General features: G+C 44.7%; 3 protein-coding genes and 1 long non-coding RNA gene across 13 annotated transcripts; all 4 read right to left on the bottom strand.

The window, feature by feature from the left end:
- Positions 1–8,233: 8,233 nt before the first annotated feature.
- zgc:161973 (uncharacterized protein LOC556635 homolog) lies at positions 8,234–12,568 on the bottom strand. The gene is made up of 12 exons (XM_046368221.1): positions 12,185–12,568; positions 11,877–12,035; positions 11,594–11,698; positions 11,421–11,493; positions 11,121–11,287; positions 10,710–10,910; positions 10,507–10,636; positions 10,303–10,385; positions 9,942–10,087; positions 9,712–9,836; positions 9,063–9,218; positions 8,234–8,789 (listed from the first exon to the last, which is right to left on the bottom strand). Exons 1-12 carry the CDS (start codon positions 12,328–12,330, stop codon positions 8,679–8,681), a joined length of 1,602 nt encoding a protein of 533 aa, XP_046224177.1. The 5' UTR covers positions 12,331–12,568; the 3' UTR covers positions 8,234–8,678.
- Positions 12,569–14,648: 2,080 nt separating this feature from the next.
- LOC124049014 (RIMS-binding protein 2-like) lies at positions 14,649–41,760 on the bottom strand. Of its 8 annotated transcripts, none has more exons than XM_046370286.1 (22): positions 41,700–41,760; positions 40,245–40,367; positions 36,934–37,038; positions 35,670–35,720; positions 33,400–33,595; positions 32,242–32,387; positions 30,864–30,946; positions 30,520–30,629; positions 28,262–29,077; positions 28,078–28,101; positions 26,576–26,727; positions 25,343–26,137; positions 25,083–25,238; positions 24,668–24,814; positions 24,275–24,380; positions 23,696–23,827; positions 20,651–20,820; positions 20,246–20,423; positions 19,922–20,022; positions 19,719–19,790; positions 19,328–19,465; positions 14,649–17,003 (listed from the first exon to the last, which is right to left on the bottom strand). In XM_046370286.1, the coding sequence occupies exons 3-22, from the start codon at positions 37,033–37,035 to the stop codon at positions 16,806–16,808; spliced, it is 3,873 nt and encodes a 1,290-aa protein (XP_046226242.1). In that variant the 5' UTR covers positions 37,036–37,038; positions 40,245–40,367; positions 41,700–41,760; the 3' UTR covers positions 14,649–16,805. The 8 variants fall into 8 exon arrangements, with proteins under 8 accessions (XP_046226242.1, XP_046226241.1, XP_046226247.1 ...); XM_046370285.1 differs by having other exon boundaries at positions 25,062–25,238; XM_046370291.1 differs by lacking the exon at positions 28,078–28,101.
- Positions 41,761–41,932: 172 nt separating this feature from the next.
- Positions 41,933–95,826, bottom strand: LOC124049017. Its single transcript, XR_006841341.1, has 3 exons — positions 95,430–95,826; positions 45,096–45,185; positions 41,933–41,993 (listed from the first exon to the last, which is right to left on the bottom strand). It is a non-coding gene; the product is annotated as an uncharacterized LOC124049017 (long non-coding RNA).
- On the bottom strand, positions 59,038–92,246 carry LOC124049016 (piggyBac transposable element-derived protein 4-like). Of its 3 annotated transcripts, XR_006841340.1 has the most exons (4): positions 92,096–92,246; positions 61,739–61,920; positions 60,116–60,409; positions 59,038–60,013 (listed from the first exon to the last, which is right to left on the bottom strand). XR_006841340.1 is itself a non-coding variant. In XM_046370294.1 (3 exons), the coding sequence occupies exon 3, from the start codon at positions 59,626–59,628 to the stop codon at positions 59,185–59,187; it is 444 nt and encodes a 147-aa protein (XP_046226250.1). In that variant the 5' UTR covers positions 59,629–60,013; positions 60,116–60,409; positions 60,967–61,154; the 3' UTR covers positions 59,038–59,184. The 3 variants fall into 3 exon arrangements, 2 of the variants coding, with proteins under 2 accessions (XP_046226250.1, XP_046226249.1); XM_046370294.1 differs by lacking the exons at positions 61,739–61,920; positions 92,096–92,246 and adding an exon at positions 60,967–61,154; XM_046370293.1 differs by lacking the exons at positions 61,739–61,920; positions 92,096–92,246 and having other exon boundaries at positions 60,116–60,612.
- Positions 95,827–144,179: the final 48,353 nt, after the last annotated feature.

Here is a 144,179-nt window from a genome sequence, read left to right on the forward strand (position 1 = left end):
GTTGTTCTTAAGCCACGTTGCCACAATTTTGGAAGTTTGCTTGGGGTCATTGTCCATCTGGAAGACCCATTTGCGACCAAGCTTTAACATCCTGACTGATGTCTTGAGATGTTTCTTCAATATATCCACATCATTTCCCTCCCTAATGATGCCATTTATTTTTTGAAGTGCACCAGTCCCTCCTGCAGCAAAGCACCCCGGCAACATGATGCTGCCACACCTGTGCTTCACAGTCGGGATGGTGTTCTTTGGCTTGCAAGCCTCCCCCTTTTTCCTCCAAACATAATGATGGTCATTATGGCCAAACAGGTATATTTTTGTTTCATCAGACCAGAGGACATTTCTCCAAAAAGTATGATCTTGGTCCCCATGTGCAGTTGCAAACCGTAGTCTCGCTTTTTTTGGCGGTTTTGGAGCCGTGGCTTCTTCCTTGTTGAGCTGCTTTTCAGATTATGTCGATATAGGACTTGTTTTACTGTGGATATAGATACTTTTGTACTTGTTTCCTCCAGCATCTTCACAGGGTCCTTTGCTGTTGTTCTGGGATTGATTTGCACTTTTCGCACCAAAGTATGTTGTCCACTGACCATTCCCACCTTCTCACTAGTGGAAATTTTGTACCAAATCCCCATTTTGGAGATTTAGGAGTTTGCCATGTGAAATCCTTTGTTCTCTCTATGTGTCTATTTCTGCATGGCCAGGGGGAGAGAGTCTCCTCCAGGAATTCATGACCTGAGATAACATAACCTGGGTGTAGAGAGAGAGAGAGAGAGAGAGAGAGAGAGAGAGAGAGAGAGAGAGAGAGAGAGAGAGAGAGAGAGAGGGGAGCATGCCACGGTCTATATCCAGAAAGGGGCACGTCATGACACCAGTGACGCGAGCCTACCAGATGAGCCTATTGCCTTTTATGCTCGCTTCGAGGCAAGCAACACTGAAGCATGCACGAGAGCACCAGCTGTTCTGCATTTGATTCCGCTCTCGGTAGCCAATGTGAACGAAACCTTTAAACAGGGCAACATTCAAAAAGCAGCTGGGCCAGACGGATTACCAGGATGTTTACTCAAAGAATGAGTGTCTTCACTGACATTTTCAACCTCTCCCTGACCGAGTTTGTAATACCTACATGTTTCAAGCAGACCACCATAGTCCCTGCGCCCAAGGAAGCAAACGTAACCTGCCTAAATGATTACTGCCTCGTGGCACTCACGTTGGTAGCCATGAAGTGCTTTGAAAAGCTATTCATGGCTCACATCAACAGCAACCTCCCGGACACCCTAGACCCACTCCAATTTGCATACCGCCCCAACAGATCCACAGATGACACAATTTCACTTTCACAATTTCGCACTCCACACTGACCTTTCTCACCTGGATAAAAGGAAAACCTATGTGAGAATGCTGTTCATTGACTACAGTCACCGTTCAACACCATAGTGCCCATGAAGCTCATCACTAAGCTAAGAACTCTGGGACTAAACACCTCCCTCTGCAACTGAATCCTGGACTTCCTGACGGGCCGCCCCCAGGTGGTAAGAGTAGGCAACTACATGTCTGCCGCGCTGATCCTTAATACTGGGGCCTCTCCGGGGTGTGTACTTAGTCCCCTCCTGTATTTCCTGTTCACCCACGACTGCATGTCAAAATACGACTCCAACACCATCATTAAGTTTGCTGAAGACACAACAGTGGTAGGCCTGATCACCGACAATGTTGAGAACAGCCTACATGGAGGTCAGAGACCTGACAGTGTGGATCCAGGACCGAAAACCTTTCCCTCAATGTCAGTAAGACAAAGGAACTGATCGTGGACTATAGGAAATGGAGTTTGTAGTGGAGACGGTCGAGATCTTCACGTTCCTTGGTGTGCACATCAATAATGACCTTTCATGGTCCAAATACACCAACACAGTTGTGAAGAGGGCACGCCAATTTCGCATGGGCCCTCAGATCCTCAAAAAGCTACAGCTGCACCATTGACTGGCTGCATCACTGCTTGGTATGGCAACAGCTCTGAATCCGAACGCAAGAAGCTACAGTGGGTAGTGTGGGCCGGACACCTAAAATTGTCAAAGACTCCAACCACCCAAGTCATAGTCTGTTCTCTCTGCTACCACATGGCAAACGGTACCGGAGAACCAAGTCTGGGACCAAAGGGCTCCTGAACAGCTTCTACCCAAAAGCCATGAGACTGCTGAACAGTTTATTAAATGGCTACTCAAACGTCCTGATTTTCACCAAATCCATTTCTATCAGCACTTGACTCTCGGGTGCACGACATGCAGTACCAGTCAAGTGTGGACACACCTACTCATTCCATTTAAAAAAAAAAACATTTTCTACATTGTAGAATAATAGTGAAGACATCAACAATATGAAATAACACATATGGAATCATGTAGTAAGCAAAACAGTATTAAACAAATCAAACTATACGTTCTTGTGGCAGACCAGGGTGTTTGGTCAAGACGTTTACACAGATCAGACACGGACAGAGTATGATTAGCCCGGTTTCAAGGGTGTTTATTAAATAATAAATCAAAAGAAAAGGATAGGTCACCCCATGAGACCCTCTCATGTGCTGCGGGTCTTGCTGTATCCTGTCGGGCACACAAACGTCTTCGCTCGGACACCGTCTCCAACTACATGGAAGTCACCTTACTTCCCCCAGTCCTCCTCTGTGTGATGCCCTTCTGGCAGCTTCATGGGACTTGTACAGCTAGTGAGCAATCAGCCCTTGATTACTCACCAACTCCCCAATCAGCCCCAATTAGTATTGGGCGGAGAGCCCTTCAAGACCTGGCATGTTCAGCACATGGAGCCATCGCCTCGTGATGTATACTCCGTCTGTCACCAGGCCTCGACGAGTCTCCCCCTGGTGGCTGAGGATAAGTTCATTAGAGTTACAAGCCTCAGAAATTGCAGCCCAAATAAATGCTTCACAGAGTTCAAGAAACAGACACATATCAACATCAACTGTTCAGAGGAGACTGTGTGACTCCGACCTTCATGGTTGAATTTCTGCAAAGAAACCACTACTAAAGGACACCAATAATAAGAATAGACTTGTTGGGCCTAGAAACACAAACAATGGACATTAGACTGGTGGAAATCTGTCTTTTGGTCTGATGAGTCCAAATTTGAGATTTGTGGTTCCATCCACTGTATCTTTGTGAGATGCAGAGCTGGTGAAAGGATGATCTCCGCATGTGTGGTTCCCACCGTGAAGCATAGAGGAGACTGTGATAGTTTGGGGGTGCTTTGCTGGTGACACTGTTGGTGATTTATTTAGAATTCAAGGCACAGAACCAGCATGGCTACCACAGCATTCTGCAGCGATGCGTCATTCCATCTGGTTTGCTTTTAGTTGGACTATCATTTGTTTTTCAACAGGACAATGACCCAACACACCTCTGGGCTGTGTAAGGACTATTTGACCAAGAAGGAGAGTGATGGAGTGCTTTATCAGATGACCTGGCCTCCACAATCACATACTTCAGGCCAATTAAGATGGTTTGGGATGAATTGGACCGCAGAGTGAAGAAAAAGTAGCCAACAAGTGCTCAGCATATGTGGGAACTCCTTCAATACTGGTGGAAAAGCATTACAGGTGAATCTGGTTGAGAGAATACTAAGTGTGCAAAGCTGTCATCAATGCAAAGGGTGGCTACTTTGAAGAATCTAAAAACTTAAATATATTTTGATTTGTTTAACACTTTTTTGGTTAATACATGATTCCATATGTGTTATTTCAGAATTTTGATGTCTTCACTATTATTCTACAATTTAGGAAATAGTAAAAATAAAGAAAAAGCCTTGAATGTGTAATGGTCGTCGGTGGAAGAAGGTGAGGACCAAAGTGCAGCACTTGTTCAAAAGAACATAGACTGCCCACCCAACTCACACCCTGACCATACTAAAACAAAGACATAACAAAATAACAAAGGTCAGAACGTGACAGAATGAGTAGGTGTGTCCACTTTTGACTGGTACTGTAAATTTGATTGACTTCAGCCTAATTGCTCCAGGATCGCCATTGATAATGGCTGAATCTGGCCGTAACCACACTCTCCGAGGGTGTCTCAGGGGATGTTGAGATATGCCAAAAATACATTTCCAATTAACACTTGAGTATAATACGCACTTGTCCATCTGTTTATTAGGACAAATATAAGCACCCACCAAACTATTATTATCATGTACTCCTTTTGCCTAAGCAAGTAAGTCTCAAATATTATACAAATGGCCTAAAATATGTCTATACTGCATTTAATATTAACCTAGTCTTGTTAAAAAATGTCAGACCCTCACTTGTTGTGGTACACTGAACATCATTGCATGTAAGATATTAATTGAAATGTCATGCAGCCTCCCATGATGGCAACCTGCAGGGGCAGTGGAGAGATGATGAGATGGGCATTTTTAGGACGGAACGGAGGTGAGGATACGGCTCATCGACGCTGTGTCATCTCTGGATCCACACCAAGACTGTGGCTGAATGCCTGGCTGGCTGAGAGAACATCAACTTTGCAGTAAACCTGCAAGGTTTAATGAGCCAATATTATTGTCAGGCCTGTCCTGTCCTCCTCTCGTCTCGTTGACTCCCTCTCTGTTTGGACTGAGTGGCACAGGGTATCCCAGACTCCCAGTGTCCTGTGGTTTGATGGTCACTTGTTGGTTGTCTGTGCAACGACACGTGTCAACACTCATTAATGCCTGAAATAAAGGGATCATGGCTGCCAAGCTGATGCTGTCCTGCTTCAGCACAACCTAATTTTCAATGGAAGGTGACATGGGTGCAAAGGTAGAAACTTTATGCAGCGACAGACTCGTTTCCAAATAAACATCCCATCCCTGACAGCGGGTTAAAATAAATATGTGTCTTAGAGAAATTAAAGTGCCTGTGGATAGCTATAAAGAAGGGGTACCTATGTAGCCCAATTGTTTCATGCAAAAGAACCAGCTGGAGTCTGTCGTAATCCATCCTGGACCATAGTGTGTGATATGTTTAACATTGTCAAAACACCTTTTACCACAAGCCAAAAAGGCCTGGTGGATTTAAATTAGGAGCATTATTTTGTGATGCAGTGTTAGGAGGGAGTTTTGTCTCTCTACCATTATTAAAGCTTCAGCAACGTTCAAGTTAGCGGTGGTAGCCATCTGGAAACGGTTCCAGGTCTTAGCTGGGCATTTCAAGACATGCAAACATGCTCTTACGGCAGCTATTAATGGAAGGAACCCTGTTGAGTGGTGGTCTGGTCACTAGCGTTGTTGGCCTGTATAAACTAGCTAAACAGTATAGGTGGCTGATAGGTTGAATGGTCATCTAAAATGGATCAACCATGTTCAACCCTAATTACCAACAGGAAGCTGGATGGATGTCCAGCTATTCAGACTAATCGGCAGAGAAGTATGAGTCCCTAAGAAGGTGATTGGTAGGAGGAGCTTAGTGGGGACGAAAGAGAGGCTGAAAAAATACATAAACCTGTGGGAAAAAACTGCTAATTATGTGTTTGGGGCTGTTACTCACCATGTGTGCTCTCCTAATTCTCCCCTCTGTTCTTGCTCTGAAATTAGAATAGATTATTTTCTCTTCGGTCCTAAAACGAACACTTTAATAATCAATAGTTCTGGAAGCATGGCCTCGCATTGACCCTACGATTTCCCCTCGCTCAAAAATATTTTGGATCCTTTTCCTGATAATTTCAATCTAGGTGAAACATGAACAGAACATCCATGAATGATCTGTAAGGACCCAGGTCACTGGATGGTTGGTGGCTCTGTTAACCTTTACTGACACTAATCCTGTTCTGAGATTGACATTAAAAGCCACTGTGCGGGTGTGTCTTAATATTAGAGATAGAAGACTGATCTTTATACCTGTGCCATTATAGCATCTGCGACAGCATTGGCAGCACCATTGAGGCTACAACCCATAGGAATCCCAACTCAGTTGACTACTATGACTACTTTAAAATGGAGGAAGCATGGTGGAAGCCCTCAATGGCGCTGCCCATGCTAAAACAGCATTTTGGCCTCTAGAGATAAATATAATTCTCTATGGTATTAATCTGACTTCAACCTCTCTACTACTCTCCATTAGTTGAATTATGAGATGGACTTCATTGTATCCATCAAATCTGAGTTGAGAGATTAGTGTAAATCAAATATGCCCGGTACAGTGATGTAGGCTATAGGAAATCTCATGACTTATCATTAGCTCATACAAGTTTTTATGACTGTAAGAACCATTAAATCATTTCTGAAGCCCTGTACATTGTTGTTATCATGGCCTCCACACAACCTCTAGAGAAATCTGGACCATACTCTTGAGCTGCCTATATGGATTGACTGGCAATAATGCAGGTTATGTCTAGCAGTCAGTCCTTATAGGCAGCTCAAGAATATGGTCCAGTGTTTGTGAGGTAGCTCTGGGACCTCTCCAGAGCCGCAGTGATGGGAGGCATTGCCCCGTGGCTAGCCCACTGTGAACAGCACAGACAAAGATGAATGGCTGGGGCCAGGCTGAGCCTCCTTCTCTGTGTGACAGGATGACAAATGAAAGTGGCTCTCAAAGCATGGCCACCATACACATCACTCCGCAGGAGACTGGGATGAGTTACAGGCCAAGTGGAATTTTTTACATTTACATTTGAGTCATTTAGCAGATGCTCTTATCCAGAGCCACTTACAGGAGCAATTAGGTTCACGTGCCTTGCTCAAGGGCACATCAACATATTTTTTACCTAGTCAGCTCAGGGATTCGAACCAACAACCTTTTGGGTACTGGCCCAAAAGGGTACCTGTCCTCCAACCGGTATCTGCTCTCACAGACGAATGAAGGGCAGGCCACAGTCCTGACTCTTGCAACATCCTGCAGGGTTGAAATGTAAAAGGTTATTGGTATTCCATGTGATCTCACTTTTTTATTGGACTATTTCCCACCTGTGCTGACTTAGGGATATGTGCTTTTTTTATAGCATCACTTGTAATGGCATCAACTCAGGACTCTAACACACATACGAACACACACAAACACACGGTATATACTCAAGAGCCAGTTTATTAGGTACACCACCCATCACAAAAATGGAGTGGAAAAACATTGTCTGGTCCGATGAATCCCGGTTCCTATTGCATCAAGCTGATGGCAGTCAGGATTTGGTGTAAGCAGCATGGGTCCATGGCCCAAACCTGCCTGGTGTCTATGTCTATGGTGGCAGTGGTGTAATGGTGTGGGGAAAGTTGTCTTGGCACATGTTAGGTCCCTTGATTGCAATTGAGCAACGTTTCAATGCCCTGAAGAATTCAATGTGTTCTGCAGGCAAAAGGGAGTCTGACCAGGTACTAGATGGGTATACCTAATAACCTGGCTACTACCTATGCCGGTAAAGCTTCTTTAAACAGGAACACATTATCAAGACAAAAGTAAGCAGTCAAAAGAACTGTGAGAGATTTAAACTACCTGATCTGTATAATCTTTATCTTATGTAGTGATCTCTGCTATCTGTTGAGGAGTCAGCACTATTAGGACCTGTGAAATATAATTATCTGAAAAGGCCACCCGAAGATGGATGCTTGGATGGAGAGGTCAGTCGTTGAGAATTTGAAACATCAGATGGCCCCAGAGCCCTAGGGAGCGTTACAGCTCACTTAGGATCCGGAGAAGGCGGCGAGGTGGGACCAGGATGCTGTGATGTACGAGTGTAATCTCCACTCTCTCACTTCTTCGCTCTTTCGTTTTCTGGTTCAGAACATACACAGGGCCCATGTGCCAAATGTACTGAAGCATCGACTCAATGAACCAAAGCAGTGATTCGCAGCAGTTCTTTCCACTCAATCAATAACTCTTTACTGTAACTAGCTACTGTATTGAACAATTTTGTATAAATGAAGGCTTGGATATATGGAATCAGTATGTAGAAATAATAACATTGATGCTTAGACAGTTGGCATCAGCAGTTGTCCTGATTAGGTTCTAACAGTGAGGCAGTATACACAATAAGACTTCGCTCGGCTTAGAAAATTTAAAAAAACAATCGTGGCCAGGGCTGTGAGGGAGCACTTGCATTTTGCTGGGACTGAAAATAGTGCTATTGGGGATGAAGATCACTGCTGCCATCCTGAGAATGTAAAGCGTAATACAGTAGAACACAGGCTGATCCCTCCAGTTTCACTTAGCTTGTCTAGTGCTTTTAAAGAATGCACTATGGCGGAATAAAAAATAACACCGAAATATATAAATCAGAATATTTATCAGAATCAGATAGTCCATCTGTAACAGAAAGTTTACAAACCCAAAATAGTTCAACTCTGTTTAACACATTTCACATGTAGTTTTGCTCTTTATAATATGGCGAGACATACTTAAAAAAAGTAGGATTACATTTTACCAATGTGTATTAATGATTCACAAAACAATGCATAAAACTATATAAATATACAGACATAATGAAAACTGGCCGGGGCAAACCCTCAAACTTACTCAGAACAAAACACAACTAAACTATGTCATCAATTGACACACTGTATACAGGCTCAACACTTTACTTCAAGCTTCTATCATAAGGCCTACATTATACTGCATAACAACAATATAACAGATGTCATAAGCAGTTGTCAGCTGCCATGACAGTTTATGTCACCACTTTGTCATCACAGTGCCACCTCTACATGCAGCGTCAGTAGGCTCTACCAAAGTGCTTGTTGACTTTGGCCGTGGCGATGAAGACTACCAGATTGATGAGGAAGTACTGTCTCTGCTCTTCCAGCCACACAAGGTCCATCCTCACCTACAACAATAAAGAACTCATACATTAATGTCATTGTAAAGAAAAAAAAACAGATGTCCACTCATTGGTTGCTGCACCCCATATGTGATCATTTACTTATATTAAAGGTTATGGGTGATAATGTAAAATGTAAATATATACAGTACAGATACAATGTTTCCAATGACATGGTCCTTGTCAAATAAACCAACCCAACAAAAAACAAGTAGGCACAGCTCTGCTCTGCTCAAAGGTAATATATCCGGACGTGTGAGTCATGTGGGGTTGATTTACCTTGCCTTCTGCATCCTGGTACTTGATCAGGAAGTGCTGACCCTCGTAGTCATTGGATGACTCCTTACTGTTCAGTGCCATACACACGGGTGTGCTGACACACCAGAAGGGGTTCTGGTACTCATCCATCAGGGTCAGGCTCATCATGCAGCAATTCTACACAGACAGACAGAGAGAGAGAAATAGAAGTAGAGAGAGACATAAACCATGTTTCCAAATCAAATCCCATTTTTATTTGTCACATGCTTCCTAAACAACAGGTGTAGCCTAACAGTGAAATGCTTACTTAAGGGCAAAGACAAAAAAACAGCTGTGATGGAAACAGGCACTGCCTGACTTGTCTGCACTACGTCATCACACACTCATTTTTATCCACAACAAGTCAGTTTGGTGGAAACACCACTGGTGGGAAAATGCACATATTTTCTTAATGCAGATTTGACAATATTCGCATGAAAATCTGTCGCCAATTGAACGGAAAGCTAGCGAGAGAGAAATAAGGAGATAGACAGAGAGAGAGAGAGAGAGAGGGGGGCGCCAAAGTCTATATGTCAGCTGTTCTGTTATTACAATGACCCAATCATGTAGCCCTGGTGGTTCCAGTAAGGTGTAACCTAAACCAGTCGGAGTCAGTGTTCCCCTACAGTACCTCCACGGTGCCCTCTAGAGCCTCACACTTCCAGGGCAGGCTGATCCTGCCAGAGAGAGGGGTGTGCTGGGACAGGCTTCCCCTGTTGATGACATTCAGCTGGATAAAACCACCATGGACCTGACCTGGACAACCACAACACACAATCAAAGTCAACTACAGACTGCGGTATCGTACAGTGGCCCAATGTGGTTCTGAAAGAGAAACGTCCTGGGTACTGGTTTCATTACTTTTGCTACAGTAGAGTTGAGAGAAGTGGCCGGCCATGATCTGGGTCACAGTGTTGTGTAGTATAATGCGGAGCGTGTAACCATGGAGGCCGGAGTCAGGGTCCATGTCGTCGAAAGGAGGCTTGTTCTCTGGCATGGAATAGGGGCTGAGAGAGAGAGAGAGAGAGAGGAGAAGAGAGAGAGAGGAGAGAGAGGAGACAGAAGAGAAGAGAAAGAAGAGAGGAGAGAGAGAGAGAGAATGATTTAGTTTTTTAATTGAACATGCATGCAACATCCTTTTCTGCTGAAATATAAAAAACAGATTCCAGTCATGCCAATTTGTTCAATCCTAGCCTGTTCCGGAGTCAGGGGCGCTGCATACCACATCGAGGTGCCCAGGAGACTCCTCTCCACCAGCCTGTGGTAGTGGAAGCTGGCCATCACAAAGGCAATGGACCACCGGCCCTGTGGAATGACACAGGGAAATCCAAAACATTACACACTTTTTATCAGGAAACAAACTAACTCATCAGCACACTGTGGGTTATCCCATCTATTTTCTAATGATGTGATTTAGATGACATACCCTCCAGACGCCAATGACGATGCTAGGCGAAAAGAGTACCAGGGTGACTAGTTGGTCTCTACCGATGACCTGGCCACTCTTAGAGATGGTGTCCCTGTCAAACTTAGCCATCAGAGACCGCCAGCCCGGCCTGAGGGGAGAAGAGGGGAGCAGGCATTTCACTCAGAGGCAAGAAGAGACAAGAGAGAAAGAGAGACACTCACTTATTGATGTTAGGGGAGCTGAGAGCTTGTCTTTTGACACCATCTAGCTGTAAGGTAGAGAGCTGGTGGAAGGAGGGCCAGCGCCCGCTGCTCCAGCACACAGTCACGGACGAGTCAGAGAAGTAGGCACGGCTCTGCTCAAACGTCCCCTCCAACCCCCACTTGTCAGACACTGTGATCTCCCAGGTCACACGCTGGCTCCTGAGGCAGTGGAGAGGAGAACAAAATGCATTAGAGTAACTATGTAAACATAGTTGCGGACAATTTAATTGATTCTGGAGTAGGTTCTGACAATATTACAGCAGCATTGGAGCCTCTGTATGTGTGCGCCTTATAAATGGCATGTTTTATACATGAGCCTGAACAACAGAGGCAGTACAACTTCAGTACGAACTGCAGAAACGGTTTAACCTGAGGATTCTTTCAGTCTGACTGGGCAAGCCTGTGAAAGGGTTGATGTCTCTCAACTCCTTCCTCCACTTGGTCTCATTGAAGCCAGCCATGGTCCTGAAGTACAGTCTTCTCCAATAGCCCTCTGGTCTCTCCTGGACCACCACCGCACTCAGTTTATCCAGCACCTGGTGGAGGAAAACACCAATAATAATAATAATACAAAAAAATACTGTGCATACAAGCACATAATGCTCATAAAAAAATGACCTTGGTGTGTTAAGTAAAAAGGAGTGTTATGAAATATGAATTGCACTGAACCTCGTCCAAACGCTTGGGCCTCCACTTCTTACTGTGTCCATACTCTGCAGAATACATCTTGTGCCACATTCCACTGCAAGAAAATACTGTGGGTCAAAAATGATGACGTAAAACCAGTCTGTAAGACTGTAGGGAAGAATAGACTACAATGTGACCAGTACTTCACTCCTTACTTGTTGTGGGCCATCTCATAGAATCGCTTGTTGGTGAAGCCGATGGAGAAGAGAGAGAGGGCATCCAGGTACGATAGGATCTTCAGAAGGATCTCCGGTGGCATCCTAATAAAACACCAAATAGACATGTTTAAAACATTTATTGGAATGCTTGATCTTTCCCATCTAGTGCAAACACAATTGAGTAATCAGATTGCAGAGGGAATAGAACCAATAACATGTTGCATATGTTCTATGCCCTGCAATCTGACTACTCGTGGGTTTCACAGCAACCCACTTTTACCTCTCTATGTGATTCGGTGTGCACTCAGCTGGCTTGCCAGCATGTCCAGTAGACTTTGTAGGCACCCTTGGCAGTGGTACAACTGGCTGACAGGGTACAGTAGCCTTTGACGCCTTCTTTTTCCTCTTCTTCTTTCGTGGCAGTGTTGGTGGTTCCACACTTGTAGTCGAGCATAGAGAAGGACAGAGATGCAACACAATTTTGCAGTCAACAAAAGTCAGTGGCTAGCTGAAGTTAGTCAGCTACAAACCAGCTTATTGGGGCTCAGTGCATACTATGCAACAGGAGTTGACGACATCACACAATACCTTTGAGTGCATGGGGACAATCCAGTAATTTTCTCACAGAGTCTGCTATTCTCTTTGCCTGTCGGTCCTTGACCCTCTGTTGTCGGGGCATTCTTCAACAAACCCTCTCTGAAACTGCGGAAAAGTTGTCCGCGGCCAATAGCCATAGCTAGCTAGCTAACGTTAGTTACCTACAACAGGAGAAGCTACAGATGCTGTCAAGTTCAAGTTGTGAGAAAGCTCTGTCTAACTAGGCACGCTTTGCAAACCTGTAATGACACTATTCAAACAAACCCTCTACCGTCAAGTCTGCAATAGCAAGCAGAATTGCCAGTTCTACGTTCTCCTAACACATGAGTGTTTGTTATTGTTATTATCAAATGTAAATGGCCTTTTTCACGTTTGATAAGGTCTGCAAATGGTGAAGTAAAGATCACTGCCGCCATCCAGAGGATATAAAGTGTAATAGCACGGATTGAAGGCGATCCCTTCAGTAGGTCTTCCCTTTCATCTGTGGTAGCTAGGCTATGCTGTTATTATTAGTAGTAGTTTTAATTCATGCAATATGGGTTAGAAATAATTTATCATTCAGGTCATTGAGATATAAAAGGGAAATCATGAACATGCCTAATGAGTCCACTGGTCCCACTCACACAGAGGTACCCTACGCCTTGACCTCTTTCTCCCCTCTCTCTCCAGATGAAATCCTGTTACTAGTGAGGTCCGGCTGCCCGACAAGCAGCCCGCTCGACCCCATCCCCTCCTCCCTTTTCCAGACCATCTCTGGAGACCTTCTCCCATTCCTCACTTCCCTTATCAACTCATCCCTGACCACTGACTGCGTCCCTTCTGACTTCAACATGGCCAATGTTTTGCCCCTCCTCAAGAAACCAACACTCAACCCATCCGACCTCAAAAACTACAGACCGGAATCCCGTCTTTCTTTTCATTCCAAAATACTTACGCTTGCTGTCTCTGACCAACTCTCTCACCAACTCTCTCACATTCTCTCTCGATCTTCTTGATCTTCTTGACCCTAACCAGTCAGGCTTCAAGATGGGTCACTCAACTGAGACTGCTCTTCTCTGTGTCACGGAGGCTCTCCGCACTGCCATAGCTGACTCTCTCTCTTCTGTTCTCATCCTCCGAGATCTATCCGCTGCCTTTGACACGTGACTCATCAGATCCTCCTCTCCACCCTCTCAGGGCTGGACGTCTCAGGCGCTGCACACTCTTGGATTGCATCCTACCTGGCAGGACACAACTACTAGGTGATGTGGAGAGGATCTGTATCTACACCATGTACTGTAACTACTGGTGTCCCCAAGACTCGGTTCTAGGCCCTCTCCTCTTCTTACTCTACACCAAGTCACTCAGCTCTGTCATATCCTCACATGGTCTCTCCTATCATTGCTATGCGGATGACACTCAATTACTTTTCTCCTGCCCCCCTTCTGACACCCAGGTGGTGACACGCATTTCTGCGTGCCTGGCAGATATGTGTGCTTGGATGTTGGCTCTCCACCTCAAGCTTAAACTCGACAAGACAGAGCTGCTCTTTCTCCACTTGGTGTTCAATCTTCCCATGTTCTCCCATGTCACCCCACTCCTCCGCACATTCCACTGGCTTCCAGTCGAAGCTCACATCCACTACAAGACCATGGTACTTGCCTATGGAGCAGCAAGAGGAACTGCCCCTCCCTAGCTTCAGGTTATGCTCAAACCTTATACCCCAACCTGAGTACTCCATTCTGCCACCTCTGGTCTCTTGGCCCTCCCACCCCTGCTGGAGGACAGCTTCCTCTCAGCCCAGTCAAAGTGCCTCTTTCTCCTGGCACCCCAGTGGTGGAACCAGCTTCCCCTTGGAGCTAGGACAGCAGAGTCCCTGCCCATCTTCCAAAAACATCTGAAACCCTACCTCTTTAAAGAATAGGTCCTTCTGTAGCTCAGTTGGTAGAGCATGGCGCTTGTAATGCCAGGGTAGTGGGTTCGATCCCCGGGACCACCCATACGTAGAATGTATGCACACATGACTGTAAGTCGCTTTGGATAAAAGCGTCTGCTAAATGGCATATATTATAAATTTATATATATTATATTATATTAATAGTCCCCACCTGTAAACTAACACTCGCACATGACGTTTTCCCTGTTACTATCACTGACTTTGCTGATAGCTACTTTAATGCAAATTAATTACTTACAAATCATACAATGTTATTTTCTGGATTTTTGTTTTAGATTCCGTCTCTCACAGCTGAAGTGTACCTATGATAAAAATTACAGACCTCTACATGCTTTGTAAGTAGGAAAACCTGCAAATTCGGTAGTGTATCAAATACTTGTTCTCCCCACTGTATGTGGTTGTCCCACCTGGCTATTTTAAGATGAATGCACTAACTGTAAATCGCTCTGTATTAGAGTGTCTGCTAAATGACTAAAATGTAAATATGCACCAAAGTAATCCAAACACAATATTCTACAAAATATCAAATTTATTTTTTATAAAAAATGTAATTTTTTTTGCACATGCACACACACACCATAAATAATGATTTCAATTTTTTGTTTGTATCTTTGATTCACGGAGCAAGCACATAACCGCAGACTTAAACATCTTATCTGGAGGACACCATGGAGAATGCTTGCACTGTTTACAGTAAGAATACATCTCAATGCACTAAAAAAGGCAGTCTGAAAATCAAGTATAAACATTTAGAAATGATCTATAAATGGAGAAAAGTACAAAAGAGCAATAGTATAGACACTACACCCATTTACAAATAAAGGATTTGGTATTATGACTAACACCTTTTGACAAATGGATGCATAACATAATGCATAACGTTGGACAAATAATAAAATGTGTACTATATTGCCCGCTGAACATTTCGTACATTCCTTTTTGACAATCCATCATTTGATTTTCTCTCTTTTAAAAAAAATAAACATAAAAGAACCCTGTAATCATTATACAGCAGGGTATTAAGCTTGACTCAGATATCTTAGCTGATGGGAATTTAGAGGACCCTGTCAGAATAAAACACTGTCATTTTGAGTCATGGATTGACATGTTGTCCATTATGATCATGTCCATCAAACTGTGGCTGTACAGCAACGGAAGTAATGTTAAACTATTACAGAATAGGATCATGGTTTATGAAAATGGGATAATATATGGTCCTGAAAGGCGTCAAAATACAGGACAATGTTTGTCTAAAGGCTATGACAGCCTCTCCAGTCAATGGATCAGCTGGATGCATCCTAGCACTCAGTTATCCCATAAGCCACATGACTACTGGTTTAGAGGTTGTAGGTACAGTATGTAGGTCATCCCTCCCCTTCCCTTGACTTCAGAAATAGGTTCTCACGAGTTCTAGAAGAGTGTAAACAAGTAAACGGTGCTGAATCTTGAGCACACCTAGACATCTTTACTGAAATGGCTGAGCGGGGAAAATGGCCCTCTTTGACAGACAACAGAACTGAATATTACACCGGCAATGTAGTTAGCAGCACACCACTAAGATCACATGACTCAACTACTTATCCTCTTTTTAAATAAAGGATGCACAGACATGAATGCACACTGAGCACACAAACTCACACACCCTCAACACGTCCATACACACAGAGAACTACTTATTTTCCATTCATCAGGCAAAACACACCTTTGTGCAATTGGAAGGCAAACACAGAAGGTTGTCTTTAACTAGGCGTTTCATGACAGTTGGACAGCAATGAAACGAACAAACATACATTTTAGATTTCTATCAAACAAAGCTGCAGAGATGCACTAGGGGTTCTTGGCAAAGACTTGTAAGTCTAAAAACAACCTTGTTCATCCATAGAAAATGAGGAAAGTCATGCTAGAATTGCTTTCATAAAGGCCACTGAGATGGTTCAAATGTATTTTCCAATGCAGCTCCTTCTCCTGTCTGTAATGCCCTGTGTCCAACTACCCTATAGACTTCTAGGTTCTGTGAGTGATTCAACCCTTTGTCACCATCCTGTCTGTGATATATTGCACTGAATAAAGCCTCTGTATTAGCAGCCAGCATTACTGACAGAATGCCATCAATAGTTGAGTTGTTGCTCCAGTGTTCCAGGAGTATGGTCTCTCCTGGTATCAACATCTCACTGCCACAACATTGATGTTTTTTGCCACGTCATGTCTGTTAGAGACCTTATAATTGCACAATTGCTATGGAAACCATCTAGAAATGTTAGATTTGTAATAAACAAAAAAATAGGCTACTCTGTTGTTACCCTGCTTGAAACAAATGCACACAAATGGTTTAGCAGCATCGTCCTGATCTCCATTTGATTAATTAAAGAAAACAGTGGAAATGAAAATCCATGTCATGAAAATCCTAGTTTGTTCTCCTTTTTCCCCTCTACCTTAAATACATCACAGTTATACAGTATGTGTGAGCAAAGGTCTCATTGAATTTGGCACGAAGTACATGTAAGTATGTGTATTAATCATTAGAACATGTATCACTGAATATATTAGATTAGGCTCACATATATTGTCCTGTAATACATACACACATGTTGCAATTGTAGTTGTGTGCGTACGATCAGCTGATTTGATTGCATGTACTGTATGTGATGTACAGTACTGGGCTCAGCTGGGAACAGTTTATTTAACCGGAGAGAGCTTCTTGAGCAGTTTCTTCCCCTTGGAGAGCAGTCCCTTTTTCTTTTTGTTGTCTTGGAGGTCCCTGGGGCCCCTGGTGGGGCTGATGGGCCGCATGGTGCCTGGGGGACACACGGGACGCACCATGGGGGATGCCGCTCGGACAGGCGGGGCCGTGCTCTCTGTGGTATCCGTGGTTACCTGAAGAGAAATGCCATGGAGGGTGGTGGGGGTAGGGGCAGTGCATTACAAAGAAATCAGTAGTCCACTGTGGCCTACTCTTTCTCTTTCTGAGGTAGGGCTACAATAGTACATATAGTCTACAGTCAGCATTGTGTCCCTCAACAACACTTTATCACCCCACTGTCACCTGAGTAGCCCTATCCATCAACAGTAAAGCTATATATCGAAATGGACTTTAAAATATGTTGTGTTAAATAGAGTGAAGGGTTAGGTATGCCAAACATTTCTACAGTCTAATTCAATTTCCAATAATATTTGAATTTGAAGTTATGTGTGCTGACCTTCAGACTTCTCAGCATTAGCTGTCAATATAGACAAGTATGAAAACATAACTCTGTATAAAGTCCAAGAGAACAGTGTCAATGCAGACCATTATACTTACTGTAGGTTTTCCACTAAATGTGTGTCAAATACCTACGTAACGTTTATGTTTCAAATAGGACTGGTTTCCCAGACAAGGATTTAGCTTCAAACGCTTGCTCAATAAACATTTGCCATTGGAATAGGTTTTTAGTTCAGGACTAGTGTCCGGGAAACAAGCCCTTAATGTTTATAAAAGTGGTTCAGAATAAGGATGAGGTATTGCCTTTTGGGCTATTGTTGAAATCATTCCTTAATACCTCCCTCTCCTTCTGTTGATGGGGACTGAAGACATTGGTGGCGCTGCTGAGGTTTCACACACACAAACACTGGTGAAGAAGCCATCAAACATAGAGCACACAACATCGCAACACCACAGATTCTGATATGTCCATTGATCATGAGGGACACCAACAGTAATATACAACACTCAGGGACACAACTGTAGATACCATCCCTCTTGCCTAATGTACTGGACTGGCAACCGATGCTACCGTACAGTTCATCTAGGACCTTTAAAATGGTCTCTCAAAGATAAAGAGGAATCATTTCTGAATCAAATGGAGATTTGCAGCTCCCATTAGTAATGTTTTTTCAACAACTACAGCTATAGGGAACTTATAAGTTTGCAAAATAGAGCACGATCTCACAGATAATTAGTAGTCCACTACTTTGCAGGCATTAAATCACTCCAATAAATTGTTACAAAAAATGTATTTGTAACAATTTTTCTAATTTATGCTGTAAATTAGCATTCTGGTTACACTAAAAAGTAACGGGAAACACTTTCCTAATTACACAGAATAGTATATACAACTTTAATGTGCAAGCATGAATAACCATGTTGCTGTAAACTTTGTGACTGTGTAAGCAGAATGTTTACTGGCTACAAATGAACCATTTAGCATAAGTGTAGTCACAATACCCAGCATTAGATCTGTCAGGCTGGTATCTCTAGTTGCTCACGTACTGTACAAGGCAGACAGAGCCATTTATGATGTGAAATGAACAATCTTCTTCTGTTTGTATTTGCCAAAGCAGGTGAGGAAAAAAAGTAAATCAGCCGTGTTGACGTTTCATTTTCAGTACAACCCACAAACAACTATGAGAACAGAAAAGAAAAACACCAAGAATACGCACATGAACACAGGGCGCAAATGAAAATGATTGCTGCTTTTATTGTTCCATTGTACCATTACAGTATGGATGTATCACTGTGGCTGTTATTTCTCCTGGTTTAGTTCAAACATGGCATATCTATCAACTCTCATCAGGCCTGAAAAATAGATCTTTTTGGAAGTGTATGCAGTATACAAAAGAAACAAAGCCTCTCCCAGGAAATACAGCAGTTGGGCCAAAGTCTACTATTATATAAAAGGTATCGAGTTTGTTTTTGAAAAAGGCATGCTTTGCTATATTACCAACCCTACAGTTTACTTAAATCCTTTCTGTCCATTTGGGTACAACTGGTAGAAATCAGGAAAGTTTAAGAGGTGTTCATAAAGCACTTATTAATAGACACAGGATCCAGAGTTGAGTTTGGTGTTTTGGTGCAAAGAGGTTACCCAATGATCCTTCTATATTCCTGTGTAGGAATTACTTTAGCCTATTTCAAATCTGTACTCTCTTATGTCACTGGTCTGTGAATATCACCCACCCCGTACGGGCACAGTTCAAGTGTTCTATCTCTCTGTCCACATCAGGCTTTGCTTCTTCCTTTCTAACTCTCAGAAAGGTTTGACTGCGTTCGTCCCTTTCGCCAGCCGGGGCTAAGGTTTGTATCGTCACCACTGTCAGACACACGGACAACACACACACACACACACACAGAACACAGACGGCAAGTGGAGGAAGCGAGGCTTATATCAAGAGAGACGGAGGATGGATGGACAGAGGGACTAGCGCTGAGAGCGGTGATGTACCCTTTTGGCCTCGGCCCGGTTGGCGGGCTCATCCTGGGCGTAGCGGGATGGAGTGTCCGTCAGGTACACCTCCACGTCGTCAGGCACTTCTTCCAGAAAGTTGGAGGGGACGAGGCCACGGTGGCCATTGATTTCACCCTGCAGAGAGAGGAGAGGAGGGTGCAGTGGGGATGAGAACCATGGCTAGATCCATTGAACTCTGATGGTCAAACCTGAGGGAAAGAGCCCTCTCCTGGGCAAGAGGACATACTATGTGTATGTGCAGGCAGTTGAGCCAATGGTATTTCTTAAAAATGCAGAACTAAAACAGCTGACTTTTACAACCTTTGAATTGCCCTATATAATAATGCTACTAGTAACATCACGGAACCCAGAAAAGAGGCATACTCACATAGTAGAACCCGTCTTCGTCAATCTCTCCAAATACAGCGAGGATGTCACCAGCACAGAAAGTCAACTCAGCCTATCAGGAAACAGAGATGTCATTAATACCCTTACAATGTCTGTCTATCTGGTTACATGTATGTACAGTGTGTGTATGTACAGTGTGTGTGTATGTACAGTGTGTGTGTGTGTGTGTGTGTGTGTCAATACCTCCACGTCCACGTTGGGGGAGCTCTCTCTGGGGTCATAATCATAGAGGGCCACCATCCTCCTGGTGGCCTGATGCTGACAGAGGCCTCGTCTGTCCTGCCCTGTGAGAGGAAACAAGAGGACACGCCAGGACAGGAGGTGATATAGTAACAGATATGTATGTGGTGTCATAGAGAGATGTCATAGAGAGATACGTGTGCCCAGTATGTTACCTAGAAAAATATGAAATGGGTACAGTCAAAATGGCTCCCAGTCCACCCGTTATTTTTTAATCATTGACCTGAATAAGGATGTCTGTTCTATTCCATATAGTTCTGTGGTTACCTATTCCAATTTTATCCACTGGTGTGTTTAGTGGGAGGAAGCCCTGCTTGATGAGCTGGTCCATGGTCTCCTCATCTTCAGCCCTGATCTCTGACACCATGTTGCAGGGCAGGAGCCCCATCCTGCCTCCCCTGATCTCCCCTCGGTAGAAACCATCAGTGTCCTTATCACCATATACCTGGAAAGAGAGAGCGAGAGTGAACAAGCGAGCGAGAGACAGAACGCAAGGGAGAGTGAGAGGGGAGGGAGAGAGAGAAAAATGGAGCAAGATTGATTGGAAGCAAAACAAAAGAGATGGCAGAAGGAAAAGTCTATTTTCAATGATATTTTATATTGTACCTCATTGTTTTCAAAACAAGCACAATATATCTCCTCATATGGCCTAGCACTGTGTGTGACACCCACCCTGATGATCTGGCCCTCTTTAAAGGGCAGTTCCTCATCTGCGGCGTCCGGGTTGGGAGACATGGACAGGGGGTCGTAGTCAAACAGAGCCACAAAGATCCGGAATGTTTCTTCAGGTTCTGACTCATCGTAGTTAGGAGGGGAGCGGCGTTCCCGGTCCCCGTATCCCTCTTAAACACGGGCGAGAAAGAGAACACATCCACTTGCATCTCAATATACAGTTGAAGTCGGAAGTTTACATAGACTTAGGTTGGAGTCATTAAAACTCGTTTTTCAACCACTCCAACAAATTTCTTGTTAACAAACTATAGTTTTAGCAAGTCGGTTAGGATATCTACTTTGTGCATGACACAGGTAATTTTTCCAACAATTATTTACAGACAGATTATTTCACTTATAACTCACTGTATCAGAATTGCAGTGGGTTAGAAGTTTACATACACTAAGTTGACTGTGCCTTTAAACAGCATGGAAAATTCCAGAAAATTATGTCATGGCTTTAGATGTAATGGCTTTCCAAACGCCTGAAGGTACCACGTTCATCTGTACAAACAATCGTACACAAGTATAAACACTATGGGACCACGCAGCCATCATACCGCTCATGAAGGAGACGCGTTCTGTCTCCTAGAGATGAACGTACCTTGGGGCGAAAAGTGCAAATCAATCCCAGAACAACAGCAAAGGACCCTGTGAAGATGCTGGAGGAAACAGTTACAAAAGTATCTACATCCACAGTAAAAACAAGTCCTATATCGACATAACCTGAAAGGCCGCTCAGCAAGGAAGAACCCACTGCTCCAAAACCACCATAAAAAATCCAGACTGCGGTTTGCAACTGCACATGGGGACAAAGATTGTACTTCTTGGAGAAATGTCCTCTGGTCTGATGAAACAAAAATAGAACTGTTTGGCCATAATGACCTGTTTGTAGGAAAAAGGGGGATGCTTGCAAGCCGAAGAACACCAACCTTGAAGCACAGGGGATGGCGACATCATGTTGTGCACTTCACAAAATAGATGGCATCATGAGGTAAGAAAATTATGTGGATATATTGAAGCAACATCTCAAGACATCAGTCAGGAAGTTAAAGCTTGGTCGCAAATGGGTTTTTCAAATGGGCAATGACTCCAAGCATACTTCCAAAGTTGTTGCAAAATGGATTAAGGACAACAAAGCCAAGGTATTGGAGTGGCCATCACAAAGCCCTGACCTCAATCCTACAGAAAATGTGTGGGCAGAACTGAAAAAGCGTGTGCGAGCAAGGAGGCCTACACACCTGACTCAGTTACATCAGCTCTGTCAGGAGGAATGGGCCAAAATTCACCCAACTTATTGTGGGAATCTTGTGGAAGGCTACCCAAAACATTTGACCCAAGTTAAACAATTTAAAGGCACTGCTACCAAATACTAATTTAGTGTATGTAAACTTCTGACCCACTGGGAATGTGATGAAAGAAAAAATAATTCTCTCTACTATTATTCTGACATTTCACATTCCTAAAGTAAAGTGGTGATCCTAAGACTGGAATTTTTACTAGGATTAAATGTCAGGAATTGTGAAAAACTGAGTTTAAATGTTTTTGGCTAAGGTGTATGTAAACTTCCGACTTCAACTATAGGTCCACTAGGATCCACTACAGTTGTAATGGGTCACAGTCTATGGCATTATGTTACATTGATTTTGGATTCATATCTATAGCATGAGAGGAAACATTCTTTGACTGAATTTGGCCACTCAGTAACACTAGTGTGTAGTAGTGAGTCATGTTGCGCATGCTATTATGCATGGACGGAGAGAAGGGAAGAGGCATATACAGTATAGACAAGTGTGTTGTTTACAAGTGATTTACAAGCGAGAGAGCCAAACCATGTAGGTGACTGTGCAGTACTATGGTATATAATGGATTGAGCTTGCTCATCAAACCAACACTTCATTTTGTAGCGTGCAAGCAGAATTCTGTGGTCAATCCATCAATTGGTCGCAGTATCAGCACAGAGACAAGAGTAAATAATATAATGTAATGTGTATCAATTTGACACCACATATGAACTTACAGATGGATAGAGATTGGAGAGCAAACCAGACATGATGGGTTACACGAACATGTATGACAAAAACACCATGACACACACACACACACACACACACACACACACACACACACACACACACACACACACACACACACACACACACACACACACACACACACACACACACACACACACACACACACACACACACACACACACACACACACACACACACACACACACACACACACACACACACACACACACACACACACACACACACACACACACACACACACACACACACACACACACACACACACACACACACACACACATATACTACAAGACTCTGAGTTAAACATGCATACTGCTGAACCATGACATAGTGATACTGATCTGACTATTGTATTAGGCTCCACTAAAGTACAGTGGGCCTACAGTTTGTCCAAAGAAAACTCTGTCTGTCCTGTAGTTGACTCCTTGCTTAGAAACGATCAAATCAAATCAGGCCATCAGCATAGTGAACATATGAAAACCCAAACAAATGTATAAATATGTATTTCTATGTAAGATGTAATAGGACCATTTCAGTAGAACTTTCTGTAACAGTCATTGAGTTCTCAGCAAGTACAGCGATGCTATATAATTCTTCAATGACCCTGACTCCTTCCACCCAGTCATGCATAGTAACCCCAGGAAAGGTGTGGTGGGTGGGGTTAAATTGAGAGGGGGAAGGGTTTAGCAGGCATCTGATGGAGTTCAGTGCAAGGGAGGGACGGGAGAAGCATCATTTGAGCAGCAGTCATTCCAATCCGCAACAGTGGGCAGCCATCTTCAACAGTGTTGCTCAGCAAGGTGCCATATTGGTGCAGTGCAGTGGATCATGCTAGGCGTTCTGAGACATATTAAGGCAGTCGTTGGCAACACTACTCTTCTCTCGACTAGCGCTGGTGGCTATTGGCTGTGCTTTGGTGAAGGAGCGAGGGATAAACCACAGCACGTACCATTATAGGAAGGCTTGGCGCCTGTGGGGCGTCGTCGGGACGACCACGTGCCGTGCGGTACTACACTGCCATAGTAAACATCTTCCGTGACGGGGGAGAGGTTCCCATCACTGTTACTCTCTGTGGTTATCTCTACAGGAAACACCAATCAAACGGTGGTGGTTAAAGCGCGAATGCTACTCATTGGTTGGTTGGTTCAGAGGTCTCTTCCTGGCATAACCTTTGATAATCCTAACATATTGTTGGCCATATACAGAGAGCTCAAAAGCAGTTCTTAATCATTAAAATATTCAGCTACATTTGTTACGGTGAAATATATGTCTGTGTACCTTGTCACCGTAGCAGCCACGGAACGTTCTAGTAGCTGATAATACTGTACATTGACTGATGTCTATAAGTAAGCTGTCAGTACTGTGAAGACATGAGCATGGTTCAAAGACACAGAGGTGATCTGCACACAGAGAAGCTCATGGAGGATTAAAACAGGCAGCAGAACATCTACTAGGGCACAGAGAACATCAATGGACAAACACAATACAACTCCCAGAGTCCTCTCTGGGGTAATGTGACCCGACTGACCAATGGAGGGCACCATAAGAGGGTGTCTTTGGGGCTGCGGACCGTCCCGTGGCATTCTTCTCCCCGTCTCCCGATCCAGCCGACCCCCAGAGGAGTTGTTCCCAATCTTAAAAAGATCACACATAAAAAAAATCTTAATCTTCCCACAACTAGCAAAATGACTATTCCTTCAAAGAAAAGGTCATCCCAATCAAACAAGATAGAAGAAGTATTCTAATGTAGACACATGGCTGGACACAGGGGCCATATCATCCAACTGTGGTAAAGGGGTTTGCGTACTTGATTTTTTCCATTGTACAAGTGGTAATCAGAACCAAATCAGTTTACTCGATTTTAATATTTAACATTTGAATGTTAAGCTTTGATGAGAGACTACATGAGTGGTATTCCTACCTTGAGTGCATTGTGGGAGTTGCGTCGTCGTCCCTCCTCCAGCTGCATTTCAGAGTAGAGCTCCTCCTCATCCTCTTCCATGATGTCAGAAAGGTCAGAGCCCCGGCTGCTCTCACTGTGGTACTCCTCACTGTGGCTGTAGTGGGCCTGACACACACACACACACACACACACACACACACACACACACACACACACACACACACACACACACACACACACACACACACACACACACACACACACACACACACACACACACACACACACACACACACACACACACACACACACACACACACACACACACACACACACACACACACACATAAACTTGTGAAATCATACTAGGATATCCAGCAACCGGGAAAAACCATTGGATGTGAATATGTACCCTATTACATTCTGTCTTTACCGGCCTGCCCAGCTCGGACCCTCTGAGGAATTCATCTACTGAGGCCCCCTGTCTCCTGAGGCCGTGACCATACCCTTCCTCATCCTCCTCTTCCTCATCTGAGTTCTGTTGGTGGAAGGCCTGGCCCTGCTCATTGTAGACGACTCTCCTCTCCATCTAACACAATCCATAGGCAGATATTTGTAACTTCAACAAACAAATGATCAGACTAGAGCTTTAACCAGGGCAACATTGATTGGTTTTATGTATGAATGACTCACTCTGCCACTCTCTGCAGCCACCCTCTGTGCTGCCTCGCGGGCGATGGCTTTGGCCATTTGGTCTGGGATGGGGGTGCCCCTGGGCTGTGGCAGGATTCTCTGGGGGGAGGGTGAGCGGTGGTTTGCAGAAAGGGGCGCCTCCAGGGTGTGCCCGTACATGGGTGCGGGAGGAGGCTGGGCGGAGGGGGAGCGGGTAGGATCCCAGGGCTGGCTTGGGACGCCCCCATGCTGGACCACCTGCTCTTTGGCTTCCAGGTCTCTGGCACTTACTGGTCTCTGGTGGAGCTGGGGGGGTGGGTGGGGCAGCAGGGGTAGGCGATGCTGGGGAATTGTATGGGGAGGATGAGGCTGGAGGTGCAAGGGCTGTGGAGGACCACCAGGGTGAGCGGGTTGAGGCTGTCGGTGAGGCTGGGGAACAAGATGAGGGGGCAGGGGTTGGAGGTGTGGCTGGGTTTGAGGACTGTGGTTAGGGAAGGGTTGTCTGTGAGGCAGGGGTGAGGGAGGCTGGAGGTGAGGCGGGGGTAGTTGTGGGTGAGGGAGGTGAGGTGACTGGAGGTGGGGTGGAGGGGCATGGGAGTGAGGTGGAGGGGGCCCTGCGTGTGGTTGCTGAGGGGGCACAGGGGCAGGGTGAGGAGGCGGCAACAGTAGGTTGTTTGGAATGGGGGCAACGTGGGAGTCCTGGGACTCTCCCTGTGCTGATAACGTCCTGACGATGACCTCCCTGGCCTCCAGACACTGGATCCTGTTCAGCTCCACTGTCACATAGTCAGCCAGAGGGTACAACACCTCCGCTATCTGACAGGAAACACAACACACACACCTCGGGTTGGACACAGTTGACATTCAGTTCATTGTTGCATTCCTTTCAACTGCTTTTCAACTGCATTGCTCTTAAATTCAGAGCAACGTCCACTAGTATAGACAGTTTGCCTAATACAGACCCTGTGCAACTCTACAAAGGGAGGATGTCCATATTTAATGTCCACCAGCAGAGGGAGTGAGAGTGCTTTCTAGGGTTTTCACAGGGCTTTGTATATAGAGAATACTAGCACTGACAGTGTGAGCTGTCTAGGTAGCACTGCTGAGCACTAAAGCCAGCGGTGATGTAATGACACAATTACACACACATATCACATACTCTAACACTCTGTAGTTCACTCACTCTCACATACTCCGCTGTCACTTGGTGTATACCCTTACTCACCTTCTGTCTTTTGGCAGTTACTGACTCACCTTTTGTCCTTTAGTGCAGACTGCGTATCCGATGACGCTGGCTCCATTGGAGGTTCCACTGGGTGAGAGGATAGGGGGCTTCCAGCGCACCTGCAGGACACCTGGTGCCTGGCCACACTGCACCTGCACCTCCTGAGGTGGTAATGGGGGGCCTGGAGGGGGGATGACACGTTAGATACTATCAACATAGGTTTTACAAACACAAACGGTGATGGAGTGGAGGTGAGTGGAGCATTCATGAGTGCTGTTACTTGTTTCATCCGATCTCTTTTTTTTTGTTGGGAAATTACGTGATACACAAATCCCCTTTCCCTTTTCCAATGTTGGTTGCATAGACCTAAGGAATCACGATGTAAATGTTATGTAAAATCCAGTCAATTTTGGGGGGATTATTTTAAGAGTGAATCCTAAATGCATGAAACATCTTATCTGATTAACCTCAAACCCTTTAGCTTTGTAATCAGTCTATTCACACTCAAATGGAAATGTATTTATCAATATAGTATTTAAAAGCAATTTGGAATGTTCTAGCAATGTATTGTATGATGAAAAAGTGAAAGTAGAAGGCTAAAAGGGACAGAGGGAGGTGTGTGTGTGTGTGTGTGAGTGTGTGCGTGTGTGTGTTCTAAAGTTCTACTGAAATGGTCCTATTACATCTTACATAGAAATACATATTTATAAGTTTGTTTGGGTTTTCACATGTTCACTATGCTGATGGCCTGATTTGATTTGATCGTTTCTAAGCAAGGAGTCAACTACAGGACAGACAGAGTTTTCTTTGGACAAACTGTAGGCCCACTGTACTTTAGTGGAGCCTAATACAATAGTCAGATCAGTACCACTATGTCATGGTTCAGCAGTATGCATGTTTAACTCAGAGTCTTGTAGTATATATGTGTGTGTGTGTGTGTGTGTGTGTGTGTGTGTGTGTGTGTGTGTGTGTGTGTGTGTGTGTGTGTGTGTGTGTGTGTGTGTGTGTGTGTGTGTGTGTGTGTGTGTGTGTGTGTGTGTGTGTGTGTGTGTGTGTGTGTGTGTGTGTGTGTGTGAAAGGCATCAGTGTGGGTTGAATGGGTACAGCCTGTTCATTCCTGGTTCACTAGGTACACCATGCAGGACATCTCAGCTCAGGCAGAGGGGAATGCACACAGATACTGATGTGGTCAAATCAGTGAAGGATAGAGTGGGAGAGAGTTACTTCAGCATATTTAGGTTGTATCCCACATGGAACCCCATTTCCCATATAGTCAACTACTTTTGACCAGGGCTCTGGTAGTGCACTATATAAGGAATATGGTGCCATTTGGGACGTAACTTTAATCTATGAGGTATATTAGCATTGAGCCAAAGGGAGGGAAAAGCTGAGGAAGTTACTCATAGTAGTTTCCTAGGTTTTAAAGTGCTGTTAGCTTGTTTTCATTCGATGTGTCAGTTGCACATGCCAATCAAAAGCTACTTCCTACTTTTCCCATAACCACCATAACCCAACTGGTCTTCATTCTGACCTGATCTGGAATATGGTCCTGGACCTGGACAAAACATAACAGACATACATAGCACACGTAAGGACGTGAGTCATCTATATATATATGGACGTTTATCCAAACTTTCTAGAAAACATTATAGATGACATATGAACATGGACAACATAAAACACTTAGACTTAAGAAAAGATCAAACCGGCCTCACCAGCAGCTTGTGTACAGAACTCCACAGCAGCCTCCTTCTTCTCCCTCTGTTCCATGAGCAGTTGCCATGGTACCTGGTGTGGCCGGGCCACCACCCTCACCTTGTATACCGTCATGGCCTTGAGGTTAACAAAGCGCAGCCTGTACCTTCCCGGCTTCACCACTGCATGCTCCGCCCCATCCAGGAACACTGTGTGCCCATAGTTACTGTTGCTGGGCAACCATGAGAGCTCGGCTGAGTCACGCAGGATGTCGTCCACCCGCAGTCCATATGGCGCCACCACCACGTTGGCTCCCACCATCAGGGTGCAGCGCAGCTCGTCCGACAGGCCCCTGTCTGTCACACTCTGCACGGACACGCGGTGCGTATACGTGTCCAGATCCAGCTTCTCCAACAACGACTTGGTCCTGTCGCCGTAGGGCACGCTGGCACGCACCTCACCATCCACCAGCACGTTGTAGCAGCTGATTTTTCCCCATCCCAGGGGCACCATGGGGGGCTCCCAGGCCACAATGACGCTACGGGCCAACTGCTTGATCAGGGTGATCCTCCGGGGGTAAGGCACAATGTCATCGACCAGATCCTCAGGGTCCAGGGGCCCTGTGCCGTTGCTGCAGGGGCCCAGGGGGTTGCTGGAACCCAGTAGCCCATCCCGAGGGGCCCCTCCATCCACCCCCATCAGGCCAAGGGTGATATGGTCCAGAGAGCCCAGGTCCTCCTCTCCGTCCCCTAGTTGGATGGATGGTTTCTCCTTGTCTTGGACAAACTCCACAAAGTTGGACGGGACCAGCCCTCTCTGGCCGTCCAGCAGCTCACCTGGAGCACACAGAGACAGACAGAGAGAGATGCTTACTTTATAATCAACCAAATATAAACCCACCACCATCTCTCTTCTGCAAATTCCTCTACAAATCTTGTCTCCAAACACGTTATTCCAAACAATTCCATGAAAAAAGACCTTTAGAATGTATGAAATAATTAATATTTATATGGAAATGTGGTATGTAAAGAAGGGATCAAACGAGTTGAGCAGAATATGGATATTTCTATTGGGAGTAACATGTAGTATCACCCAGGATTTTTGGCTATGAAGATTTAATTGAGCGATTATTCAGTCAGACACAGTAACACCTTCCAGGAACCCTGTTCTGTTCTGACACACAGTAGCCTGATGATAGATACCATTCACACACGGCCGTCTCAGGGGGAATCTATGGCACGCTCAAGCCTTTAATGATGCCTGCTGCAAATGTTAACATCAGCTAAAAATAGACCATCTCATCAGTGAAAAAAGAGAAAGGAAAATAATAACGAGAGCCCTCGTGACTCAATGCAAGTGTGATCTGTGTTTGGAGCACTATTTTCCCAGGACAACATGACCCTGTGGTGCTCGTCCTCATGGTAGGGACTGTTCTCTCAGATCTGACAGAGAAGAAAGGATAGGGCTATGATGCCATCATCACTTTCTCCAGGAAGTACGGGGGGTTAAAAACCTATTCCTGCACAGTGGATGGAACAAAGGGTGTGTCTGAAATGGCACCCAATTCACTATAGTGACTTAGTGACCACCAACATCTTTCTCTCATCAGTTTTGCTTGCTTTTCAAAGAGATCCTGACTGTCCTCTCCCTCTCTATCTCATCTTTCCAGTCAGTACAGTAGTGAGGCTGGGAAGCCCTTGCTCTCTGTCTGCAGAGGGATATGTCTGCGATTAATCAGAGCCTTGCTGGATTAGCCGTCGAGCTACATGGCTCAGGCTGCATCTTGACAACAGCTTGGTCTGAGCACCAGTATCCCTGTGGTAAATACAAACCACTTCCTCCTCCATGCAGCCAGCCAGGCAGGCAGTAGCTAGACTAAATCTAGGCATTCTCACCCACCACCACCAACACCACCGCCCATGGCTGCCAGTGATGACTCACCAGAGCTGCTGATGCAGGCTGAAGTCTGGGCCAGGGATGCTAGGAGGATTAACGTAGCCATGGAGGAAAAAGCCTTCATAAGTCTAATGAGATTAGATATGACGCGGGCCCTGTTGATACTGATGCCAGTGGTGATGTGTGTGTGTGGAATGTGTGTTGTAGTACATTTACATTTTAGCCATTTAGCAGATGCTCTTATCCAGAGTGACTTAGTCAGTGCATTCATATTAAGATAGCTAGGTGAGACAAACACTTATCACAGTTGGAGTAAGTACATTTTTCCTCAACAAAGAAGTTAGCAGCAAAGTCAAAGTAGTAGCCCTGCATTCACTCTCACCTTGGTAGAAACCGTCGTCGTCCATGGTGCCGTACACGTACAGGTACTTCCCAGCCACCAGGGGGAGCTCTGCCTCTGGGTGCTCGTTTGGCCCATCGTAAGGGTTGTAACTACACAACAAGAGAGAGGAGGGGGAGTTCAACATATTGATGTGCTCCACAAGATATACTACAATATTTCTATGGAGAAAAGAGTGCTTCCGATCTGCAGGTTGATGTACTTGGTGATCTAACTCTGGTCCAGGGTGTAACGTGCGGCTTGCTCACACTGACATAACGCCCTGGACCAGAGCCCTATCTGATCCAGCTGTCCCAGGTGTTGTGTGACAGATTGAACAGTCCCACCTGTAGCGGGCGGTGCAGAGACGGACCGTGCCAGTGTAGCGAGGCTTGGACCGGGGCGCAGGGCTGACCTCATCCTCCTCCATCTGCAGGAACACAGGGGCAGAGGAGCAATCATAGAGTTGCATCTAAATACTTCCACCTTTAGTTAACTTCTCTAGGGTAGGGGGCAGCATTTGAAATTTTGGATGAAGAGCGTGGCCAAATTAAACTGCCTTCTACTCAGGCCCAGAAGATAGGATATGCATTGGTAGATTTGGATAGAAAACACTCTAACTTTCCAAAACTGTTAAAATAGTGTCTGTGAGTATAGCAGAACTGATTTGGCAGGCGAAAACCTGAGAAAAATTCATTCAGGATGTAGGATTTTTTGTTTGTTTGTAGTTTTCTATTCAATGCAATTACAGTATCCATTGACTTAGGACTCAAATTGCAGTTCCTATGCCTTCCACTAGATGTCAACGGTCTTTATAAATTGTTTCAGGCTTGTATTCTGAAAAATGAGGGAGTAAGAGCAATCTGAATGAGTGGACCCTGCTGTGTCACAGAGCTTCTTCATGTGCGCGACCGAGAGAGTGCCTTTCTTGTTAACCTTTTATATTGACGACGTTATTGTCAGGTTGAAATAGCTAAAAACAACCTGAGGATTGATTATGAACATCGTTTGAAATTTTTCTACAAACTTTACGGATATTATTTTGATTTTTTTGTCTGCCTGTTGTGACTGCGTTTGAGCCTGTGGATTACTGAAGAAAACACGTGAACAAAATGGTTTTTGGATATAAAGAGACTTTTTCAAACAAAAGGAACATTTATTGAATAAATGAATGTCTTCTGAGTGCAACCATATGAAGATCATCAAAGGTAAGTGATTAATTGTATCTCTATTTCTGACTTGTGTAACTTCTACTTTGCTGGTTACTGTTTGTAATGATTTGTCTGCTGGGCTATGTTCTCAAATAATCGTAAGGTCTGCTTTCTCCGTAAAGCATTTTAAAAATCTTACACTGTGGTTGGATTCACAATAAGTTAATCTTTAAACATATGTAAAGTAGTTGTATATTTTCTGAATTATTATAATGAGTATTTCTGTATTTGAATTTGGCGCTCTGCAATCTCACTGGATGTTGGCCAGGTGGGACGCTAGAGAGGTTAAACTCTCTAGTTCTACTTCTCTGACAGTTTTCACTGGAGAGTCATGTTTCTGTCCGGTGCTAAACCCATAGGTTTTACGCTATAGCTCAGCTGACTGCTGTCATGTGCTATTTTACAGCTGTTCCATGAATAGCCCATCTCTTGGTAAGAGCAGAGATAAAGCACCCTCATGATTTTGCCTTGAGACTTTGTCTCTGAATGGGAAGAGAAGAGAGGCGTTACCCACCTCTGAGGGGGTCGCCCGTTGTGGGCTGCTGGGGCAGCTCGTTGTCACGGTGGTGGGATTGACAGATAGCAGCTCTGGCCTGTCTCTGATCTGTAGCGGGCGGAGGAACTTCGATATCAGCGGAGTGTTTGCCGAGCTCTCATTGCCTGGGAAACATTGATTTCCACACCAAATAAAGAGCATCTGTCATTCCTTCTGCTTTCATTCATGGTACAGCTATTGATTTCCTGTTCAGGGGAGTACACAGCAAACACTCTACAGTATATGGCCAGGACCTGGCTGTGCTCTTTCTGCCTGACGCATCTGCAATGCATTTCCCTGATGCTTAACACTCTCGAACGACACAGCTGACAGGGACCAGGACACAGCCATCACAGAGTTCTCATCGACACACCCCTACACAACACCAAACCTAGGTAATTTCACATTTTAGACAAAAATATAAAATTATTGGTGGTTGGATTTGTTTCATCACACCACCAGATTACAACCATACAGTAGCATTTTAACTGCAGTAAAGTGACAGTAGAGGATATCTAGAGCAGTATCTCAGAGCCTTCTAATCTATAGTATTGCTGATTCTGCTGTATGTATTAGCTGGCAGATTACAGTATGTGGGGTTAGAATACTAATGTGTTGGCTCTCATTAGCAGATGTCATATATCAACCCTCTGATCAATGAGCTGTGTTATTGATCATGAATATAGCAGCATTTCGCCCATTTCCACAGTGGTCCAGATTTGTCTTGTAGCCTACCGTCGAGATGGGCTGAGAGAGAAGCAGGACCTTACTCACACCAGCCAGTTTAGCTGCCAAATTATCTTCTCTATCTGCCACTCTCCCAACGTCACTCCAGCCGGCTTCTTGTAAAGGTCAATGTTTTGATAACTAGATTAAATCACTGTCTGGTTCCATTTTTAATTAATTAATTACCCACGCATAATGTCTGACAGAGCCTCATCTGGAGCACAAACAAGATTGTGTACACAGACTTTCAGAACCGTCCGCTGGTCTTGATTGATGAGATACACAGTTTGAAACAAATGCCAGATATGATGCATGTACTATGACTCTCTAAGGAAAGGCTCTTTTCTGCTTCATATGTATGTCTTCTGACTGCACAATGCTCTTACAGGGGGCAGGGTTGGGAGCTCTCACCTTTCCCTGCCAGTCCGTTGAGGATTTGGGAGAGTTTATTTTCCAGGGAAAGGGGAGTTTTTTGTTTGGAGAAAGAATCAGAGCTGAAGATGTCCACAGTATCCACCTCCAGACGGAAATCTTCCAGGCTCCTGGACAAATGGCCAAACTGTTTAGTCTGTGACCTGCATTTCTGCTCCAGGTCGCGAACCTTGTCCTTCCGTGGACAATTATGTGATATAGAGGGAAGGAGAGAGAAGGAATGAATGTTTCTGTGTTCCTATGTAGCAACTCTTTAGAAGGGGATAGATACACTGTATTACATTTATATTTTAGTCATTTATCAGACGCTCTTATCCAGAGCAACTTACATACATTTTCATACTGGTCCCCCGTAGGAATCAAACCCACAACCCTGGCGTTGCAAGCGCCATGCTCTACCAACTGAGACACAAGGGATCTATTACAAAGCAATGCATGTTTTATGTTAATAAAATGTACATAATATACCTCTACATGACTATGAGTTCAACTAATCAATGGCTTAAATCCTTATCTGGTGCTGCAGATCGCAAGCCGAACCAATTACCGCACAGGATCCCAAAAGAGCCATTTCATATCAACAACACTGCCTGCCAAGTAATCAATGTACAGTATATGGAAGAGGCTGTGTAACACTGATACACTTTGCTAACCAAAGCCAAGCACAGTGAAGAGGCTTATAAAAGTATGTACATTAAAGACATTATCTAAGCAGCTCCGAGACAATGATTAGAGCCTTGAGTTAACAACTGTTGGGTTTTCTCTGAAAGCTAGAAAGCTCAAACCCCATGGCTTGCTGGGTAAGAGATAAGACAAGCCAGGGTCCTAGCCAAGGGGAAAGTTGGTTTTACCCAGCAATAAAACTAGATGTTTCAGAGTCAGAACACTGGGCTGCAAGATGGGCTGAGATACAGAAACAAGGAAATCAAATGTGTTTAGATATTCCAGAACATCTGGAAGGTGTACAAAATGGCACTCTATTCCCTATATAGTGCACTACTACCATACAGTGCACTACCTCTGACCAGAGCCCTAAAGGTCCTGGTCATAAGTAGTGCACTATATACGGAATAGGGTGCCATTTGGGACACAATTTTGGACTGCAGTACAGAGGAGGCAGAAGAGGATCTATAGTGTGATTCAGTACCAACACAGGATCTGTTCAACTAATATAATTCAATCTAGTTCAATATTAGCATATGTATGCTTGCCTAATTACCATAACATATGCACTGATGTGAATTAGAGCCCAAGTGATTCACTGAGACTTTTGAAAGGCTATAGGACGGAAATGACCATGGAAATGATGAACACTGTGTAACTAGATGTTTCAGGGTGGGAAACAGAATTATCTGCATTCTGTCCAAATGGTTCTGTTCAGACACAGAAGAAACACATAGAAACACACAATGACATTGAATAAAGATGAAAGAAAACAAACACCCAAATCAAGCTGTTACATCGAATGCAATCAATGCATATGTAATACAGTAATCCATTCAAAATCATGTCAATGAATTAGAAAAGAGAACCATTACAAAACAAGTAGGTTCGACAAGTCCCCCTATGGGGAAGATCATGTACAATGAATATTCTAAAAGAAAACACCCCAAAATCATAACCAAGACAGTGCTGAAAACTAGAAATTATGGAAATGAACATTATGTCTAGTTCATCTTAGAGCCATCTCCTCTCTAGGTTAACTGAACACGCTGTTCTCTGTGCACAGCGCCAGTCCTAATGCAGCTCCTCTGCACTGTAGATATTTCATCATCTGGATGGTTGCCCCCTGAACTCCTGTTGATTTTTCTGTAAAAGAGGTTTCTCCAGAGCCATTAGTGTCGTGGCTGCGATAAGAGCTTCTGATCTTAGCCTGAGCAATGGCAGAGTTCACCGGTCTAACTGAGTCGTAAAAGAAAGAGTTATGGGCAGGTTGAGGTTTTGCGGACCCAACCCTCTGGGAAGTCCACGCTCATCAGTGCGTAGCTCCCCACTCCACAAAAGACTCCGAAAGCAATGCAAATACAGTATAGAGTATCACCTGGGATTAACCAGGCTTACCTCAAAACTCTAGCTTTTCATGAAAGGCAATACGGATTTGGTGGATTTAAAACAAGGTATTTTTCTTATGCATCAATGTGTCTTAAATACACAAACAAAACCACATGTATCAGTCAATTGACAACCATTTTGAAAACAGCCACAGAAGCCATCCTCACCTCGCCCACTGGACCTCCATGTCCACTTACCTCTAACAGGTGGACCGCTCCCTCATGCTCTCTCTCAGCTTCAACCTGAGCCTGGAGAACACAAACACAGTTTTATAGGTCCTGCAGGTGACACAGTGAGCACTGCACATTCTTTCTCTGTCAGTAATACATCAAGAATACACTTGGCACAGCTCTTGGTACACTGCAGACATAGAAGAGACAGTCTGTGTTGAACAACAACTCAAGAGGAACTGTCAGCGCAAGAGCAGACACATGCAGAACCCTCAGTGGTGTCAGCTCTGCACAGCATGAGCAGGAGAAATAGTCTTAGAGAGACAAGTTCACAGTACAAAGGCAATGAATGCCTCACAGCTGTGGGGTTTCTGAGGACAGGGGAGACTAGGCGAAATGGAAAGGGTGCTATGACTTCCAATTTAAAAACCTGCAACTAAGGTGCATCGGAAAAGCCTCATAATATCAAGCTGTTTCATCCAGATTGGCTTTGATATCTAGAAGGACGAAATGCTGTTCTACTCAAGTGATATATCATCTGTGCGATTGGTAATTAAATGGAATCACAGTGCAATGGATTAGGTAAAGGACAAAACAGACAAAGGACAAGGCCTCAAATGAGCACGCTGAGGCAGATGCATACAAACTCGCCGATTGAAACGCAGATAGGTGTGCACACCGACAAACACACACCAATACTCAAAAGCAAACATCCTCATTCAACTCCCAATAACACACACACACGCAAACACAATCACACATGCATTCCCTCTCCGTCTCCCTAAAGTGAAGTGCTTGGTTAACTTTAGGCAGTGTCTCTGGGGAGTCTGATCTGTGCTGTGCTGTGCTTGCGGTCTGCACTAATTGCTATGTCTGCCATGGCTCCTCTCTAAACAGAACACACAGGGATTCACACAGCTCTCTAGGAGCTCAGATTACTGCTGCCAATGCAGACAGACACACAATCACAGGAGACTACTGATTATATGGCCTCTTTTACATTCCCATCATATTTCATATCCACAGGCTGAGTTGAAAAACAACTCAAGAGGAACTGTCAGTGCTAGAGCAGACACATGCAGAACGCTCACTATGGTAGAATATTGTTGTTTTTCACGAGTCATGAGTTACAGTGTTTGGGGGAACATTGCATAGTAGTTGCACAATACTAGTCTCTCTAATACATGCACACATACTTGACCACTGTTATCATGATGCATTGTCTATAGTGACCACTGTGGTGATGGTTGGAGTCTAGGGCCGGAGGCGAGGTGGGGTGTTATGGGCTTACCTTATGCAGAAGGTGGATCTTCTGCTGCTTGGAGGTGAGGGCAGCCAGGGCCTGCTCATGCTCTTCATCCAACTGCTGCCTCCTCTCAGCAGCCTCTCGCATATGCTTGGGAGACCAGGTCACAAACAACACAGTCAATACATGTTCATATGCTGGGGAGACCAGGTCACAAACAACACAGTCAATACATGTTTATATGCTGGGGAGACCAGGTCACAAACAACACAGTCAATACATGTTTATATGCTGGGGAGACCAGGTCACAAACAACACAGTCAATACATGTTAATATGCTGGGGAGACCAGGTCACAAACAACACAGTCAATACATGTTTATATACCGGGGAGACCAGGTCACAAACAACACAGTCAATACATGTTTATATACCGGGGAGACCAGGTCACAAACAACACAGTCAATACATGTTAATATGCTGGGGAGACCAGGTCACAAACAACACAGTCAATACATGTTAATATGCTGGGGAGACCAGATCACAAACAACACAGTCAATACATGTTTATATGCCGGGGAGACCATGTCACAAACAACACAGTCAATACATGTTAATATGCTGGGGAGACCAGGTCACAAACAACACAGTCAATACATGTTCATATGCTGGGGAGACCAGGTCACAAACAACACAGTCAATACATGTTAATATGCTGGGGAGACCAGGTCACAAACAACACAGTCAATACATGTTTATATACTGGGGAGACCAGGTCACAAACAACACACTCAATACATGTTAATATGCTGGGGAGACCAGGTCACAAACAACGCAGTCAATACATGTTAATATGCTGGGGAGACCAGATCACAAACAACACAGTCAATACATGTTTATATGCCGGGGAGACCAGGTCACAAACAACACAGTCAATACATGTTAATATGCAGGGGAGACCAGGTCACAAACAACACAGTCAATACATGTTCATATGCTGGGGAGACCAGGTCACAAACAACACAGTCAATTCATGTTAATATGCTGGGGAGACCAGGTCACAAACAACACAGTCAATACATGTTTATATGCTGGGGAGACCAGGTCACAAACAACACAGTCAATACATGTTAATATGCTGGGGAGACCAGGTCACAAACAACACAGTCAATACATGTTTATATGCTGGGGAGACCAGGTCACCACAAACAACACAGTCAATACATGTTCATATGCTGGGGAGACCAGGTCACAAACAACACAGTCAATACATGTTTATATGCTGGGGAGACCAGGTCACAAACAACACAGTGAAAACATGTTTATATGCTGGGGAGACCAGGTCACAAACAACGCAGTGAAAACATGTTTATATGCTGGGGAGACCAGGTCACAAACAACACAGTCAATACATGTTTATATGCTGGGGAGACCAGGTCACAAACAACACAGCCAATACATGTTCATATCCTGGGGAGACCAGGTCACAACATGGTCATACATGGTCATAGTGCGGTAACTATGTCTTGAATGGTTACAACACAATCCAAACACTTTTACAGCACCCATAATACCAGATGAATACATAAAATGTCAAAGCAACAAGAATGCTGTCGTTTTCCATTCAAAGGGTATGAAGTTTGTCTACCTCTATTGACGCCATATCAAGTCCGACTCACTGATTCTTGTGATCAATCGCATACACTGAGTGTACACAATATTAGGAACACCTGCGCCAGGTGCACCAGTTTGAATCTGTCAAGAACTGCAATGCTGCTGGGTTTTTCACGCTCAACAGATTCCTGTATGTATCAAGAATGCTCCACCACCACCCAAAGGACATCCAGCCAACTTCAAACAACTGTGGGAAGCATTGGAGTCCACATGGGCCAGCATCCCTGTGGAATGCTTTCGACAATTTGTAGAGTCCATGCCCCAATGAATTGAGCATGTTCTGAGGGCTAAAGGGGGTGCAACTCAATATTAGGAAACTGTTCCTAACATTTGGTACACTCAGTGTATAGTCACCCACTCCCAAATGGGTAATTATGACTGAATCTCCAGAGTTAAGAGCAGCTGCCACCGGTAGGACTTGGAGTTAAGGACATAAGATGTTTCTTGGAGCTTAAAAACATAAAGCAGCTTATAAACTCTGACATTCATCTTTTTCTCTCCGGGAGAAGGAAAGCTTCTTTCTCCCCAGAGATGCTCAGAGATGTCCTGAGCAGGCACTGCTTTGCATAATCACAGAGGAGTCATAAGCTCTGCTGGAGACCCAGGAGACTCCAGTGACCGAGGGACTGTCACTAGGCTCACTCTGTCACATGTGGTTGTGGTCATTCAAGAGCTCCAAAACGGACTGTCCCGTTAGAGCTCTGGCTCTCATACACAGGGATCAGACGCTAGCCCACAGCTAACTGATTCTTATAATCGTCGTCATCGGTATCATTATCGTCATCGTCATCGTCATCATCCTCATCCACAGCAACAAAGATGCAACTTATCAGTTTAAGACTCCACTTATTCAGATTAGCCAACTTTATGGCAATATTATGTCAGTGAATATCTCTCTCTGAAATTCCGAGGTATAGCACTTTCCTGAAGTGGAGCACTCTTGGTAACATGGTTATGCAATGGTGAAAAAGTACAAACTATTATCCCTGAAATATTGAGCACACTGGAAACGAAGGAGAGTGCTCCACTTCAGGAAATCTCTCACTCATATTTTTTTCCTTTTCCCTTTTCAGTCTTTCTCTGCTTTCTCCATCCTCATCTCTCTTCATAATATTCTCCAACATGCAATCTCCACATCCGTCCAAATCAATAGGCAATGAGAAAGTAACACACACTTCTTTTATTTTTTAGGAGCAGGAGTCAATTTCCTCAGATGGGTACATTTTTCTCTCAAATATAGCCTTACAAACAGACAATCAATATTGCATGGAGGGAAGCAGTGATTTGCAATGAGAGTATATTTCACACTGCTATGAGACTGCTGCTGATTGCTATTGGCATACAAGAGTCTAATGAAAAAGAGTTTCCTGCAACACAAATGACAAAACTCACACACTTTTATTGGGAAGTAAGATGTAAGTAAGATTCTATAACTCATAGGATAGACTTTGTAGATATATGCAATTGTCCAATCAGGTTTTCAGAAAATATTGATCTAGTGATCTAGCTTCACCTTAACCTAACCCAATCAGATTGCAAAGGTCTTATAGTACCCTATCTCTGACATTTAATTCATCTCTCATGATTGGCTGACAGAGCTTACTGTTGAGTTGAAAAAACAGTAGCAGTGAATGTAGGAGAGCTAGGACTGATGGATGGATGGACGGACGGGTGGATTCTCACCTTGAGGACCTGCTCGAGGTTCTCCAGTTTGCCTTGGAGCCGTTTCCTTTCCTGTTGGGCTAAGTCTCTCTCCTAACTCACAGCACTGTAGGTGTGTCCGAGCTGCTCATAGTCTGACCTTACCTAGAGAAAAATAAAACAAAGACAGAAATCAAGTAAGGGCAAGAGTGAGTCAGGGTGAAGGAATATACACTACAGGGTCAAAAGTATGTGGACACCCCTTCAAATGAGTGGATTCAGCTATTTAAGATTGAGCACACAGCCATGAAATCTCCTTAGGAAAACATTGGCAGTAGAATGGCCCGTACTGAAGCGCTCAGTGACGATCATCTTGGCACCGTCATAGAATGCCACCTTTCTAACAAGTCGGTTCATAAGATTTCTGCCCCTCACCTGTAAGTGCTGTTATTGTGATGCTGAAATGTCTAGGAGCAACAACGGCTCGTAAACATCGTATGACCTTGGTTGCAACACTCACTACCGAGTTGCAAACTGCCTCTGGAAGCAACTTCAGCACAGGAACTGTTCGTCAAGAGCTTCATGAAATGGGTTTGCATGGCCGTGCAGCCATGCACACAAGCCTAAGATCACCATGTGCAATGCCAAGCGTCGGCTGGAGGGGATCACCTTGTGCAATGCCAGCGTCGGCTGGAGGGGTGAAATCTTAAATCTCGCTGCCATAGGACTCTGGAGCAGTGGAAACGCGTTCTTTGGAGTGATGAATCACACTTCACCAGCTGGCAGTCCGATGGACATATCTGGGTTTGGTGGATAGTTCAGGCTTCTTGGATCCAGTGAAGGGAAATATCAACGCTACAGCATACAATGACATTCTAAATGTAATTAACATGTTACATATTACTGCACTGTCGGAACTAGAAGAACAAACATTTTGCTACACTCGCATTAACATCTGCTAAGCATGTGTTTCTGACAAATAAAATTTGATTTGATTTAGATAATTCTGTGTTTCCGACTTTGTAGCTCTTGCAGGGCTCATTGCAGGCCAGTCAAGTTCCTTTCCTGTTTCAGCACGACAATGCCCCTGTGCAGCACAACACGAGGTCCATACAGAAAGGGTTTGTCAAGATTGCTGTGGAATAACTTGACCGGCCTGCACAGAGCCCTGACCTCAACCCCATTGAACACCTTTGGGATGAATTTTAACACCGACTGCGAACCGGGCCTAATCGCCCAACATCAGTGCCCGACCTCACTAATGCTCTTCCGGCTGAATGGAATCAAGCCCCGCAGCAATGTTCCAACATCTAGCGGAACGCCTTCCCAGAAGAGTGGAGACTGTTATAGCAGCAAAGGTGTGACCAACTCCATATTAATGAACAAGATGTTGGAATGAGATGTTCGACAAGCAGGTGTCCACATACTTTTGGCCATGTAGTGTATATGGAGTGAGTGAGAAGAGAAAAAAATAATTTTGTTCTTCCATCAATTTACCTGTCCTTTTTCATTTACAGTGCCTTCAGAGAGTATTCAGACACCTTGACTTTTCCACATCTTGATAAATTACAGCTTTATTCTGAAATTGATTGAATAAAAAAACTCAGCAATCTACACACAATACCCCATAATGACAAATATAAAAATGTTTATAGAAATGTTTGCAAATGTATTTAAAATAAAAAACAGAAATATCTTACTTACGTAGTAGGTATTCAGACCCTTTGCTATGAGACTTGAAATTGAGCTCAGATGCATTATGTTTCCATTGTTCATCCTTGAGATGTCCACCTGTGGTAAATTCAATTGATTGGACATTATTTGGAAAGGCACACACCTGTCTGTATAAGGTCGAGGTACAGATCTGGGGAAGGGTACCAAAACATTTCTGCAGAATTGAAGGTCCCCTTAATTTCTTAACATTTGTGGCGGCAGGTAGCCTAGTGGTTAGAGCTTTGGACTAGTAACTGAAAGGTTGCAAGATCAAATCCCAGAGCTGACAAGATAAACATCTGTCGTTCTTCCCCTTAACAAGGCAGTTAACCCACTGTTCCTAGGCTGTCATTGAAAATAGGAATTTTTTCTTAACTGACTCGCCTAGTGAAATAAAGGTTTAAAAAAATGGAAGAAGATGGGAACCACCAAGAATCTTCCTAGAGCTGGCCACCAAGCCAAACTCAGCAATTGAGGGACAAGGGCCTTGGTCAGGGAGGTGACCAAGAACCTGATAGTCACTCTGATAGAGCTCCAGAGTTCCTCTGTGGAGATGGGAGAACCTTCCAGAAGGACAACCATCTCTGCAGCACTTGAACCAATCTGACCTTTATGGTAGAGTGTCCAGACGGAAGCCAATCCTTAGTAAAATGGCAAATGACCTTCCGCTTGTAGTTTTCCTAAAGACTCACAGACCATGAGAAGCAAGATTGAACTCTTTGGCCTGAATGCCAAGAGTCACGTCTGGAGGAAATATGGCACCATCCCTACGGGGAATCATGCTGTGGGGATGTTTTTTAGCGGCAGGGACTGGGAGAGGCAAAGATGAACGGTGCAAAGTACAGAGAGATCCTTGATGAAAACTTGCTCCAGAGTGCTCAGGAACTCAGACTGAGGCGAAGGTTCACCTTCCAACAGGACAATGACCCTAAGCACACAGCCAAGACAACACTGGAGTGGCTTCGGGACAAGTGTCTGAATGCTTTTGAGTGGCCCAGTCTGGCCCTGAACTTGAACCCAATCGAACATCTCTGGAGAGACCTGATAATACCTGTGCAGCAACACTCCCCATCCAACCTGACAGAGCTTGAGAGGATCTGTAGAGAAGAATGGAAAAATCCATATAGACCAAGCTTGTAGCGTCATACCCAAGAAGCCTCGAGGCTGTAATCGCTGCCAAAGGTGCTTCAACAAAGTACTGAGTAAAGGGTCTGAATACTTATGTAAATGTTATATTTCCCAGGGGGGGGGGGGGTGTGTAGTGTCTAAACTGCTGTGAAATTAGTCAGCATAGCAATGATACAAGGAAGCTGCTGACTCAAGCTCATGGCCCCATATCATCATCAATCAGAAAGCCCCGAAGGAAGGTGACTTAAGTTGGGTTCTCTCGAGTTCGGCTGCGTCTGAACAGAACCATTTCTTAGCCACCCACCAACCGCTTAAGTCTCTAATTAATTAATATAATTGGATCAGCTCGTTCAAGGTAACTTGTGGACCCCATGAAATCGTACCGCACCAGTTATTCACAATGTTGTACTTGTTTTCTGAAACAAATGATTTCAGCCATACCCTCAAATGAAATAATCCATGTTCATTTTGGGTTGTGGGTAAAGATTGCGACAAGATCCTCTGTTCTGATATGAAATTGAATCTATTATATATCTCCCCATAATTCCAGTATTCTGACAACTGCACCTAGATGTGATACAATCCTTTCTCTACACAGGGGTCAGTTAATGTTCATCTGGGGATCATGAGGGGATCGACCATGAAGAGAAAATGATAACGACAAACACCCGACTGATTGGCTTAAATCACCCACAGCAACGAGTCCCTCGCCTTCCCTCCCATCAACCAGACAGCCCTGGCACATTCCTCTCAGCACTCATTCACTCATATGCCCCCCCCCCCCCCCCCCCCCCCCCCCCGGCCCTCTCTGATATTGGAAGGCCGCTCTGCTCGCATCTCCCATCGATTTTACGTCATCTGCTTTGAGAAATCGCCCCTCTGATGCGAGGGGTAGACAGAGGCGCCTTTCTCTCTCCCATGTTATTTACTGAGTCTCCACAATCTCATTCACACCCAGGAGGTGAGAGGCGAGCACCCTGGCTAGCGCCCGGCGCTACGCTAACTCTTCCGTTCATCACTGACTCTGGCGCTAATGCTAAGCATGTCCTCTCAGGTAGTAGCGTCAAACCCAGGCTCAGGTACCTGGGCACCGCACTACTCTGCCCCCCCCCTCTCTTTCATTTCAAAGTCTGACAGATGGCTCCTTTCTGTTGGCCGTGGCGTGCGGGTCGGAATACGTGAGGAGCCGGATAGGGGATTAGGATGGAGCAAAGTGCCAAACTGTTTTGTTCTCTGGACACGTGTCAAAGCTGGCCCCGTGAAAGTGACACCATTAGCGCTAGCCGACCCCCCCCCCCCCTCCCCCGCCACAGACAGTCACTCACTCACACTCCCAGTCTGTGTGTGTGTTTGAGTATGTGTGCGTGCGTGCGTCCGTCTGCGTCTGTGGGGCCTGCTGGATAGGGTTGAGATAGATTCACACACACACAGAGGCTGGGAAGTGATGCTGTGATGTTTGTGTCATTTTGGTGTCTTGGTTTTGTTTCCCAGATAACAGTGTTTAGAGAGTAGTAAAGCCTTTAGTGTGGGCATTGACATTATGACTGGCCTATGTGCTATGAGCATGGCCTCTCCACCTTCATTGGGAACGCCCTTCAACTCCAAAACTCTACAACGTCCATATGGTAGCCTGTCTTTTATCACTGTCTAGCACATTCTGTTACAGCTAACAAATGTCCCAGCATCCATGATACATAATACACTCCTCATCTAATGTATACAATTCCACTTAACCACAACAAGCATCATCTCCTTATGGAGACAGAGTGAAATTGTGCAAGGGGCTTTCAGTGGATATCGATCTATCAGAGATGGATCACAGATTCCATTAGTTAATGTAATGTAGAGCCTCCTCTGTGAGAGACACCCCTGGGGCTCTGCTAGGCCAATATGATATCTGCCCATTGATCAAGTGATATAAGCACAGTACTGGGCTGAGCTATATGATGAGGTTGAGGCTAGGTCCCAAATGGTACCCTATTGTCTATTACAGTAGTACACTGTGTAGGGAATAGTGTGCAATTTGGGATTCAGCCTGGGTCTTTTACCTACCTGGTCATATGTGGATGCCTTCAGGCTGTTGCTGGACAACTCAATGATCAGGTGATTTTTCTCCTGCAACACATCCAAAGGCTGAGTCTTCTGTGGAGGTAAAGAGAGGAACGGGGCAGAATAGATGTAGGAGAAAGACAGAGAGAGAGAGAGAGAGAGAGAGAGAGAGAGAGAGAGAGAGAGAGAGAGAGAGAGAGAGAGAGAGAGAGAGAGAGAGAGAGAGAGAGAGAGAGAGAGAGAAACAGAGAGACAGATAGATGGACAGAAAGAGGGGGGGAATAGATCATTAGTCTCAATGTGACAGTACATTGAATGGTGATATTGGTGCATTATAATAGTGTGTACAGGACAGCAATAGGCTGCAATGAGCTACAATGCACGTTGTACAGTAACTCCACCTGCAAATGTGTAGTTAAACAACAGAGAGACATTCATCGCAGGTTGTCATACCTTGTGTGGGCCGAAGTGGTTCACCAGCACACAAAACCCCTCCGTTATCTACAACTGTGGTTCTCAATCCTGGTCCTGGAGACCCAAGGGGGTGCACATTATTGTTTTGGTCCTAGCACTGCACCGCTGACAAGAAAGCAGGCTTTGATGGTTTGAATCAGGTGTGTAGAGCTAGGGCAAAAACTCAAATGTGTCACCGGGACCAGGATTGAGAACCACTGATCTAGAAGGCAGAATACACAGCTGCACGTTGTCACACTCTATTTAGTGAGGCCAACACCATTAACAGTGACGCCTTGAGATCTCCAATGATCCAGGAGATTAATCAGCATATGATAGTGTAGTCAACCTCATGTTGATGATCAACTCTGCTCAATATGTGCATCCCAAATGCCTCTATGGCCCTGGTCAAAATTAGTGCACTACATTGGGAATGGGGTGCCATTTGTCACAGACAGAAAGAGGGGGAATAGATCATTAGTCTCAATGTGACAGTACATTGAATGGTGATATTGGTGCATTATAATAGTGTGTACAGGACAGCAATAGGCTGCAATGAGCTACAATGCACGTTGTACAGTAACTCCACCTGCAAATGTGTAGTTAAACAACAGAGAGACATTCATCGCAGGTTGTCATACCTTGTGTGGGCCGAAGTGGTTCACCAGCACACAAAACCCCTCCGTTATCTACAACTGTGGTTCTCAATCCTGGTCCTGGAGACCCAAGGGGGTGCACATTATTGTTTTGGTCCTAGCACTGCACCGCTGACAAGAAAGCAGGCTTTGATGGTTTGAATCAGGTGTGTAGAGCTAGGGCAAAAACTAAAATGTGTCACCGGGACCAGGATTGAGAACCACTGATCTAGAAGGCAGAATACACAGCTGCACGTTGTCACACTCTATTTAGTGAGGCCAACACCATTAACAGTGACGCCTTGAGATCTCCAATGATCCAGGAGATTAATCAGCATATGATAGTGTAGTCAACCTCATGTTGATGATCAACTCTGCTCAATATGTGCATCCCAAATGCCTCTATGGCCCTGGTCAAAATTAGTGCACTACATTGGGAATGGGGTGCCATTTGTCACAAAGGAGTTGAGAGGCGGTCTTCCCTCTGCCAGATCTGGGGAGGATAATGCCAAATCTCACAGAGTGGAGGTGTGAAGTGATTCCTGCTTTAATACAATTATGTAACAGGCTTATGTCCTGAACAGAGATACAGCGAGAGAGAGAGAGAGAGAGAGAGAGAGAGAGAGAGAGAGAGAGAGAGAGAGAGAGAGAGAGAGAGAGAGAGAGAGAGAAGACAGAGAGAGAGAGAGAGAGAGAGAGAGAGAGAGAGAGAGAGAGAGAGAGAGGAAGACAGAGAGAGAGAGAGAGACAGAGTAAGAGAGAGACAAAGAGGCAGAGAGTGCCGTAAGGGTGGATGCCAGCTCTAGACCCAGGGTGGATGGAGGATTTGCGGGGAGGGTAAAGCCTCAGCAGGCTCCCTATCATCAAATTGTCTGCACATATGGAGGGACTCAATAAACACTAGACTGCCAATGTGAGTGCGTAAGCGTGTGTGCGCCGGAGTGTATGTGTGGATGTTAAGGTGCCGGCACAGAGCGGAATGTATGTGTGGATGTTAAGGTGCCGGCACAGAGCGGAGTGTATGTGTGGATGTTAAGGTGCCGGCACAGAGCGGAGTGTATGTGTGGATGTTAAGGTGCCGGCACAGAGCGGTGTGTATGTGTGGATGTTAAGGTGCCGGCACAGAGCAGTGTGTATGTGTGGATGTTAAGGTGCCGGCACAGAGCGGTGTGTATGTGTGGATGTTAAGGTGCCGGCACAGAGCGGAGTGTATGTGTGGATGTTAAGGTGCCGGCACAGAGCGGAGTGTATGTGTGGATGTTAAGGTGCCGGCACAGAGCGGAGTGTATGTGTGGATGTTAAGGTGCCGGCACAGAGCGGAGTGTATGTGTGGATGTTAAGGTGCCGGCACAGAGAGGTGTGTATGGGGTGTGCATTCCTAATCTGATTGTGTAACACATTCTCCCCATCCCTTCCTTTCTCCCTACATTGTAATCTACTGTACTGTACCACCCACTGGCTGTGGAGACACCTCTCCTACGTGGCTAATCCTGATGGTTGTGCACTCCAGGTGCCAGATCCACTTTGTGCCTCAGCCCTGAGAGGACTGAACATGGCCTCTGTGTCAACACCACTGTTTGTCACACACAGGCAGAATTGAGGGGGGAGAGACTAGAAAAGAGAGTGGGGGGGTGATATAAATATATATACAGTTGAAGTCGGAAGTTAACATACACTTAGGTTGGAGTCATTCCGATGGCTTCCACTAGATGTCAACAGTATTTATTCAAGTTTTCAGGCTTGTTTTTTGAAAAGTGTTGTAGCTGGGACCCTTGGGATTGCAAACAGAGGAAGATCTTCAAAAGAAAGTGATTTATTGAATCGCTATTTTGGATTTTATGAAGCCTGTGCAGGTTGAAAAATATGTTGATTTGGGGCGCCGTCCTCAAACAATCGCATGGTATGCTTTCGCCGTAAAGCCTATTGTAAATCAGACAACGCAGTTAGATTAACATTCATTTAAGATTTTAAATTATATACGATACTTGTATGTTCATGAATGTTTAATGTTACGATAATTTATTTGAATTGCGCTCCCTCCAATTTCAATGGAAATCTTATCCCTAAGACTATTAAAACTTGTTTTTCAACCACTCCACAAATTTCTTGTTAACAAACTATAGTTTTGGAAAGTCGGTTAGGACATCTACATCTACATCTACTTTGTGCAGTATTTTGTGTACTTTGTGAGCTGGGAATTCTGTCTGTTTTATTTAATACCAGAACTTTACAACCTCTGGGTATCAGACAGATAAATATAATTGGAATTTATGAACACTGATTCAATAATTACTTGACAAAGGCCACTCAGCAAGGAAGAAGCCACTGCTCCAAAACCACCATTAAACATCTAGACTGCGGTTTGCAACTGCACATGGGGACAAAGATCGTACTTTTTGGAGAAATGTCCTCTGGTCTGATGAAACAAAAATAGAACTGCTTGGCCATAATGACCATTGTTATCTTTGGAGGGAAAAGGGGGAGGCTTGCAAGCCAAAGAACACCATCCCAACCATGAAGCACGGGGGTGGCAGCATCATGTTGTGGGGGTGCTTTACTGCAGGAGGGACGGGTGCACTTCACAAAGTAGATGGCATCATGAGGGAGGAAAATTACGTGGATATATTAAAGCAACACCTCAGGACATCAGTCAGGAAGTTAAAGCTTGGTTGTAAATGGGTCTTCCAAATGGACAATGACCCCAAGCATACTTCCAAAGTTGTGGCAAGATGGCTTAAGGACAGCAATGTCAAGGTATTGGAGTGTCCATCACAAAGCCCTGACCTCAATCCTAGTGAAAATCTATGGGCAGAACTAAAAATGTGTGTGCAAGCAAGGAGGCCTACGAACCTGACTCAGTTACACCAGCTCTGTCAGGAGGAATGGGCCAAAATTCACCCAATTTATTGTGGGAATCTTGTGGAATGCTACCCGAAATGTTTGACCCAGGTTAAACAATTTAAAGGCAACGCTATCAAATACTAATTGAGTGTATGTAAACTTCTGACCCACTGGGAATGTGATGAAATAAATAAAATAAAAACTGAAATAATTCATTCTCTCTACTATTATTCTGGCATTTCTTTAATTAAAATCAAGTGGTGATCCTAACTGACCAAAGACAGGGAATTTTTACTTGGAAAAAGTGAGTCTAAATGTATTTGGCTAAGATGTATGTAGACATCTATATATATATATATATATATATATATATATATATATATATATATATATATATATATATATATATATATATATATATATATATATATATATATATATCTTATATATAGTTTTAAAAGTCTATATATATATATATATATATATATATATATATAGAGAGAGAGAGAGAGAGAGGTATGGGTACACTGGCAGGCAGTGACATCTCCTCCTCCACCTGTGAGTCAACTATTCACATTGGTCCTGCTACCTATAAGACGACCCTCTATTCCTAGCCTCGTGAGGAGTTGGATTGCTTATTTAACCCTTTGAAGTGTACAGATTTCATCCTGTTATTTATTGAACATTCTATGGATACTTCAAACTTGCTGTGAAATTCCAAAAATAGAACGCTGACAAAATTCTGTAAAACTCACCCCACAAAGGGATAACAAATTAAGACACATATGGTTACAAAAATCTGCAAGTGGAACTGAAAAGCATTGATTTTCAGTAAGGACCGGTGCTCAGCTGTAGAGCTATACAACACTGAAATCCATATTTGCGTCCCAGCCTGCCTGGACGAGGGTGGACAGACCAGGAGAGAGAGAGCCCTCAACACTTCCAGTGACTAATTGACACTGACAGCTCTGGCTGATTTCCTCCATCATCATCCCAACCTCTGTTCTCCCTCTCTCCCCCACTCTCTCTCACGCTCTTTGTGCTTTTCACCAGGTGGTTGCTTCGACAGCTCTTCCCCTTACCTACAGCCACACAATGCAGAGAGAGTATTGACAAATAAAACATTTAATTGTCCCTTCTGCCTTTCAAGGTAACATCACTGCTTTGACTAGGCATCCTTCTTTCAACGCCAAACCCACCACTGGTGTCGTGGCCAAAGAGATATGTATGTCATTCAACAAATATAAGCGCCTGGAGTTTGCTTAACAGCATTGGCACGTGGATTGGGACCAGTACTATGGTCAGATAACATGAAAATAGTGCTCTTTGGCCACACAGACCAAGGGGTGGGTTTGCTGTCGAAATAAGGATTCATACAGTGCATTCGGAAAGTATTAAGACCCCTTCCCTTTTTCCACATTTTGTTACGTTAGAGCCTTATTCTAAAATATATTAAATAAAACATTTTCCTACAGTGTTTCTTCCTTTAGAAGTTTAAAGCTTATGCCGCAACCATTTACGGTGGATGGTGGCAGATTGTTTCAAATTACATAATTCTGTCATTGCACCACACTGTCACGAGGGGGAGTTAGAACACTGATCTATCGGTAGTCTAAACTGTCGCACAAATTTACTATATTTTCGTAAATTAATGGAGGTGTTTTCAGTCTATGAGTCTCTCTTCTTTGGTACTAGAGTCCTGCATCAGGCAAAAAAAGAGTGGAGAGAGAACTTTGGTAAATTCAATGGCCAATTTTACACTTGACATGCGGACTGCCGATTTTCGAAAAATAGGCACGGTGGGCTTTTAGTTTTTCTCCCTCTAAAAACAGAATTCTAAATAACATATTGGCTTTATTTACCACAGTGTGAAAGTGTGATAGCCCCTCTATATGAAGTGAGTCCTTCTTTGCTGATGTGAAGAAGAAATGGAATGAAAGCGAGTCCAGCGAGGATTTTGCAGCATAAAGCTGAGTGACTCACTCATTCTTGGAATTGTATCTATCACGTTTCAGGAGAAGAACCAGATGCAGAGAGTGTCGAAGTAACAAATGTGTATTACTAGAACAGAGGGCAGGCAGAGGTCAGTAATCCATATCAGAGTCCATAAGGTACAGAACGGCAGGCAGTCTCGGGGTCAGGGCAGGCAGGTGTCAATAATCCAGGGTGGTGTGACAAGGTACAGAACGACAGGCAGGTTTAGGGTCAAGGCAGGCAAATGGTCAAAACCAGGAAGCTACAAAACAGGAACTAGAAAAGACATGAGCAAGGGGAAAACCACAGGTAGGCTTGATAAACAAAACAAACTGGCAACAGACAAATAGAGAACTCAGGTATAAATACACTGGGGAAAATGGGGACAATGGGCAACACCTGGAGGAGGGTGGAGAAAAGCACAAAGACAGGTGAAACAGATTAGGGTTTGACAGGATCAAAATAAATAAGTACCCACTTTCTGAATGTCTTTAACCTTTTTGGGATGGGGGCAGTATATTCACTTTTGGATGAATAGCGTGCCCAGAGTGAACTACCGCCTACTCTGTCCCAGATGCTAATATATGCATATTATTATTAGTATTGGATAGAAAACACTCTGAAGTTTCTAAAACTGTTTAAATGATGTCTGTGTGTCATGCAGGTGAAAGAGGACCCAAAAGCGACTTAACAGAAACAGAGTTTATTTAAATCCAAAACAGGGAATAACAAAAATCCTCTAGTCTGTAGAGGGGAATAACTAGAGAAGCGGCCACAGACTGCAGGTAAGCCGGGTAGGCGCAGGCCGTAGTTGATAGAGCCACCTGCTCACACGCAGCATCTGATGAAGGCAAAAACACGACAGGACAGGGCGAAACGCAATCACAGCATGGTGAATACAAAACAAGGAACCGACGGGACAGGAACGGATCACAAAGGAATAAATAGGGACTCTAATCAGGGGAAAGGATCGGGAACAGGTGTGGGAAGACTAAATGATGATTAGGGGAATAGGAACAGCTGGGAGCAGGAACGGAACGATAGAGAGAAGAGAGAGCGAGAGAGTGAGAGAGGGAGGGGGAGAGAGGGATAGAAGGAGGGAAAGAACCAAATAAGACCAGCAGAGGGAAACGAATAGCATGGGGAGCACAGGGACAAGACATGATAATAAATGACAAACATGACAGTACCCCCCACTCACCGAGCGCCTCCTGGCGCACTCGAGGAGGAATCCTGGCGGCAACGGAGGAAATCATCGATGAGTGAACGGTCCAGCACGTCCCGAGACGGAACCCAACTCCTCTCCTCAGGACCGTAACCCTCCCAATCCACTAGGTATTGGTGACCCCGTCCCGAGAACGCATGTCCATGATCTTATGTACCTTGTAAATAGGTGCGCTCTCGACAAGGACGGGAGGGGGGAGGGAAGACGAACGGGGGTGCGAAGAAAGGGCTTAACACAGGAGACATGGAAGACAGGATGGACGCGACGAAGATGTCGCGGAAGAAGCAGTCGCACAGCGACAGGATTGACGACCTGGGAGACACGGAACGGACCAATGAACCGCGGAGTCAACTTACGAGAAGCTGTCGTAAGAGGAAGGTTGCGAGTGGAAAGCCACACTCTCTGGCCGCAACAATACCTTGGACTCTTAATCCTGCGTTTATTGGCGGCTCTCACCGTCTGTGCCCTGTAACGGCAAAGTGCAGACCTCACCCTCCTCCAGGTGCGCTCACAACGTTGGACAAACGCTGAGCGGAGGGAACGCTGGACTCGGCAAGCTGGGATGAGAACAGAGGAGGCTGGTAACCCAGACTACTCTGAAACGGAGATAACCCGGTAGCAGACGAAGGAAGCGAATTGTGAGCGTATTCTGCCCAGGGGAGCTGTTCTGCCCAAGACGCAGGGTTTCTGAAAGAAAGGCTGCGTAGTATGCGACCAATCGTCTGATTGGCCCTCTCTGCTTGACCGTTAGACTGGGGATGAAACCCGGAAGAGAGACTGACGGACGCACCAATCAAACGACAGAACTCCCTCCAAAACTGTGACGTGAATTGCGGGCCTCTGTCTGAAACGGCGTCTAACGGGAGGCCATGAATTCTGAATACATTCTCAATAATGATTTGTGCCGTCTCCTTAGCGGAAGGAAGTTTAGCGAGGGGAATGAAATGTGCCGCCTTAGAGAACCTATCGACAACCGTCAGAATCACAGTCTTCCCCGCAGACAAAGGCAGACCGGTAATGAAGTCTAAGGCAATGTGAGACCATGGTCGAGAAGGAATGGGAGCGGTCTGAGACGACCGGCAGGAGGAGAGTTACCCGACTTAGTCTGCGCGCAGTCCGAACAAGCAGCCACGAAACGGCGCGTGTCACGCTCCTGAGTCGGCCACCAAAAGCGCTGGCGAATAGACGCAAGAGTGCCTCGAACACCGGGATGACCAGCTAACTTGGCAGAGTGAGCCCACTGAAGAACAGCCAGACGAGTGGAAACAGGAACGAAAAGGAGGTTACTAGGACAAGCGCGCGGCGACGCAGTGTGCGTGAGTGCTTGCTTAACCTGTCTTTCAATTCCCCAGACTGTTAACCCGACAACACGCCCATAAGGAAGAATCCCCTCGGGATCAGTAGAAGCCACAGAAGAACTAAACAGACGGGATAAGGCATCAGGCTTGGTGTTCTTGCTACCCGGACGGTAAGAAATCACAAACTCGAAACGAGCGAAAAACAACGCCCAACGAGCTTGACGGGCATTAAGTCGTTTGGCAGAACGGATGTACTCAAGGTTCTTATGGTCTGTCCAAACGACAAAAGGAACGGTCGCCCCCTCCAACCACTGTCGCCATTCGCCTAGGGCTAAGCGGATGGCGAGCAGTTCACGGTTACCCACATCATAGTTGCGCTCAGATGGCGACAGGCGATGAGAAAAATAAGCGCAAGGATAAACCTTATCGTCAGACTGGAAGCGCTGGGATAGAATGGCTCCCACGCCTACCTCTGAAGCGTCAACCTCGACAATGAATTGTCTAGTGACGTCAGGAGTAACGAGGATAGGAGCGGACGTAAAACGTTCTTTTAGAAGATCAAAAGCTCCCTGGGCGGAACCGGACCACTTAAAACACGTCTTGACAGAAGTAAGAGCTGTGAGAGGGGCAGCAACTTGACCGAAATTACGAATGAAACGCCGATAGAAATTAGCGAAACCTAAAAAGCGCTGCAACTCGACACGTGACCTTGGAACGGGCCAATCACTGACAGCTTGGACCTTAGCGGAATCCATCTGAATGCCTTCAGCGGAAATAACGGAACCGAGAAAAGTAACGGAGGAGACATGAAAAGAGCACTTCTCAGCCTTTACGTAGAGACAATTCTCTAAAAGGCGCTGTAGAACACGTCGAACGTGCTGAACATGAATCTCGAGTGACGGAGAAAAATCAGGATATCGTCAAGATAGACAAAAACAAAAATGTTCAGCATGTCTCTCAGAACATCATTAACTAATGCCTGAAAAACAGCTGGCGCATTGGCGAGACCGAACGGCAGAACCCGGTACTCAAAATGCCCTAACGGAGTGTTAAACGCCGTTTTCCACTCGTCCCCCTCTCTGATGCGCACGAGATGGTAAGCGTTACGAAGGTCCAACTTAGTAAAGCACCTGGCTCCCTGCAGAATCTCGAAGGCTGATGACATAAGGGAAGCGGATAACGATTCTTAACCGTTATGTCATTCAGCCTCGATAATCCACGCAGGGCGCAGAGTACCGTCCTTCTTCTTAACAAAAAAAAACCCCGCCCCGGCCGGAGAAGAAGAAGGCACTATGGTACCGGCGTCAAGAGACACAGACAAATAATCCTCGAGAGCCTTACGTTCGGGAGCCGACAGAGAGTATAGTCTACCTCGAGGAGGAGTGGTCCCCGGAAGGAGATCAATACTACAATCATACGACCGGTGAGGAGGAAGGGGAGTTGGCTCGGGACCGACTGAAGACCGTGCGCAGATCATGATATTCCTCCGGCACTCCTGTCAAATCGCCAGGTTCCTCCTGAGAAGTAGGGACAGAAGAAACGGGAGGGATGACAGACATTAAACACTTCACATGACAAGAAACGTTCCAGGATAGGATAGAATTACTAGACCAATTAATAGAAGGATTATGACATACTAGCCAGGGATGACCCAAAACAACAGGTGTAAACGGTGAACGGAAAATCAAAAAAGAAATAGTCTCACTGTGGTTACCAGATACTGTGAGGGTTAAAGGTAGTGTCTCAAATCTGATACTGGGAAGATGACTACCATCTAAGGCGAACATGGGCGTAGGCTTATCTAACTCTCTGAAAGGAATGTCATGTTTCCGAACCCATGCTTCGTCCATGAAACAACCCTCAGCCCCAGAGTCTATCAAGGCACTACATGTAGCACCCGAACCGGTCCAGCGTAGGTGGACCGACAAAGTAGTACAGGACCTTGATGGAGAGACTTGAGTAGTTGCGCTCACCTGTAGCCCTCCGCTTACAGATGAGCTCTGGCTTTTACTGGACATGAATTAACAAAATGTCCAGCAACTCCGCAATAGAGGCACAGGCGGTTGGTGATCCTCCGTTCCCTCTCCTTATTCGAGATGCGAATCCCTCCCAGCTGCATGGGCTCAGTCTCAAAGCCAGAGGAGGGAGATGGTTGCGATGCGGAGCAGGGAAACACCGTTGATGCGAACTCTCTTCCACGAGCCCGGTGACGAAGATCTACCCGTCGTTCTATGCGGATGGCGAGAGCAATCAAAGAGTCCACATCTGAAGGAACCTCCCGGGAGAGAATCTCATCCTTAACCACTGCGTGGAGTCCCTCCAGAAAACGAGCGAGCAGCGCCGGCTCGTTCCACTCACTAGAGGCAGCAAGAGTGCGAAACTCAATGGAATAATCCGTTATGGACCGTTCACCTTGGCATAAGGAAGCCAGGGCCCTAGAAGCCTCCCCACCAAAAACTGAACGGTCAAAAACCCGAATCATCTCCTCTTTAAAGTTCTGGAATTTGTTAGAGCAATCAGCCCTTGCCTCCCAGATAGCTGTGCCCCATTCTCGAGCCCGGCCAGTAAGGAGTGAAATGACGTAAGCAACCCGAGCTCTCTCTCTAGAGTATGTGTTGGGTTGGAGAGAGAACACAATCTCACACTGCGTGAGAAAGGAGCGGCACTCAGTGGGCTGCCCGGAGTAGCAAGGTGGGTTATTAACCCTAGGTTCTGGAGGCTCGGCAGGCCAGGAAGTAACAGGTGGCACGAGACGTAGACTCTGGAACTGTCCAGAGAGGTCGGAAACCTGAGCAGCCAGGTTCTCCACGGCATGGCGAGCAGCAGACAATTCCTGCTCGTGTCTGCCGAGCATGGCTCCTTGGATCTCGACGGCAGTGTAACGAGCGTCTGAAGTCGCTGGGTCCATTCCTTGGTCGGTTCCTTCTGTCATGCAGGTGAAAGAGGACCCAAAAGCGACTTAACAGAAACAGAGTTTATTTAAATCCAAAACAGGGAATAACAAAAATCCTCTAGTCTGTAGAGGGGAATAACTAGAGAAGCGGCCACAGACTGCAGGTCGCCGGGTAGGCGCAGGCCGTAGTTGATAGAGCCACCTGCTCACACGCAGCATCTGATGAAGGCAAAAAACACGACAGGACAGGGCGAAACGCAATCACAGCATGGTGAATACAAAACAAGGAACCGACGGGACAGGAACGGATCACAAAGGAATAAATAGGGACTCTAATCAGGGGAAAGGATCGGGAACAGGTGTGGGAAGACTAAATGATGATTAGGGGAATAGGAACAGCTGGGAGCAGGAACGGAACGATAGAGAGAAGAGAGAGCGAGAGAGTGAGAGAGGGAGGGGGAGAGAGAGGGATAGAAGGAGGGAAAGAACCAAATAAGACCAGCAGAGGGAAACGAATAGCATGGGGAGCACAGGGACAAGACATGATAATAAATGACAAACATGACACTGTGAGTATAACAAAACTCATATGGCAGGCGAAAACCTGAGAAAAATCCAACCGACAGAGTTACTTCTCGTTCCAGTGCTTTTCTAAAGACAAAGGAATTCTCCGGATGGAACATTATTGATGTTTTATGTTTAAAAACATCCTAAAGATTGATTCCATACATTGTTTGGCATGTTTCTAAAGGTCTGTAATGGAACTTTTCGAGTTTTTGTCTGGACGAAATGCTCGCGCCTCATGAAGATGGATTACTGGGCTGAACATGCTAACAACAAGTGGCTATTAGGACATAAATGATGGAAGTTTATGGAACAAATCAGTCATTTATTGTCGACCTGGGATTCCTGGGAGTGCCTTCTGATGAAGATCATCAAAGGTAATATTTATGGTGTTATTTCAAACTTTGTTGATTCCAGAATGGCGGATGTTCCTCTGGCTGTTTTGGGTTCTGAGCGCTGTTCTCAGATTATGAGTGCACGTCTTGCATTCAGGAGAAGTCTTGCATTCAGGAGAAGTCTATCTTTAATTCTGTGAATAACACTTGTATCTTGTATCTTTATCAATGTTTATTATGAGTATTTCTGCAAAATCACTGGATGTTTTGGAATCAAAACATTACGGCACGTAAGGCGCCAATGTAAACTGAGATTTTTGGATATGAATATGCACATTATCGAACAAAACATACATGTATTTTGTAACATGATGTCCTATGAGTGTCATCTGATGAAGATCATCAAAGGTTAGTGATTAATTTGATCTATATTTCTGCTTTTTGTGACTTGGCTGGAAAAATGGCTGTGTGTTTTTTCAACTTGGATATGATCTAATCTAATCATATGTTGTGCTTTAGCTGTAAAGCCATTTTTAAATTGGACACGATGGGTAGATTAACAAGATGTTTATCTTTCATTTGCTGTATTGGACTTGTTAATGTGTGAAAGTTACATATTTGTAAAAAATATTTTTGCGCACTGCCTTTTCAGTAGAATGTTGTTGAGGTGTCCATCTAGCGGAACCCCTGCACTAGAAAGGTTTATAAAGAAATGTTTGGACTGTTTTGATTAAATTAATCTGCTCATATTGTTTGTGCTCAATTATTTGTGAAACTGTGGTCACAGTGAATAATGTAAATTAAGAAAATATACTAAATCCTATTCATAATGAATTATAAGATGTGTGTTGCAAGCTTTTAATTTTTCATATTTCTTTTGTAAGAATTTATTGGATATTTGTAGACAATACAAAACATACACATAGAAACAACAACTATATCACACCTGTCCAGAACAACCTGCTGACACCATATCTCCAGCGCCTGCTCTCTGCCACATTGCCTCAAACTTCACCATTTTGTTTCTCTCCATCGCCCACACGCACTTAAACATTTAAAGGCTGACATTGGATTATTTTAATACTTCTGATAGCCATATATCTAACTCCACCCATAACATTTGTACTTTTTAACATTCCCAGAAGGTGTGGATTATTGTAACCAAATGAAAAATGAACCAGTAAATCTAATTTAACCCTTGTAATCTTGTAATCTTAACATTCTGTAATCTTAACATTCTGTATTCTCCCCTTGCCCCAAGGGTAAAAATGACCCATTTTTAAGCAGCTAAATTGAATTTTAAACCCCAAATCTATTTTTCATGAAGAAACAACCTGTCATTCATCAAACTTTGTAAAGATGTGCATTTTCCCTCTTCACAATGCTGCATTTAACCAAGACTGCATTTAATCAGTGGACACCACTCGTTTTTATTACAACACACCTGTCATTATTGTTTTCTTTACTATTATTATTATTATTATTATTATTATTGCTGAAGGTACTACATCAGTGTAAACATATATTTTTTAGCAAGAGATAGCACTTGTATAACCTAAGAAAGTAGCAGAAAGTAGCAGAAAGTAGTTTTGAATGCATTTTATTGAATGGAAACTATATCAGTCTTGAACATGTTTGGCACCATAGTGATATATTCTTACATACTGTACAACGAGGAATTCAACTACAATAAATAAGAATAACATAAGATAACAGATATTTAAAAAAAATGTGAAGAACATAAATCAATCAACTCTAATTAGCACATGTGGGACCATATGCAAGTGTGTGTGCATGACTTTGAAGATGTATTTCTCATATGTGAAGCACATAGTATTTGATTTACAGTTCTTCGTTTGGGGGCAGAATTGGCATCACCTCCTCTTGCCTGCCCCAGCTGCAGCCTCAGGTGGATCAGGCCAAGATTCAGCCCTCTGTACAGCTTTCACAAGTGCTGCAGAGGCTGCTGTGCGGGGGAGGCGCTCCATTCTTTGAATGTGTGGGGTTACAAGTGCCTTTCCCAGCTGCCCAGGGAACACCCTCCTCTTGTTCCGCTTATCAGGCACCCAGGTAGGGTTGATCTTGTTCCATATGATGAAGGCATTGTATGAGGACACATCAATGATGTTATGGAAGATGACCAGGGACCAGTGGGCACTAATCCTCCTGTAGCTGTAAGTTCCAATCACCTTGTCCAGGTTGTCCATGCCTCCTTTGTTGTGGTTGTAGTCCAGGATGATGGCTGGTTTCCTGTCCTCACTATCACTGGTCTCAGCCATTTTGTGCAGTGTGCTCAGGAGAACCACATTCTTGTTCATCTTTGGGAGGTAAGAAACTGGAGTGGTGGTAAGGGTGAAGGCATACTTTGATGAGAAGGCCTCTCTCCCCCTTGGTGTGAGGAGTGCAGGGGGAGCTCAGGAGTGTTCTTTCTAACTGTGCCAACCATCGTGATCTTCCTCTTCAGGAGCTGCTGGCTGAGTTCATAAGAGGTGAAGAAATTGTCACATGTGACATTGTGCCCCCCCCTCTGTCACATCAAGCAAAAATCGCATCCCTGGTTCTTCTCCGTGCCTCCACTGGTCGGCTTCCCTGTGTAGACTTGCATCTTCTAAGCGTAGCTGGATTGTGCGTCACAGGCCACCCATATCTTGATGCCATACTTTGCTGGCTTGCTGAGCATATACTGCCGGAAAGGACAGCGACCTTTTGACAGTAATTAGCATCAGTGTCACAGAAAACAATCACATAAATCAATGATATTACAGCAATACATATTATATTACAGATATGAAAATAAAAACTTACCTCTGAATGGAACCAGTTGCTCATCCACTGTTACTTCAGTTCCAGGGTTGTAGAGGTATGGCAGACGCTCCACCCATTTTCCCAGACCTCTCTTATGGCCGCCAGTTTGTCTCTCACATATCTTGCACGTCTTCACTCACGGTTATCAAATCATAGCATTCTTGAGAAAGTGTGCAAGACTTTCAGTGGCATCGTGGCACGGAAAATCACCATTCCACACTGCATCCCAGAGACTACTGTTTGTTTGTTTTTTGTCCATTGTGTGTTTACGTTTGCGAAATATTTACATGAAGCCTGGAATAAAAGAAAAAGGACTACCTATAATTAAATAGTACAAATATTTAGCTTCTATATGGATAATGGTGTGTGTATATAGATTGTGTATATGCTTGTCTATCATATGAATCTTCCCTTTGTCAGACTGGGTTCAAGTGACTTCTGTTTCTTTTGTTCTGTATTTATGAGTCTGTATATGGTATGTATGCATGTATGTATGTATGTATGTATGTATGTATGTATGTATGTATGTATGTATGTATGTATGTATGTATGTATGTATGTATGTATGTATGTATGTATGTATGTATGTATGTATGTATGTATGTATGTATGTATGTATGTATGTATGTATGTATGTATGTATGTATGTATGTATGTATGTATGTATGTATGTATGTATGTATGTATGTATGTATGTATGTATGTATGTATGTATGTATGTATGTATGTATGTGTATATATATGCAATATGTATGTATATACAGTTAAAGTCGGTAATGTTTACATACACTTAGGTTGGAATCGTTTTAAAACTCATTTTTTAACCACGCAATACAACCTCAGAAACTTACCCACATCCTGGTTCACTCTCTCCACCTGCCCATTACTCTGACCGAGACCCCCAAACGTTCCATGAATGCCTTCCACACCCTGGACGTGAACTGGGGACCCCGATCAGAAACAATGTCCTCAGGCACCCCGTAGTGCCAGAAGACGTGAGTAAACAGGGCCTCCGCAGTATGTAGGGCTGTAGGGAGACCGGGCAAAGGGAGGAGACGACAGGACTTAGAAAACCGATCCACAACGACCAGGATCGTGGTGTTGCCCTGTGACGGTGGCAGATCGGTCAGGAAGTCAACCGACAGGTGTGAACAAGGCCGCTGTGGAACGGGAAGGGTTTGTAACTTCCCTCTGGGCAGGTGCCTAGGAGCCTTGCACTGAGCGCACACCGAGCAGGAGGCCACATAAACCTTCACGTCCTTGGGTAAAGTGGACCACCATTACTTCCCACTAAGACATCGCACCGTCCTACCGATCCCCGGGTGACCAGAGGAGGGGGACGTGTGGGCCCACCAAATCAGCCTGTCTCTAACCTCCAGTGGAATGTACACCCGTCCAGCTGGACACTGTGGTGGAGTAGGCTCTACACGCAATGCTCGCTCGATGTCTGCGTCCACCTCCCACCTCACAGGTGCCACCAGACAAGAAGCCGGGAGGATGGGCGCAGGATCGATGGCCCACTCCTCGGTATCATATAGTCGGGACAGTGCGTCTGCCTTAGTGTTCTGGGAGCCTGGTCTATAGGAGATGGTGAACCTAAATTGGGTGAAAAACATGGCCCACCTTGCCTGACGAGGGTTCAGTCTCCTCGCTGCCCAAATGTACTCTAGATTACGGTGGTCAGCCCAGATGAGAAAATGGTGTTGAGCCCCCTCAAGCCAATGTCTCCACACCTTCAGGGCCCTGACGACAGCCAGCAGCTCCCGATCCAGCACGTCATAGTTTCGCTCCGCCGGGCAGAGCTTCTGAGAAAAGAAAGCACAGGGGCGGAGCTTCGGTGGCGTACCCGAGCGCTGTGAGAGCACGGCTCCAATCCCAGCCTCGGACGCGTCCACCTCTACTATGAATGCCAAAGAGGGGTGTCGTGGCGGAATCAGAATTATTTAGGTAACATTTATAAATCAAATGTTTTATTTATTTTATTGCATGCTTATGTGAGATATGTCATTTGAATGTCTATTTTTGGATAATACTGTTGGCCGGTTGCAATTATCTGTTCTCTGTCAGGTTTCAGTTACTTGGGCCACAGAAAGGGGAGAGGTCAAGCTTGTCTTCATATGTAAACATATCTTTTAAACCATGTGAAGGGATGATTGAGGGGGAACCAATTATCTCTTGGCTCCACAATGTCTGTGTGCCAGTCACTGTGTCTCCGTGAGCTTGTCCAGAATGGGAGTGTCTAAAATAACAATTGATATATATCCTAATGTCTTGGTTCTATGTTGTACCAAGAACGAGAAGTAGATCCTCATTTTAGGAGAGCAAACTGAACGATAATTTATAGCTAATGCTGTCTGGCTATGAAATACTCCTCTCTCAAGTAAAGTCTTCCTTTGTAATGTTCCTAAAATCTGTTATTCATCATGGGAGTTGAGATGGGTGTGTCTTGGCTATAAATGATACTAAGAACTGTTTTGTAAGGACTCTCAGAGAATTCAGTGATAGACACTGAATTGATCTGAGAGTCACGGGGTTGTGATGGAGCTCATATAATTAAAGATGGACTTTATGATAACTCTGACTTGTGTGTGGTTTGCTCTCATGATTTGGTAAATACAGGAAAATTCCACTACAGGGGTTCGGATGCGCCAGCACGGGAGCCGAGGTGAAAAGAGCCTTCAGGCGACCAAAAGCCCTGTCCGCCTCAGCCACCACCCCAGACGCACCGGCCCCCACTTCAGCAGTGACGTAATGGGAGCAGCCACCTGCCCAGCTCCCCAGATAAACCTCTGGTAGTAATTGGCAAACCCTAAGAACCGCTGCACCTCCTTTACCCTGGTTGGAGTCAGCCAATTACGCACGGCTGCAATGTGGTCACACTCCATCACCAACCCCCGATGTAGAAATGCGATACCCAAGGAAGGAGACGGCCTGGTTGAAGAACAAGAATCTCGGCAACAAAAGATTGGAAGACTGCTGGAGCATTCTTCAACCCGTACGGCATGGCGAGGTACTCATAATGGCCGGATGTGGTACTAAACACTGTCTTCCACTCATCTCCTTCCGGATACGCACCAAGTTATATGCACCCCTGAGATCCAGTTTTGTGAAAAAGCATGCTCTGTGAAATGACTCAATCGCCATGGCAATGAGAGGTAGCGGGTAACTATAACCCACCATGATGGAATTTAGACCCCTATAGTCATTGCACGGACGGGTTTGTCAAACTGAACATGGGGGATCCCTAACCTATGCGCTAAATTGCAGTCAATACAATTCCCCGCCTTATTCCCCGCCTTATGCCGGGAAAGAGGGACAAATTCAGGAAAAACAATCAATACAATCAATACATACATGTGACCAACAGGGGGCTCTGGGTGAGCTTGGTGCCGACTCCGAGCAGTGCTCAGTGTGCCCTCTGCGACCACAGCTGGCACAGGAAAGGCCGCCCTCACTGCAGCACCTCCTAGCTCCATGGGTGTTGGAGTAGAGGAGCTGGGGGATGGAACTGACAGAACCCGATCTGGACGTCCGCGGGTCGCCAGCAAGTTGTCCAACCAAATGGACATGTTGATCAGCTGGTCCAAGGAGAGGGTGGTGTTTCTACAGGCCAGCTCCCTACGGATGTCCTCGTGCAAACTGCACCTATAGTGATCGATCAGGGCCCTGTCTTTCCATCCTGCGCCAGCAGCCACTGTCCGGAACTCTAGAGCAAAGTCCTGAGCACTCCTCTTCTCCTGCCTCAGATGGAACAGCCGTTCACCCGGCTAAACTCTGGGTAGTAGCCTCGCCGAGTCAGGATCGTTCCATACCGTGTTAGCCCAATCCACTCTCACCTCACGAAGGAGCCGGATGAATGGTTGCCAGGTATAAGTCCATCTGGAGTTAAAACCCCTGGCACCCGGCCGCCGTCCGGAGTACGAGTCGAATCCCACTGTGCCCAGGCAATGAAGGAGAGGGGGTTGGTACTGGTTGGGGTGTGGCTGATGGAGGTGTGGGAAGGCCATCTCTCTCCCATCTTTCCATCGTCGCCATCACCTGATCCATTGCGGTCCCCAGCCGGTGTAACACTGCCGTGTGGTGTTGAACGCGCTCCTCCATGGACACTGGGAGTGCGTCCATTCCTGCTGACTCCATAGATGGTGGTGCGGGATTCTGTGATAACGTGCGTCTAGGTGAGAGGTGTAGGAGCCAGGTGCAGGAGAGCAGGCATGTCGGAGAAGCGTGTTTAATCAGTCAGTCCACCAACACAAAAATGGCACAGTCGAAAATACAAACTACGCTCTCGATACTGAGAACTCATGGAGGAACAAACACAGTTCCGACACTCATATACACGTGCGTAACCGTGAAAACAACAGACTGTAAATACAATCGAGTACAATACACAAAAGTCTAATCCCGCACAAACTACAACGGGCAACAGGTTACCCTTATACACACAGAAATTAACGCAAATGAAACCAGGCGTGAAAAAGAATCACAGACAAAACAAACAGAAAAGGAAAAAGGGATCGTGGTGGCTAGTAAACCAGGAAACGCCGACCACCGAGCGCCGCCCAAACAGGGAGAGGAGTTACCTTCGGTAGAAGTTGTGACAGATGGTAATGCAACAAAATAGGAAAAATGTGAAGGTAGATGAATACTTTTGCAAGGCACTGTATATTATTTTACTGTTCTTTGACAAAAATGTCTCTCTTTCGGATTTGGCCATTTCTTCTTCATCTGAAGATGATGCATCATGCTCTGGGTTGTAATTCTTTCCCATCTTCTTCTTCAGATACCTCCTCCTCTTCTAAATCACTGTTGTTCCTCATGGACATCTGAAAAAATCTGATCTACGACCTGTTGGGCACTGAAACGTGCACTCATAGCTTCAGCAAAGAGAGAACTGGGGGGACTGTCATCTGCAGCACCTTTATAGCTTCTGACTGCCTTCCACATTAGTAAACAATGCTTTCAAGAAATGTTTATTTTGTCTGAAATGTTGTTTATTTTGTCTGAAATGCTGTTTATTTTGTCTGTGAAGTTGAGTCATGTGTGGGGTCATGGAGGGGAGATGCTGCACATGCACAATATTTGTTTTGTTTTGTCTGAGTACAATCAGTAGCACACATAATCTACATTTCTCAGTGTGTTTGTGTGTGTGTGTCTTTGTGTTATTTTCTGGTGTGTAAATAATTTTATAACTGCAGGGTCAAAAATGACCCTAAACAATCTTTGTACCCTGGTGGTGTACAGCTTTCATGGACATATGAACAAAAGCGTTTAACTTTTTCTAATGTTGGGGTCACTCTGGCAAAAGTCCAAATTTCAAGTCGAAAGAATATCATTTAAGGGGTTTTCTCTGCTGTTAAACATAGTGGCAGGTCATTTTTGACCCTTAAGACAACACAAGGGTTACATTTACTGCAGGTCTAAAACCTATGTGTTTAACCTTCTGAATGATGATTATATTGATAGAAGCCGCCTTTTAATAAGTTCCAAGAGCCGATCTGTTACACAACAAAATAATATCCATTTATTTAGCCTAAATGTTTTTATGACTACAGACAGTAGGCTATTATTCCTAAAATATATATATATTAAATTACCACAATGTAAATATAAGTACTCTAAGGTTTGACATTTCTATCTCAGTATCACAGACCAGATTTGCCCTTATGAAAAATGCATCAACCCCTGCAAATATATTAATTTATTATTAACCATGCATTATAATTGTATAAAGGCCCCTTAGATATTCATTTAGAATTCTCGAATCCTCTAGATTTAATTAGATCTACAAGGACATTTTATTGATCTGCCATTATTTTCATTTAGTTTGGTTCATTTGGTTACTCAACAAAATAATATACATTTATTTAGCCTAATTGTTTTAAAGACAACATACTATTAGCCCTCTTTTCCTCCATGCATGAATGAATTTGTCTGCATATCTATTCAACATTTGGCTGAAAAGAAACCACGCCATCAATTAAGAATAGATATATATTTTTCTCTCTAAGGTTTCTAATTCAATATCACAGACCAGACTTGCCCTAACCAAAAATACATCAACCCCTAAAAACATATAAATGTATTATTAACCCTGCATAATAAATGTATAAAAGCCCCTTAGATATTAATTTATATCATTTTATTGATCTGCCACTATGTTAATTTAGAGATTCCAGTAAAGTCTTTGATGTTTCCTTTTATATGTCATAACAATTATTACTGGATTATTCACCATGGCAACCACTTGTTAACAAAACGTATTTCTCAGTTCGGTATGCTTTAGTGGAGCTCAGACTGTTTTCATTTGCAGGGATATTTGTGCGGTCTTGACCAAATATAAGTTGAAACTGTTCTACTATTCCAAGGATGTGTAACTGAAGAGAGATACCATGAGTGGACACAGAATACCAACTGGGCCGGATCCCGAGGAAAATGTAGCTTTCTTTTGTTGAATTCAGTAAAATATTTGTACCACTGCAGATGTTGTGTTTTTATTTACGGTAGTGATGGACAGCTGGAGGCATTCCTCCATTAACCTCGTAAATAAAATGGCAAAATGTAGATTTCCGTCTAAACAAACATACCCAAAAGTAACTGCTATTCATGTGTAATTGCATGATTCAGACTTGGTATATTTGGAAAGAAGATGTTTGGGAGATTGTGAGGAAATTATCAGAAGAGAGAAAGGAGTTATATAGTTCAAAATGCCCAAGATCAAGCACACACAAAATAACCGTTTTCATCTTTCATTGACAAGCTATAAGTGTCATGTCCTGACCTTAGTTTCTTTTTTATGTATCTGTTTTAGGTTGGTCAGGGCGTGAGTTGGGGTGGGCATTCTATGTTTTTGTTCTATGTTTTGTATTTCTGCTTTTGGCCTGTTATGGTTCCCAATTAGAGGCAGCTGTCAATCGTTGTCTCTGATTGAGAACCATACTTAGGTAGCCTGTGTTCCCACTATGAGAGGTGGGTAGTTGTTTTCTGTTTTGTGTATTCACCTGACAGAACTGTTTAGTTTCTTCCATTCACTTTGTTATTTTGTTTTGGGTGTTCAGTCTAATAAATTAACATGGACACCTACCACGCTGCATATTGGTCCGATATTTCCTACTCCTCCTCAGACGATGAAGAGATTCGTTACAGAACTACCCACCACAACTGGACCAAGCAGCGTGGTAACCAGGAACAGAGGGTTCTGGACTCCTGGACATGGGAGGAGATTTTGGATGGTAAGGGAGCCTGGGCACAGGCTGGGGAATATCGCCGCCCCAGGGAGGAGCTGGAGGCAGCTAAAGCCGAGCGGCGGTGTTATGAGGAGTTAGCACGGCAGCACAACAGGGACGAGAGGCAGCCCCAAAAATGTCTTGGGGGGGGGAGGGACACAGGGAGTGTGGCTAAGTCAGGTAGGAGACCTGAGGCAACTCCCCGTGCTTTTATGGCGAGAGGTGGACCGGGCAGGCACCATGTTATGCCGTGAGGCGCACGGTATCCCCAGTGCGCAGGCATAGCCCGGTGCGCTACATCGCAGCTCCTTGTATCGGGCGGTCTAGAGTGGGCATCGAGCCAGGAGCAATGAAGCCGGCTCAGCGCATCTGGTCTCCAGTGCATCTCCTCGGCCCGGGTTATATGGCACCAGCCCTACGCACGGTGTCCCTGGTTCGCCAGCACAGCCCAGTGCGGTCTGTTCCACCCCGCCGCACTTCCGGGCTACAGGGAGTATCCAGCCAGGACAGGTTGTGCAGGCTCAGTGCTCGAGATCGCCAGTGCATCTCCACGGTCCGGTCCATCCGGTGCCTCCTCCACGCACTAGGTCTCCTGTGGCAGCCCCACGCACCAGGCTGTCTCTCCGTCTCCTCCCTCCAGGTGCTCCCTCCTGTCCAGCGCTTCCAGAGTCTCCCTCCTGTCCAGCACTGCCAAAGCCACCCATCAGTCAGGAGCTGCCAGAGCCGCCCTTCACTCCGGCGCCCCAGAGTTGCCCTTCACGCCGGTGCTGCAGGTCCGAGGTCAGCAGCGAGGGTTGCCGCTCCAAAGGCGCCACTTAAGTGGGCCAAGGCTATGGTGGAGTGGGGTCCACGTCCCGCACCAGAGCCGCCACTGCGGACAGATGCCCACCCGGACCCTGGATCCACCCTTCGGGGGGGGGGGGGTACTGTCACTTCCTGACCTTAGTTCCCTTTTTATGTCTCTGTTTTAGGTTGGTCAGGGTGTGGGTTGGGGTGGGCATTCTATGTTTTTGTTCTATGTTTTGTATTTCTGCTTTTGGCCTGGTATGGTTCCCAATCAGAGGCAGCTGTCAATCGTTGTCTCTGATTGAGAACCATACTTAGGTAGCCTGTGTTCCCACTATGAGAGGTGGGTAGTTATTTTCTGTTTCAGTGTTTTTCACCATTCGGGACTGTTTTGGTTTTTCTTTATTCGCTTGTTTGTTTGTTTCCTGTGTTCAGTGTAATAAATATATGACAAACACTTACCACGCTGCATATTGGTTTGATATTTCCTACTCCTTCTCAGAAGAGGAAGACAACAACCGTTACAATAAATTAATTATTGATGACTAGAGCTGGAAACACATCAGAAGGATTCCACAACATGTGAACTAAATCAGAAAAAAATAAAATGGGATTGATACACCCAACAACTAGACATGGGAAGATGTTTTAGTAAGTGCTGTCAGGTGTGGTCACAGGACGTTTCCAAGTCTCTGAGCCAGGTAGCAACAGTTAGCATTACACATTTAAGGTTCTAGGCCTTGCTTTATCCCACCCAGGTCAACTGCATATCCCTGGAAAGCTTATCTCATTGGCTACAAGACTATAGTAGCCAATCCCCTGTGTAATGGATGCCTACTGCGTGTAAGCAGGCAACATCATATTCTTGATGAACAAAGACATTCGATGTTGGCATTAAGTCATACATCATCAGATACATACATCATCATGATAAGTTTGGCAATAGGCTAGATTTGTTTCAACGTAAAGATTAATTTCATACCCCCAGTGTAGCTATAGCTCAAACACAGACCACATCGAAGCTTACCTTATAAGATGATTGCTGTTTGTGAAAACGTTGTGTAAAATGAACCCTGCTTTTGCAGATAGGGGCTACAGTTATCATACCACACTGAATTGAATAAAACAAATCTAATAAGACAGTCTAATAGCCCAGTTAGGTCTGAATAATGCCGCCAAACTTGCAATCTTTTCGATGTTAAATACCCTTAAGTTTTAAATGTCTAACTCCAAACCTCATGCAACCGCAAAATGTTGGATAAAGCATATACTGCACAGTATTTGTTCATCAACATCTTATGCTTTCATTAATAAAATATTGAAAAAATACTTTCAAAATGTAGATGTTTATTTCAACTACTCTACATCTCAGCTACATTTAGTTGCACTTACCCCCAGCACCATGACCATGGGTAAAACCTTGCTGAGATGATCAATGCATTTGTTGCGTTGTCAGTTTCTAAAACCAAAACATCTTGATGGCCTTCACCATTTCATCTTTGCTTGTAGGCTTGGCAGAGTTGCACAATATCCCATAATGACAAAGATAAAACAGGTTTAGACATTTTTGAAAATGTATTAAAAATATAAAAGTATTCAGAACCTTTGCTATGAGACTCGAAAACAGAGAGCAGTTACATCCTGTTTCCATTGATCATCCTTGTTTCTACAACTTGATCAGAGTCCACCTGTGGTAAATTCGATTGATTGGGCATGATTTGGAAAGGAACACACCTGTCAATATAAGGTCCCACAGTTGACAGTGCATGTCAGAGCAAAAACCAATCCATGAGACAGAAGGAATTTTCCGTAGAGCTCCGAGACAGGATTGTGTCGAGGCACAGATCTGGGGAAGGGTATCAACAAATGTCTGCAGTATTGAAGTTCCCCAAGAACACAGTGGCCTCCATCATTCTTAAATGGAAGACGTTTAGAACCATTCTTCCTATAGCTGGCCGCCTGGCCAAACTGAGCATGCAGGGGAGAAGGGCCTTGGTCAGGAAGGTGACCAAGAACCTGATGGTCACTCTGACAGAGCTCCAGAGTTCCTCTGTGTAAATGGGAGAACCTTCAAGAAGGACAACCATCTCTGCAGTACTCCACCAATCAGGCATTTATGGTGCAATTGCCAGACGGAAGCCACTCCTCAGTAAAAAAGCACATGACAGCCCACTTGGAGTTTGCCAAAAAGCACATAAAGGACTCTCAGACCATGAGAAACAATATTCTCTGGTCTGATGAATCCAAGATTGAAATCTTTGTCTTGAATGCCAAGAGTCACTTCTGGAGGAAACCTGGCACCATCATACTGTGGGGATTGTTTGTCAGCGGCAGGGACTGGGAGACTAGTCAGAATTAAGGGAAACATGAACAGAGCAAAGTACAGAGAGATCCTTGATGAAAACCTGCTCCAGCGCGGTCAGGAACTCAGACTGGGGCGAAGGACAACGACCCTAAGCACACAGCCAAGACAACGCATGAGTGGCTTCAGGACACGTCTCTGAATGTCCTTCAGTGGCCCAGTCAGAGCCCGGACTTGAACCCAATCTAACATCTCTGGAGAGACCTGAAAATAGCTGTACAGCGACGCTCCCCATCCAACCTGACAGAGCTTGAGAGGATCAGCAGAGAAGAATGGGAGAAACTCCCCAAACACAGGTGTGTCAATCTTGTAGCGTCATGCCCAAGAAGACTTGAGGCTGTAATTTCTGCCAAAGGTGCTTCATCAAGTACTGAGTAAAGGATCTGAATACCTTTGTAAATGTGATATTTCTGATTTATATATTTAATACATTTGCTAAAATTGATAAAAACCTGTTTTCTGCTTTGTCATTATGGGGCATTGTGTGTAGATTGAAAAAAACTATTTAATCCATTTTAGAATACGGCTGTAACGTAACAAAATGTGGAAAAAGTCAATGGGTCTGAATATTTTCAGAATGCACTGTACTGTAGAAAAGGACCACATACCTACTGTCAAATATGGTGGTGGATTTTTGATGTTCTGGAACTATTTTGCTTCCACTTTCCTGGGGCCCTTGTTAATTAAGGTTAACGGCATCGTGAAATGTATCCAGTACAAGGACATTTTTTGCCTCTGCCAGGAGGCTGAAGTTTGGCCCCAAGTCAGATCTTCCAGCAAGACAAAAAACCCAAGTACCAGTGATGGGAAGTAGTGAACTACATGGTGTTCAACTAGTTGTTTAATTACATTTGGCTTTATCTTGGTGGTAGTTGAACTCAATTGAAATCTTGGTCGTGTTTTCAGTAGTTCATTACTTTGTGCCAGTGTAGCGATGTAGCTAACTATCGGAACTACCTTATACTTTTATTTTCAAAAAGTAAAGAAAATATGGGTAAAGTAGGCAAGATTTGCGTTCTTTTTCAGCATCCGACCTGTCTAACTCTCACTTGAAACATAGTTTTTGTGTTTAATAGTCTAAATTACACATTGTTAAAATTTGACTCCTGAGTGATCTATTCTTGCAATTTGTAGTCTATGACATTTCAGATTTAGATCAAATACTTTTGACCACTTTCTTTTGGATAATAATAAAAAAAATACTTTATCTGAGCAATTGTTCTGTACCTGACTGTATATGGGACTATCCAAATAAAATATAACCAGTCTCTCTTTGAAGTCCTTAGTCAATATGTAAATCACAAGTAGAGAAGCACATCGATACAGGTCCTGAGCACTCTCTCTCTCTCTCTTCCATCTCTCGCTCTCTCTCTCCTTGTTTATGTGTTCTTTTCACCAGGTGGTTGCTATGACAACATTTCCCCTTGCCCACAGCCACAGAATGCAGAGTATCATAATCCCTTCAGCCTCTCAGGGTAACAGCACTGCTTTGGCAGCTGCAATGATGATGTCATCATCCTATGCTTGGTGTGTGATGCTGTGCACCTGTCAGAACAATGTATGGATAAGTTCAGTCTTCTGACATGGCATCATTCCTGTGCCATGCTAATGTTACCTGATATTAACCACAATGACCAGGCATCCAATCATTCCATACAATGACAAAAACAAAGCATACTGAATATCTCCTAGGCCTATACACGTCAGTCTACTACAGTCAGTCCATTACAGTTAATGGGAACAGCACGGAGAGACTGGGTGCCTCTATTAAGGGGTCTCTATATGGGATTACTAGCAGGCAGACCACACTGAGATACACCGCTGCAGTGGTGGAGCTATACCATAGCACTACATTATATCATCAAGGGGCATCAGAGTCCATGTAAAACAAATGTAGAAGATATCCTTATAGAGAGCCTTGCAGTATTCACTGAATCATGTTAAACGTGCCAATGCGTTCAGTTTAGATTCAGTATCAACACCAGTCTAGCACACAACTTAGAATGAAGCAATGTATTGGGCATGCACTTCAAGTCATATGCTAGGGTGGATGTTGGAACATAGCCCATATTTTGTAACTCAGACCCCATTCCCTCCAGCCACACTACCACTTTGTGCTAGTCCAGTGTGATGTAGGTGATGTAGGACAGCGAAAGGGCAAAGGGAACGTGACATGGCCCATAACCTAAGTTTAAAGATCAGCTGTCTCTTCAGCACCATCTGAGGTCTGGAAGAGTCAGGACCTTGACAGCGGCAGCTAAGCACTCCCAGCCAGCTCCCAGAAAAAGAGATCGAGGCCATGTGCCTTTAGTCGTACTATGATAGGGCTTTCAGCTGATTCTATTTAACAATGTTCCTCTCACCTCTCTCTGTTTGTGTTCTACAGGTAGCTCATTCATATAACACAAGTGAGTGGGGCTAATACAATGTTTGTGTGTTTGTGTGTGCTTGCGAGCATGCGTGACTGCGTGCCATGAGTGTATGAACTCTGTGTTTGTAAGTGTATGTGTATGCGGGTGGTTGCAGGCCTGTGGGGCATCTCTAAAACAGTGCCGGGTTGAAAAAAGGACTCTGCTGCCAGGACACAGCTGGCTTAGTGCATAACCAGCAGCTTTAGGGAGGGGCTGTCCCTAAGCTCTGGTCCAGGGACAGTCTCTACAACCGTAGTCTTAACCTATAAGGATTTAATTAATAAGACCCGGTCTTGTGGTGAAGGGCAACTTCTATCTCAACCAACATCAGCCATGAAATCTCTATCGATACATCCCGAATGGCATTCTATTCCCTACATAGTTCACTACTTTTGACCATGGGCCTTGGTCAAAAGTAGCACAGTATAAAGGGAATGGGTGTCAGGTGGGACACAACCTCTACGCTACAGCAATCTGTTGCCTCTGACATGTCTAGGGTGTGTGCTATGTATTCATCTCGCTCCTGCACTGTGTGAGGTGTGTGCTATGTATTCATCTCGCTCCTGCACTGTGTGAGGTGTGTGAGAGAAGATTTTATTTATTTATTAATGGACCTTTGATATAAATACAAAAAATACATGCTACGCATCATTGTCATCTTTGCTATTGGACCAAATGACAAAATCAGCCTGAGCCTCTAAGTCACCAACATAACACAGGCCAGACTTTAGAGTTTGTCCTTGTCCTGCTGCACTGGCCAAAAGGCTGGTTTGATAGAGTAAAGTGATCAAGCCCAGCTCCTGAATTGTTCAGATATTTTACTGGAGATTTATGAGCAGAGAAACAACATGTAAAAGGGGGTAGCCAGAGACACTGCTCTTAGGGGACACATTCTCAGAGAGGTTTGTGGTGTTAGTTTTGTTTTACGCCCAATTACAAATGAACAACTCCTCCTAGCCTCTATATATGTGAGGCGGTGAGAGGATCGGACACATGTAAGCAACATAGTTTGGGGATTGGGATGGTACTGCGTGCGGTGTGTCTATATATTCCTGCAGATTGCCAGCCTCTCAACCAGACAGTCTAAGGAGCAAACCATGCGTGTAAGGTTGTTACTCCTGAGCTGGCTGCTTGTGGGAGGCACAGAGAAAGACCCCCATCACCTGCCTCCACAAAGCAGGATGAGTCTCAGCCAGGCTTTCACTAAGGAGACAGGGCAGAGCACTGCCAAGAGAAAGGCCAGCCCTAGTCAAGAAGGATTAACTTCTCCACTGTATAACACACCTCCTCCACATCCTCCTCTCCCTCTACCGCGCATAACCTCCCTACCTAGGTTGTGTTGTGTGTATAATGGAAGGGATCCAGCTGGGGCCAGGGTGAAATGCGTTGGCCCCTCGAGAACAAAAGGGACCCGGGGCTGTGAGGGAAGTGGGCTGTTCCACTCTGGCAAAGAGGGGTCAGGGGAGAGCAGAGCACGCATCAGATGACGTGACTAAAAGAACTTCCAGTCAAACAGGTGACATATCACATATGACATCACTGGGACCTATTGTTCCTATTCGTCACACTGGAGAATATCAAAAGGAAAAAATACAAATAAATCCTCCCCAAGGTTTTTATATCAGCTTGGTGGATAAGAGCTTTAAGGTGACTAAGATTCCCCTTTGCTTGGACTTATACATGTCTGACTAGGACTCCCCCCCACAACACAAAACACAATATCCAAATCTCTAGCAAAACATATGACTGAAGAACAGCTAAATAATTAAAGGTGACCCAATTGCACAGTTAAAATGCATGCTAGAAATACACTGAACGGCCCAGCCTCAACCTTCATCCCTGCCACGTTGCGTCGCCCACTGTTTCCATGGAGATGGTACAGTAATGCACATAAAAGATGATCCCACTAAGTCCTGTAGGCCTATATGTTTGACTCTACAGTACAGTCAGTTGGGCTTGTAGACCCTCCTCCTCTAGAGAGCCTGGCTCGGTGGCACATGGGACTGGATCAGTACTATGTAGAAATGGCTGTCGTGTTGGTTGTGTTTGAACAGGACCATTAACAGTCTCCCTGCTGTCCCAATGGCCTGCTCCCCTCAGCCTCAGGGTTTAGTCCTGCTGTGGCTCAGTCCTCCACAACTAATGGGAGATAAGGGTGAGTGAGAGGATAGATGAGGGGAAGAGCGGGGGAGATGGATAGATACTGGAAAGACAACAGGTAAAACATCAAATAAAAAGACAAGGCTCAAGTCAAAGCAACCAAAAGACTACAAATGACCAAAAAACTACAAACAAACCTAGACTAAGAAGATACTGTAGCATTCTACTGTAAAATGCAACTGCTCAATTCCTGTAGTACTACTACCATGCATGGGGCTGAAACGCTCCCCACTCTCTTCAGCCCCACTGGCTTAATGACACTAACGCTTATGGTGCGTTTGCGACCAGTCAATGCGGCACACACACATGCTCATACACATATGTGAGGTGGGGTAGGGGTCTGTGTCATTGCTATAGAAACCCTCTATTCCAGGTAAAATATCGGCGGTGAAAGCGCATAGCCGCAACTAACCTCATTTGCACCATATTACACAGTCAGCGTTATCAAATCCCAGGGGGTCAGATGTGTATTCTAAACCAGCAGAACAGTGGTGTACGCAAAGGCTCCTTCCTTAATCTGTTATTCAAACAGGCAGGCAGAATTAAATTAGCAAATGAATCCATCAAAGACGCACAGTCTACATGGGAACATTGAGTCACATGGTCTGACCCACCTGCAAACACTGATACAGATACAAACTACAGGTTCTGAGGGAAGAGGCAGGATGTTTTCCTGTGCTTACACCTCACTTACACAAAAACACATGTACATGCTTTGCTGACAAGCAAATGCATCATGGATGGGATTCAGTGTGTGTGTGTGTGTGTGTGTGTGTGTGTGTGTGTGTGTGTGTGTGTGTGTGTGTGTGTGTGTGTGTGTGTGTGTGTGTGTGTGTGTGTGTGTGTGTGTGTGTGTGTGTGTGTGTGTGTGTGTGTGTGTGTGTGTGTGTGTGTGTGTGTGTGTGTGTGTGTGTGTGTGTGTGTGTGACTCTGTATGTGTGTGTTTGCACATGTAAGTAAATGCAAACATGCATGTTTTGTGCGCATGTATGTGACTACTCTGAGCCCTCCCCCTGGCTCTGTGTCCTCAGAAACATTGAGATTAGTTAAGGCTGTCTTATTCCATCGCTAATCTCAAGACAAGAGTAGGAAAATCAGCCAGACGGGGATTCAAAATAGAAGTTTGGTACCCCCTCCCCACTCCTCTCTCCCTCCATCCCTCCTGTCTCCCCTCTCATCCCCTGGCATCCGGCTGAGCTCAGCTGGTACTGGCTGCCAGTCTGCGCAGAGAATAGAGGGAGGAGGAAGAGAAGGAGTAAGCACATAATGAGGAAGAGGAGGCGGGGGTTGGTTGAGCCACTCCTGTCACTGCTGCAGCTTCTTCCGTTGTTTGAAGTTTCACACCCACATAATGAAAAAGACAGAGAGACAGAGACAGAGAGACAGAGAGACAGAGAGAGAGAGAGAGAGAGAGAGAGAGAGAGAGAGAGAGAGAGAGAGAGAGAGAGAGAGAGAGAGAGAGAGAGAAGCATGCCTGTCGAAATACTGCAGAGTGGGAGTTTAGGCTGTATACCCCTCCCTCCCTTCTTTCCCAGGCCTGAAGACACACACTCTTGTCTTCCCTTGCTCCCTTTCACACACCCACACAAACCCCACATAGGCATATATACGTACAGGGTACACTCAGGCACAGTTGCACATGCATTCTTTATCAATATAATTGTAACTAGAGTATAAATATCAGTGGATCTAAGTGATTTAGTTTCAGCTTTGTTTCTAGAACCTACCTTCAGTAGTCAAGTCCCATATCAATGCAGGTATGATGTAGTAAGTGGAGCTATGCAGTTTCCAAAAAGCCTCCTCCCTATCACCAAAAATACACTTACACAGGGTTGCACAGATTTCTTCTTCCTCTACAATGAATTCAATCAGTCTACGTTGTAGAAGAGGAATATACAACCTGTAGTTGTCACGTCTAATCAAGGTGGGTGGAATCAGGCGCAGAGAGCAAATAGCGATATAAAGTTTATTCTCCGGTGAACAAAAATAAACACGGTCAAATTATCCAAAACAGGATAACAGACTAACTAATTAACTAATTAACTAAATTAACTAATTAACTAAACAACACACAGGTGAAAACAATCAGACAAAACCAACAGATACACGAAAAGGGATCGGTAGTGGCTAGTAGGACGGTGACGACGACCGCCTAGCACCAACCGAACGGGCAGGAGAGCCAACCTCGGCGGAAGTCGTGACAGTACCCCCCCCGATGCGCGGCCCCCGCAGCGCGCCGCCACCGTCCGACGACCCGGCGGGCGATTCGATTCTGGGCGATTCGGGTGGAGGCGGTGGAATTCTATCAGGAGAGAAGGTTCCAAAATGTCCCTCACCCGGAACCCAGAATCTCTCCTCCGGGCCATACCCCTCCCAGTCCACGAGGTACTGTAGGCCCCCCACCCGGCGTCTAGAATCCAGAATGCCTCGAACTGTATACGGCGGGGGCCCATCGATGTCCAGAGGGGGCGGAGGAACCTCAGACACCTCACCTTCTTGCAGGGGACCAGCCTCCACCAGCCTGAGGAGAGACACATGAAACGAGGGGTTAATACGGTAATACCTAGGAAGTTGTAACCTATAACACACCTCGTTTATTCTCCTCAGGACTTTGAACGGAATTTAATTTCCCTCTAGGTAGGTGCCGAGGATCCTTGCTCTGAGCACACACTGAGCAGGAGGAGACATAACATCTCACGTCTTTAGCCAGTGTGGGCCACCAGTATCTCCCTCTCAGACTCTGCACTGTCCTCTTGATACCAGGATGACCCGAGGAGGGAAGAGTATGAGCCCACCTAATCAGCTTGTCCCGGACCACCCTCGGCACGTACTTGGTCCCTACTGGACAGTTAGGAGGACCCGGCTCTGACCGTGAGGCTCTCTCTATCTCAGCATCCAACTCCCATACCACCGATGCCACAAGACATGACGGTGGAATGATGGGAGTGGGCTCTACTGACCGTTCCTCGGTATCATAGAGGCGAGACAGTGTGTCAGCTTTGGTGTTTTGGGAGCCTGGCCGATATGTGAGGGTAAACTGGAACCTAGTAAAAAACATGGCCCATCTAGCCTGACGTGGATTTAGTCTCTTAGCTGCCCGGATGTACTCGAGATTACGATGGTCAGTCCAGATGAGAAAAGGGTATTTAGCCCCCTCAAGCCAATGTCTCCACACCTTCAGAGCCTTGACTACAGGTAACAACTCCTGGTCCCCCACATCATAGTTTCGCTCCGCTGGGCTGAGCTTGCTCGAAAAGAAAGCACACGGGCGGAGTTTGGATGGCACGCCCGAGCGTTGGGACAGCACGGCTCCAACCCCAGCCTCGGACGCATCCACCTCCACTATGAACGCTAAAGAGGGGTCCGGATGTGCCAACACGGGCGCATTGGTGAACAGCTCCTTCAGACGACTGAAAGCTCTGCCCGCCTCTGCTGACCAGCGCAAGCGCACCGGTCCTCCCTTCAGCAGTGAGGTGATGGGAGCAGCCACCTGACCAAAACCCCGGATACACCTCCGGTAGTAATTGGCAAACCCTAAAAACCACTGCACTTCTTTCACCGTGGTCGGAGTCGGCCAATTACGCACGGCTGTAACGTGATCATCCTCCATCACCACCCCGGAGGTGGAAATACGATACCCCAGGAAGGAAACGGACTGTTTGAAAAACTCACATTTCTCCGCCTTGCAATACAGGTCATGCTCCAGTAGTCGCCCAAGTACCTTACGCACCAGAGACACATGCTCCGCGTGTGTGGCAGAATAGATCAAGATGTCATCAATGTACACTACCACTCCCTGCCCGAGCAGGTCTCGGAGAATCTCATCTACGAAGGATTGGAAAACGGCTGGAGCATTCTTCAACCCGTATGGCATGACGCAGTACTCATAATGACCAGAAGTAGTACTAAATGCGGTTTTCCACTCATCTCCTCCCCGGATACGTACCAGATTATACGCGCTCCTCAGGTCCAGTTTTGTGAAGAATCGCGCCCCGTGAAATGATTCCATTGCCATAGCGATGAGAGGTAGTGGGTAACTAAACCCCACTGTAATGGAATTTAGACCTCTATAATCAATACACGGACGCAGACCTCCATCGTTCTTCTTCACAAAAAATAAGCTTGAGGAGACGGGTGATATGGAGGGCTGAATGTACCCCTGTCCCAGCGATTCAGAAACATATGTTTCCATCGCAACTGTCTCCTCCTGGGACAATGGATACACGTGACTCCTAGGAAGTGCAGCGTTTTCCAGAAGGTTTATCGCGCAGTCCTCTAATTGGGTCGCCTTCCCTTTACTGAAGGCGATAGCCAAATCGGCATATTCAGAGGGAATGCGCACGGTGGAAACTTGGTCTGGACTCTCCACCGTAGTCGCACCAACGGCAACTCCTATACACCTACCTGAACACTCCTCTGACCACCCCTTAAGAGCCCCCTGTCACCAAGAAATCACCGGGCTGTGTTGAGCTAACCAGAGAACCCCCAACACCACTGGAAATGCAGGTGAATCTATAAGGAACAGGCTAATCTGCTCCTTATGATCACCCTGCGTTACCATGTCCAGCGGCACCGTAGCCTCCCTAATTACACCTGACCCTAATGGTCGGCTATCTAAGGAGTGCACGGGGAAAGGTCGATCTAACGACACCAGGGGAATCCCTAGCCTTAACGCAAGCCCACGATCCATAAAATTCCCAGCTGCGCCTGAATCGACTAGCGCCTTATGCTGTAGAGAGGGGGAAAACCCAGGGAAAGAAATCAATACAAACACATGACCGACAGGAAGCTCTGAATGAGTTTGGTGCTTACTCACCTGGGGTGATCGAGCAGTGTTCCGCCTGTCCTCCCGACTCCTAGACGAGTTCCTCCAGCACCGGTCAGACGTGTGCCCTCGTCGACCACAACTGGTGCAGGAGGACACTCCTCCTCCTGTTCCCCTCGAAGCCGTACCTCCTAATTCCATAGGGATAGGAACAGGGGGGCTGGGGATTGGAAACGACAGGACCTGATCCGAACGCCCGCGAGCAGCCAGCAGGTTGTCGAGACGGATAGCCAGATCGATAAGTCCATCCAGTGTGAATGTGGTGTCCCGACATGCCAGCTCCCTGCGGACGTCCTCCCTGAGACTACATCTAAAATGATCGATCAAGGCCCTGTCGTTCCATCCTGCTTCTGCTGCCAAAGTCCTAAACTCGAGGGCAAAATCCTGTACTCTCCTCGTCTCCTGACGCAGGTGAAACAGCCGTTCACCCGCCGCCCGACCCTCGGGTGGATGGTCAAAAACAGCTCGGAATCGGCAGGTGAACTCTAGGTAATTATCCTTAGCCGAGTCCGGACCATTCCACACTGCGTTGGCCCACTCGAGGGCTCGCCCAGTCAAGCAGGAGACGAGGGCGCACACGCTCTCCTCTCCAGAGGGAGCAGGACGCACGGTAGCCAGGTATAGTTCCAGCTGAAGGAGGAAACCCTGGCACCCAGTCGCCGATCCGTCAAACTCCCTTGGGAGTTATCCAAAACAGGATAACAGACTAACCGGAGAATAATAAACACAAAAACACCGACAGACGAAACGAATGACAAAATAAACAATCCCGCACAAAACAAGGGCGGGACAACCTACATTATATACAGACACTAATTAACTAAACAACACACAGGTGAAAACAATCAGACAAAACCAACAGATACACGAAAAGGGAATGGTAGTGGCTAGTAGGACGGTGACGACGACCGCCGAGCAACACCCGAAAGGGCAGGAGAGCCAACCTCGGCGGAAGTCGTGACAGTAGCTAAATATATGACACAGTACTGAGATCAAAGAGCACATTTCTGCTGAGGAGATTCCCATCGTCTCCAACCCATCGGCCAGGAAAAGGGAAAGGTTCATGTCACACAACCAACCTCCAAAATCAGGAAAAGACACCACTGTCTCTATAGTACTTTCTTATTTGCATTTCCCCCCACCCAATCTACGCTCCTCCGCTCCCCTCCTTGCATTTTCTACCTCACGTTCTTTGGCAATGTTAACGTATGTTTCCCATGCCAACAAAGGTGGCAGCATACAGTGAGGCAGAGCTGAGAATGCTGGAGTGCCCAGTGTCCATGATGTACAATTGCACTCCATCTTCCAGATCTCCTCCGGCACAGTATATGGGAGAAGCTTCCCTCGGCCAGCCACAGAGCTGCATGTGCCACACTAAAACCCCAAACCATGCAGCCTACACACATGACTGACATATATAAATAACCACACACACATGTGCCAAACACAGGAAAGAGACCCAAGGGATAGAGAGAGGGAGGGAAGGAGATAAGAAGATGAGAAGAGAGAGAAAGATAGATACTATGCAGTTGTTGGGGGAGGCCAAGTGATGATAAGGAGCAGTATTTACCGTGTCTGCTGGCTAGCTACAGTAGCAATGTAGCACGGTGACTGAGATGTTGCTAGTGTTCCTTCCTTCCTATTATCTTGGGTGGCTAAATGTCAGGCGGCTGCAGCAGCAGCGGCACCTGGGCCTGCATCTCTCCCTCCACCTCTCTCATTCCTCCACCCCCTGACTCTCTGTCCCCCTTTCCTCCTGTCTCTCTCTCTCTCTGCCTCCTGACTATCTCTCTCTTCTCTCTGTCTCTCTCCCTTCCTTCCTCCACCTCTCTCATTCGTCCACCCCCTGACTTTCTGTCCCCCTTTTCCTCCTGTCTTTCTCTCTCTCTGCCTCCTCTCTCTCAGGCTCTCTGGTTGTACAGCTAGCTTCAGAATACCCTTTGCTGAATTAATCTCCTACCAGCAGCAGTAGTTCCAGAGGGCTGTACTGCAACACCGGGACCTGTCTGCTGGGGGCTGGGCTTCCAGTGGGCTGCCTGACTGACTGCCTCACTACCTGACTGACTGTCTGAAAGCTGGAGATAGTTGCTGAGGGGTTTGTCTGAGGGTGGATTGACCCCTCCTCCGATCCCTTCCTCCCCTCCTCCGCTCCCCTACTTGTAGCTATGGAGCAGCATAGTGTATGGGGTGGGGCTAATTGGGCAGTGCTTGACTGATGCTGCTCTCTCTGTCACACACACAAGCAAGCAAACACAATGCTAACTGCTAGAAAGCTAAAAGTGTATGCTGTCGGTGACTGCAAAATCGGTGGAACCTGTTTGAATGTAGTCACATACTGTAGTTCTCTGTCTGTCAGGGCTCTGACGCTGGGGTCTGTATGTATGCAGATTACACACCTGAGCATTGAACAAGATCCTAAGGGGCAAAGGAGGAGAACGATGGAACGAGAGGAAGAAAATAAGAAAGAATATGAAGTCACAAGAGAGTATGACATAAGAATAAATTGCGCATGATGCGCAGTACACACCCCGAACCAAAGACATGCTGGATCGGTTGAATAATCTGCTGTGTGTTTTGATGCTTGCTGATGGCAAATTGAATGAGTAATCTTCTCAGTTCTAAGACTAATTGAATCAGAGCAAATACACACACACGCACACACACACACACACACACACACACACACACACACACACACACAAACACCTTCTTCCTCTCATAATTATATGCCTTAATCAGTGTGCGTGTGTGCCCAGTGCTGTTGGGCCCAAAATGACTTAATCTGGTTAGTCAGATTTGAAATAATCCAGAAAGGCCCTACATTTCAATGGTGTCATATTTTTTTGCACATATTGCTCCTTGCTTTAGATCTGGTTTATAAGATTCATATGGCTGAGATTCTATAGAAAATAGACCATACATTTATATTGCAGCATTTGACTGAAAGAACATAATATAATATATATAATAGAACATGTGGTATTACTGAAATGGGTCTGCTTTTCCAGCTCTCTCACTTCGAGGGGTCATTTCAGTCATTAATAGCTCGAGGACAAGAGCAGGCAGTTGCCGAAGCAGCACCTAAAAACACTTCCTAAGTTGTGTTGATTTGTGGGCCATGTAACACAGCTATTTGGACAAGCAGCAGTAAAGGCTTTCTAAATTCAGATAGCCCCTTCCTTTGGCTAGCCGTGGCCTTTTAACCCTCTATGGACGTCATCATCCATGTGGGTATACTGACTAGTCACCCTTGCATTGCTACTGGGCAAAATCTGTGACTTTTTGTTTTGAGAATGTTATTTCGCTCTCATTGACTTAGACACTGAGTAAAATATACAGTGTTGCATAGGAGTACAGTATTTTACCCTTTCACTTCTCAATAACAACAAGACTCCACAACAAGAAAATGACATCATATCAGTTTGGAAATGAAAAATCTACAGTCTCCAGACCATTCTGCTTCATAATGATAAACAACTCTCAGCACGTCTATTTTCTTTTGATTTATTTAAAACTCAACAGAGAAGGATTATTTGACTATCATAAGTAATACACTGAAAAGCATTACGACCCCCACCCCATGCAACCCCATGACTATCAGAAGTAATACACTGAAAAGCATTACGACCCCCCCCCCACCCAACCCCATGACTATCATAAGTAATACACTGAAAAGCATTACGACCCCCACCCCATGCAACCCCATGACTATCATAAGTAATACACTGAAAAGCATTACGACCCCCCCCCACCCAACCCCATGACTATCATAAGTAATACACCGAAAAGCATTACGACCCCTCCACCCCACCCCCCATTTTCTCTGCTTTATCAAGCTTGGGATATTATTACCACTTCTTTGCTAACAAGCCAAGGTTTTTTTCTGGATCAAAAAGGGCACGGCAGAGGTGGTGGGCACGGCAGAGGGTGTGGCGAAGTGTGCGGCTGGCCTGTCGGCGTGGCAAAGTTTTAGAGGACAATGTAGATGCCCCATTTCTCTATGTAGCAGAAATACACTTGAACAGTTTTAAAGCTAATATCCTGCTATTCTACACATTTTTCCATGGAGCTGAGAACATGTTTCAGTTTGATTGCTAATTTCCTATAATTCTTTGCATTTTGCCATGGCTAGTACTGCTCTTTTGCTCAAACATTTTAATAACATAATTACTGCTAAATTCAGTGTTTTGGGAATTTTCTATTCTCCCTGGCTTTATTTTGGTGATTGTTAGTCCCCAAAGATTATATTAATTTAAAATATATCGGTCAAATATCTACATACCTTTTGTACACACTATATATCTGGTTTTAGTCATTTAAGTTTGCACTGAAAGCATTTTTCCATCCCCAAAGTTTTGGAGGAACACTACACGATCTTGTCCAAATCAGTTACATTATTAAAAACTGTCTTCATTCAAAAAGCTTAGAACCTACTTAAATATGTGGGTTAAACTATTTTGCAAATGGAAGATAAAATACTCACATGGAAAAGACAGGCTTTACGGTGGAAACCCGGGAAAAGCTATTGGACAGGTGCTGGTGAATTGGCACAACATTTTTATCAGATATAAATAAATTATTTCAAAATAGTATTAATTGCAGGAGCACGTACTTGTGCACACACACACACACACGCATGCACAAACACCCACATACACGCAAACAAGTAGGTAGGTACAGTAAATAGGTGGTTATATATTTCAACTGACCTTTCAATTACTTAGCCTATGTGCCAGCAATGAGCTCTCTGCTCTGCCTCTGATTTGATTATGGGCTGGCTCAGTCCATTCAGATCTGGATCAAGTCCGCTTTTATTAATGCCAACACAAACCATGCGTCCAGCTGAACTCAGTGCCCAGGCTGGCTACACCCAGACTGCATGGGACTTGGTAGAGGAGTGGTGGGCCTTCGTAGGCACCCATTGCTTAATTAACCCAATAATTCATGGGTTACCCCCTTTTCTGTTCCTGTCTGTCACGATACAGCTACTGTATATCTCATTGTGGAATAGAGGAATCGTGTTGGTTCTATACATTTTTTGCTCTATGAAAATGGTGCTGTGCTTTTAGCAGTCTCCTGGAGAGGATAATGGAGTTATGGAGGAGTGAGAGAGAGAGAGAGAGAGAGAGAGAGAGAGAGAGAGAGAGAGAGAGAGAGAGAGAGAGAGAGAGAGAGAGAGAGAGAGAGAGAGAGAGAGAGAGAGAGAGAGAGAGAGAGAGAGAGAGAGATAAAAAAGAGCTCTGCTCTGTCTGGGTCTAATTCAATTAGGGAGGATGGAGACCTCAGCTGATGCAGACCCTACCGAAATCACTTTAGGAAGCATTCACCAAAACAATGTTAATTTCCTGGGGGCGAGTGGATTCAATAGAATTGCAATATAAGGTTTCTTATTGGGATATTTTAAACTAGTGATTATGTCTTTATGCATATGAATAACACACATTATTGACACTAATTATGACCCTGGCACTACACTGTTATAAGCCTTTATTATTAATTAGCAGTTTTTCCAGTTAGCATCCATATTATTATCATCATCATGAGGATCATCATTGAGGGGGCTGTGCCGGGGCTCGCACAGAAGAGGCGTTGCTATGGGGACTGTGTCTGGGAGACAGTTGTAGCCTTCTAGCGGGAGCGAGACCCTCCTTAAAGACACACAGGTCATTCCTCATGCATGGTCTCTTCCTGCTATGCTCTGTCCATCGCTGAAGGGCGGCAGACAGACAGACAGACAGACAGACAGACAGACAGACAGACAGACAGACAGACAGACAGACAGACAGACAGACAGACAGACAGACAGACAGACAGACAGACAGACAGACAGACAGACAGACAGACAGACAGACAGACAGACAGACAGACAGACAGACAGACAGACAGACAGACAGACAGACAGACAGACAGACAGATCACGCCTCACCTCTCCACTGTGTTAGCTGATATGTGATGAGCATTCTAACACAAAATGGTTGCCGTGCATCACCCAAGTGGGTGCCACATATTGGTGGATGAGGTGAGTTTCCCCCTTACTATGTAAAGTCTGTCACGAATATTACCGAAGGTGACTCCCCTTCTTGTTCGGGTGGCGCTCGGCGGTCGTCGTCGCCGGTCTACTAGCTATCACCGATCCGTTGTTCTGTGTTCCTTTGGTTTTGTCTGATTGGTATCACCTGTTTCTTGTTTGGTTGTTAGGGTGGGTTTATATAAGTTTGTTCAGCCCGCTTCTGTTTCGTGCGGGCTTGTTCGTTTGTTCTGTGTTTGAGTGTATTTTGTTTGCATTTTGGGTTCGCGCTGTTCGTTTATATTTCTGATCATTTGTTTTCCTACTTTTGTTCATGTTATTGTCCTGGACATTAAAGCGTGTTTTTTCCCACATCTTTTGCTCTCTGCGCCTGACTCCACACCTCTTCACTCATTTATCGTAACAAAGTCCTTTTTGTACCTAAGTAGGTAGAAAGTTGCTATTTAAATTCAATCCATATACAGTGTGGTCCGGCATTGGCCACCTTTGATAAAGAAGAGCAATAATGACTGTATAAAATAAATCATTAAAATACCGAGCTTCAGTGAGCTCCAAAAGTATTGGGACAGTACCTTGTACTCCAGCACTTTGTATTTGAAAAGGTACAATGACTATGAGGTTAAAGTGCAGACTGTCAGCTTTACAATAATTGGATAGTATTTCCATCTATATCGAGTGAACAGTTTAGAAATTACTGCACTTTTTCTACATAGTCCCTTCATTTTAGGGGACCAAAAGTATTGGGACAAATTCACTTATGTATATTAAAGTAGTCAAACGTTTAGTATTTGGACCCATATTCTTGGCATGCAATAATTATACCAAACTTGTGACTCTACAAACGTATTGTTTGCATTTGTGTTTGGTTTGGTTGTGTTTCAGATTATTTTGTGCTCAATAGAAATGTGGATGCTGCCATGATGACGGATAATCCTGAATGAATCGTGAATAATGCCGAGTGAGAAAGTTAGAGGCATATAACATGCTAACCTTCCGTTATTATAATGATGAGAGGTTAGCATATCTTGGGGGTATGTTTATTTGTGCGTCTGTAACTTTCTCACGCATCATTATTAGTAGTGTATATGTTTGGGGTGGCAGGGACCTTAGTGGATAAGAGCGCTGGGCCAGTAACCGAAAGGGGGCAGGTTCGAATCCCAAAGCCAACTAGGTGAAAGATATGTTGATTTACCCTTGAGCAAAGAACCTAACCCTAATTGCTCCTGTAAGTCACTCTGGATAAGATCATCTGCTAAATGAGAACATATATTCCAGCATCCCCAATCTAGAAAACCTGTCACTACAACACAGTCCCACTCTGGCAACCCAGCCTCTGGTGACTCATGTGGCATGTCCATTCTATGTCACAAAGCTGGAAGGAGCAAGAATTCCTCCTGCACAAGGACCATGGAGTTACGGAAATGACTGTTGTGTAACCATAACACAACAATGTGGATGTAATAACAGGTTTATGTGCATACGCAAACACTATTCACTCTGCTAGCATAATATTGTTCCCTGTAAATGATTTATATCACATTTACATATTTCATAATTGAATTGTTCCATGAGTTGATGTATAGCAATATGGTGAGCATGTCAGTGAAGTGGTCATTACCATAAGAGCGTTAAGATACTGGATGGACATAACAGCTGACCATCAAGTCACATGGATGCCAGGAAGCATGTTCCAGCCTTTAGGCCTATGCGTGTTGGCCAATGACAAGCCATTAGCGTGTGTACAGTAAGGTGCTCTGCACATCTCTGCCACCTCCGCCTTACATCTCTGTTGGGTGAAATTGATTTGGAACAAGTGAGGCTTGCAACAGCAAGAAGCCATTATGGTCTGTCAGTTTCCCTTTACGAATTTGTCCCTATCTTGCTAGTGGGCTTGTTGCCAGGACAATAGCTCCAGCACCTTCCCTCCCTGGACCAGGAGGAGACCCAGAGGACTTCCACTCCTTCCCCCATTTTCCTTTCCTTACTTTTTCTTTGCTCTTCACTTCACCTCCACACACTCTCCTGACTGCACAATCCAAAGTGTCCAAAGTGTTCTGAGAAATGAAGGCTATTGCAAGAAAGGCTACATGCGAGAAATTGCCAAGAAACTGAAGATCTGGTACAACGCTGTATACTACTCCCTTCACAGAACAGTGCAAACTGGCTCTAACCAGAATAGAAAGAGTAGTGGGAGGCCCTGGTGCACAATTGAGCAAGAGAACAAGTACATTAGAGTTTCTAGGTTGAAAAACAGATACCTCACAAGTCCTCAACTGGCAGCTTTATTAAATAGTACACGCAAAACACCAGTCTCAACGTCAACAGTGAAGAGGCGACTCCGGGATGCTGGCCTTCTAGGCAGAGTTGCTAAGAAAAAGGCGATCCCGGAGTCGCCTTTTCACTATTGACATTGAGACTGGTGTTTTGTGGGTACTATTTAATGAAGCTGCCGGTTGAGGACTTGTGAGGTGTCTGTTTCTCAAACTAGACACTCCAATGTACTTGTTCTCTTGCTCAATTGTGCACCAGGGCCTCCCACTACTCTTTCTATTCTGGTTAGAGCCAGTTTGCACTGTTCTATGAAGGGGAGTAGTATACAGCATTGTACCAGATCTTCAGTTTTTTTGCAATTTCTCGCATGTAGCCTTTGAAATACTATGAATTTACTATGAAATGTCTAAGTGACCCCAAACATTTGAACTGTAGTGTACATGTTTTCAACACCCCAAATTCAATTTTTTTAGCATCTACCAGGGCTACAGAGCAAATGACTTTCCTAAGACGACAGTACAGGAGGACATAAGAAACACAATGTCATAACTGCCAGTCTCACATAATGACATGTGTGTCCAGGCATAGCCTCCTCCCCAGGGCCTGTCATACAGTAAAGAGGGGATGGGGCTGTGACTGTGGCTGCAACTGCATGGAGCTAGGGATCCAGGGCAGAGTTAGGCCAGTCTGAAGTGACAGCTGACTCAAGGGAACACTGATGCTGCCTCTGTCCCTGCCTGCTGAAATTAGCCACCCTCCAGTGGACACGTCTCCTCATGACTCCCTCTAAACACTCCTTCCCCTCAGGGAGGTGTGTGTGTGTGTGTGTGTGTGTGTGTGTGTGTGTGTGTGTGTGTGTGTGTGTGTGTGTGTGTGTGTGTGTGTGTGTGTGTGTGTGTGTGTGTGTGTGTGTGTGTGTGTGTGTGTGTGTGTGTGTGTGTGTGTGTGTGTGTGTGTGTGTGTGTGTTGGGAGTTGATGAGAGAACACAGAAACACTTCTCAGACCTGCTTACACACAGCTCTGTGGAAAGACACAGAACGAGAGAGGGCCGGCCGACGAGCTGATGTGACGTCCAGGCCGGTATAGGGCTGGAGGTTGGGAAGCTACCGTTTGAAATCCCTAGTGGGGTGTAGTGGTCCTGTTGAGCGCCTAAGCGAGGCACTTACCCCGCCCAGGCACTGCAATATCTCGAGATATAAAAAGCAACATATCCACCTAGACAACAGCAACCTGTAGTGCATTGCTTTAAAAGGATGCCTGAATTCAATGTACTGTCTCCCTCTCCCTCTCCCTGTACTGTCTCCCTCTTCACGTTCTGTATCCCTCTTCATGTTCTGTCTCCCTCTCCATCTTCCTGTACTGTCTCCCTCTTCCTGTACTGTCTCCCTCTTCCTGTACTGTCTCCCTCTCCCTGTTCTGTCTCCCTCTTCATGTTCTGTCTCCCTCTCCATCTTCCTGTACTGTCTCCCTCTTCCTGTACTGTCTCCCTCTCCCTGTTCTGTCTCCCTCTTCATGTTCTGTCTCCCTCTCCCTCTTCCTGTACTGTCTCCCTCTTCACGTTCTGTATTCCTCTTCATGTTCTGTCTCCCTCTCCATCTTCCTGTACTGTCTCCCTCTTCCTGTACTGTCTCCCTCTTCCTGTACTGTCTCCCTCTCCCTGTTCTGTCTCCCTCTTCATGTTCTGTCTCCCTCGCCCTCTTCCTGTACTGTCTCCCTCTCCCTGTACTGTCTCCCTCTTCATGTTCTGTCTCCCTCTCCCTCTTCATGTTCTGTCTCCCTCTCCCTCTTCATGTTCTGTCTCCCTCTCCCTCTTCATGTTCTCTCTAACTCTCACTCTTCTGTGATACAGATTCCTCTCTGAAATGTTTCATTATCAAAGTGTATAATGAGGAAAATGTTTCTGAAAGCCAAGCTTGTCAGAACATCAATTTACAGTCTCTCTAAAAGCTTTTCAGACAAAATGGCTTTGGCCCTTGAGTGACCTCTGATTGGAGGGTCTTCAAACTACATGAACCAAGCCACAATAACACCAAAAGCCAAGAACACAAGTGTTTGTTTTATCTATGCTATTATTATTATTTTATTCCTGAACTATTAATGTGTTTGGGTTATTAAACTGAACCTTCCAGGGGAGGATTTCCTAATCCTCACATACACACACACACCGCTGTGCAAATCACTTACACTTACCATTGGATGACTGTCTGTCAACCATCCAGCTGGCTCACACATACAGCATCCCCCCTGACAGACAGACCAACAGCCAGACAATCAGCCACAAGCAGCCATGCCACCAACCAGGCAGGACGCAAGCCAGACAAACCGGCCAGCCTGTGGATCTGTCAACCAGACAGACAGATATCCAACCAGACAACCACCCAGCTCATATAACAGGAAAAGAGACAGATGGACAGATAGATACTGTAGGTGAGACATCTCATTCAACATTGCTTCTTCGGGATCGGTGTCCCTTCCATGGGACGGTTGTGTTGCACTGAAGTAAGCTAATGCGATTAGCATGAGGTTGTAAGTAACAAGAACATTTCCCAGGACATAGACATATCTGATATTGGCAGAAAGATTAAATTATTGTTAATCTAACTGCATTGTCCAATGTACAGTAGCTATTACAGTGCAATAATGCCATGCTATTGATTGAGGAGAGTGTACAATTTTAAACATGAACAGTTATTAATTAACAAATTAGGCACATTTGGGCAGTTTTGATACAAAATTTTGAACCGAAATGCAACAGTTCATTGGATCAGTCTAAAACTTTTCACGTACACTGATGTACACCAAAATCGAAATTGCACCTGGGCTGGAATAATACATCAATAATACATTACATTTACATTTACATTTAAGTCATTTAGCAGACGCTCTTATCCAGAGCGACTTACAAATTGGTGCATTCACCTTATGACATCCAGTGGGACAGTCACTTAACAATAGTGCATCTAAAACTTAGGGGGGGGTATGGTGAGAGGGATTACTTAACCTATCCTAGGTATTCCTTAAAGAGGTGGGGTTTCAGGTGTCTCCGGAAGGTGGTGATTGACTCCGCTGTCCTGGCGTCGTGAGGGAGTTTGTTCCACCATTGGGGGGGCCAGGGCAGCGAACAGTTTTGACTGGGCTGAGCGGGAGCTGTACTTCCTCAGTGGTAGGGAGGCGAGCAGGCCAGAGGTGGATGAACGCAGTGCCCTTGTTTGGGTGTAGGGCCTGATCAGAGCCTGGAGGTACTGAGGTGCCGTTCCCCTCACAGCTCCGTAGGCAAGCACCATGGTCTTGTAGCGGATGCGAGCTTCAACTGGAAGCCAGTGGAGAGAACGGAGGAGCGGGGTTACGTGAGAGAACTTGGGAAGGTTGAACACCAGACGGGCTGCGGCGTTCTGGATGAGTTGAAGGGGTTTAATGGCACAGGCAGGGAGCCCAGCCAACAGCGAGTTGCAGTAATCCAGACGGGAGATGACAAGTGCCTGGATTAGGACCTGCGCCGCTTCCTGTGTGAGGCAGGGTCGTACTCTGCGGATGTTGTAGAGCATGAACCTACAGGAACGGGCCACCGCCTTTCCCTTGCATTTCTTTGTATTATCTTGTACCAGATTGATTGTGTTATATTCTGCTACAATCCATTCACATCTCCATAAACCTCAAAGTGTTTCCTTTCAAATGGTACCAAGAATATGCATATTCTTGCTTCAGGGCCTGAGCTACAGGTAGTTAGGTATGTCATTTTAGGGGAAAATTGAAAAAAAGGTTGGCGATTCTTAAGAGGTTTAAGACCAGAGAATCAGACATCCAACCAGCCAACAAACCATCACATCCGTCTACAAAAAGACAAACAGGGGGCCTCCTGAGTGGCACAGCGGTCTAAGGCGTCACAACAGACCCGGACACCTTGCAGGCTGACCTCAGTCGTCAGATGAACGGTGCTTCCTCCGACATTGGTGTGGCTGGCTTCTGGGTTAAGCGGGCGGGTGTTAAGAAGCGTGGTCAGGCTGGTCATGTTTTGGAGGACGCATGACTCCACCTTCACCTCCCGAGCCATTGGAGCGTTGCAGCAATGAGACAAGATCGAAATTGGGGAGAAAAAGGGGGTAAAACACAAATATATATATTTTTAAATATGACAATCAGAACAACATTCTACCTAGAGGATTCAGTCCTAGAGGAATCAAACCAGCCAGACAATTGTACACACGATCCGAAAACCAGCCAGTCGGGCTGTAAGGAACCAGCTTCAAGAACTGTTACAGAATCCCCCTGCAGAGGGCGCTGTGGGACTAATTTCCAGCGTGCTGTTTACGTTTGTCTGGCGCAGCCTTATCTAACTCTCCCACTCAAGTGACAGATATCGATCCACTCCAGCTTGTGTTTTCAGCCAATCAAACAGTCCCGATGCACTCCACACTCTGTCAATACATTGATGCATCCTGTGATAGGTCAGATGCTCCTAGCTAATCCAGCACTTGCCAGTCAGGTCCATTGCATGCTCTTTCAAGTGTAAAGTATTAGCTGGGCCTGAACTGTGTTTTCTCCAGTGTCAGTGCGTGGATGGACATACTGTATGTGCATGGGATGTGAAAACAAAGTAAGTTGTTGTATCTGTTGTTATCATTGCAGTATGTGCTAGAGTAATAGTATTCTATGTACGTTTTCATTCTTGTTATTATTATGTTACTACTAATATTGTGTGCAATGATTAGTCACTCTTTACTACTTCCTATTTCCTAAATATTTAAATACAGTCCTTGCTGTTGTGTGTTTCTTTGTAATAGCCTACTATCCGTATAATATATAGATAGTAGGCTATTGCAAAGAAACACACAACAACAATAATATACAGTCCTTACTGTTATACTTACTGTGCTATTGACATGCTAGTCATTCATGTAGTGTTACTATGTAATATGTGGTTATTAGGTCATTATTAGATACAGTCCTTGTTGTTCTATCCCAAAAGCTTATTTCTCTCAGATTTTGTTTACGAATTGGATTACATCCCTGTTAGTGAGCATTTCTCCTCTGCCAAGATAATCCATCCACCTGACAGGTGTGGCATATCAAAAAGTTGATTAAATAGCATGATCATTACGTGCAGTATTGTCACACAAAACAATACCACAGATGTCTCAAGTTTTGAGGGAGCATGCAATTGGCATGCTGACTGCAGGAATGTCCACCAGAAATGTTGCCAGAGAATTGAATGTTCATTTCTTTACCATAAGCCGCCTCTAACATTGTTTTCGAGAAATATGTCCAACAGTCATCACAACAGCAGAGCACGTGTAACCACACCAGCTCAGGACCGCCACATCCTGCTTCTTCACCTGCGGTATCGTCTGTGGGAGGTGGGGCACACTATTTCCTATATAGTGCACTACTTTTGACCCGAACCCAAGTAGTGCACTATATAGGTAATATGGTGCCATTTGGGACACAGTCCGTGATGGTTGTGATAAAGTGAAACCCAGTGAAAGCCTTCCTCATTGCAGATGGACTGGAATAGAGTGAGAGTAGGAAAAAGCCTGAGGTCTGTTAGCTGCAACATCCAATGTGCCAAATGTCAACCTCAATAACACCACCTTTACCACCCTGTGGCCTTGAGACACTACTATACCAACACAGCCTGTGGGGTGCTCTCTCTTCCTCCATTTGTCTCATCATGTGACCCTTTCTCTTTTTTATATATATTTTTTGCTTACGGAACATGGTATTCTCAGGCGGTCTCCTGTCCCAGTACTAACCAGGCCCGACCCTGAACAGGTGTGTTCAGGGTGGTATGGCCACAAGCCTATTTTTTTTTTACCCCATTTTCTCCCGGAATTTCTCTGTAATTCCTCAATAGGCTCGGGAGAGGCGAAGGTCGAGTCATGCATTCGCTGAAATATGACCCACCTGGCCACATACTACTTATCACACTGCTCTCTAAACTGGATGTCAGTCGCACCAACGTGTCGGAGGAAACACCGTTAAATTGACGATCGGAGTTAGCTTACAGGTTCCTGGCCCTGTCAAAAGGAGTCGCTAGAGCACGATGAGCCAAGGAAAGTCCCACCGGCCAAACCCTCCCCTACCACGGATGGCGCTGGGCCAATTGTGCACCGTCCTATGGGGCTCCTGGTCAAGGCCAGTTGTCACCCTGTCACCCTACACGTGTCATTGTAAAAAGCAGCTTGATTTTGAAGGTAATACAAGCTCATCACATAAAACCACCCACACACAGAGAATCCCTCTTAGTCATCCACTATCAGAACATTTAGCCTGGTCCTGGCCATATCTGCTCAAGTATATTCAACCCTGAAATTACCTCCCCAGCCTACCTCCCTAGTCATGAGGTAGCCTTACCCAGCCTATCCTCTCCTCTCCCTCCACAGCCGTGCTGGCACTAGCCAGTCGAGGCCAAGTGGTATATGGCCCTGCCAAATCCCACACAGCACTGCCTTGCCATGACTAGCCCCATTTAGCCCTATACAGAAGCACAAAAGCCTGCATGGTGTCCTATAGACTCTAGACCCATGTATCCAAGCTCTCCACAGGCCTTCCCAGCTCCATCTAGCCATGGTCCTGCCTAACGTAGCTACTCAGTCTGGCCCAGCCTAACCCAGAGTGTTTCAGAGCTGCAGTCCCAGTCATAGCAGTCTCTCTCAAAGCAGCAGAGCAGAGTAGAGCTGAGGAGGAGCACGCAGCAGACAGACACTTCTCTCTCTCTCTGCAACACAGCAGCATCGCCCACGCAACCAAGTCCATGGGCACAAATCACAAATATGCATGTAAGTGTGCAAGCAAACACGCACACGCACGCACACGCACACGCACACACACACACACACACACACACACACACACACACACACACACACACACACACACACACACACACACACACACACACACACACACACACACACACACACACACACACACACACACACACACACACACACCTGATTAGTCCTGATATATTCCTGTTCAGTGGATTGAGGAGGAGTGTCATGGCTGACATCTACTGTAGTTTCTGAGTGTGTGTGTGTTTAGTGTAAACCAAGTCAATACCATACAAGTTTGTTTACAGAGATGTTCTTTGCACCATTGTTCCAATACTGATCTATCCGAGTCTGTGGTGAGAGCGTTACACATGCAGAAATGCATATGCTACATTTTGCAGAAGGTTATGGCAATAAGAATTCCCACTGAGACAGTGGCACAACACTAGTGGTGCATAGGGTAAAAAAGCTCCCTACCTCAAAGGCAGTTCCCCCTTTGTCTCAAAACGACTGTATCCTCCCTCTCATCACCGGCCGGCAAGGGTGACGCGGCAGTGGCGTGTGCCTACGTGTGTGTGCGCCGTGAGCGTCCAAAGGCTAAATGGTTGGTCCAGTCTACAGCTCCGAGAGTCAGACGAACTAAGGCTCTCTCACACACACACACCATCTCTCAGTTACTCGCTTGTGTTCCCGCTCTCTCTCGCGCTCTCTCCTCCTTAGTAGCACTCGCAGGTTCTCTATCACGACAAACTCCCTCCCCTACTTCTCAGCCTTTCTCTCTCTCTCCCTTCCCTGTCTCTCACAGATGCACGCGCATGCTCCGTGCAGTCCGCATCCCTCCTCTTTATTCCACTCACAAAAATTCACACACAAACCCACTGAAGGTTGTCAGCATTCATATCATTTGCCTGTGTAAATCTCAGCTCATTGATGTGTAAATGATTGCATCATGGATGAACGTTTCCTCTTCACGCATCTCCTCCCTGCAGTCCTCCCTGAGCAGCCTTCACACCCATGTCTCGCTCTCTCCATCTCTCTCACTCGCCTCTCTATTTTTTAGAATAGAGAAAGGCATGATCTGAGTATACTGGGTTGATGTATTCCTGCCCTGGATCACTTAACTCTGCTCCTTCTTCCATCCTCTTAGCCATGATTCATCATTCCTTTCTTCCCCCCATTCAATCACTGACATACGTCCCTCACTCTTTTCTTTCTATTCCTTCATGCATTTATTTTTGAACTGCTATGTCACCTGTCCTCAACCTAGGTTTGGTATAGTGAGATGTGTGCTTCCTGGCTCTGCTTGGACTCCTAAAAGACCTTTACTTTAAAGTACTGGAGGACATGGGCCAATGGAAAAACCAAAACTAACCAGGACAGACCAATCAAAACTCACCTTCACCTTGACTGACCAATAAGCAACAGTGCCCTCTCAGCCCTCCCCAATGCCAGATCATACCTCTAAAAGCAGAGTGGTGTTTTAGAGAGATTACAATATCACAGCAGCAGGTATTAGTTAGTCATAAGGAGCTCTCTATTTTACAGGGCTGGAGAGAGGGAGAGAAGAAAAAAAATCTCCTCCACTCTGTTGCCTAGCAACGCCAGCTGCTCTGAGAGTACACACTCCCTCCCTCTCTCTCCGTCCTTAGATACGGTTCTTTATAAGCCAGTTGGTTTTCAGGCACAATGCAAAACCCTGTAAGACTCTAGTTGGGATTGGACAGAAAATGAGTCTGAGGAGGCAAGGTGTCATTTGAAAAGACCTTTTAACCACACCCACTGAAGATGCTAATAACACGTCATCATGGATTTCACCCTGTTTCAACCTCTGATTGGTGAATCCAGACATTGCTTTTTACCATTGGGTCATTGGTGCTTTCAGTGAGATATGCTGTCCTCTCCTGGACACATTGACAACTGACTTACAGTACAACATATAAACTGCAAATTTAACAAGGATATGCATAACATTTGGGTTATACAGTGGGGAGAACAAGTATTTGATACACTGCCGATTTTTCAGGTTTTACTAATTACAAAGCACGTAGAGGTCTGTAATTTTGTCATAGGTACACTTCAACAGTGAGAGACGGAATCTAAAACAAGAATCCAGATTATCACATTGAATGATTTTTAAGGAATTCATTTGCATTTTATTGCATGACATAAGTATTTGATACATCAGAAAAGCAGAACTTAATATTTGGTACAGCAACCTTTGTTTGCAATTACAGAGATCATACATTTCCTGTAGTTCTTGACCAGGTTTGCACACACTGCAGCAGGGATTTTGGCCCACTCCTCCATACAGACCTTCTCCAGATCCTTCAGGTTTCGGGGCTGTCGCTGGGCAATATGGGCTTTCAGCTCCCTCCAAAGATGTTCAGGTCTGGAGACTGGCTAGGCCACTCCAGGACCTTGGATTAATCCCCTCTACCACACGGAACCCCACTAATCTACTGACGGAATGCAAGAGGTGGCTAACAACAGACCTCCATCCTATGCTAGCTTGCTACCGATGACCTGGCTAGCTGTCTAAAATCGCCCTAACCAACCTCTCCACTCACTGGACCCTTTTGATCACTCGACTAAGCACGCCTCTCCTTAATGTCAATATGTCTTGTCCATTGCTGTTCTGGTTAGTGTTTATTGGCTTATTTCACTGTATAGCCTCTAGTCCTGCTCACTATACCTTATCCAACCTATTAGTTCCACCACCCACACATGCAATGACATCTCCTGGTTTCAATGATGTTTCTAGAGACAATATCTCTCTTTTCATCACTCAATACCTAGGTTTACCTCCACTGTATTCACATCCTACCATACCTTTGTCTGTACATTATACCTTGATGCTATTTTATCGCCCCCAGAAACCTCATTTTACTCTCTGTTCCAGACGTTCTAGACGACCAATTCTTATTGCTTTTAGCCGCACCCTTATCCTATTCCTCCTATGTTCCTCTGGCGATGTAGAGGTGAATCCAGGCTCTGCAGTGCCTAGGTCCACTCCTATTCCCCAGGTGCTCTCTTTTGACGACTTCTGTAACCGTAATAGCCTTGGTTTCATGCATGTTAACATTAGAAGCCTCCTCCTTAAGTTTGTTCTATTCACTGCTTTAGCAAACTCTGCCAACCCGGATGTTCTAGCTGTGTCTGAATCCTGGCTTAGGAAGACCACGAAAAATTCAGAAATTTTAATTCCAAACTACAACATTTTCAGACAAGATAGAACTGCCAAAGGGGGCGGTGTTGCAATCTACTGCAAAGATAGCCTGCAGAGTTCTGTCCTACTATCCAGGTCTATACCCAAACAATTTGAACTTCTACTTTTAAAAATCCACCTCTCTAAAAACAAGTCTCTCACCGTTGCCGCCTGCTATAGACCACCCTCTGCCCCCAGCTGTGCTCTGGACACCATATGTGAACTGATTGCCCCCCATCTATCTTCAGAGCTCGTGCTGCTAGGCGACCTAAACTGGAACATGCTTAACACCCCAGCCATCCTACAATCTAAACTTGATGCCCTCAATCTCAGACAATTTACCAATGAACCTACCAGGTACCTCCCCAAAGCCTTAAACACGGGCACCCTCATAGATATCATCCTAACCAACTTCCCCTCTAAATACACCTCTGCTGTCTTCAACCAAGATCTCAGCGATCACTGCCTCATTGCCTGCATCCGTAATGGGTCAGCAGTCAAACGACCTCCACTCATCACTGTAAAACGCTCCCTGAAACACTTCAGCGAGCAGGCCTTTCTAATCGACCTGGCCGGGGTATCCTGGAAGGATATTGATCTCATCCCGTCAGTAGAGGATGCCTGGATATTTTTTTTAAATGCCTTCCTAACCATCTTAAATAAACATGCCCCATTCAAGAAATTTAGAACCAGGAACAGATATAGCCCTTGGTTCTCCCCAGACCTGACTGCCCTTAACCAACACAAAAACATCCTATGGCGTTCTGCATTAGCATCGAACAGCCCCTGTGATATGCAGCTTTTCAGGGAAGCTAGAAACCATTATACACAGGCAGTTAGAAAAGCCAAGGCTAGCTTTTTCAAGCAGAAATTCGCTTCCTGCAACACTAACTCAAAAAAGTTCTGGGACACTGTAAAGTCCATGGAGAATAAGAACACCTCCTCCCAGCTGCCCACTGCACTGAAGATAGGAAACACTGTCATCACTGATAATAAGCACTTTTCTACGGCTGGCCATGCTTTCCACCTGGCTACTCCTACCCCGGTCAACAGCACTGCACCCCCAACAGCAACTCGCCCAAGCATTCCCCATTTCTCCTTCTCCCAAATCCATTCAGCTGATGTTCTGAAAGAGCTGCAAAATCTGGACCCCTACAAATCAGCCGGGCTAGACAATCTGGACCCTTTCTTTCTAAAATTATCTGCCGAAATTGTTGCCACCCCTATTACTAGCCTGTTCAACTTCTCTTTCGTGTCGTCTGAGATTCCCAAAGATTGGAAAGCAGCTGCGGTCATCCCTCTCTTCAAAGGGGGGACACACTCTTGTCCCAAACTGCTACAGACCTATATCTATCCTACCATGCCTTTCTAAGGTCTTCGAAAGCCAAGTCAACAAACAGATTACCGACCATTTCGAATCTCACCATACCTTCTCTGCTATGCAATCTGGTTTCCGAGCTGGTCATGGGTGCACCTCAGCCACACTCAAGGTCCTAAACGATATCTTAACCGCCATCGATAGGAAACATTACTGTGCAGCCGTATTCATTGATCTGGCCAAGGCTTTCGACTCTGTCAATCACCACATCCTCATCGGCAGACTCGACAGCCTTGGTTTCTCAAATGATTGCCTCGCCTGGTTCACCAACTACTTCTCTGATAGAGTTCAGTGTGTCAAATCGGAGGGTCTGCTGTCCGGACCTCTGGCAGTCTCTATGGGGGTGCCACAGGGTTCAATTCTTGGACCGACTCTCTTCTCTGTATACATCAATGAGGTCGCTCTTGCTGCTGGTGAGTCTCTGATCCACCTCTACGCAGACGACACCATTCTGTATACTTCCGGCCCTTCCTTGGACACTGTGTTAACAATCCTCCTGGCAAGCTTCAATGCCATACAACTCTCCTTCCGTGGCCTCCAATTGCTCTTAAATACAAGTAAAACAAAATGCATGCTCTTCAACCGATCGCTACCTGCACCTACCCGCCTGCCCAACATCACTACTCTGGACGGCTCTGACTTAGAATACATGGACAACTACAAATACTTAGGTGTCTGGTTAGACTGTAAACTCTCCTTCCAGACCCATATCAAACATCTCCAATCCAAAGTTAAATCTAGAATTGGCTTCCTATTTCGCAACAAAGCATCCTTCACTCATGCTGCCAAACATACCCTTGTAAAACTGACCATCCTACCAATCCTCGACTTTGGCGATGTCATTTACAAAATAGCCTCCAATACCCTACTCAACAAATTGGATGCAGTCTATCACAGTGCAATCCGTTTTGTCACCAAAGCCCCATATACTACCCACCATTGCGACCTGTACGCTCTCGTTGGCTGGCCCTCGCTTCATACTCGTCGCCAAACCCACTGGCTCCATGTCATCTACAAGACCCTGCTAGGTAAAGTCCCCCCTTATCTCAAATCGCTGGTCACCATAGCATCTCCCACCTGTAGCACACGCTCCAGCAGGTATATCTCTCTAGTCACCCCCAAAACCAATTCTTTCTTCGGCCGCCTCTCCTTCCAGTTCTCTGCTGCCAATGACTGGAAGGAACTACAAAAATCTCTGATACTGGAAACACTTATCTCCCTCACTAGCTTTAAGCACCAACTGTCAGAGCAGCTCACATATTACTGCACCTGTACATAGCCCACCTATAATTTAGCCCAAACAACTACCTCTTTCCCAACTGTATTTAATTAATTCATTTATTTTGCTCCTTTGCACCCCATTATTTTTATTTCTACTTTGCACATTCTTCCATTGCAAAACTACCATTCCAGTGTTTTACTTGCTATGTTGTATTTACTTTGCCACCATGGCCTTTTTTGCCTTTACCTCCCTTCTCACCTCATTGCTCACATTGTATATAGACTTGTTATACTGTATTATTGACTGTTTGTTTTACTCCATGTGTAACTCTGTGTCGTTGTATCTGTCAAACTGCTTTGCTTTATCTTGGCCAGGTCGCAATTGTAAATGAGAACTTGTTCTCAACTTGCCTACCTGGTTAAATAAAGGTAAAAAAAAAAAACTTGACCTGTGACCTCACAACATGTCCTGGCAGTCTGGCACACACATCGTATATCACAAAGACACACACAATCAGTATGCTGTAAACACACACATTCACAAATATAGACTTTGTATAATCAAAAACACAGACTCATGCTCACACACATATACACTGTATTCATAATAAAAAACAATACAGCTTCATCCCTAGATTAGGTATAAATCCAATTACCTGATGTCAATAGTTTAACAGTGCTGCTGCCACACATCTAGAGCTCTCTGGCTTTCCCCACAGATTGACTGACTGAGTATCAATTCAAATCAAATCAAAGTTTATTTGTCACGTGCGCCGAATAGAACAGGTGTAGACCGTGAAATGCTTACTTACAGGCTCTAAACAATAGTGCAAAAAGGTGTTGGGTGAACAATAGGTCAGTAAAGAAATAAAACAACAATAACAAGACTGTCTGTTTACAGTAGCGATGCTATAAAAGTAGTGAGGCTACATACAGACAAAGGTTAGTCAGGCTGATTGAGGTAGTATGTATATATGGTTAAAGTGACTATGCATATATGATGAACAGAGAGTAGCAGTAGCGTAAAAGAGTGTGTGTGTCTGTGTGTGTGAGTGTGTGTGTGTGGACGTGTTTAATAATAAAATAACAAAAAATAACAAAATCTGACCTACTGGGGGACATTTTGTTAGTCCCCACAGGGGCAAATGCTATTTCTAGGGTGTTTAGGGTTAAGAATTAGTGTTAGGGAGAGAGAGAGCATGGAGATTATTGTACACAGCACTACAATGACAGGAGGAGCCGCTAGACCTAGGCCAGCTTTTATCAGCCAATACTAAGTACCCCTCTCCATCCCTCCGCTCTGCTGCTGTCCTCCTTCCAGCCACTCAAATCAAATCAAAAATCACTCACCGTCATTAGTCATCACAAACATCCCTCGATGATGATTAACATGGTTAAGGGGGTTAATACTGCTTAGCTCACTGGGGGAATTGTACAGATTAGACTACAAAGACCACAGGATACATCTTGATACGGAAGTCTTTCACAAAAGTTTGATATCTTTTATCAGTACTCAGATGCTCCTTGGCTTAATCTGAATATAATGGTTCCTTTTCTTGTTGTGGAGAGTTGGACATGGGTATGGGTCCTTAAAATAGCTAGAATACATAGAAATGAAAGTTGTCTGCCTTAACTGCTACAGCACTGTATGTACTGTAGTCAGCACTTTTTCACGACCGCAAAGTCAACACTAGATGGAAACGTGGTCTCACAATTTCTGGGAATTTATATTCTGGGTCCTAACTTTGATTGATTTAAATGTTGAAATGCTGCTCTCATTCATACACACCCACACACACACACACACACATCATGGGTCTGTGTGACACACAATTGGCAGTGACCCATCAGCCTAACATGGCTTTTACCATGAGGATGATCGTATCTCCAGGCTCAGATGGGAGAATCCCTTCTTTAAACCAGTGAAGGTTTTCTCTCTAGGACGTTCCCATTCACTTTAGGCAGCTGCTAGGGTACCTTACAGCAGGGTTTTGCCTATTGTACCTGGTAAGAGAGCAAACACCAGTCTATACATTCACTCTATAAGTGATCTGGAACATTTCCATGTTCTACTTTCTAGCTGAATAATGTCATTATATCATGTGACTCTTTAGCCTAGAATAGAATTAGTTGAGCAATGTGAAATATAATCATATTTTAAACTGATACCAATATTTTTGGGCTTTAAAAAAGGTGTCTTAAAGCAACCCTGGTCCTCGAGTATCCCCAACAGTAAATATGTTTTATGTAACCCTGGACAAGAACACTTGTCATCTAATCATCAAGCCCTCAATAAGCCAAATGAGGTGAGTCTGTCCAGGGCTCTAACAAAAATATGTACTGTAGAGCGTACTCGAGGACCAGGGTTGGGAAACTGTCTTCGAAGAGAGCTGTGCTGAGCCTAACTGTCCTGTTAACCCAAGCCAAAGGAGAGGGCCTTCCCTTACACACATGCAAAACCAAATTTGGATACACCTCACAGCTTCTTAATGACTCACCTTGGAGAGCTTCTGTCTTGCTGCAGGGAGAAAGGGAAACAGAGAGCATGGTGTCCCTCTCAAAAGGCAGGAAACGGAGTACCTCATTCCGTTTAAAATTATTTCCCATGACATGCCTGCTGAACATGACCATGACGTATTGTTGTAGGCATGAATGTCTCCACAACAACCCGTTCCTTGTCCCCTCACAGCCCACCATGACCTCAAGCATAACTGCACCAAATTTGCAGAGAGCAGTGACGTCTTCTTATTGGGAACAAATGTGAATCCTCATCCGCCAGCCCGAAAGCTACAGTCACTGTCAGGAATAAAGGAGAGGAGATGAGAGAGCAGTTTACCTCTGTACCTCTCCAATGCATGTGACCACAGGCTTACACAAATGTGCAACATGCACTCAACCAGAAAACATTGTGTCTCATGCTTGAGCATGATATGAGTCAGTGGTTACCAGGACAACATGAATTGGCACTTGTGTTGTTATTTTCACTCTCTGATCAAGCTTATAGGCAGTATTTTGACAAAAAAGAAAACACTATAATGAAACCTACCCCTTATTGATGGTATTTTTATTCTGCATTTTTCTACATTTAGGTAATACGAATTGGAAGGCAATGTACAGTTGGTATGTTGTAACAGTTCAGATGTACAATTATGATCTTCGAGGAGGGCTTCCCATGCTTTTTCAAATTTTCCTACCTCTGACTGTGGCAACCATCAACTCTTTTTCAAAATACTCTCTCCTCGCTTCTTTTCTGCTGCATGTGACTTGACATTCCTTGATATCAGTTGGTCTGGTCCTCCTCAGTCATGTAATAAAGGCCGCTGTATGACAGAAACACAAAGGTAAGCACATGTAGTATGCAGATCCGTGCTTGTATCCAGCCAAATAGCAAAGGTGTATGAATGCATTTGTGAATGTGTCGTGACTCCAGAGATAACGCAGCAGGTTCAGTAGTTTCCATGGTTTCTATTGTGTGTTGGTACGTGTTAACGCAGGAGATTCTCTTCATTAGATCTACATCCCTGAAACACTGCACAATGTGTTGTCTTTCTCCTCCTAGCATTCTTGTACCTGGAGGTGCTTACTGTGTGGCAATATTTTATTGAACCATTATTTAACTAGGCAAGTCAGTTAAGAACAAATTCTTATTTTCAATGATGGCCTAGGAACAGTGGGTTAACTGCCTGTTCAGGGGCAGAACGACAGATTTGTACCTTGTCAGCTCGGGGATTTGAACTTGCAAACTTCAGGTTACTAGTCCAACGCTGTAATCAGTAGACTACCCTGCCGCCTGCTACCCTAGCACACATACAGCAGGAGCAGAAGAGGGATCAGGGGAGAGAAAGAATAAAAGAAACACTGTGATTCTAGAAGGGACATAAGTTGTTATATATGTACAGTATATATAGTTAATCAGAGAACACACACGGGAGAGAAGCCTTACTCCTGCTCTGATTGTGTAAAATGCTTCACAACATCAACTGACCTAAAAGTTCATAAGAGAACACACACGGGAGAGAAGCCTTACTCCTGCACTGGCTGTGGAAAGAGTTTCTCTCGACTGGGCCAGTTAAAAAGACACCAAGTTAATCATAAAGGAGAGAAGCCTTATCACTGATCTGACTGTATAGAACACACAGAGGAGAGAAGCCTTACTTCTTCTCTTAATGTGACAAGAGTTTCTCCCGATTGGGCAATGTAAAAACACACCAACAGATACACACTTGAGAGAAGCCTTATCACTGCACTGACTGTGAGAAGAGATTCTACAGATTGGTGTCTTTTTAAATGGCCCAATGTATACATAAAGGAGAGAAGTCTCATCAGTTTTCTCAGACCAGCTAAGATTAGTCACTCCACTTAATTCTCATCCCATAAAATAATTGGCAACTTTGAATTGGATCAAATGAAGAAAGCATAGAACACTCTTGTAATCCTATTGTTTCTCACTGTGAGAACTGTGCAGAAAGAAGGGAGCATTATAGAATGGTAGCCTCTCTTCTCTTTACTGATCAGTGTGCACCTTGTCAGGTTGTATGTTTTGTTAGCTTCTACTGTAAAGATATTGAGACCTTGGATTGCAATTATGATTGAATATCCTCTGTGAGGCGTCTCACTATGGAGTCTGATGGTTGACTAGGTGGTGCTGCTTCCCTCTGCAGTTTTCTGTGGGAATAAGCTTGTATACACAACATATACTGAGTGCACAAAACATTAAGGACACCTGCTCTTTCCATAACATAGACTGTTTCTGAACAGCACTTTGTGACATCGGCTGATGTAAAAAGGGCTTTATAAATACATTTGATTGATATATCATTGAGTTAATAAAGCCGCAAACAAACATGGTCTCTTTTTTGTTTTCTTGCATAAGGGACCTCCAAAATACAGTGGTTTCAGCATAGCTCAGTGTTTTCTGTGGTGGGGCAAGCCAGCAGAAAATATGTAGTGTTGTGCTGTGATCGGCTCAATGTTCTGTCACTCATGGGGAAACTACGTCACCTCTAAGAGTAAGGGTAGAGCTCAACAATTCAAGCGCCTTGGGTGCTGACATAGAGTTACATTACAAGGCTCAAGGTCATTGGAAAAAGATAAAATTATGTCAAATCATGTTATCTACAGTAGCTTTGATTGGACTGATCATGTCAACATCATACTTTCAAAATCTTAGCTTGCAGTCATCATCATGAATCAACTCCGACAATCTACTCATAATCATAATCCTTGTCATATAAAGAGAAATAATGCAGAGAAATTATAGATAAAACATATCGGTGCTCATTGGCCATTGGACATTACACAGCAAATTGAAAATCGCAAATTTAACAATTTGTGGTTTGGAAGTAATCAGTGGCTAACTGCAAGCATTGCAAAGCAATCATTAGCCTGCTATTCAGTAGAGTCCCAAGTCTGAGATAAACATTCAACATTGGCCATGCTGTTATTGAAGAATGATTTGTGTCGTGCTTAAAACTACTGCTAACTTGGAACTGGAAAATCTAACTTTAGCAAGTTCAAGAAAACAGGGAACCGTAACGGCGTTCTTCGTTTGTTGAAAGAAAGTCGGACCGAAATGCAGAGTGGTTGTTACTCATGTTCTTTAATGAAAGAATCGCGATACATGAAATAACTTCTGTAGCTCAGTTGGTAGAGCATGGCGCTTGTAACGCCAGGGTAGTGGGTTCGATTCCCGGGACCACCCATTCGTAGAATGTATGCACACATGACTGTAAGTCGCTTTGGATAAAAGCGTCTGCTAAATGGCATATATTATTATTATTATTATTATTATAAATACAAAACAACAAACGGAACGTGAAAACTAATTACAGCCTATCTGGTGAACACTACACAGAGACAGGAACAATCACCCACGAAATACAAAGCGAAACCCAGGCTACCTAAATACGGTTCCCAATCAGAGACAACGAGAATCACCTGACTCTGATTGAGAACCGCCTCAGGCAGCCAAGCCCATTCAACACCCCTACTCAGCCGCAATCCCAATAACCACAAAACCTCAATACGAAATACAACAAAACCCATATCACACCCTGGCATGAACAAATAATAAAGAAAACACAAAATACTAAGACCAAGGCGTGACAGAACCACCCCCCCCCTAAGGTGCGGACTCCCGGACGCACCTCAAAACCATAGGGAGGGTCCGGGTGGGCGTCTGTCCATGGTGGCGGTTCCGGCTCGGGACGTGGACCCCACTCCATTAATGTCCTAGTTCCTCCCCTTCGCGTCCTGGGATAATCCACCCTCGCCGCCGACCATGGCCTAATAGTCCTCACCCAGAACCCCACTGAACTGAGGAGCAGCTCGTGACTGAGGGGCAGCTCGGGACTGAGGCAGCTCTGGACTGAGGGGCAGCTCGGGACTGAGGGGCAGCTCAGGACTGAGGCAGCTCTGGACTGAGGGGCAGCTCGGGACTGAGGGGCAGCTCGGGACTGATGGGCAGCCCGGAACTGAGGGGCAGGCCGGGACTGAGGGGCAGCCCGGGACTGAGGGGCAGCCCGGAACTGAGGGGCAGCCCGGAACTGACGGGAAGCCCAGTACTGAGAGAAAGCCCAGTACTGAGAGGAAGCCCAGTACTGAGATGAAGCTCAGGTAGGTAGCCGGCTCCCATAGATCCTGGCTGGCTGGTGGATCTGGAAGATTCTGGTTGACGAGCAGATCTGGAAGATTCTGGTTGACTGGCAGATCTGGAAGAGACTGGTTGACTGACAGATCTGGAAGAATCTGGTTGACTGGCAGATCTAGAAGATCATGGCTGACTGGCGGATCTAGCTGCTCTATGCAGACTGACAGCTCTGGCTGCTCCATGCAGACTGACAGCTCCTTGCAGACTGACAGCTCTGGCTGCTTCTTACAGACTGACAGCTCTGGCTGCTTCATACAGACTGACAGCTCTGACTGCTCCATGCAGGCTGACAGCTCTGACTGCTCCATGCAGGCTGACAGCTCTGACTGCTCCATGCAGGCTGGCAGCACCCTGCAGACTGGCAGCTTCTTGCAGACTAGCAGCTCCTTGCAGACTGGCAGCTCTGGCTGCTTCATGCAGACTGACAGCTCAGGCTGCTCCGAACAGGCAGGAGGCTCCAGCAGCGCTGTAGAGGAGGAAGGCTCTGATAGCGCTGAACAGGCGGGAGACTCCGACAGCGCAGGAGGGAAGGAAGGCTCTGATAGCACTGAACAGACAGGAGACTCCAGCAGCGCAGGAGGGAAGGAAGGCTCTGATAGCGCTGAACAGGCGGGAGACTCCGACAGCGCAGGAGGGAAGGAAGGCTCTGGTAGCGCTGAACAGACAGGAGACTCCGACAGCACAGGAGAGGCGAGGCGCACTGTAGGCCTGATGCGTGGTGCTGGCACTGGTGATACTGGAGTGAGGACACGCACAGGAAGCCTGGTGCGGGGAGCTGCTACCGGAGGACTGGTGTGTGGAGGTGGCTCTGGATAGACCGGACCATGCAGGCGCACTGGAGCTCTTGAGCACCAAGTCTGCCCAACTTTACCTGACTCGATGCCCACTCTAGCCCGGCCAATATGAAGGGCTGGTATGAACCGCACCGGGCTATGCACCCGCACTGGAAACACTGTGCGCTCCATAGCATAACACGGTGCCTGCCCGGTCTCTCTAGTCCCCCGGTAAGCACAGGGAGTTTGCGCAGTTCTCCTACCTGGCGTAGCCATACTCCCTGTAAGCCCCCCCTAATAATTTTTTTGGGGCTGCTTTTCGGGCTTCCTTGCCAACTGTGTTCCCTCGTATCGTCGGCTCCTATCTCCTGCTGCCTCTGCTCTCCTAAGTGCCTCCACCTGTTCCCATGGGAGGCGATCTCTTCCGGCCAGTATCTCCTCCCAAGTGTAACAACCTTTGCCATCCAACTCGTCTTACCATGTCCATTCTCCAAATAATTCATCCTCCTTTCGCTGCTCATGCTGTCGCTGCCGTGTCTTTCTCTTCGACTCCATTCTCCTATAGCCCTTTTCGCACTGCTCCAGCGAATCCCAGGCGGGCGCCGGCACTCTCTCTGTGGTCGATCGCCCACCTGTCTATTTCTTCCCACGTAGTATACTCCATACTTCTGCTGTCCATAACGTCCTCCCTTCGCTGCTCATGCTGTCGCTGCCTGTTAACACGCTGCTCGGTCCGTGTGTGGTGGGTGATTCTGTAACGGCGTTCTTCGTTTGTTGAAAGAAAGTCGGACCGAAATGCAGTGTGGTTGTTACTCATGTTCTTTAATGAAAGAATCGCGATACATGAAATAACTGATACAAATACAAAACAACAAACGGAACGTGAAAACTAATTACAGCCTATCTGGTGAACACTACACAGAGACAGGAACAATCACCCACGAAATACAAAGCGAAACCCAGGCTACCTAAATACGGTTCCCAATCAGAGACAACGAGAATCACCTGACTCTGATTGAGAACCGCCTCAGGCAGCCAAGCCCATACAACACCCCTACTCAGCCGCAATCTCAATAACCACAAAACCCCAATACGAAATACAACAAAACCCATGTCACACCCTGGCCTGAACAAATAATAAAGAAAACACAAAATACTAAGACCAAGGCGTGATAGGAACTCCGGAAAAACGAGCTATGACTGGTAAAATACATGTAGAATTTTCATCCAACTCGGAATTGTAAATCGGGAACTCTGGACGCCTTCTAAAGCTACGACCTGAAAATTACTGACATCCTCATGATTCAACCTTTTTTTTAAAGTTCCCAATTGTCTAGAAAGCACCATAAACCCAGAGAATGCCAAACATTGATGACAAAATTTGCCCACAAAGTACTGCTGCACCAACTTCCTCTTCAAGTTAGCACAGCACAACAAGGTGAGTGTAAAAATGTCTTGAATGCTGCGCCATAATATGCCAGGGAGATATGTATACTGTAGATAAGAAAGTAATACTAAGCTTAGTTGTCATGTTTTGTCATATATTGTCTTGTCATTATGCTTTCCCTTCTGTTCGTTTCCCCCTGCTGGTCTTATTAGGTTCGTTCCCTTTTTCTATCCCTCTCTCTCCCCCTCCCTCTCTCTCTTCTCTCTATCGTTCCGTTCCTGCTCCCAGCTGTTCCTATTCCCCTAATCAATCATTTAGTCTTCCCACACCTGTTCCCGATCCTTTTCCCTGATTAGAGTCCCTATTTCTCTCCTTGTTTTCCGTTCCTGCCCTGTCGGATCCTTGTCTAGTGTTCACCGTGCTGTGTTTGTGTATCGCCCTGTCGTGTCGTGTTTCCCTCAGATGCTGCGTGGTGAGCAGGTGTCTGAGTCTGCTAAGTTCAAGTGCCTTCCCGAGGCAACCTGCAGTTCAAGATCAAGTCTCCAGTCGGTTCTCGTCATTACGAGTGGAAATTGTTTTATTTGATTGTATTTTTACTTTACTGGATTAAAGACTCTGTTTTCGCCAAGTCGCTTTTGGGTCCTCATTCACCTGCATAACAGAAGGATCCGACCAAGAATGGACCCAGCGACTATGGATTCTCTCTACTCTACTCTCGAGTTCCAGGGAGCGATGCTCGGCAGACACGAGCAGGAATTGTCTGCCGCTCGGCATGCCGTTGAGACCCTGGCCGCTCAGGTCTCCGACCTCTCAAGACAGTATCAGAGTCTTCGTCTCGTGTCACCAGCTACTTCCGGTTCTTCCGAGCCTCCGGAACCTAGGGTTAATAACCCACCTTGTTATTCTGGGCAGCCCACTGAGTGCCGCTCCTTTCTCACCCAGTGTGATATCGTGTTCTCTCTCCAACCCAACACATACTCAAGAGAGAGAGCTCGGATTGCCTACGTCATATCACTCCTTACTGGTCGGGCTCGGCAGTGGGGCACAGCTATCTGGGAGGCAAGCGCTGAGTGTACTAACAATTATCTGAACTTTAAAGAGGAGATGATAAGGGTTTTTGATCGCTCAGTTTTTGGGAAAGAAGCTTCCTGGTCCCTGTCTTCCCTATGTCAAGGTAATCGATCCATAACGGATTACTCAATAGAGTTTCGCACTCTTGCTGCCTCCAGTAACTGGAACGAGCAGGCGTTGCTCGCTCGTTTTCTGGAGGGACTCCACGCTAAGGTTAAGGATGAGATTCTCTCTCGGGAGGTTCCATCCAGCGTGGATTCTTTGATTGAACTCGCTATTCGCATTGAACGACGGGTAGATCTTCGTCACCGAGCTCATAGAAGAGAGCTCGCGTTAACTGTGTCTCCCCTCTCTCCGACACTACCGTCTTTCCCCACTGACTCAGGTGTTGAGCCCATGCAGCTGGGGGTATTCGCATCTCGACTAAGGAGAGGGAACGGAGAATCACCAACCGCCTCTGTCTCTATTGCGGTTCCGCTGGTCATTTTGTCATTTCATGTCCAGTTAAAGGCCAGAGCTCATCAGTAAGCGGAGGGCGACTGATAAGCGCTACTAGACGGTCCTCTCCGTCAAGTACATGTACTACTTTACCGGTCCATCTACGCTGGACCGGATCGGCAGCTTCCTGCAGTGCATTAATAGACTCTGGGGCAGAGGGCTGTTTTATGGACGAAGCCTGGGCGCGGGAACATGACATTCCTCTCAGACAGTTAGGGAGCCCACGGTCATGTTTGCCTTGGATGGTAGTCCTCTCCCCAGTATATTATGTGAAACACTACCTTTAACCCTCACTGTATCTGGTAACCATAGTGAGACCATTTCTTTTTGATTTTTTGTTCACCTTTTACACCTGTTGTTTTGGGTCATCCCTGGCTAGTGTGTCATAATCCTTCTTTTGATTGGTCTAGTGGTTCTGTTCTTTCCTGGAGCGTTTCTTGTCATGTAAAGTGTTTAATGTCTGCTATTTCTCCTGTTTGTTCTGTCCCCTCTTCTCAGGAGGAACCTGGTGATTTGACAGGAGTGCCGGAGGAATATCATGGTCTGCGCACGGTCTTCAGTCGGTCCAGAACCAACTCCCTTCCTCCTCACCGGTCGTATGATTGTTGTTCTGATCTCTTTAAGAAGCGTTTTGCATCCGCTCCTATCCTTGTTGCACCTGACGTCACTAAACAGTTTATTGTTGAGGTTGACGCGTCGGGGGTGGGCGTGGGAGCCATTCTGTCCCAGCGCTCCGATACTGACGATGGGGTCCACCCTTGTGCGTATTTTTCTCATCGCCTGTCACCGTCGGAACGTAACTATGAAGTGGCTTCTACCGATCCCGAGGGGATCCTTCCTGTTGGGCGTGTTGTCGGGTTGACTGTCTGGGGAATTGAGAGACAGGTTAAGCAAGCACTCACGCACACTGCGTCGCCGCGCGCTTGCCCTAGTAACCTTCTTTTCGTTCCTGTTTCTACTCGTCTGGCTGTTCTTCAGTGGGCTCACTCTGTCAAGTTAGCTGTCCATCCCGGCGTTCGGGGTACGCTTGCTTCTATTCGCCAGCGGTTTTGGTGGCCTACTCAGGAGCGTGACACGCGCCGTTTCGTGGCTGCGTGTTCAGACTGCGCGCAGAAGAAGTCTGGTAATTTTTTTTCTGCTTCTGCTCCTGGTCTTGCTGGGTCTCAGTCTGTTCCCTGCCATCGCATCTCTCCTGTTCTTGTTCCTGCCCTTGCTGTGTCTCAGTCTGTCCCTAGTTGTTACTCTCCTGGCCTGTTTGGTCCTGTTTGCTCTAAAGTTTTCAGTTCTCTACCCGTGTCTCATTTTTTTTTTAGAGTAGTACCCTAGTTTCCCTTTTTTTCTCGTTTTTCCGTTACGGTCCTGAGGAGAGGAGTTGGGTTCCTTCTCGGGACGTGCTGGACCGTTTGTGATCTATGATTTCCTCCGTTGCCGCCAGTGTTCCTCCTCGAGAGCGCAAGGAGGCGCTCGGTGAGTGGGGGGGTACTGTCATGTTTTGTCATATATTGTCTTGTCATTATGCTTTCCCTTCTGTTCGTTTCCCCCTGCTGGTCTTATTAGGTTCGTTCCCTTTTTCTATCCCTCTCTCTCCCCCTCCCTCTCTCTCTTCTCTCTATCGTTCCGTTCCTGCTCCCAGCTGTTCCTATTCCCCTAATCAATCATTTAGTCTTCCCACACCTGTTCCCGATCCTTTTCCCTGATTAGAGTCCCTATTTCTCTCCTTGTTTTCCGTTCCTGCCCTGTCGGATCCTTGTCTAGTGTTCACCGTGCTGTGTTTGTGTATCGCCCTGTCGTGTCGTGTTTCCCTCAGATGCTGCGTGGTGAGCAGGTGTCTGAGTCTGCTAAGTTCAAGTGCCTTCCCGAGGCAACCTGCAGTTCAAGATCAAGTCTCCAGTCGGTTCTCGTCATTACGAGTGGAAATTGTTTTATTTGATTGTATTTTTACTTTACTGGATTAAAGACTCTGTTTTCGCCAAGTCGCTTTTGGGTCCTCATTCACCTGCATAACATTAGTAGCCCATGTGCTTAACCTTAATAATTTGGTATATTTTCACCTCTTAAAATGATCAGGTAAGTGTAATTAACTAGGAAGTGGGGCACCAAGGATCACAAAGTTATAATTTCCTAATATAGCTCTTCAGAAATGTTTTATATCTGATCAATTAGTCTTCTATTAATTAATTATTCTTTACCTCACGTCAGTTTCATTCCAAACATCATAAATTATTGGTTGCACAAACCCAGCCTTTACTATAAATCATCCATAATTGTCTTAATAATTTATTTACTAACTAACGAATTAATCACAGAAATGCATAAACAAACACTAGATATGTTACTAACAAATGACCGGGAAGATTCCCTAGTGGGCTAAATCGATATGAATTCTTGGTGGACAAAGGGAAGTGGGTGTGGACTGAGAGAGAAAGACAAAAGGGAGGACTATACATGGTTGATAATTATATTAACTTAAATGCTAATCCTTTGCACATGAATAATCACTCATTCGGGAATAATTGCAATAAATATATATTTATGCCCATGTGTCGTCGTGATTTCTGTTGGAATTGTCAGTCCGTCTGAAGGAGAGTTCATCCGAGTCTCTCTCTCTCTTTCTGTTTCCCTGGAATTCAAAGTCTTTCGTTGTTAGAATGGTACTTCAGAGTACCATTCAGAAAGGTTCTCATTGAATAGATGTTTCAGCGGTTGTCGGTCATTGCATCCCAGGTTTACATCATTTCTCGCTGCAGACTAGTAATTAGTATCTAAGATTTGCTCTTATTCGGTAGGGATAGATAGTCTCAGAGTTCAACCATTTCCAGCCGTGTAGCCAATGCTCCACGTGGTATGGTTAGGAATTCAATAACTATTCGCAATCACGATTGGCTTTGACAAGAAAACTGACATTTACTCCTGAGGTGCTGACTTGTTGCACCCTCGACAACTACTGTAATTATTATTATTTGACCCTGCTGGTCATTTATGAACATTTGAACATCTTGGCCATGCTCTGTTATAATCTCCACCTGGCACAGCCAGAAGAGGACTGGCCACCAGTCATAGCCTGGTTCCTCTCTTGGTTTCTTCCTAGGTTCTGGCCTTTCTAGGGAGTTTTTCCTAGCCACCATGCTACTACACCTGCATTGACTGCTGTTTGGGGTTTTAAGGCTGGATTTCTGTACAGGACTTTGTGACATCAGCTGATGTAAGATGGGTGTTATAAATACATTTTGTCAGGATTTGGCCAGGATTGTTCCGGTTTTGGCCACTAGATGCCCCCATTGTGCTTTTTGACCCTTTTGTTTTCCCTTGTTTCCAGTTATTATTTGCACCTCTGCCTCGTTTCCCTTGAATGTATTTAAACTCTTTGTTTTCCTCAGTTCTTTGCTCTGTGTTTGAATGTTAGCACCCAGCCCCAGCGATGCTGTGAACATTTGTTGCTCCAGTTGGACTCTCTTGTAGTACTCTGTTTTTGTTCTCGTTTATTTCTTTTGTATTATCTTTTGAGGCTTTTTCCTGCTGTACCTACTACCTTGTGGACTTACCCTATGTTTCTGGGGTCCTTCGACAGCTCTTTGGTCTTGGCCATAGTTGAGTTTGGAGTGTGACTGTTTGAGGTTGTGGACAGGTGTCTTTTATACTGATAACAAGTTCAAACAGGTGCCATTAATACAGGTAACGAGTGGAGGACAGGGGAACCTCTTAAAGAAGAAGTTACAGGTCTGTGAGAGCCAGAAATGTTGCTTGTTTGTAGGTGACCAAATACTTATTTTCCACCTTAATTTGCAAATATATTCATAAAAAATCCTACAATGTGATTTTCTGGATTGTTTTTTTCTCATTCTGTCTGTCATAGTTGAAGTGTATCTATGATGAAAATTACAGGCCTCTCTCATCTTTTTAAGTGGGAGAACTTGCACAATTGGTGGCTGACTAAATACTTTTTTGCCCCACTGTAGGGGCACCTGTATTCTTATAGGCTGAAGTTGCATGCATATTTCATTTTCTCAGGTGAAGAGGCACCAGCAGCAGGGTAAATCAATAGGAGCGAAGCACCCCTATGGTTCGGATATCCACTCATGTAACTGAAGTTACAATACCCAGTACCTATCAATAATTAAAATACCTATCCAGGTGTTGTAAGATCTGGCATTCATCAGACCTTCCTGATCCCTTGGAGGGCATTTTGAAATATATTAAAACCTCCATTATCCAATCCGTAAACCCCTATTACGGAAGGGGCCGAAACCATATAGAATCCATGGATTCGATTTCTATGACCGAAACGCGTTTGGCACCAACTTCCACTGTCTGCAAAAGTTGCTGAATTTCTTCATCACTTAATTTTCTTCTCAAATTCTGCACCTTTGGTTGGAGCGCGTATCGGCAGCATTCCCTTCGAATTGCAAGTCCCAAAATCATGATTTGCAAAAAGTTAGGCTGCGTTTTGTTGGTCAATTTCTTCAACAGATGATCAGGTCTATATAATTATCAAACTCACATTAGTAATGGAAAGGAAACACAGACTCGTTGTTTAATAAGTATTAAAACTCTCCTTTAGTAATACAATTGTAGGCAGAAGTTGGTACAGTGTACAGTATGTGATAGCCCAGGTTCTGCAAAATGTCTAAGACATCCTGTAACTCATATAGCCTCCCCTGACATCTAACCTCCTCTGACAGCAGAAACCATCTTGTCAGCAAGTAAAAGCTCAGAAGTGGGTTTAATCACAAGTTTCGGGTCATAACAAGGTGAAAGAGTCTAAGCATCTTCTGACAGTCGGCTGGTTTCATCAGGCCTGCGGCAGCCTTATGTTCTCAGAAAAACAGTTGTATTCTCAGAACCTCAGATAGCCAGGTTATGGGGCCCGGACAGGAGGAGTCTGAGGCGGTTTCCACCTTCTGATAGTGTCTGAAGGGCACAACACTCAAAACAGGTGTTAACACACACAGAGGACTCTTACAGTTTCTCAAAACACAAGATCTGATTGGAAAATACCTAATGTGATTGGTCAAAAGACTAATTAGTGGAAGATATATCAGAATTAGTCTGAATCTCCAAATGCAGCCTAATATGAATGTGTTAGGCCTACATTTAGATGAGTGTTTTGGTCCTTTGGAACATGCTCAAATAATTGTTTCCTCAACTGCTCTCTGAGAACTGAGAACTTCTTTCCATAAGGCCGATAAAAGACTAACATCTGTCGACAACATATTGTAATAAAAAACAGACAACAGTCATGTGAAACATTCATAGTCATCTATTATTTGTTTTTTACTAAGGAAGCTTTTACATAAACAACGGCATTGCCTGCTGCTATTCCAGAGCACTCAACACTTTGACTCAACCAAACTTTGCGTTTACACCATATACCTGCCCTCCAGTCAAGGAGTCAAGGAGTGTTTACTGTAAATGCTGAGGATTTTATCCAACTCATCTTCCTTAGTCCATCCCCTCAGGGCTCAGCTAATAAAGGGAGTTATTGATTAAATACAAAGGAAGGCTGTGTTCACCAGGCACTTACTCTAGCCAAGGTCCCCCTGGTGCCTGTAAGAACTTCAAAGGAACGGTTTAATGCTCATCAGATACCATTGTTCATTCAGAGCTCTTATTCAGAGCCCTTATAAACTTCATGTTAACCTTGAAGACATAATACATATACATAATATGACTTTTATTGTGAATACAAGGAATATAAGGCATCTGTGCAGGCACACACACATAATGACAAAGCACAGTCAAGGACACAGTTGGCTGAGATGTATGATGGATTTAATGAGGCTGATTTGAAGGGACAAAGTCGACAGGGTAGTTGAGCTGTGCTGCCATGGAAAAAGCCAGGACTAATGAAATAACACAGAGAAACAAACACAAAGCATCACGTATGCAAGGTCAGTGTGTAGTGTTCTAAAACTGCTGAATATACCCTTTCCATGCACAAATCAAAATGTAATTTCCTTATTCTTTGTCTTCTTGCACGCTTTTTCCTGCATGCTTTCTTTCCTAACAGAAAGTGGTGGCTGAGCTGGAGGGGATATAGTCACGAATGAAGCGATGCCTTCCCTTGTGTAGGCATGGCCACGCAAAGCTTAACTGTCACAAATGTTGAATATAATTCTGTTTGAATTTACTCTGCCGATTGTCCGTGGGGTTGGTCATTCAGCTGCTTGAAATTCGAGACAGTATCCACAAGAAAGCATTATTTACCCAACTTTTAGGGTGCCGGTAGAGTCATAGACATTTATATCACCTGGCACATTAAAACCATGTAAACACACGGCCAGGCTTTGGTTAGTATGCATGTACTTCCGTGCATGTGCCACATGTCATGAGAAAAAAAAACATCTTGTTTGCCACATACAGGTTAAATAATACTTTCCTGTGAATATTGTGTCTCAAATTTTGACCAGCTGAAAGACCAACCACATATACATTTGTCAGAGTAAGTTCAAATGTAATTTTATTCAACATTTGTTTATTTTTTTCTGAATCTATTTAACATTCATGACTAGAGCAGATGGGTCTCTCATGGGAGTGCAAGATGTGGCCAAAAACAGACGAGCAGATTGGTAGAAGATCGTTGCAGCCTTATGTCCCACCTCGGATGAAGAAGATTAATTAAATAGTTTATTTCCTAAATCCACAGCTGTAGTACTCTAACACTCTGAACAACCATAGTGTAGACATTCTATTTATAAATTAACAACTTAAAAGAATGTTGAGCTCTCCCCAGTGATACTTGTTAGTACCTGCACTGTTTGGTGTGTAATTCTATCGTTTTTGGACGACACAGTTTACCTACTCATGGGAAGGTATCCAGTCCAGGCGTTAATCAGTCAGCTAATTCTAATTGCAAAGCCCCCACCCACCGGCGGAGCGAGAGACTGAGTCTGAACAGGAGCCAGGAGTCAGTCATGCTAATGATAAAGCTGCAAATTACATTGGGGTTGTAATTTTGGATCTGCTGGTGGGCCAAATTGAGCTGGGCCAGTGATGTTGTTGCAGAAATTGACTTCCCACCTCTGAGGGAATTGGGGGGGGGGGGGTTGATCATAATTTCAATTTAATTTCTCAATGAGGGTATTCTTACTTCTGGGTAAATCAATAATGCATATTAAGTTGGCAGGTCTGACAGTCCCCAATGGTGGATTAGCAGACTGAGAGGAAGTCAGACACATAACCTAATAATCTAATTGGACAGAGATATATTTAGGTGGTGCCTTACACTACTGGAGGTGAGGAAACGTGGGAGAGTGACCGTGTGGGTGGGTGTAGAAAACAGAAATGCATACAAGTTTAGCACCTACTATATAATCACTGAGTTATATAGCTCTGGGTGAGGAACTGAATGAAAACCAGTTAAAAGTCCCACAGCCATACCATACTGTCTCACCATTTATGTGAAGGGCAAGATAAAAGGGAAATAATATTGAGTCTGGAGAAAATGTATCCATTAAATACAGTGAAATACATCCTCAATGTTTGTATTCTTGAGCCAGGAAGGTAGCACAGAGCACTGAATGAGTGGCCTATTAGAACAGGCCTGGGATGTAACAGACATTTTATCTTCACCCAAGAGTTGTTCCTTTTGTTATGGCAAAATTTACACTCACAACCATAATTACAGCATGTAGAGGCGGAGGGGGTCTCCGTCCCGCACCAGAGCAGCGGCCGTAAGGGATGCCCACCCGGCCCCTCCCCTGTAAAGTCAGGTTTTGCGGCCGGAGTCTGCACCTTTGGGGGGGGGGGGGGTACTGTCACTCCCTGGCCATAGAGAGGCTTTAATTCTCTATTTTAGGTAGGCCAAGGTGTGACTAGGGTGGGAATTCTAGTTTCTTTATTTCTATATTTTCTGTTTCTATATTTTGGCCGGGTATGGATCTCAATCAGGGACAGCTGTCTATCGTTGTCTCTGATTGAGAATCATACTTAGGCAGCCTTTTTTACTTTGTATTTTGTTGGTAGTTATCTTTGTTAGTGGCACTATAGCCCTTGTAAGCTTCACGGTTGTTTCTTTGTTTCTTGTTTTGTTGGCAACATTTACATAAATAAAGGAAAATGTACGCTCACCACACTGCACCTTGTTCCGGTCATTTCCACGACGACGTCCGTGACAGGATCCTCTGTTTTGCCCACCACCCAGGACACTGGATCAGATCCCAGCCGGCGAACCAAAACAACGATGCCTAAAAGGGGCAGACAAAGCGGTCTCCTGGTCAGGCTCCAGAGACGGGCACATCACGCACCACTCCCGAGCATACTACTCGCCAATGTCCAGTCTCTTGACAACAAGGTTGATGAAATCCGAGCAAGGGTAGCATCCCAGAGAGACATAAGAGACTGTAACATCCTTTGCTTCATGGAAACATGGCTCACTCGAGAGACTCTATCAGAGTCGGTGCAGCCACCTGGTTTCTTCACGCATCGCGCCGACAGAAACAAGCATCTTTCTGGTAAGAAGGGGGGCGGCGGGGGGGTATGCCTTATGATTAACGATATGTGGTGTGATCATAACAACATACAGGAACTCAAGTCCTTCTGTTCACCTGACCTAAAATTCCTCACAATCAAATGTCGACCGCATTATATACCAAGAGAATTCTCTTCGATTATAATCACAGCCGCATATATTCCCCCCCCAAGCAGACACATCGACGGCCCTGAACAAACTTTATTTGACACTATGTAAACTGGGAACCACATATCCTGAGGCTACATTCATTGTAGCTGGGGATTTTAACAAGGCTAATCTGAAAACAAGACTCCCTAAATTCTATCAGCGTATCAATTGTGCTACCAAGGCTGGTAAAACCCTGGATCATTGTTATTATAACTTCCACAATGCATATAAGGCCCTCCTTTCAGAAAAGCTGACCAAGACTCCATATTGTTTCTCCCTGTAGAGTCGCAATTAAACGGCTTGGACACGAGGTATGTGGCAGGGTCTACAGTCAATCACGGATTACAAAAAGAGAACCAGCTCCGTCGAGTACCAGGATGTCTTGCTCCCAGACAGCCTAAACAACTTCTTTGCTCGCTTTGAGGACAATACAGTGCCACTGACACGGCCGCTGCCAAAACCTGCGGACTCTCCTTCACTGCAGCCGACGTGAGTAAAACATTTAAACGTGTTAACCCTCGCAAGGCTGCAGGCCCAGACGGCATCCCCAGCCGCGTCCTCAGAGAATGCGCAGACCAGCTGGCTGGTGTGTTTATGGACATATTCAATCAATCCTTATCCCAGTCTGCTGTTCCCACATGCTTCAAGAGGCCCACCATTGTTCCTGTTCCCAAGAAAGCTAAGGTAACTGAGCTAAACTACTACCGCCCCGTAGCATTCACTTCCGTCATCATGAAGTGCTTTGAGAGAATAGTCAAGGTCATTATCACCTCCAGTTCCTCGGCGTACACATCACGGACAAACTGAATTGGTCCACCCACACAGACAGCGTGGTGAAGAAGGCGCCTCTTCAGGAGGGTGAAGAAATTTGGCTTGTCACCAAAAGCACTCACAAACCTTTACAGATGCACAATCGAGAGCATCCTGTCGGGCTGTATCACCGCCTGGTACGGTAACTGCTCCGCCCACAACCGTAAGGCTCTCCAGAGGGTAGTGAGGTCTGCACAATGCATCAATGCGAGGTCAGTACAGGTGCACAACACGAGGTCAGTACAGGTGCATCAAAGCAGGGACAGAGAGCCTGAAAAACAGTTTCTATCTCAAGGCCATCAGACTATTAAACAGCCACCACTAACATTGAGAGGCTGCTGCCAACATACTGACTCACCTCCAGCCACTTTAATAATGGAACAATTGATGTAAAAATTGTATCACTAGCCACTTTAAACAATGCCACTTAATATAATGTTTACATACCCTACATTACTCATATCATATGTATATACTGTACTCTATACCATCTACTGCATCCTGCCTATGCCGTTCTGTACCATCACTCATTCATATATTTTTTATGTACATATTCTTCATCCCTTTACACTTGTATCTATGAGGTAGTTGGTGTGAAATTGTTAGGTTAGATTACTCGTTGGTTATTACTGCATTGTCAGAACTAGAAGCACAAGCATTTCGCTAACATCTGCTAACCATGTGTATGTGACAAATAAAATTTGATTTGATTTGGCTGTCTAGCAATGATCAACAACCAATTTGACAGAGCTTGACGAATGTTAAAAATAATAATGTGCAAATATTGTACAATCCAGGTGTGCAAAGCTCCTAGACTCTGAGAGCTGTACTCGCTGCCAAAGATAATTCTAACATGTATTGACTGAGGGGTGTGAATACTTGTGTAAATTTAGATATTTCTGTTTCTAAAAGCTAAAATGTAGCAAAAATGTCTGGAAACTTGTTTTCACTTTGTCATTATGGGGTATTGTGTGTAGATGGGGGAGGGAAAAAATCTATTTAATCAGTTTTGAATTGAGGGTGTAACAACAAATTGTGGAATAAGTCAAGAATAGGCACTGTATGTAGTCTATTTATAGACAATTACTAGACTGCTGACCTTAGACTGGAGTCGGCTTATGGTAATGAATGTAGGTTCTCTAATGAATGTAGGTCATTAGAGAACTGGTAATGTTGTGTCTGTCATCTGACTCGACGATGAACATTGTATTCCCTCAACAGTCTGAAATCCCCCCGCCCCTTTTTAATTGTATTTATTATTAGCCCATCCACCACCACCCCTCTTCGGAGGATGAAAATTACTTTTTTTTACAGCTTTTTCTTTTTTGTTACTTGTACATTCAAATCAAATCAAATCAAATTTATTTATATAGCCCTTCGTACATCAGCTGATATCTCAAAGTGCTGTACAGAAACCCAGCCTAAAACCCCAAACAGCAAACAATGCAGGTGTAAAAGCACGGTGGCTAGGAAAAACTCCCTAGAAAGGCCAAAACCTAGGAAGAAACCTAGAGAGGAACCGGGCTATGTGGGGTGGCCAGTCCTCTTCTGGCTGTGCCGGGTAGAGATTATAACATTCTACATGCATGCCATTTATTTTTACACCGTAGTTGCATAGCAAAATAGTTATTTGATATACAATACATCTGGATAGATAGCACTTAAACACATTTGGTATACATTATATTCGGCCATCAGATTTGCCACCAATGCTCCTTATAGGACACATCACTGCACTCTATACTCCTCTGTAAACTGGTCATCTCTTTATACCCGTCGCAAGACCAACTGGTTGATGCTTATTTATAAAATCCTCTTACTACAACCCCTGTTCTGCCAGTCACATTCTGTTAAAGGTCCCCAAAGTACACACATCCATGGGGCGCTCTTCTTTTCAGTTCGCTGCAGCTAGCGACTGGAACGAGCTGCAACAAATACTCAAACTGGACAGTTTTATCTCAATATCTTTATTAAAAGACTCAATTACTGACAGTTGTGGCTGCTTTGCGTATGTATTTTTGTCTAACTTCTTGCCCTTTGTGCTGTTGTTTGTGCACAATATTTGTACCATGTTTTGTGCTGCTACCATGTTGTGTTGCTACCATGTTGTTGTTGTGTTGCTATCATGCTGTGTTGTCATGTGTTGCTGTCTTGCTATGTTGTTGTCTTAGGTCTCTCTTTATGTAGTGTTGTGTTGTCTCTCTTGTCATGATGTGTGTTTTGTCCTATATTTATATATCCCTGCAGGAGGCCTCTTGCCTTTTGGTAGGCCTTCATTGTAAATATGAATTTGTTCTTTAACTGAATTGTCTAGTTAAATAAAGGTTAAATAAAATACATATATAGTATTTTCAGTCATAACTATTATAGATTATGGGTTTGTAAACCCATCCCTCAGCTGCTCTCAGCCCATCCCATCTTGAGTATCGCCGTTAACCACCCTCCTATGATTCCCATGTGCCATACATGTTTCAATTGTGCTGTAATGTTTCACATGCAGTCTGAACCTTTCTAGTTGCATAGTATCTACAGATTGTTAATTAAATATGTATATTTTTTACTAAGAGTGTTACATTGTTGGAAGTTTATCATATATGCACATTCACTTTAACTATACATTCATGTACATATGTACATACTACCTCAATTGGCCTGACCAACCAGTGCTCCCGCACATTGGCTAACCGGGCTATCTGCATTGTGTCCCGCCACCCACTACCCGCCAACCCCTTTTTACGCTACTGCTACTCTCTGTTCATCGTATATGCATACTACATACTACCTCAATCAGCCTGACTAACCGGTGTCTATATGTAGCCTCACTACTTTTATAGCCTCGCTACTGTTTTTCACTGTCTTTTTACGGTTGTTTTTATTTCTTTACTTATCTATTGTTCCCTTTTTTGCACTATTGGTTAGAGCCTGTAAGTAAGCATGTCACTGTAAGGTCTACACCTGTTGTATTCGGCACACGTGACAAATAAACTTTGATTTGATTGTTGATTGATTGACTATTGCTTTCCAAATCTCCCAACAGTGCTATTTGTAGGATTAGTTGCAGGTAAATGTTGTGATTGTTCAGCCACCCCTGAACCTGTGATCAGAAACATAGAGTTAATACCATAATAAGTGATCTAATGATTCTGTCTTTTCACAGCCAAATCTGCAAAGCTGAGATGGTTGTATGCCCCATATTCATAACATTATGTTGGAGGCAATAATAATTTGAATTGAAAAACTTAGAGTTTTGAAACAAGCGTTGTTTTGTGTATCAGTTAATTAACCGTGTGCCACGGAATCGGAAACATCGGAATTATCTTCCGAGCTATTTTGCAACCTTTATGATGCAAATATTTCCATATATTTTTGTTAACTGCGCGTGTGACATAACTCCACCATTCCTATTCATAACATCACTATCAAAGATATTTATTTGAGTTGAACCATAATAGTTGTTGTACTATTTGTTCTGTCTTTTCTGAACGATGAAACTGGAATTGCAGCCAGTTATGGCTTGTTTTAGAAACGGTGATACTTTGAACAAGGTTTCATTTTAAATTAACCAAAAGTGAGAGGTTGTAATCTGGATAAAAGCATAAAGGACATTTTTTAACAAGGAGTGAGACATTTCTTCTAATCTACAAGAGAACAAGTTAAGAGAGGTTTAATGCTTTAACATTAAATCGTTTTTGCCCTCCAAACTTGTATTTCATTATATAAATATGCATGTTTAATTTTGTCTGGCTTACCGTTCCAAATAAAGTGAAATATCTTTGTTCATATAATTTGAAAAATGATTTGTCTGGAGTAGGCAGTTCTATAAGTAAATAAGTAACATTAAACTGTGGTATGACTAAAGAGTTCATCCGTGTGATTATTCCATAAAGAGACAGTTATTTACCTTTCCATTATTGCAAGATCTCTCTATTGAAATATATTGTTCATTTATTTTTGGAGGGATTTTTGGAGAGATATGAATACCAAGTATGTCTACTTCATTATCAGACACATGTATTGGTAAACTACAGGGTAATGTAAAAGTTGTGTCTTTTAATGATGCAATAACCTAAGTACGGCTCCATCCCCATCCCTCTCCACCATGTTTCCACCAGTGAAACATGGTGGTGGCTGCATCATGCTGTGGGGATGTTTTTCAGCGGCAAGGACTGGGAGATTAGTCCGGATCGAGAAACAGATGAATGGAGCAAAGTACATAGAGATCCTTGATGAAAACCTGCTCCAGAGTGCTCAGGACCTCCGACTGGAATAAATGTTCACCTTCCAACAGGACAACGACCCTAATCACACGGCCAAGATAACGCAAGAGTGGCTTCGGAAGTCTCCGAATGTCCTTGAGTGGAGGTGGTGCTGCAGTCTGTCACCAAGAACATCATGATGGGTGAGTGGTGGACACGCATGTGGACACTCACCTGGCATAGACTAGACCAGGGATGGGTAGCATTGATGGGGGTGGGGTCACAAACATTTTAAAGTGATCATAAGGGGCCGCATATGCTAGAGGGGTCTGCGTATCCACATCCAAACCCCACACATGCAGTCAGAGCTGGCTCTAGACTATTGGGGACCCTAAGTGCAATGTTGTTTATTTATAGGGGAATTGATCCGCGGGCCTACAAAAGGACTAGACAAAAGAACTGGGCCTATAGTCATAAAGAGTCTCAGGGTTAGAGCTCTGCTACTCGACCCAAACCCTACGCCCCAGCTTTATACAGTTAGGGTTATGGTCTGGAAGGAACTGTTTTTTAAATTTTTCTCAATAACTAGGGTACGGACTCCGTTATCACTAAATCGATCACTAACATTTTGAAGCCGAGCCATTTGCTCATGCTCTGCTGTGCAGTACAGTCATATCTTACCAAGATCATAACATGATGTCAGAAGGGTTTCAAACTTGTCAAATATAAGACAGGAGAGATTATTTCACAGACATAATAATGTTCCTTGGGTTTTGTCTGAGTTAATGGTGACGAAACAGCTACCAGCTCTCTCATGTCTCTGCAATGAGCAAAAGAGCCCAAGTGTAGCCATTGCTATGGATACTCACAGACTCAGAACCACCATGAGCAGAGCGCATGCAGAGCGAGATGCGCGCGTGGGTGGAGGAGACAGGCGCGGGGAGCGAGCGACAGACTGAGAGGAGCAGCTAATGGATATACTAATGAAGTTATTTTTGATTCCGGGTTTCAGGCAGAGCCTTAAATTTGGCAAAAGCAATTGGCCTGGGCAGGGTAAGGCCTGAATGTAATCAGCATAGTGTCAGGACTTCTGGAAGTAGTGGGTGGTGGAGACAGGCACAGAGAGCAGGCTAGTTTGATACGTGGATATTTATTCCCAAACAACAGTGTGTCGGTCAATGCCATACACACGGGCGCTAAAAGACCCAGTCCAAAACAAACAGGACGAAACGGTTTGGGAAATAAAATCCACAAAATATACACACATCAACAACAGAAAAACAAATAGCCCAAAACCAAAATAGCCCAAAACCAAAACCCAAACAAGAAACAGGTGCAACTCATCAGACAACACTAAATGAAACAGAAAAAGGGGATCGGTGGCAGCTAGTAGGCCGGTGACAACGACCTCCCAGCGCCGCCCGAACAGGAAGAGGCACCATCTTCGGCGGGATTCGTGACACATAGGCAGGGCTCGGGCTTGAAATTCATGCCTGTGCAGGGCTCTACACAGGGTGTCAGTGTTTTTTAGATCATAATGAATGGATGGATGAAGCCAGTAATGATATTTCTCATTCAAGCACATATTTCTGTTGCAATTTAAATCCCTTTGCTGCCGAACACCTTCATGTTGTGAAGTCATACAGAGAATATCCCCAATGGCATTAGCGTTATCCTTTTTGATACGGTACATTAACTCAAACACGTATTATCGTTTAACATGGTATGCTAAATGAATAATCAATACACACGCTACATTAAACTAAGTAGGTATTATCATTATATGTGATACGTTGAACAAAATACTTTCCTTTATGTTAATGCTTATAAGAGTACCCCTGGGAGTCCTTCAGAGAAAAAGGCCACTTCTCATTATTAAAATCTCTGTCACTCTTAGAAAAAAAGTGTTAGAAGATTGCAATGTGGCTGGCTACAAATACTGTAAATATGCATTGTTGGGTGCAAGCGAACTGTGGCTGTTTTCTGTGATATTATGGTCCAAGGCATTTGGCCATCAATTGTTCTGGTGTGTTTCCTCTCTTATACAAGGTTACTCATCATTTGAGAACCTGCATATTTTCCTAACATCCCACAGTCAGTATCTCAGAAAGCTCTGACTGTCACTGAGACCTGGTGAAGTAACATCTTGTGTGATCCAGTCTTATCCTCCACATCACCATCACCATATCCCTCTCCCTTCCTACTTAATACTTGTCTTGTGTCACACCCTGACCATAGTTTCCTTTGTATGTTTCTATGTTTTGGTTGGTCAGAGTGTGATCTGAGTGGGCATTCTATGTTGTGTGTCTAGTTTGTCTGTTTCTGTGTTTGGCCTGATAGGGTTCTCAATCAGAGGCCGGTGTTAGTCATTGTCTCTGATTGGGAACCATATTTAGGTAGCCTGTTTGGTGTTGGGTTTTGTGGGTGATTGTTCCTGTCTTTGTTGTACCACATAGGGCTGTTGCGGGTTTTCACTGGTCTTATCTTGTATTATACATTGTCCAAGTTATCGTCTTTATTAAAGATGTATAAAAATAACCACGCTGCGTTTTGGTCCGCCTCGCCTTCCCAGGAAGAACTGTGTGACATCTTGATGTATCCACTGTTGAGTAGTGCAGCTGTGACTCAGCGACGTGCCTTTCTATCTCTGCTCGCTCTCCAGAATGCAGGCTTGAAGTCTTTCCTAGATGTATTTTCTCTCCTCAAGACCTCTGATGTTCTCCATGTGGCCTGCATTTTCCCAATACAAAGCCCTGGGAGAAGCAACTCACCCAGCGGAGATTAATTTGAATTCAAACCCTGAAAAAAAATATACAGTCTGGAGCAGCGAGGCCTGCGAGCTATCAGACACACAGTTGAGGACAGTGAGGTGTTGAATGGGCCTAATAGATGCTAACAATTTTTTCAATAGTTGATTGTACCTGCACAAAAGCTCCAGAATTTTTCCTTCAAAGCTTGTTCTCCATCTTTTTTGAAATAGGAAGCCCATTATTTTCAGCATTTTTATTTCCATGTCTGGTCAAAACACGTTTTCTCATGGCTCTCTCTCTTGTCCCTCTACAGCAGACATATCGTGAGGAATATGTTTGAACCATGGAATCGCTCAGTTTTGAATCACAATACATATAAAATGGTGAGAATCTTGAGAACCGCAATACATATCGTATCGGCACCTAAGTACCATGATAATATCGTATCATGAGGTCCCTGACAATTCCCAGGCCTAGTCATTGCTCATCTACGCCAGTGATATCAAGTGTATTGACTAAATCACAGAGGCCTCCTAAAAGGTCATGCTATTTTCTCTCTCAAAATACAGGAATCTTGATGTGGAAACTGGACTTTGGTGTCGCTACATTCCACAGAGGAATGTTTTGTGAAAGTGATTCACTGAAAGGCTACAATTCCATTCAGTGCTAGAGAGGCAATCAAAAGGCCTCATCTACTAGTCGGATGGCTGCCAAGGGAGGGGGATTTGAAATGAATAGTGTTAATGAATATGAGGTTGTCAGACCCGTATTGGACACTCACAAATGCTCTCCATCCAACCTCAGCGCTCGAGCTGTTTCGCAAGGAGGAATGGGATAAAATTTCAGTCTCTCGATGTGCAAAACCGATAGAGACATACCCCAAGCGACTTACAGCTGTAATCGCAGCAAAAGGTGGCGCTACAAAGTATTAAGGGGGCTGAATCATTTTCCACGCCCAATTTTTCAGTTTTTGATTTGTTAAAAAAGTTTGAAATATCCAATAAATGTCGTTCCACTTCATGATTGTGTCCCACTTGTTGTTGATTCTTCACAAAAAAATACAGTTTTATACCTTTATGTTTGAAGCCTGAAATGTGGCAAAAGGTCGCAAAGTTCAAGGAGGCCGAATACTTTCGCAAGGCACTGTATATACTGTTTTCTATACTATTCTACGATATTTTGGTTTGTTTCTGCTCTGACATTGCTCCCCCATATGTATATAGTCTTAATTCATTCCTACTTAGATTGTATGTGTGTGACCAATAATGGTTAATTTGGTTAATAATGGTTAATTTCATTTGAATTGTTTACAACCATGATTGCTGATTACTGTTTGTCATGTTTTCAGTTCAGTTCAGGACAATCAAGTGAGTCCTTCATAAAGCCACAAGGTCACCATCCATGTTTGCAAATGCCACCTGCTACTGATTTTCTTATGTTTTGGGGCTGTTTCAGAGAACTTACGCTGACACTCATGCCAATGTATCTATAGCAATGTTTGTAAGTACTTCAGATTAGGGAATGTGGGTCTTTTCACAGAATCAAGAGATGCATGGTTCTCTTGCATGACGGACTGTAGGTTAAGACCTCCAATTCCTTATAAATAGGACCTTAGGATAAGGTAAATTAGTGACCACAAGAGAACCTTGGTAAATGGTTCAAATGATTTCAAAATATTCCTTGATAGAGTAGAAATAAAGTGTGGTGGTGAGCTTTGTTTTAAAAGGGGCCTATATCTCCAACTCAATTAATAATGGAAAATGATATTAGATCCAAGCCGTGTGATAGGCTTGCTTTGGGGAATTGAACATGTGATAATACAGAAGACAGGGATTAACCCCCTGTGAAAATGTTGCCCTTAATCTCATTAAACACATCTCTTTGCTCAAAGTCTCTCTAGTATTCTGCTCAGTTTGCTGGCGATGGTCCGCAGCTCCAAATGAAAAGCATGGAGAATGATCCTGTAGATCTTAAAGCATTACTTACACTACATTACCCTTTTTCTACGCAGAAACCCTCATCCACAGAGGCTTAGATGCATGGCTCTATGATTGATCCTTTTTCACAGCTGGGTATTATGGAAGCTAGAGGTGCTAAGCACCTTCCTCTGGGGTACCAGAGTGATTGATGTGTGGGCCGGAAAGGTACTGTGGTATTCTAGACCACGACTGGCCATTATGATGGTGTGCAGCTGGAACAGTTGTCCCACTGGCCCTTAGAAAAAACATTGTGTATCATGTGAATGAAGGGGGAGGCTAATGTCTGGCCGTTTTGGCTGATTCCTTTCTCAACCATTATAGTCTGCATCTTGCGCTGCACTGGCTAGTGGCTACCATCAGACAGGCAGTGTGTTAGCCCTGTAATCAGGATAATATGTTATTACCATTGTCATTATAAAAATGACCTGAGGGATAGATTGTCTGATGTAAATTGGGAAGGGTTGAGTGGCCATAATGGAATGAAACCTAAGTCAGGTATCTGGTCAGGACACTTTTGGTTTGCACTTATTTGGGGGCTTTGTACAAATTGCACTTATTTTAATGACCACAGATAGTCTGGACCCTGGTCAGAGCCTACTGATAGTGTCTGAGTTCCTCTTCTGTTGATGTCGTCATGCTGTTATACATGTTGACCACTAGATGGCAGGCTTGTTTGGACAGTTCGCGTCTCTACTTTTTTATGAGCAGTGAAGCATAGCGTTAAGCAAGCAGTGATCACTATAATTGCTGTTGTTTGCTTTGGTCTATCGTGTGTCCTCATCAAATATCATTTTGTCTTTTTTTGGAACCTAGACAGACATTAGATGACTTTGAGGATCAAAAGTGTTCTCTGTGCTAAACTTCCTTTCCTAGCCTTAGGCTACACATGGACAGTGTGTGCTTCTCTGTGTGATTCTCTCTCTGTGTGTGTGTGTGTGTGTGTGTGTGTGTGTGTGTGTGTGTGTGTGTGTGTGTGTGTGGCAGACAAGGAGGGAGGCAAAGATGGAGGGATGCAGGGATGGAGGAAAGCAGGGATGGAGGGGGCAGTGATGAATGGAGTCAAGGAGGCAAGTAGGCAGGCAGACAAGGAGGGAGGTAAAGATGGAGGGATGCAGGGATGGAGGAAAGCAGGGATGGAGGGGGCAGTGATGAATTGAGTCAAGGAGGCAAGTAGGCAGGCAGACAAGGAGGGAGGCAAAGATGGAGGGATGCAGGGATGGAGGAAAGCAGGGATGGAGGGGGCAGTGATGAATGGAGTCAAGGAGGCAAGTAGGCAGGCAGACAAGGAGGGAGGCAAAGATGGAGGGATGCAGGGATGGAGGAAAGCAGGGATGGAGGGGGCAGTGATGAATTGAGTCAAGGAGGCAAGTAGGCAGGCAGACAAGGAGGGAGGCAAAGATGGAGGGATGCAGGAAAACAGGGATGGAGGGGGCAGTGATGAATGGAGTCAAGGAGGCAAGTAGGCAGGCAGACAAGGAGGGAGGCAAAGATGGTGTAAAGCAGGGATGGAGGGGGCAGTGATGAATTGAGTCAAGGAGGCAAGTAGGCAGGCAGACAAGGAGGGAGGCAAAGATGGAGGGATGCAGGGATGGAGGAAAGCAGGGATGGAGGGGGCAGTGATGAATGGAGTCAAGGAGGCAAGTAGGCAGGCAGACAAGGAGGGAGGCAAAGATGGAGGGATGCAGGGATGGAGGAAAGCAGGGATGGAGGGGGCAGTGATGAATTGAGTCAAGGAGGCAAGTAGGCAGGCAGACAAGGAGGGAGGCAAAGATGGAGGGATGCAGGGATGGAGGAAAGCAGGGATGGAGGGGGCAGTGATGAATGGAGTCAAGGAGGCAAGTAGGCAGGCAGACAAGGAGGGAGGCAAAGATGGAGGGATGCAGGGATGGAGGAAAGCAGGGATGGAGGGGGCAGTGATGAATGGAGTCAGTGAGGCATGGAGGCAGGCATGCAAGGAGGCAGGCAGCGAAGTGGCAGCCGCTTGGTTCTCAGGCACTCACATGCAGCCACATAGCTGTCACCACAGATTTACAACCACTAAGTCATCAGAAACAGTGTGACGTGCACTAAACTTTAAGTTCAGTAAAGCATTGTTCTACACGTGATAAAGGTCATACAATTGGAATACCACAGTCCTATTGTCTTTTGATAAGTTACATACTGTGTATTAATGCTCCGCCTCCCCCGCAACAACTCTCCCATGTGTATGAGTGTGTGCATGGAGAGAAACAATGTTCGTAATAAAGTATACTGTAGAAATTGCAGGAATGGTTCCAATCATTTTGGTTTCCCACCACCAAATGTCATGCATATCCAATTGTAAAAATTAAAACGTTTGATGAGAGGGTCCCTTTTCCCAGTGGCAGTGTGGCCTAACTAGAAACATGCAAGCGGAGGCACGGGTTTAATTTCCATCGGAACACAGTGACGTCTCTTCAACAAAATATTTGTTAAATCTTTTCAAAAAATTCAAACTTCAAACTTCAAAACTCTCTCACTTGAAAATTTGTGAGGGTTCGGTAATGGGAACTGAAATAGCACATCAGCACAGCATTCCTACAGGGACAAGCGTGCCTGCTGAACACAACAAAGATTTGATTTGCTTTCCCTATATATCGACACTCAAGTGGATGTACTTCATTATGTGGAAAATTGGTTGCCGTTCACGGTATTAGTGGTTGGAAATATAGCTTTTCAAGAACAACAGCAATGCTGATAGAGCAACCTGTACTCAGGGGTAGATGTAACATAGTTAATGAAAATCCAGGACACTCAAATTAGTATAATATGTTACATTTCGTATGGTATGCATACATTTGTGGATGTCCATCATCCATTTCACATGATATGTTACAAATTACAATTTGTATGATATATTACAAATTATAATTTGTATGATATGTTACGAATTGCAATTCATAAATGGTCCACCCACACAGACAGTGTTGTGAAGAAGGCCCAGCAGGGCCTCTTCAACCTCGAGGCTAAAGAAATGTGGCTTGTCACCAAAAACCCACAAACTTTAACAGATGCACAATCGAGAGCATCCTGTCGGGCTGTATCACCGCCTGGTACTGCAACTGCTCCGCCCACAACCGTAAGTCTCTCCAGAGGGTAGTGAGGTCTGCACAACTTATTTCCGGGGGCAAACTACCTGCCCTCCAGGACACCTACACCACCCGATGTTACAGGAAGGCCAAAAATATAAAGGAAAACCAGATCAACTCCCTGTTCACCCCGCTATCATCCAGAAGGCGAGGTCAGTACAGGTGCATCAAAGCGGGGACCGAGAGACTGAAAAACAGGTTATATCTCAAGGCCATTAGACTGTTAAACAGCCATCACTAACATTGAGTGGCTGCTTCCAATATACTGACTCATCTCTAGCCACTTTAATAATGGAAAAATTGATATAAATGTTTCACTAGCCACTTTAAACAATGCCACTTTATATAATGTTTATATACCCTACATTACTCATCTCATATGTACAGTGGGGCAAACAAGTATTTAGTCAGCCACCAATTGTGCATGTTCTCCCACTTAAAAAGATGAGAGGCCTGTAATTTATCATCATAGGTACACTTCAACTATGACAGACAAAATGAGAAAAAACATCCAGAAAATCACATTGTAGGATTTTTAAATGAATTTATTTGCAAAGGGGTTAAAGTTATAAATAAGGTTAGGATGTGGGTTAAAGCAGCATCTCCCAAACTCTGTCCTGGGGACCCCAAGGGGCGAACGTTTTGTTTTTTTGCCTCAGTACTACACAGTTGATTCAAATAAGCTGAGTAGTGCTAAGGCAGAAAACTAAACTAAAGTCCCCTGGACTGAGTTTGGGAAACGCTGGGTTAAAGGGTTTAAGGTTAAGATTAGGGGAAGGGTTAAGTGGTAAGTAATTGCTAATTAGCTAAAATGCTAAATTTGTCCATGATGAGATTCGAACACACAACCTTTGGGTTGCTAGACGATTGCGTTATTGCCTACCCATCCACCTTGACCAATCACCCTCCTTTTGGTTTTTCCTTTACTGACATCCTGTCTTATGTAACCATACCAAACATATCATACACATTTGAGTATCCTGGATTTTCATTTTCTATGTTACGTCTAGTCTATGAGATCAAGCTGGACAGATGGTTCTTAACCCTATGGGGCACTCAACTGTCATGAACCGGCTCAAAGCCCGTAACAAAGGGAGACAACGTGGAGATAAGGAGTAGCAAAATATATATTTATTAACTAAAGAAACTAAGTATAATATACAATGGTGTGTGTAATCAGTAGTGTAAGTGAGTGTTTTGCATGCATGAATGTGATAATGCAGGGTGATGAAAGGTGCCAAAGCAAACAAACGGCCACCAAGAACCACAACACAATCTACAAAAGGTATCTGCATGGAGAGAGTCTCCTCCATGAATGTGGAAGAGGTCTATTTATCCTGGGAGACACCTGGCCCAGGTGTTTCCCATGTAGCTGACGACCCTCCCAACTCCGCCCACCGGCATCCTAATAAGGAAACAAGAACAAAGAGAGAATAATACGGCAGACAGAGTGGGAGGGTCGTCACATTCCCCCCCATAAAACCGGGGACCAACAAGGACCCCGGAACAACATACCAGCCTCTGCGTCCCAAATTGACACAGCCTCCCGCGTCCCAAATTGACACAGCCTCCCGCGTCCCAAATTGACACAGCCTCCCGCGTCCCAAATTGACACAGCCTCCCGCGTCCCAAATTGACACAGCCTCCCGCGTCCCAAATTGACACAGCCTCCCGCGTCCCAAATTGACACAGCCTCCCGCGTCCCAAATTGACACAGCCTCCCGCGTCCCAAATTGACACAGCCTCCCGCGTCCCAAATTGACACAGCCTCCCGCGTCCCAAATTGACACAGCCTCCCGCGTCCCAAATTGACACAGCCTCCCGCGTCCCAAATTGACACAGCCTCCCGCGTCCCAAATTGACACAGCCTCCCGCGTCCCAAATTGACACAGCCTCTGCGTCCCAAATTGACACAGCCTCTGCGTCCCAAATTGACACAGCCTCTGCGTCCCAAATTGACACAGCCTCTGCGTCCCAAATTGACACAGCCTCTGCGTCCCAAATTGACACAGCCTCTGCGTCCCAAATTGACACAGCCTCTGCGTCCCAAATTGACACAGCCTCTGCGTCCCAAATTGACACAGCCTCTGCGTCCCAAATTGACACAGGCCTCTCGCGTCCCAAATTGACACAGGCCTCCCGCGTCCCAAATTGACACAGGCCTCTGCGTCCCAAATTGACACAGGCCTCTGCGTCCCAAATTGGTGAGGGGTTATGTGTTCACACCTCCACCTGCCCCATCCAACCTCCTCCCCAGACCTCAGCAACCTTTGCACATAGGAAGCAATATTTAAGACGAAAGAAGAACACAAGACCAGGGGGGAACAGACAGGAGAGATAGAACATGACAACACAAAACAATGGTCAGTCACGTAAACATTCAGGAACATGGCACAAAAGACCACAACAGCTACAAACTCCAACGAAAAGAACATCAGGGTCCTTCTTAATTTTTACAACTCCCAACGATTCATAGTCACTTCCAACGATTCATAGTCACTTCCAACGATTCATAGTCACTTCCAAAGATTCATAGTCACTTCCAACGATTCATAGTCACTTCCAACGATTCATAGTCACTTCCAACGATTCATAGTCACTTCCAACGATTCATAGTCACTTCCAACGATTCATAGTCACTTCCAACGATTCATAGTCACTTCCAACGATTCATAGTCACTTCGCACTAAACAGAATTTCCATAATTTCAATCATTTAACCTTGTAGTGTTCAGCGATCTTCAACAGCTGTTCTTTAGTACATAATTCTAACAGTTCCTTTGATGGAAAGCGAATGAACTTGTGTACATGAGACACCATAGTCATAAGTAAATATTCTTGGCTCAACCCCTCTGCTGAGCACATCAGACCACAACCAGAGAAATGACAATCACCCTGAGCACCACAGAAGAGAGATGAGATACAGAGCTTCCCCAAAACCTACAATAACTCAACCCTAGTCTTCGTGCAGATTTGCGGTGGGTATTTAAGCACTGTAGCCCGCTGGCAAGGAAATAGAACTCCCCAGCATGCTGGCAAATTCCACCAAACCACGGATGTGCCCCCGAGACAACTGCTCAATCCACAGACACCACACAAAAATAACAAACATTTAACCATGCCCAACATGTCCAAAATTGAAACACGTCACTAAGCCTATCAGGGGAAAAAGGCTACAGCTCCGGGTAGCAAGTTCCACTACCCTACACAAATCTCCTACCGAGGTACACAGCCAATTTACTCACCTCAGACTGACTTCCCAACAGAGAGTAGAACAAGTTCAGACTAGGCAGGTCCTGGAAACTAACCATTATACTCTCTCCAACGCAGCACACAAACCAAACAAAGTCAACCAATACTGGGCCGATCACACTCAAACAATATTCAAACCAAACACGTACCTCCACGGTCTCCCAAAACAATGGTTCAAAGATCCCGGATGAGCCCCCACTTGTCACGAACCGGCTCAAAGCCCGTAACAAAGGGAGACAACGTGGAGATAAGGAGTAGCAAAATATATATTTATTAACTAAAGCAACTAAGTATAATATACAATGGTGTGTGTAATCAGTAGTGTAAGTGAGTGTTTTGCATGCATGAATGTGATAATGCAGGGTGATGCAAAACAAACAAACAAACAAACAAACAAACAAACAAACAAACAAACAAACAAACAAACAAACAAACAAACAAACAAACAAACAAACAAACAAACAAACAAACAAACAAACAAACAAACAAACAAACAAACAAACAAACAAACAAACAAACAAACAAACAAACAAACAAACAAACAAACAAACAAACAAACAAACAAACAAACAAACAAACAAACAAACAAACAAACAAACAAACAAACAAACAAACAAACAAACAAACAAACAAACAAACAAACAAACAAACAAACAAACAAACAAACAAACAAACAAACAAACAAACAAACAAACAAACAAACAAACAAACAAACAAACAAACAAACAAACAAACAAACAAACAAACAAACAAACAAACAAACAAACAAACAAACAAACAAACAAACAAACAAACAAACAAACAAACAAACAAACAAACAAACAAACAAACAAACAAACAAACAAAAATGCCACCAAGAACCACAACACAATCTACAAAAGGTGTCTGCATGGAGAGAGTCTCCTCCATGAATGTGGAAGAGGTCTATTTATCCTGGGAGACACCTGGCCCAGGTGTTTCCCATGTAGCTGACGACCCTCCCAACTCCGCCCACCGGCATCCTAATAAGGAAACAAGAACAAAGAGAGAATACGGCAGACAGAGTGGGAGGGTCGTCACACAACTAATACACATTGCTTTGTTCATTAGAGTCTGTCATAATCAACTCGGAACTAAGATGGGAACTCAAATGGATTGTTTGTGACGCAATACGGTAGGAAGGAGCATCATACAGTGAAGAGAGCCTATAGCAGTTAATTACTTTATGTCCAATCCCCACAGCCTTTCCATTGTCGATCAATTTCTTGTCTTCAGTAGTTGTCTGGCCTGCTTTTCTTTTCTCCATCAGTCAGTAAAAAATGAAATAACCTTTTGCATTTAACTTAATCTGCTTTACTCTTTGAGTTTCTTTCTCAGTAGGCTACAGTGTGTTTTTCTCATTTGTCTCACTTATTTTCACGAAGCTCATCACTAAGCCAAGGACACCTCCCTCTGCAACTGGATCCTGGACTACCTGTGGGGCTGCCACCAGCTGGTAAGAGTAGGCAACAACACGTCTGCCACGCTGATCCTTAACACTGGGGCCCCTCAGTGGTGTGTACTTAGTGTATTCTCTGTTCACCCACGACTGCGTGGCCAAACACTCCAACACCATTATTAAGTTTGCTGACGACAGAACAGTGGTAGGCCTGATCACCAACAAAAATGAGACGGCCTATAAGGAGGAGGTCAGAGAACTGGCAGTGTGGTACCAGGACAACAACCTCTCCCTCAATGTGAGCAAGACAAAGGATCTGATCGTGGACTACAGGAAAAGGCTGTCCGAATAGGCCCCCATTAACATTGACGGGGATGTACTGGAGCGGTTCGAGAGTTTCAAGTTCCTTGTTGTCCACATCACCAATGAACTATCATGGTCCAAACATACCAAGACAGTTGTGAAGAGGGCACAACAAAAACTTTTCCCCCTCAGGAGACTGAAAAGATTTAGCATGGGCCCCCAGATCGTCAAAAGGTTCTACAGCTGCACCATCGAGAGCATGATGACCGGTTGCATCACCGCCTGGTATGGCAACTGCTCGGCATCTGACCGTAAAGCGCTATAGATGGTAGTGCGAACGGCCCAGTACATCACTGGGGCCAAGCTTCCTGCCATCCAGGACTTACGTACTAGTCATGTCAGAGGAAAGCCCATAACATTGTCAGAGACTCCAGTCACCCAAGTTATAGACTGTTCTCTTTGCTACCGCATGGCAAGCGGTACCGGAGCACCAAGTCTAGGACCAAAAGGCTTCTCAACAGCTTTTACCTTCTACCCCCAAGCCATTAGACTGCTGAACAATTCATAAAAATCACCACTGGACAATTTACATTGACCCCCCCGTACACTCTTGCTACTCGCTGTTTGTTTGTTACCTATGCATAGTGACTTAGCCCCCACCTACATGTACAGATTACCTCAACTAGCCTGTACCCCTGCACACTGACTATGTACCGGTGCCCCCTGTATACAGCCTCGTTATTCTTATTGTGTTACTTTTTACTTCTTATTTTACCCTTCTTGGTAAATATTTTATTATTCTTGTTTAGATGCTGTCTCCTTCAGATACTTCTCAGCATCTACCTCTAGGCCTGTGTGTTCCTGCCCCCCCCCCATGCACACCCTGAAACACACCCCGCCTCTGCTTTGACTCAGTCATGTAATCATAGCCTGAAGCTTTGGTGCTTAACTCTGCCCCGGTGAGGCTATAATTAGTGGGCAGCAACGTCCTCTCCGTCCATGCCAATGCCCTGATCGCTCCCTGCACTAAGGTTGCCTAATTACAAGGCAGAGAGCTGTGTTTATGCAAGATGTTACCAAAGCCATGACATAATTTCTTCTTTTCTCTTTTGGGGGAAATCAAAGCAGAAAACAATGATAAATAAATTGAAAAGAATCACTCTCAAAAGGATAATTTTTATATGACTATAAACCTTTATAAAACTCTAAGTAACCATGCTATGCATTGGATAAGTACCAATAAGTGTTTATTATGAAGCTGTTGTTGAATATTTACATGTTTTGTTGTGTAGACGTTTAGTGGCACAGTAAAGCCACAGAGTATTTTGCCAGTGAGCTGTGGCCGACCACAGTTAGGCCTACTGCATGTAGTGTCATAATCAACTCGGAAGTCAAATGGGAACTCAAATGGATTGTATAAATGGGGCTCTGCTGTGATGTACTATAGATGCGTGTCCGTGAGCTATAAGTATCAGATCTCCCGTCCGTGAGCTATAAGTATCAGATCTCCCATCCTCTACTCTACTCTACTCTACTCTACTCTACTCTACTCTACTCTACTCTACTCTACTCTACTCTACTCTACTCTACTCTACTCTACTCTACTCTACTCTACTCTACTCTACTCTACTCTACTCTACTCTACTCTCTTTCCCTCTAATTCTCTCTGTTCTGGTTGAAAACAGATGACGTAGTTTTCCATCGGATCCCTCGAACAACTACAGCAATGTGGATAATTTACCATACCATGTTTCCATTGGTTTCCACACATGACCATACAACCTGAATATGACATGAAACAAAAATAAATCAGATCAAAGGTGTGTTCAGAACAATATACTATATTTAGAGATCCCACACATCATTTGCACAGTGCAACGTGCAGTGTAGCTCCAGCAACCAGTGTCCTTAGATCTCTTTGTCCCCCCCCCCTTCTCTACCTCTCTCCCTCTTTATCACTCACTCTATCTCTCCTCTCTCTCTCTCGTCAGACAGTGATTGGGACCAGGCAGATATTAGTACAGGTCCCAGAGAGGCACCGCTGATCATCCTCATCGTCCCTCTCTTTGACATCTCTACCTTTCTAATCTCATCTCTATCTTTAATTATGTCTGATTGTCCTCTCACATCTATTATTCATTTTGCCTTTAGCTATCTCCTTTGTGTACCACTCCTGAGGGGCCCAGGTGAAATGAGAAGATGAAATATGCATTTTCATAGCAGACAGAATGGAGGGGTCCACTCCTGAATTAGAGGGGGTAGAGAATAATGTCAGCCACTTCAAATGGCTCTTTAGTAAGCTGTCTTTGACATTTGAATAGCGAGAAAAAGTATGGGGACTGTGTCACTGAGGTGTTACCTTTAACGACCTGTTGGTGGCAGTGTGTACACTTCTAAGTCCCCATTGAGCCATAGGCTCTGGTTTACTGTTCAGTTTTCGCCATACAGTACATGCTATGTATATGACTAATAAACAGGGGGATGAAGATAGGAGAGTTGTTCATCATTTTGTATTTTGATCTCAGCCCCAACAGTATGGCTTTACATCCAGAGTGAAGGTTCAATAAAAGTCCCTGGCTCCCCACCCTAATAGACAGCGACAGTGTCTCCTTTGAATCGCCTGGAACTGTTTACCTGTATACTATATGAAGAGCACAACAGAAATAATAAAGTATCACCCAAGTAAGTGTCTGGCCGCTGGCAAAAACAGTATGTTAACACTATTAGAATATGGGCTCTGTGCTCTGGTTCTCGTTCTAATCCAGGATAATTCCAATATTCCAACGACCTTGGTCGGCAGGCACACTATTTTCCTTTAGTGTACGAGATTACTATGCTGCGCATTTCCTTCTTCATTTTCATTGTTATCATCATTCTTTAAATCTGTATTCTGTTTTGATGTATTTGACAGGCACCTGGGGGCAAGGCTTAACCATTGGAACTACAACAAAAATAAGTTAAAAACAAGTGGGCTCAGGCTTAGCCCGTCACATAGCTTCTGCTTCTAGGCAGCACCTCCCTCCATCTCAGACTAATGGGGGAAGTCACGCACAATTTCACACACACACACACACACACACACACACACACACACACACACACACACACACACACACACACACACACACACACACACACACACACACACACACACACACACACACACACACACACACACACACACACACAATCTGTGTCTAAAATCAACAATAATGTAAATTATTGTGTACTTTACACAAGACTAATTGCTTACTGTTTCAATTATAATCGTAATGAACTAATAAAATGTTTCAGGCCAAAACACTGTCTAATATAACTGTTTACTTGTTCATTTTATTTGTTTTTAGTAGTCTATGAATATGTACAGTGCCTTCAGAAAGTATTCATACCCCTTGACTTATTCCACATTTTGCTAGGTTACAGCCTAAATTGAAAATGGATTAAAACATGTTTTTCTCACCCATCTACACACAATACCTCATAATGACAAAGTGAAAACTTGTTTTTTGAAATGTTGTCAAATGTATTGAAAATGAAATGCAGAAATATGGAATTTACATAAGTATTCACACCCCTGGGTCAAAACATGTTAGAATCACTTTTGGCAGCGATTACAGCCGAGTCTTTCTGGGTAAAGTCTCTAAAATCATTGCATACGTAGATTGTACAATATTTGCACATGATTATTCCAAAATTGTGTTAAACACTATTATTGCACACAGAGTGAGTCCATGCAACGTATTATGTGACATGTTAAGCACAGTTTTACTCCTGAACTTATTGAGGCAAAGGGGTTGAAAACTTATTGACTCAACACATTTCAGCTTTTAATTTTTAATTCATTTAATTAACATTTAAAAGACACAATTCCACTTTGACATTATGTAGGCCAGCAACAGAAAGTCTCAATTTAATCTATTTTAAATTCAGGCTGTAACATATCAAAATGTGGAAAAAAGTGGTTTGAACACTTTCTGAAGGCACTGTACATTATGGTTTATCATTCCCACACCATTTCAATGGTGTGCAGCGAGCCTTTAGGAAAATAATATTGCATAACTGACAGTTGAATACCATACCTGCAGAGAGTTGTTGGGGAGTGCTGATAAAAAACACTAACAGCAACAAATATTCCGGAAAGCATCCAACCAGGAATGCCAAGTCCATTATAATGTGTCGGAACATCACAGTTACATTGGTACAACTACAGAATAGCAGCCTAAGCAGAGACACCAACACAAATTGCCCCATGTCGCATTCCCTTTACGAGATGCCAGCTTTGTCAAAAGCCATCGGAGTCTGCCGTGTGTATACGGTCCCTGCCAAAACTCCAATCTCTCTTTATGCTGAGTCCTCTCTGTTGTGTTTGTGACAGCCTGTTCATTGGACTTGACAGTGGGCCATGTATGGGCTGTGCAATGGCTCTGGCTAGGACCTTTTCTCAGACGGGTTACAGTAACACAAGATGACAGGCGTCCGCCACTCGCCACATTGCCTTTTGTTGTCAAATCATTGCCGTAGCAATTCAATTAGTCATTTATACTGTATGTGTCCCTGTAGTAAACTGTCTGGGGAGCGATTCCTTTGAAGGATGCTGTGAGGGCTGCTCTCAATTTCTCAACTCTTTAGGGACTGACTGGTGCTAGTACAAACTGAGTTTTTTATCAAGTTTATCTATGGTAACAGTGCATTCACAGGACTTATAGTAGATCAGCAGGCATCTGACGTCTGGGTATGAAAGAGAGTCTTTTTCTAATTGAATGAAGTTACCAGTAAAAATGTCCTCTGGTCTGTTTTTACCTCAGGCAGTCTACCCAGGCAAATTACGTTGATATTTCCACAGCCTTTCAGTCCCAGTCAGGGAAATGTCAGACTGAGGCAGTAATAACAGTTGTGCTTAAAGCCCTTTTTCTAGGTGTCCATTAGGCTGTGAGAGAACAGAGGAGCCAGTACACTGTTCCATCACCAGTGAAAAAGGTGATTTATCCTTAGACTGGGAACAGATGGACACTTTACTTGGGGTTGGGGGATCAATGTATTCACCCTGCTGTTATACAATCTAATGCCCTCTGGGTGTGTTATTATATGCCCATTTGCTCTTCCAGTCTCCAAAGTGCACTCTTTGGTGGTGGTATAATTTCCCCAAAAATGTTTTATTCTATGCTTCAGAACCAAAAAGTTGCATTTCGTGATTGTTGACCAATGAGAGGCGGTGTGCATATCTGGATTAATGAGCAGAAAGAACTTGTTTTATTTCCTGCAGTTTCACCTGGCAAAAACAAAGTTTGGCCTACGTTTATCATTGCCTAGTTAAATAAAGGTTAATTAAATAAATAATATATATATTTATAATTGTATCATCCATATAAAATACAGTTTAGAAATCTACTACTGACTCATCTTTGCCAGAAAAAAATGGCTACCTAATATTAGTTTCTGCTTTTCTGATGTATCAAATACTTATGTCATGCAATAAAATGCTAATTAATTACTTAAAAATCATACAATGTGATTTTCTGGATTTTTGTTTTAGATTCCGTCTCTCACAGTTGAAGTGTACCTATGATAAAAATTACAGACCTCTACATGCTTTGTAAGTAGGAAAACCTGCAAAATTGTCAGTGTATCAAATACTTGTTCTCCCCACTGTATGTGTAGCCTCTGCCGAGTCCCCAACAACTAGATGTTCTGGATTTCAGGGAAGATGGAAAGAGAGCCTGTGAAGCAACTTTGTCTTTTGGACATTAACAAAGTGACACCAAAGACAATACAGGTTGAAGATGGGCAGAAACTGCTTCTCCAATAGAAATCCCCGATCACACTTCTAGGTGATGTCATGGAGATGTTGGCTAGCTAAGCTCATGTGCAAAAAAAAGTTTTCTTGACTGTAGGTTGTGTCTTTAGATTTCAAGGAAATAAACATCTAAAGAATAACTGTTTACATCTCTCATTGACTTCTCAAACCCCAAAACCTGGCCTGATGTCTGTTTTGCAAGCGTTCCCGAAAGTCTTGCAGTGTTGCCCCTCTGGGTTTAAAAACTCTGTGGCGACACAGTATGTACTGTAAGGGATCTAAATTCAGGCATTTTTGTTTTACGCCTGCTACGTTAGGTTACCCTTCACCGAATGCGAACACATTCGGCGCCGTCTGATTGATTCAGAAACCGAAAGCTGATTGGTCAGAGACGATCCAATCGCTGATGACTTTGTTTTGTACAAAGCCCCTCATCACCACAAATGACTTCAATGATTGCAGTCTCAGATTAATGTATGTAGCGAAAGACAGAGCAGCATAATACTTTGTGAGAGGTCATGCTAGAATTAAACGACGGGCTACATTTTCGAGAGCTTGGGACTATAAGGTTCTATATGCATTTTTGGCCAAATGTAGTTATTGACAGAGCCTTGTTCTGTTAAATGTTCTCTATCTACACTATACCCCAATTCATGTTGTTAAGTTCAAAAGAATGAGAAAAGAATGTAAAGCCAATTATCTCAGAATCATCTTTTTGCAGATAGAACCTTATAGTCCCAAGCTCTCACACAGTGGTTGTGAGCGCATGGTCATGTGTGCACACCTTGATGGGTGGAATTCGCAAGTTTTATACCACTCCT

Source organism: Oncorhynchus gorbuscha, linkage group LG11 (assembly GCF_021184085.1).
Source record: "Oncorhynchus gorbuscha isolate QuinsamMale2020 ecotype Even-year linkage group LG11, OgorEven_v1.0, whole genome shotgun sequence".
In the NCBI taxonomy this organism is placed as follows: domain Eukaryota; kingdom Metazoa; phylum Chordata; class Actinopteri; order Salmoniformes; family Salmonidae; genus Oncorhynchus; species Oncorhynchus gorbuscha.

What these genes read in the sequence shown, in the direction of transcription:
- zgc:161973 (XM_046368221.1), bottom strand. Translation starts at nt 12,330, where the DNA reads ATGGCTATTGGCCGCGGACAACTTTTCCGCAGTTTCAGAGAGGGTTTG. An exon ending in ACACCGAATCACATAGAGAG is followed by an intron (nt 11,699 to 11,876) that starts GTAAAAGTGGGT and finishes GTGTTTTATTAG; the next exon opens with GATGCCACCGGAGATCCTTC. An exon ending in ACCAGGATGCAGAAGGCAAG is followed by an intron (nt 8,790 to 9,062) that starts GTAAATCAACCC and finishes TTATTGTTGTAG; the next exon opens with GTGAGGATGGACCTTGTGTG.
- LOC124049014 (XM_046370285.1), bottom strand. Translation starts at nt 37,035, where the DNA reads ATGCGAGAGGCTGCTGAGAGGAGGCAGCAGTTGGATGAAGAGCATGAG. An exon ending in CGACGACGGTTTCTACCAAG is followed by an intron (nt 29,078 to 30,519) that starts GTGAGAGTGAAT and finishes TGTGTGCTCCAG; the next exon opens with GTGAGCTGCTGGACGGCCAG. An exon ending in ACCGGGCCGAGGCCAAAAGG is followed by an intron (nt 17,004 to 19,327) that starts GTACATCACCGC and finishes ATTTCTCTTCAG; the next exon opens with GTAACCACGGATACCACAGA.
- LOC124049016 (XM_046370294.1), bottom strand. Translation starts at nt 59,628, where the DNA reads ATGAACAAGAATGTGGTTCTCCTGAGCACACTGCACAAAATGGCTGAG.